Source organism: Myotis myotis, unplaced genomic scaffold (assembly GCF_014108235.1).
Source record: "Myotis myotis isolate mMyoMyo1 unplaced genomic scaffold, mMyoMyo1.p scaffold_m19_p_5, whole genome shotgun sequence".
Classification (NCBI taxonomy): Eukaryota; Metazoa; Chordata; class Mammalia; order Chiroptera; family Vespertilionidae; genus Myotis; species Myotis myotis.
The window spans coordinates 25904633-26047986 of NW_023416357.1; the positions used below are offsets into that span (position 1 = coordinate 25904633).

Below are 143354 nucleotides of genomic sequence, written 5' to 3' on the forward strand. Positions count from 1 at the left end.
GGGCATGCAGGAGGCAGCTGATCAATGATTCTCTCTCATCGTTGAAGTTTCTATCTCTCCCTCCCTCTCCCTTCCTCCCTGAAATCAATACAAATATTAAAAAAAAAAAAAAAGACTGGTCATAAAGAGTTCCCAGTACACAAGGGTGCCTCTGTATTCCTGGAGCACTCCATTGATGACAACTTGACTGAACCAGAGCCTAGGTATCCAGAATTCTGAATCTCAGCCACTTTCGACCTCTTTTGGCAAAGACAGCCTCTTTTCCCCTACTTACCTCACAGGTCTCCACCTCCAGGGTTATCCAAGTCTTAGTTCCAAGGATGAATCTTGACTGAATACAAAGAGGATTACAGAAGCACCAGATCCAGATCGTTTTCTGCGAATGAATATCAAATCACCTTTGACATCCATCTGATTCTGGACTCATGCCCCATACAAGTGCATGGGCGTCGGGTGCCTTAGAATCTGAGGCCTTGGCTCTAGCTTGTTGTTTGCTGGCTAAGATCCCACTTGCCTCTCCTTCTGCCCCACTTAGCTTGCCAGGCCCCTCCCACCTCTTGCCTGAGGCCCTTTTTGATACCTCTTTAGGTATTTGATCTAATACCATGCTTCGCAACATATTTTAACATTCTCTTACTTTTATTTTGTAATAGGTGTAGATAAACAGAAAAGTTACAAAATAGTACAGAGTTCCCATATGCCCTTCCTGCAATGATCAAACCAGGAAATTAACCATGATAGAGCACACATCACTAAACCATGGATCTTGTTGAAATGTCATTGTTTTTTTTCCATGAATGTGCTTTTATTATCCCAGGATCCCATCTCTTATTTAGTTGTGTTGTCTCTTTAGCCTTCTTCAGTCTATCACAGTTCCTCAGTCTTTCCTTATCTTTCATGACCCTGACATATTTGAAGAATACCAGTTAGGTATTTCAGAAAGTCTCTAAATTTGTGTCATGTGAAGTATTTTTAAAGGTAATATTGCACCATATTACGTCTAACTTAAAATTCCTATTTCCATATCACTTACAGAATAATAACTTAAATTTCCCATCTGGACAAGGGGACTCTTGATCATTTGATCTTGCTGTCATTTCATTCTCTTTATGGCTCCTAGAATCACCCAGTTCTGCAGCCATCCCGAACTTTTCTAATAAATATGCTCCAGCATTTTCATCCTCACTACACCTAAAATCCGTTTTCCTTCCCCCTTATCCAGGTGAACTCCTAGTATTATTCAAGACACTATTATTCAGGCAAGTGATGTTAGACGCTACAAAATGTCGGAGACCACCTATCGTCTTCACTAGCAGAGAAGAGTAGAGACCCCCAAAAGCTAGTGACCTTTGAAGCCCTAGCAAAGGTCGAAGCTGTACACCACCCAGTTAATCCAGATAATGGTAGCTGAAGCAACCTCCCCACCTTTACTCATGTAAATCCTTATTGATAAGAGAGTCTGTGTGTCACTGGAACCTCCCTGCCTAAGGGCTATCCCATACCAGTAAAAGCTTGGCGAGGCCTGAGCTCCAGTGGAAGTCCCTCTCCTTGAGTTGGACTTGTCCGCCTGGTCCCCCAATATTTCCAAATTATCTCGTGTCTTTTCTCTCTCATTTGTGTGTGGCTCCTCTTTCAGACCCGAACCCTGAACCATGCAGGATGTGGAAGGAAACACACTCGACACAAAACCCCCACAACTTAGTGGCTGGACATAATAACAGTTCATTTCTCATTCACGCAAGGTCTCATGTGAACGTTCCTAGTTGGGTGGTTCCCCTGGGAAGCTCTCCTCCAAGTGGTGAAAACATCTCGTGGCACTTCCATCCTCAACAAATAACCTCTAAGATCACCATGGGACGGAAGAAAAAGAAGTTTGTATATATGTCACATGCTAATACGTGTTCACGTCATTTCTGCCCATATTACATTGGTCAAGACTAATCATATGGTCACAGCCATATGCAAGAGGTTAGGGAAATGTAGTTTCCTGGATCCCAGGTAGAAAATGAAGCAGTTCAATAAAGTTATGGCATTTCTATGTCACTGGCCACCCACCAGTGAACAAATTGCTTTATATTTCTTCCCACATAATACAACTTGCTCACCCTCTTCCCAAGAGAGAGAACTCAGACACCTATCCAGCTGTAGTGTTATGCCCAGATTTCAGGATCCCCAAAAGACGACCAGGGAGCCAGCTGAGTCCGATGCAAAAGCAAAGAGTCTTCATTCGAGCTAGCTCGAGCTCCCCATCCACCACACTCACCGACACAGCGGCAGGAGGCAGAGAGAGTGAGCTCTGTGTGGAGAGGGCTTTTATAGGGGGATTGGAGTAAGGGGAGAAGAGAGGACTGTGGGTCCTGCCGATTGGCCAGGCGCAAGTTGGTGTCTTGTTACACAGGATGTGGTCGTATCTATGGTGCCCACTTTCTTTGATTATTATTGGTTAGTTTAAAGAAATCCTAGGTGTGGCTAGCAGAGGCTAGGGCTTCCAGGAAGAAGCTCCTTGATGAGCACATGGCTAATGGCTGCTGCCCAAAAATGGAGGATCCGGGGTAAGATGGAGGGTGTAGCCCTCGCCCTTTCAATAGCAGGCAACTCGGAGCCCAGGATCTCTGCATGGTTCAGGCCTCCTCATGAAAACAGCAGCAGTTCTTTTTGGTCTGATCTTCTGTGACCTGAGGGATAAGATCTGCCACCCCACTTTCCTGATCTCCAAAATACAGTGGTGGACCAGGACAGAAGAACTGCATGAAACTCTTCCATTTGGAGAATTATTCTATTAATTTTGGGGAGAAAGTCACATATGCGGACCTTTATACATGGGGACCCACTGTGTTATACTTTTATATGATTGGCAACATAGTATTTTTGTTTACACCAGTATCACCACAAACACATGAATAGTGCATTGTCCTATGACATTAGGATGGCTATGGTGTTGGGTGGTAGAAAATTTTCAACTCCATTATAATCTTACTAGAGGCCCGGTGCACAAAAATTTGTGCACTCGGGGGTCGGGGGGGGGGGGGGAGAGGGGGTCCCTCAGCCTAGCCTGTGCCCTCTCACAGTCTGGGACCCCTCGGGAGATAATGACCTGCTGGCTTAGGCTTGATCCCAGGGGGTAGAGGGCAGGCCCAATCCCTAGGTGCAGCCCCTGGTCAGGCTAGGAGTGGGGCTGATTGGGGAGTTGGGGCACCACCCCCTGTCATGCACAGAGCAGGGCGGATTGGGAGGTTGCGATGCCACACTCAGTCACGCTCAGGGTAGGGCCTATTGGGGGGTTGGGGCGCTGCCCCCTGTCACACTCAAGGCATGGTCGATGGGGAGGTTGCGGCGCCACCCCCTGTCATGCACAGAGCAGGGCCAATCAGGGAGTTGGGGCACTGCCCCCTGTCACTCACAGAGCAGGGCCCATCAGGGGGGTTGGGGCTCCATACCCTGTCACGCACAGAGCATTGCCGATCAGGGGGTTGGGGAGCTCCCCCCTGTCACACACAGAGCAGGGCCCATCAGGGGGTGGGGAGCTCCCCCCTGTCACACACAGAGTAGGGCCCATAGGGGAGTTGGGGCACCGCCCCCTGTCACACACAGAGCAGGGCGGATCAGGGGGTTGGGGCACCACACCCTCTCACACTCAGGGCAGGGCCGATGGGGAGGTTATGGCTCTACCCCCTCACACACAGAGCATGGCCCGTCGGGGGTGGGGGGGGTTGGGGCGCTGCACCCTGTCACACACAGAGCAGGGCCGGTCAGGGGGTTGGTGCGCTGCCACTGTCACGCTCAGGGCAGGGCCGATGGGGAGGTTATGGCTCTACCCCATCACACACACAGCAGGGCCCGTTGGGGGAGGGGGATTGGGGCGCCGCACCCTGTCACACACAGAGCCGCAGGGTGATCAGGGAGTTGGGGAGCTCCCCCCTATCAGGCACAGAGCAGGGCTGATCAGGGGGTTGGGGTGCCTTCACCTGTCACAAACAGAGCAGGGTGGATAGGGAGGTTGTGGCCCCGCCCCCTGTCACACACAGAGCCACAGGGCCATCAGGGGGTTTGGGTGCTGCCCCCTGTCATGCGGATCCTGGTGCTGGGAGGCATATTACCCTTTTACTATATAGGATAGAGGCCTGGTGCACAGGTGGGTGCTGGCTGGTTTGCCCTGAAGGGTGTCCTGGATCAGGGTGGGGGTACCCTCTGGGGTGCCTGGCCAGTCTGGGTGAGGGGCTGAGGGCCGTTTTCAGGCTGGTGGGTGACTGAAGCGCCCAATCGCTCCTTTTTTTCTTTTTTTCTTTTTTTATTCTGGGCCAGCTTTAGCTCTGAGGCTTGGCTCCAGCTCTTAGGCCTCTGCTGCTGAAAGCAAGTATTTGGTTTGTTTGGGTTCTATAATTGAAACACTGTTTCAACTCCAGCTCTGAGATCCCAGCTGGCTGAAAGCAGGTTTCTGGGGTTTTGTTTAGCTTCTATATTTGTAACAATGTTTCAAACTGCAAGCTCAGAGGTTGGCAGCGGCAGGCGGGGAATGTTGGAGTCCTCCATCACTGAAGCAAGCAAGCCTCATGTTAGTTTCAAGCTGCCTGGCTGCCGGCTGCCATCTTGGCTGGCAGTTAATTTGAATATCGCCCTGATTAGCCAATGGGAAGGGTAGCAGAGTGACACCAATTTGCATGTTTCTCTTTTATTAGGTAGGATGGGACTACCATGGTACACGGGGTCCTTCATTGACCAAAACATTATTTTGTGGTGCATGGCTATATTATCTTTGATTTGCAAATGAGAAAACTGAGGCACAGAATTAAAAGGTGACTTGCTCAAGGTCATGTGAGTAGGAAACAGTGGAGTCAGGATTCAGCCCAGGGCTTTTAACTGCTCTGCGTGTCCCACTGCTGTTCACCTAAGTTGGAGCCATGAGGGGTAAAGAGTGTCTTCTAATGAATGTTAACTTATGCTACTGAAGCTCGGAATCGCTGGGCAGGTGGGGACTTGATAGAAGATCAAGATAGTGATTTGGTGATAAGAAAGGAGTTGCATCAGGACTGGGAGAGAGGCAGTTGAGCCCCAAGGAGAAACAGAGTAAGGAGGTGTGACCAAGAAGCTGGGATGGCACCCTAGTTGCTCCATCAGAATGATAAGTCAGTGCCAGCCCTGTGACCAAACGGCAGATCACCAGAGTGCCTGGCTGCAGCAGCAGCAACTCGCAGAAAAAAGCTCCAGCAGGATGGTTGGGGCAGAATTACAAGGTGCCTTTCCTTGTGATGAATTGCGCTAAAGCCTCTGAGGGGTGTGACCTCAGAGGGCCAGCTCACCTGGTCCTCAAAACAGCCCCGAAATGTCTCTAGAAAACAGCAGGATGTGAGTTTATCTCTCATAAATTCTCCTTTTATTGAAGTCATATCTGATGTCTTCTCCCCACCCCCCCACCCCGCAATTGTTCTAAAATATAATTGGATTTCTAAACTATGGATTTAAATTTTATTTTAAGATTGTGAAAACTTGATTCAAATGAGTATTTTAGAGCTGAAAATCCTTTCTCTGATTCCCAACAGTATCTGCAAATCTCAGAACTCGGGTTACGAGCCTGCTTTAGAGGTGGGCTTGATCCACAGTAGTCCTGTCCCCTCCTGCCTGGCCAGGTGAGGGAGGCTGCCACTGGAGATGGCTTTCCCACACAAGCTGATGCTTAAGCATAGTAGTCCCTCCTTTGGAAAACCGCTGTTTGAACTACTCTGTTATTCTTAGTCTCTTATTCTGTAGGACAAGTCTGTTATTTTTAGACTGTAAAATACCTTTGTTTTTTGCTTGAATAGAAAAGATAAACTTAACTGTCTGACCTTGCAAGCTAGCCATCTAAAGGGGCTGATACACTGATACTGATATTTATTCACATATTCTGTCGAGTGTTTGTTCATCCAAGGTTACAGGTGTCTATATAGAAAGGATATGTACTCAAAGTTACAAGTTGTCTGACAGGTGTTTATTAGATATGATATGTATTCAAGGTTACAAGCTGTCTTACACAAAGAACTAGAAGGATATAAAAAGGAAATACTCCCTCCTGTGTTTGTTCAGAATTTGACAGAGGTAATCTGCTCTGAACCTGCATGCAATAAAGATGACTCCTAACTAAATGGATCATTAGGGGTCTTGTCCAGCTCGCTGATTTGTGATACAACAATCCAATGGGTGTCCAGACTCTCTGGCATTTCTCTTTTTGAGCCATAATGTACAGGGGTCCTACCAACAGGACAGGGGGTCTGGACATGGAATCAGTGGGGCAGAGCGATCCAAACTGCAGTGCCTTGAAACCCAGAGCAGAAATCTCCCCTGGAGGCAGCAGAGATGTGAAACAGGAATTTCAGGGGAATATAGGCAGGCTTAGGGAATTTTTAGAATTGGGGTCCATGGAAAAACACAGGGCTACAGGTGGGAGAAGGTACATTTCCATAAGACAAGGAAGCCAGATGCAGTTACATTTCCATAAGACAAGGAAGCAGCAACAGGTACATCTCCATAACACAAGGAAGCCAGGTGCAGGGAGCAGCCACAGGTGCATTTACATAAGACAAGGGAGCTGGGAGTAGCCAAAAAATCTATATTTACAAAATAAACAAGAAGGAAGAAAGCCAGAAAGAAAAAACAATGAGGGAGGAGGGCATCACATGTCCCATGTGGTGTTTGACCTTTGAGTTCAGGAGTTGCTATCGTGGCCAATCAGAGGGGATATCCAGACACAGGGACTTGCAGCCTTTACAAACTGAGGAAGAAGGGACGGGGTGGTTCCCTTTCCTTCTCCCCATGTGGGAGTCCATTCTGTGGGGCTCCTTCCCTCTCCCCATGTGGGAGTCTGTACTTGTTCTTTAATAAATTTCCACCTTTGCTATACTACTCTCTGTCCGTGGATTCATTCTTTGACTCTGGTGGACAAAGAATCCGGGCTCCAGTCCAAAAATTCCTTTTGAGATGGAAGTGGCTGGAGGAGTTTGAGCAAGGATGTATCATGATGAAGCCTGTGCCTGCTGCCAAAGGACAAGGGGACAGGGAAGTGGAGGTGGCTTCTGCATCTCCAGAGGCCGGCAGTGGGAGACAGCCTGGAGCACGCTGGTTCGTGTCTGGACAAGGGTGGCAGCGCTTGACCACCACAGTGGCCTTGGGTGGAAGTTCAGACAACACGGAGGGTCATAATCCCCTATGAGACCTTGTGTTTATTTTTGTCACGTTTTCCTCCCGACCATTGTTTTAGCTACTTATCTGTTTCTTGCCCGTCACTGTGCCTAGGCAGGGAGTATTTCATCTGCCCTCTGCCCCAGCACTTCTGACTGTGCTTGGCACACACATACTCAGTGCTCAGTAAATCGTGTTGAATGGACACCTTGCCCTGAAGATGCATCCACTGAAGAGGACACAGGTACAGTAAGTTTCTGCCTTGCTGGATTTCACCTTGGTCCAGGCAGCGGTGGGTGTGATCTTCCCACAGACAGTGGCAAACTGAGCAGAGAGCAGACAACAGGTGACTGATGCCATGCCCAGAGGCCTCCCTGAGGGAGGAGCCTGGCACGCAGATAGTTTTGGTGAGAAGCAGGTAAAAAGTAAGGAGCGAAGTCCCTGCCAGGGAGAAGTTAAAATGCTAATAGGTTAAACAGGGAGGAGCCAGGGATTCTGCGTCTATAATGGAAAGGGACTGGTGGGCTGAGGGAAAACCATTTGGGGTTAAAACAAGCCAGGCAGCTGGCAATGGTAAGAAGGTGGCCACTTCTGGAACATGACCTGACCTTACCCCTTCACACTAAGCCGGTCCTTCCCTCTATCCTGTGCCTTGTGCAACATTAAAGTGTAACCACAGGTTGAGGTCAGAAAGAAGGCCCAGCAGGCAACAGAGGCCAAGATGGAAGCCGGGGACAGTGAGAGGAGGAAGCCTGCCCCTTTGAACCCGGGGACAGTGAGAGGAGGACAGTGAGGACCGGCAAAGGGGCAGGGTGAGGCTCAGATGAACCAGGAGAGCACAATAGGAAGGGCTTTTGGCCACAGCAAAGTACATTTGTCAGGGGAGGCCAGGTGTGGGGGAGCAGCAAGCTCCTAGGAGGCTGCAGACATGTGGGGGGGAGGAGTGGGGGTGGGGGATGGCCAAGAGGAAACAGAGCAGTGGGCAGGGTGGCCAGGGGCTGCCTTTGCTAGGTGATGAGCTGTGGGCTAGGCGCCTGGATGCACCTGGTGCCCGAGGACCCCGCACCACAGGAGCAAGTGAGGGGCCACTGGCCCTGAGCAGATAGAGGTTGGACCCAGGGTCCCTGAGGAGAGGCTGCAGACCCCAGCAGCAGTAGGGCCATTTCCCTGTGGAGCAGCCTTCTGCCCCGCACTTGGGGGTCAGTGCTAGGGTCCCACATAGAATCTTAGTAGAGAGCTGGTCACAGTGCAGGCGGATGAAACATGTTCAGGTGGGGAAAACAGACAGCGGGCCTTCCCCAGGGTCTTAGCAGAAGCTACAGGAACTACTGAATCAGCTTAAACCGCATGTTCTAAAGCCATGACTTATTTGGCAATCTTGGACTTAACTCCATCATAGCCCAAGGTCATCCCCACATCTCCTCCCTGGTGAAGCTATCAGGGCTGTGGCAGCACTTGGAGAATGAGGTCAAATATCAGAGTGGAGAGGCAGACATGGGGGGAGGCGGTGGCTGGTGGTGGCAAACTGACCCAGACAAGGGCTTTAACTTCTGGCAACCCCCAGAGCCCAGGGAAGCACTGCCCAGTGGGTTGTAACGCGAGCCATGAAGGCCACAGCAAATTCTTGGCACCCAGCTCCTGGGCACTGATCTATCTGGGTGAAAGGAACCTTGGGGTTGAAGTCTATTGTTATGACAGGGGCTAGTATGCTGTTCAGGCAATAACTCAGGGAAGTGCCAGAGAATGGCCACAAGATTTCTGTCTATAGGAGGACTTGCCTGCAGAAAGTGGGAAGCACAGTTGACTGAACATTGGATGTAGTCTCCTAGCTGTTCTTATTTTTTATAGAAATCAATGTTCTATGCAAATAATGAGCACATAACTGTTTACTACCTGAACAATGCAACATATTAACAATAAGCCTCCTGATTTTGTTGAGTATGTGTCTGACAGCCTCATACACCGACTGCCTTTATCATAATGCTTTGCAAATGCTGTTCTGGTGTGTCAGAGAGACTTTGTGAGGAATTCTAAGGCATAGAGTAAAAATAAAAATACTAATGTCTCTTTCCCAATGATTTGGAAAAGATACATCTTTATACAGCCCTTTTTTTTTTCACTAGCTTTTTTTAAATGACAAAATTGGGTTAAATTTTTTTAATAAAGATTGCATTATTAGTCAATGGTTGGTTTTTCTGGTCAAACCAGTTGTGCCTGGAGAAACTCCACTATGAGCAAACCTGTAGTTTTTAAACTTTGAAATAAATGTAACAATATTTAATGGAGGAAAGTAAATAAGTTATGACTTACTAGTGTTAATGGGATAATGCTCATATTTGGGGTACTATCAATTTGAGAAGGAATTTTTATAGATTTCAACACTGAACATCAGAGAGCTATGTGAAAAGTTGACTGAGGTAGAAGCCTGGGAACTCTTGCATTATAAATCAAATCATTTCTTGACTTGTCCTAGAAAAGTAGGGCAACTGTGCAGTAATAATTCTTGTGTGTGCATTCCATTTTTTGCAGTGCCAAGCCTTTAAAAAATGAAATGATTTTTCTTTATTCAAATTCAAAAGTTATGTCCTTTTTAAATACAGCACTTGAAGTCTAAATTGTGTTTTGACCTCTAACTTGAACTGGAATTTCTTATGGCAGCATGGTCTATATTTAGTGCTGTGACAAACTGTTTCCAAATCTCCTAATACCACATTTGTAATACAGTATACCATGTGATAAACACTTCTGAGCTTTGACAATGAAAGAAAGCTTTCACCAATTTTAAGTGCAGAAAAGATGAATGATAGGAATATAATTTCTAAAATTTGTAATGGTACACTTGTCAAATTCACACTGTGAATAATCTTCAAAGAACAAGCCCAAAATTAAGAAATTCCATCATTGTTTATAGTTAAAATTTCCCAAGTTTCAACAGAAATTTAGCTAAATTTTCAAACTCAGAGTTAAGAGATTGAGAAAATGTTACGATGTTCAGACCTACAGTGTTTGCTATTTATGATCAAATGGTGATAAAATTGCAAGAGCATGAATTACCTGGCCTTTAATTAGCATTAAATATTTGGCAATTAAAAAAAAGGAAGAGAGAGGATAAAAGAAGGAAAGGAATAAAGGTGGGAAAGAAGAGAAAGAAAAAAAAAAGGGAAACAAGGGAAGGAAATTGCTAGTTTTCCAAAGTCGGTCTTTGTTTTCCATTCTCATCAGCGATGTATGTGTGGGAGTTTCAGTTGCTTCATGTCCCAACCAACACTTAGGCTTTTTAAGTTGGAACTGTTCCACCACCTGTGGGGTGATACGCTTATGATTTTAATGTGTTTTCCTAATGACTAAAGATGGCAAACATCTTTTCATGTGCTTATTTGTCACAGGTACATCTTCAGTGGAGCATCTGTTCATATCTTTTGCCCATTAAAAAATACAGCCTTCAAAACACTCCTATTTTTCATATCTGCCTCCTTCCCCTACCCCTGGGAACTCTTCTCTAGTTAATTCTCATTTTATCTGATCTAGACTCCCTGTCTCCAGGCCCTTACCCTGCCACCTCCCTGCCTCTCCCACAGTGCTACCAGAAACATCTTCCAGTGTCTAGATGTGCTGATGTGTCATTCTCTTGCTCAGACAAGTGCAGTGGGCCCTGACAGGCTCTCCATCCTCCCCGAGGGTGCCTCCTTCATGTGCTTCTCACCTGTTTTATTCCAGAGCCTCCCATTCCCCCTTTTGTTTAATTTGTTTGTTTTTCACCAACAGGGGACTAAATGCAGACCCAGGAAGCCTCCCTGTTCTTTCACTCCTGTGGCCTCTACAGGTATGAATGGCCTCTACCCAGGTTATTTCCCAAGCAGACCTGTTGGGATCTCTGTCCTGAGTAAAAGAACCTAGCCCATGGCCCCTCTCTGTATTGTTTTAAAATTTTAAATAAAACTACAAAGTATAACATAACTACCCAGCTTTCTCCCTTGGGGTAAGGCAACTCTGGATTTAGTACCCATTCTCTGTTCAACTGCCCCATTCAGTGTGAAGAAAGTCATCAGATCTCAGTGGGGCTCATGAACTCCTTGTGCAGCCCCCCACCCCCCAGCAATGTTGGCAGAGAAGTGTGGAAGACCCTGCCCTGGGAATAGAGGCCTTTGGTGCTTGCCGAGAGCTCTCCATGGTCCTGCAAGTGCCGCTGTGCACAGCGCAGATTCCAAAGACTGGCCTTCCTCATTGTCCATTTTCTCCTGTTCTATTTATAACATCCTAGCTTTCCTTTCCTCAGAATCTACACTTCATGGTCCATCTCTGTTTTAAACTTTTTAAAATACATAAAACTACAAAGTATAACATAATCACCCAACTTAAATATTACTTGAAAAAAAGATTTGATATATTTGCAGACATCTATCATCTATCTATCTATCTATCTATCTATCTATCTATCTATCTATCTATCTATCTATCTATCTATCATCTATCTATCTATCATCTATACTAGAGGCCTGGTGCACTAAGTTTGTGTATGGGAGGCAGGGAGGGGTCCCTCAGCCCAACCTGCACCCTATCAAATCCGGGAGCCCTCAGGGGATGTCCTACTGATGGCTTAGGCTTGCTCTCCGTGGTTCTCTGCTGTCTGTGGGGCCAACTTGACCGCTCCTGGGTTGCTGCTGGCGATGGCCAAGCAGGCCCTGTGTCGCCACTGCAACACGGCAGGCATCCCGCCCTGCACCCGGCTGCTCAGCGCCTGAGCATGTGCGCGCTGTCTACAGGTCCGCCATCTTTGCCAGGTTAATTTACATACTTGCTCCTGATTCATTGTGGGTGCCGTGGAGGGATGGGCAATTTATATATTTGTCTATTATTAGTGTAGGTAAAAAGCCAGTGACCGTAACGCCTTAATTACCAGAGACCAGAATACTGTGACCCCTGGCCCAGGCTGACCCTGCCCCTCAGTGGGGACCCCCACCCTGATTGGAGACGTGGCCAGCCTGCAAACTGCCTGCGGCCCCTTGCCCATGCTGGCCCCACCCCCAGCCGGGACCCCCCACCCGGGTCTGGGGCCCCCATCAGGGTAGGCCAGCCAACCCCCATCTGTGCACCAGGCCTCTATCCTATATAATAAAAGGGTAATATGCAAATTGACCCTAAAGGCATAACGACCAGAACAACCACTGGACCATTCACTATGAGGCGCACTGACTACCTCTTGGTTTCTTTCCCCAGCCGGCAGGCTCCGATCACTTGATGGTGAACAGGAAACTGGGGGTGGATGGATGCGGGCGGCGCCAGGCCAAGGCCCTGCACCACTGGTTGCCCCACACACAGAGGGTGACCCGCAGCGGGGGCGGGGCCAGCAAGTGGGCAGGAACACTCTCAGTCCCTTCCCCCGGCCATCAGGCACCGATCACCCGATGACGGAAGGGGAACTGGGGGTGGGTGGCAGTGGGGGGTGGGACCAGCTGTGGGCAGCTGGGGACGATAGCCTTGATCACAGGCCAGGCCTAGGGACCATACCTGCACACGAATGTCATGTGCTGGGCCTCTAGTTAATAAAAGGAAAATACCATAATAAAGGTAGAGTAGAAAAGAACCTTAAATTTTCCTTAAATTAAGGAAAATACCATAATAAAAGGTAGAGTAGAATAACAATAAAAAACCTTTGAGAACATCTAATGAATAACCTACACGATTAGAATGTCAACATGGACATGTTCTAGTTTAACTCCTCTACGTCTGTTGGCAAACCCTCTTTCTCATTTCTGATCTGTATGAAACACATTTGAAAATCTCAAAAAAGAGAATTTTTTTTAAAAAGTAAAGAAATAATCCCAATGGCTAAAGTAGAAATAACCATGTAGAAAAAGAAAAGAATGCTTAAAATAGTAATCTCAAAAAAAAAAAAGGCATTCCTGTTAAAATGATATGAGAATCCTGACAATCATCTCTGTTATCAAAATTGTTCTTAAATTTCTTGCTAATTTAATCAAACGAAAACAAAAGGAATAGATTCAAATGATGCCCTGGACAGTGTGGATCAGTTGGTTGGGCATTATCCCATGCACCAAAAGGTTGTGGGTTTGATTCCACTGACACAGCACATGCTCAGTTTATCAGCAATCCCTGGTAGGGGGCATGAAGGAGGCAGCCAATCGATGTTTCATTGTCACATCAATGTTTCTCTCTTTCTCTAAAAATCAATAAAAGGTATTTTAAAAATATTTATAAAAAGATATTTGCAAATGTTATGACTGCAAAGCTGGAGAACCTAAGAATAACAATAACAACAAAAAAGTTGAGAGCTTATCAAGTAATTTCAGAAGCATGGCTAGATACGACAAATTAACAAACTAGTTGTAAAAAACATTTAGGAACACATTGTCATTCACAATAAGCAAAATATCAATTATCTAAAAATAACCTTAACAGAAATGCATAAAATTTATAGGAAGAATGTTACATGGCCCTATTGATATAAATAAGAATACTGATGTTATGAAATACTAATGTAGGTAGGAAGTTTTCAGGGCTAAAAATTAACAAAAATGATGAGACTTTTGACAGAACTTTTATTAATCTCCTTAATTAGTATAGTTAACAGAAAGACTGAAGATGATTTCCTAAGCTGTAAGGAAATGAAGGGCAGAGCAACAAGATAGAACAGGATTTCTTTCCATGTTAGTCATCCATCCAGTGTGTGCCGGGAAAGCAGAAATTCTGCATCAGATCTTGAGTTAAGCCAAAATTCTGCACACGTGGACCATTCCAATCAAATAGCAGCACGTAGAAGTAATCCTCACAAGGAGCTTCTCTGGCTCTGAACACATCTTCTGCCCAGCTGCGCCTTCCAAAACACAGGGGCCCGAATCCATCGAGATTGGCTCAGCTAGTGGAGTTTTCCTGAGATCCCAAATATTTATTGCTTATAGTTTCAAGTAATTATTTGGTCTGAAAAGGAGCCAAAGTTCATTTAATGTCTGTGTAATTCTAAACCCCTAAGGGACTGCAAAAGCCCATGGAGAACAGAGTTTCTACATGAAAACTAATGAGGGAGGGAGGCCCTACATGGTAGGTGAGCGAGGGGAAAGGTGGGGGAGCTGATGGGGTACCAGGGTCTGGAGAGATGGGGGGCAGCAGTGAGTAAACTGACAGGACACAACTCCAGGTGTGTCCTGGAGGACTCCGGAACCTAGCACTGTTAGCAGATCAGAAGTGAACAGTCTCTTTTCCACTTCTCTTTTGGTTTTCACCTCTGCAAATGTGGCAGCAACTGAGGCAACACTGCCCCAAGAGACAAGGGAGGGGACCTTTACCAGTTCATTAGATTTTCACAGACAGTGAACAGCTTTCTAGTTGGAGATTCCTTTTAAATATCTGGCCCAGTAGTACATTAAAAAATATATATATATTTTATTGATTTCAGAGAGTAAGAGAGAGGGAGAGGGAGATAGAGAAACACCAATGATGAGAGAGAATCATTGACAGGCTGCCTCTTGCACGCCCCACACTGGGGATTGAGCTCCTAACCTGGCATATACCCTGACTGGGAATCCAAACATAACCTCCTGGTTCACAGGTCTATGCTCAACCACTGAGCCATGCTGGCTGGTAGGTAGTACATCTTTTTTTTTTTTTTTTTTTTTTAACTTCCATTTATATTAGTGAACCTTCAAATGCATCTTAAACAAGAAATTCTGCTTCAAGATATCATTTTGCAATGTTGAGAGGTACTTTAAAAAAAGTGTCTTCAAAATTTCTAGTTCTAGCCCTGGCCAGTGTGGCTCAGTTGGTTGAATGTGGCTCCATGCATCAAAAGATCACTGGTTTGATTCCATTGGGGCACATGCCCTGGTTGTGGGCTTGATACCAGGTCAGGGTACGTGTAGGAGGCAGCTGATCAGTTTCTCTTCCATCAATGTTTTTCTATCTCCCTCTCAAAAAAAAAATAATAAAAGAATTTCTAGATCTATCTGGAACTTAGAAAAAACATCTCAGACCAGGGAATAATGATGGTTTACGGCGAGTGACCCGAGACGGGAATGTGCAGGAGGTGGCGACTGCCCTGCTGCACCTGCCTACTCCCACCCTCACACCTCCACAAAGTCCTTGCTCCTTATAAATATCTTGGCATCCTGCCCTGCCAGCGCAGTCACCTGGTGGGCCAGGCTGGAACAGTGGCAGAGGCCTTTTGTCCAGGCCTCAGCTGGGCCTCAGACATCTCCTTTCTCCATTCCCAAATTCTCTGCCTGCACAGCACCCAGCAGGTAGAGGCCGTGCATTTCCCTGAGTCCCTGACTATACTGTGGGTACCCAGTGGGATGAGAGGGACCCAGAAGACAGACCATGCCTCTATGGGAGAAGGGACAACATTGCCTTTGATCTTGTCAGAACTGTTCTATGGGATTGTACAAGGGCTAATGGAAGGTTTTGGTCCATAAAGGTCTTCAAAGATGGTGTGTACATTCTGGTCTTGTGCACATTCAGCTGGACGTAACCAAAAGTCCAAAATCAGAGAAATGGTCAGCAGTCATTACCCAGAGGTCCGGAGTCCTACCCTGGTATGCAGTTGAATACTTCAACCTGCATTTCAGTTTGACTGGTAAGTTATTAGGTAGCTTACAAATTTACTAGGAAAACAATTCCTAGGGTAAATCTTGGAAAAGATGAAGTAGCAGGAAAATGACAAAGAAATAATTCATTTATATAATCCCTAGAGAAACATTATAAAAAAAGCATCAAGTTGAAGATAATTCCACTGATAATGGACTTAAATCAAAAATGGAATTAGAGTTTTCCTGGATTTTGGATAATCTTCAAATTTCTCAAGGTACCACCTACAATAAAAAAAAAAAGGACATTAAAAAAGGAAATAATTTTGTCTCTTAAACATGTAATACATGCTAGCAAAAGGAACAATTTTTTTATTCTCAAGGCATACAGTTTTTAATAGTAATAAAAACTTTGGCATTTCAGATACATAGGTTGATTTTGTCTATATCATAGATACTTAGATATATGTGATTAGAAAGTATGAGTCACAAGAAGTGACTCATATAACCCACCCTTATATTGGCAAGAAAAACTACTGATTTGTGATAAAGATGCAGATTAGCATATGGAGGAGACATCTTTCCAGACCTAGGAAGTGTGTAGACTGGGGAAGAGAGGAACCCAGTAGGTGTATCTTAATTATTTTCTGGTGACTCTGTTAGTGTTTTCCAATCCCCAGAAGAGAGCTACTGCTTCATACCCAGAGTCTGTGGAATGGGCACCCAAGCTGGTAACTCTCAAACAGACCTGGGAAAATGCAACATGGGCTCATTCATCATTGAGCCCTGCACTCAGAACAAACAGGTCTTTTCCGTTCTGATATAAATTATGTCAACAAAGGCACACTCATTCATTTTGGGGTAATAGCTAGTTGGGAAGGGTGGAAATTAAGTAGACAGAGTAAAAATTTAAAATAATTTGACATGATGAAGAAATAGAAAAATGGAGTTTCCGTGAGCTCAAAAGAATGCTAAACAGATTAAAACTCATGATGGAAAACAATCAGTTATTTGTTAATGTGACAGCAATATATGACAACAGCAAACAAAGTGAGTGAGTGAAGTCCTATGGAATTTAGATTTTGGTGAGGTTTAGCACTGTAACCCACAAATAGAGAATTATGGAGACTACCATGTTTACTTTCAGATGCTGTTCTGTACACCCAAAAGGACATGTAATGAGAAAAGTCCTGAGGAGCTGAGCAGTGGACCTGTGTATCAATAGCCTTTCCCAGCTCAGTGATGTGCTGCAGACAAGAGTGCCTGTGGCAGATGTGGCCACAGACAACAGCAGTGCAAAGTGTGTAAAAGTGCATTATACATATATTTACTCATTAATCACTGACATTTTTTAGAGGCCTATGCAACTGTCTGAATGTGTATCCCCCAAAATTTGTACGTTAAAAAACCTAAGGTGATGGTATTAGGAGATGAAGCTTTTGGGAACTGAGACTGGAGCCACATGATAGGATTAGTGTCCTGATAAAAGGGCTCCCCCCCAAAAGCTCCTTGTTCCTTCTGCCATGTGAGGACACAGTCAGAAGGTACTGTCTGTAACCCAGAAGAGGGCCTTTGCTAGAACCTGACTGCACTGGCACCCTGATCTCAGACTTTCAGCCTCTAGAATTATGAGAAAGAAATGTTTGTTATTTATAAGGCACCCTGTTTATGGTGTTTTGTTATAGCAGCCTGAACAGACTAAGACAGCCTGTTTGGGACTTAAAACATGAACCATGGACTAGTTTCTAAGAGCTTCCCCATGAATCAGCAGCGTTGGGCACTGTGTTAGGAAAGGCAGGAGGTGAGCTCCTCTCCTAGAAACGTCCATTGAAGAGGGACACACTAGCCTAAAAAGAACAAGAATGGAAACAAAGGACAGCCTAAAATTAGAAAAAGCAGGCCAATATGCCCACACGCCTGCAGAATGTTAGAGGGCTGTGACAGCCCTGCTGTGAAGTGCTATGCAGCAGGCTAAATACTACCCACTGTCACAAAGAACCTTTATCAGAGCAGAATTTTCTCACCCAAAAAGAAATATATTAAATGAACTTCATAGAAACCATTCCATAGGAATAAAATATAACTTGTTAAATGATTAGAGAAAAACATTTCTCAATTATTTCATCACTAGGATCACAAACCCACCTCAAAAAATTATATTTAAAGATTTATGATTAAAGATATCCTATAGCCCTAGCTGGTTTGGCTCAGTGTATAGAGCATCAGCCTGTGGATGCAAGGGTCCCGGGCTTGATTCTGGTCAAGGGCACATGCCCAGGTTGTGGGCTCAGTGCCCAGTAAGGGGCATGCAGGATGCAGCCAATCAATGATTCCCTCTCATCATTAATGTTTCTATCTCTCTCTTCTTCTCCCTTCCTCTCTGAAATCAATAAAAAACTATTTTAAAAAAGTATCCTATATAATAAAGAGGTAATATGCAAATTGACCCTCACACCCCCACGAGATGGCTGCCTATGACCAGGCCGGCAGGGGGATTAGTGGGGGACGACCAAACGACTGAACAAGCAGGCTGCGTGGGGCGACCAGGCTGGCAGTGGAGGAGTGACCAGGCCGGCAGGGAGGTTAGTAAGGGATGACTAAATGACTGAACAAGCAGGCTGGGTTGGATGACCAGGCTGGTGGTGGGGGGGTGCAGTTGGGGGCAACCAGGCCGGCGGGGGGGGGGGGCAGTTAGGGATGACCAGGCTGGCAGAGGGGGGCAGTGGGGACAACCAGGCCGGCGGGGGGGGGGGCAGTTAGGGATGACCAGGCTGGCAGAGGGGGGCAGTGGGGACAACCAGGCCGGCAGGGGGGCAGTATGGGGTGACCAGGCCAGCAGTGGGGGGCAGTTAGGAGCAACCAGGCCAACAGGGAGGGGGCAGTTGGGTGCGACCTGGCCAGCAGCGGGGGGCATTTAGGGGCAACCAGGCTGGCAGGGGGGGCAGTTAGGGGCAATCAGGCCAGTAGACAGGTGAGCGATTAGGAGTCAGCAGTCCAGGATTGTGAGAGGGATGTCCGACTGCCGGACATCCCCCAAGGGGTCCCGGATTGGAGAGGGTGCAGGCTGGACTGAGGGGACTCCCCACCCCTGTGCATGAATTTCATGCACCAGCTCTCTAGTATGCATAAATATTTTTAAAAGTGGAATAAGCAGCATGATTTCTATTATATTTTTCACTCATATTTCTATCTCTAGATCAAAAAGCTCTCACTCATGTAAACAGACCAGGGTTGGATGCCAATTTTTTTGTATTGATTTTGTGGCTACGGGGCCTGAACTAATGCACCCTTGCCTTCTGGTTGAAAGTGAAATGACCTCCGGCTGAGGACTACCCACTTCATCTAATTCAGGTTATGCTAAATCTGAGGTAATTCTTCAAAGCTGTTACTGTTTTTCTGGCTCACAGTTTCATGATCCTACATTTCTCTTATGGAAGTCTTTCTCTAGCAGAGACAGGTCAGTGACAGCTGAATAAACACTTTGCAAGTGCTCACAAGTCATGCTCTTTGTATTCGAGTCTGATGAATGGGGCTGTGAGACCAAGGCAGCATTTCATCAACATACTGTGTGTCCTTATTTTGTAATTATTACACTATCAATCAGTGTCTTAAAGACACACTGAATTTACACTGAATTCACTTTTTAAGTGACATTAAACTTAACAAATGGTAAGCCTGTTATTGCAACAGAGCCCCTCCTTAAAGGCTATCCTCCCTGTCTGGGGTCCAAGGTGCAGCTTTGAGACATGACAAGTCTACATCTGTACTCTATCACCTCACAGCTGCAGAAGTGTGGGCGGCCTGTGCTCTGGTCCAGTGCGTAAGCATGATTGCCCAAGGCAGAAGGAAGGAAGCCATGTGAAAACATGCCTCCTTAAAATTCCATGAAATGTTGCTCTCAAACCAGAATATCTCTTAGCACTTGGCACAGCTGACCAGTCCGACCTAGCCCTTAATGATCAAGATAATCATTTATGAATTAAATACTTCCATTACAGACAGAAATTTGTTGTAACAAAATGATGCTTTGATGCAGGAATAGCCCTGTGGACTGTTTTCTTTTGGAATCAGTTTATCTGATGGGCTAATTAGTTGGGTTCACTGGATTACTAGGAAAAAAAACAGCTTTCATTTTGTACTCAGTTTGTAAATCCAACATTTGTAAACATACACTAAACTGAATTGATTCATTGTTCAGCAATTAAATTTGGTTTGCACCAACATTAATTTAAACATCAAACAAATGGCAAAGAGCCCTTTCAATTCATGAATCTTTGTGCAAAGGATACCTCAGAAAATGAAATTATGTATTTTTCTATTTCTGTATGTTACATATTCCAATGCTAAGAGGGATTCTCCTATTTCATTTTCATTTGAGGAGTGAGCCTGACAACTGGCCTGGCATGCTCTTGTTCAATCCTCCCCTGATCCAGTTTCTTAAAATACCAGCATAATCTTATTTGTTTTTATTATTAGAAACCAGCCAATATTCGCTTCTTAAATCCTAACATGACAAATATCTGGGAGTAGCATCTTCCCCCAGAGGTGATGGTAGTTAGAAAGGTAGAGGAGGTGGAGAGGGACGGGGGAGAGCACAGATTCCCTGTACACAGGACCTCAAGTTTGGCTGAGATTAGCTGGCTGTTGTCATCATTACTGATGCATGAATTCTAGCTGTTTTATTCATTTTCTAGGACTTTGTAATGTATATTTAGTCTAAAGTACTGACATATTATTTCAGTCAAGCCTGTTTAGAGTATGAATCCTTCTGGTTCTAAAGGAAGCATTTGAACATGATGTGGGGAAGGGTGGGGAGGAGTGCATGGAGTCCATAGTCCATCAGGAACCTAAGTGTGAATGGGCTCTGTGGGGGAGGATGCTGGGCCCTGCCTCCAGCTGCAGGCCTTCTGTGCTCTCATTACTGCACAGTCAGCATTCCTCCTTTTAATCAGCGTGTTCCAGGTCAGATCCCAAATGCCCTGCTTGACATTTAACTTGACCATCAAGTCCAGAGTCCAGCAGTGTAAATTCAGAGCCTTAGAACAGGTGGACAAAATGATAATGCTGATGTGTATCCACTGGTTTCTTATAGCTGGATTAGTCTTCAGAGATTTGCATGGTTTTGTGCTTTTTAGACACAGCATGGTATAAACTGGGATTTGGCAGTTCAAATTAATATTAACATTTCAAAAGTCTAACCTAAAAGCTGGTATAGTAAGGTCAGAGAACAAATTAAAAACGTTAAAAATGTTTTAAACTTACTGATGATGCTGTTGTGCTCTCGTGAATAAAACACAAAATGTAAACAGAGCGAAAGCCCCGCCTTGAACAGACCAGGTGGCCAGGCCATAGCCACACCATTCAACCACTTCTCCAAAGTAGTTGGCTGCACTTACGTATTCAAATAAGCCTCCTAGAAGAAAGCACAGACCCAGTGGTGCATTGACTACAAAGTGATGCCTCAGGAAATATTGACTTAAGAGATAACAGTAAATAACTACTTTGGAGAACATAAATTCAACTATGGGAAAATATATCTTTTACTGAATTTTAATCAATGAACCACTTCCAACATTACTAGTTTTACTATTTCATATCATAAATTCTGGTAGTAACTATCTACCTGTATCAATATCCGTCGTTTTAGCTGAGAAAAAAATGCTACAGTTTTCATATACTTTAATATATATCACTTCATTAATTAATGGATCAAACTGACAAAAGCTGAGCAAGAAGAGAGAATACAGAACAATTAATGAACCAGCTTAATAAAATGGATCTGTATAGAACTCTAGACTAAAAATTGAAGAAAATATTAATTTTCAAGGACAGATTCATTCATTCATTCATTCATTCACTCACTCACTCACTCAGTCACTGGTTTACTCACTCATCAAAACTTTACCGATTCATCAAGTCTACATTATGGCCAGACCCTGGTCTAGACACTTAAAGTGAACTGTGGATAAGATCCCCACCCCCCACATCTGGAACGTTAAACTTCAGTGTACTAAACAAGGAAAGCACAGTCTGGCAGAGGGTGTGGAGTTCTGTGGGGAGCAGAGCAGGGCAAGAGGGCTCAGAAGTTGAGTTGGGGGAAGAGGGAGGTCATGGTAACAGACAGTGGCTGGGAACAGGCCTCCCTGGGTAGGTGAATTTTGATCCCAGACTTCTTGGGAGGGTTGGGCTGCAGTTATTAGGGTGGAAGCCCTCTGGGGAGGAGAAGCAAAGGCTCTGGGGCCAGAGCTGCACACTCTGCAGGGCCCCAGTTGAAGTAATTTGAAATGTAGGATTTTTTTGTCATTTGTTCCTTACGTTGCTATTCTCCTTGTATAGTTTCCAGGTATGTAAGTGTGCTTTCCAGGTCCAATGAAGTTTTAGTCTTACCTACTTGATTCCTGTTTTAGAAGCTCTATTGATTTCTAATTTATATTTGCTAGTCCTTTTTATAGTGCGTGTGTGTATGTATGTGTGTGTGTGTGCGTGTGTGTATATATATATATATATATATATATATATATATATATATTTAATCATTAACTTAAATCCTTTTTTATTTTTTTAAACATTTAAGTATTCACTGTATAATCTGTTTCTATTAACTCTAAGATCTGAGGTGTCTCACGTTTAATCGTGTTGTCACTCTGGGAGCTAGATTTCTTCATTGGCTCTGTAACCTTGGAGTACGGTCTGTGGTCTGTGGGGCTCTCTGAGGCCTGAGCTGACAGCAGGTCCCTTCTGTGTGCCCTGGCCCATGTATGAGGGCATCACCCACCAGGATGACATGGATCCTGATTCATGGCTTGAGGTTTTTCAGACCCTCCAGGTGGCGGTAATGTGGGCTCCAAAGCAGCATGAGGGGAGCAATGGCCACAGATTCTGATGGGTGTACTTTGGACACTAGGACTCAGGTTTTGCCCTCTGATGATGACTTCCTTCCCTGACACCACATTCATACATTTAAAATGACTTTTTAAAAATTTCATCCAGTGAAAGCAAAGCATGGAGAAAAGAAGTACAAAGCCAATTTGAGGAGAATATGGACTAAGATAATTTGATATACAGTGGGGCCTTGACTTATGAGTGTCCCGACTAACGAGTTTTTTGAGATATGAGCCGTCTCTCAGCCGATTTTTTGCTTTGAGTTGCGAGCTAAAATTTGGGTTACGAGCCAGCTTCAGATAACCCACCACTAGTTGGCGCAGTGAACGTCACAGTGAACGCCACAACATCAGCCTAGCATCACGTGTCTCACTTGTTCACTTTTTGATTTGACATACGAGTAATGTGAGTTACGAGCTCCATCACGGAACAAATTAAACTCGTAATTCAAGGCCCCACTGTATTTAAATTGTACCAGGAAGTAGCGGAAAATAATATGAAAAAGGGTAGATAGGTTTTTATTGGTGTTGAGCATCTAGTGGTTTGGTTGACTTTTTCTTATTAATTTAATTAACCCTTTATATGTTATGAGCAATAATAATAGCTCTCAGTTAAACCAAGAAAGTAGATTTTATTTTTTTTTAATTTTTTTTTTTTTAACAATCGATGTGTCTTTTATTCACAAATAGAAGCCACGGAAAGTGAAATCTACACATTTGTACAAAGGGGTGGGTGCCCCCCGAAAAGCGCACCGTGGTCAGAAAACAGCCCGCCACAGCAGGGACGCCCCCCCCCCCCCAAGAAAGTAGATTTTATTATCTCCGTTTCATAGGTGAAGAAACTTGAGCTCTCCCCACCTCCCACCGCAAATTTCACCCAACATTTTTAATTGTTTTCAAAGGGAGGGTCAGTCAAGGTTATCTATTATGTAATATTTTTTAAAATGAAGTTTTAGACACCCTTCGTAAACCATAAATTCTTTCTCATATTCTCTCTTTCCAAACAGAGATAACTAGTGTTTCTTTTTTGGTTAATAACCATTCAGTTGGCCAGAATTTATCATTTTAATAAAACAATATTCATAGTGACTTCTATGAATAATAGTGATTAACATTAAAAACTACAGCTAATACATATTACACATTAGTTACTAGATCTGACAAAATTAGAATAGCAAGGCATCATAGAATAGCAATGCAATTTTAGAATGAATTCTCCACTTTCACTACATACCCCTTGGAATTTTGTATCCAGTCTCCCCTGGCTGCCTGAGATTCCTCAGGATGTGATCGGAGTGAATGTTTATCAGCATGCCTACCAGCCACAAGACAAAACCTGAAGGAAAAAACACACGAGAGTATTACAGTTCATAAACTACAAAATTTATAAACCAAGGCCTGAAAGGACAGTATCACTATACTTCTTTATTATCATCCTATCTAATAAAAGACAAAAGTGGTAATTAACCGTAACTCCGCTACGTTTCCCATGGGCTAATCAGCGAGATATGCAAATTAACTGCCAACAAAGATGGCGGCCGGTAGCTACGCAGCTGAAGTGAGCAGGAGGCTTGCTTGCTCCAGTGATGGAGGAAGTCAAGGTTCCCCGCCTGCTGCGACCTGCTCTAAGCTCCGAAAGCAACATCTCCAAAAGCAATAAAAGTTTCAATTATAGAAACTAAACAAACCCCAGATACCTGCTCTCAGCCAGTGACGGCAACAGAGTTTCAATTATAGAAGGTAAATAAATCCCAGAATAAAAAAAAAAGAAAAAAAGGAGAGGCTTGGAGCTTCAGTCGCAGGCCAGCCTGAAAACTGAAGGGCCCTCAGCCCTTCATCCAGACTGGCCAGGCACCCCAGTGGGGACCCCCACCCTGAAGGGGGTGTGACAAGCTGCAAACAGCCATCAGCCCCTCACCCAGGCTGGCCAGGCACCCAAGTGGGACCCCCACCCTGATCCGGGACACCCTTCAGGGCAAACCAGCAGGCCCCCACCCATACACCAGGTCTCTACCCTATATAGTAAAAGGGTAATATGCAAACTGACCCTAAGAGCAGAAAGACTGGGAATGACTGGTCACTATGACACACACTGACCACCAGGGGGCAGACGCTCAATGCAGGAGCTGCCCTCTGGTGGTCAGTGCGCTCCCACATGGGGGAGCTCTACTCAGCCACAAGCCAGGCTGATGGCTGCCAGAACAGTGGTGGTGGTGGGAGCCTCTCCTGCCTCCTCAGCAGCGCTAAGGATGTCTGACTGCAGCTTAGGTCTGCTCCCCGCTGGCAAGTGGACATCCCCCAAGGGCTGCCGGGCTGCCAGAGGGATGTCTGCTTGTCTGATTGCCATCTTAGGCCCAATCCCCCCGGGGAGCAGGCCTAAGCCAGCAGGTGGTCATCCCCCGAGGGGTCCCAGACTGCAAGAGGGCACAGGCTGGGCTGAGGGGCCCCCCTCCCCACCCCGAGTGCACAAATTTTTGTGCACCGGGCCTCTAGTTATTAGTATAACATATCAGCCATAATTGATAGTAAAAATCATAATATTGTCCTTTATTTAGAAAGATAATTACTGTTCTCAGGTATGCTCAATAGGGCTGTTTTTCTAATAAGATTAATTATCTGATCTAGTCAAAATACTTTGACATGATGGCCACAATCCATGTTTTTAGAATGACTGGTAGGATTAGAAGTATTACTGATGGTTATAACAGCTGTGTGAGGCATGGCTTCCCCCTCCATTTGGCAGAGGAGAAGACTGATATCTCAGGGTGTGCCTCATCATGATGCACACGGGTCCCCAGAGGGGTGCTGGTTTCTAGGAGCTAATCTCTGGTCCTTCTCTCTTCCTTCTTTATAACCTCATTTGAACATTTTCATGCATATACATGGCTTCCAACACTGCTGATTTCCTGCTCACTTTATCAGTCAGTATTCCTAGGTCTGCTCACCTGCCTCAGCTCCCAACAAAATCTTCCACTGCCACTGCATGCATGTGGACACTCCATAGCTTCCAGAATGCTTTCCCTCCCATTCTTAAAAGTCTTCAGAGAGCTACCCTCACTTACAGGAGACTTATTAGCATCACATCAATTAATGTCAACATAGTGTTTTATGAAAGAAATAACTTGATTTGATTCAAAAAAAAGAGTTAACTTGATTGTTCTGAGATACTTCAAAAATGTGAAAGGCAGATGTGGCTTTTATGGTGTCATTTCATTCAGTATGAAAAAAATATGTATGCTTGAAGTAACATTATGAATTACTCATCAGTCATCCTGATGGTATTAGTTTTTTGCAATTAGAACAGGGACTTTAAAGCACTCTGGTCTGTGGTAAGGGTCTCAAAATGTCCTGATTTCGCCACTGTAGGCTGCTTTCTTCCAAGCATGTTAAACTTGTGGCCCACCAACTACAAGTTTGACATGCTTGTAACAGTTCCTACCAGATTTTGTAATATAAGTCAACGGAATCCGTGAATTTATAGCTCATTTTTTTTTTTTCATTTCAGTATGTCACTGCTAGGTGATGTGGTCCCCAATTTGAGGTCCCAGAAAGTATCATGTTCTCAAAATTCCATGCTTACTTTATTCTTCTTCTAATAGACAAGCTCCCTTTGTTGTCTAGGTTAGGGTTCATCTAAGCTAAATATTTAATTCCATTTCTGGGGATCTTAAAAATTTTTGTATAAATTCTTTTAGATCAACAACTTTTACTGTTCTGGAAAATCTTCCGTTAGAATATTATCATTATTATTTGCTTATCTTTTCATGGTAAGTATCGTAAATGTAATCAATTAATTATTCATGCAATTTCTTGTTAGTCTGTTATAAAACCGAGCTCTATGAAATAAATATGATGCAAAAAGAGTAACTTAGTTTGTTTTCCTATTGTTTTTTTTTCTTTTCATTTTCGATTCCTTCTCTTCAATTGTAAAGAAGCCAAGAGATCTGTGTACAATTTATTGGTGTCTTAAGTTTTACAATGGCTTCCAAGGCATCTGCAGGTGATGTGGTCTGTCTGCAGAGCTCCTTTAAATGACATCCACAGACCAAAATGATTCTTTGTTTTGTTATTATTCATCGAAATTATTCAAATAATTCATCTAAGGAATGATTCCTGTGAGAATCACAAATAAGCATTAAAATCCTTATCTTTTAGATTAAAAACAAAAACCCTTTCCTCTTGCCCCTCCCTTGCTCCTTTTGGGAAACCAGTGTGGTGAGCAGGTTTAATCCCCTGCTCTGCTACTTACTCAATTTAGACGGTGGGCCATCTGCTTATCCCACTGGTTATCCCTTTCTTCTGTGAAAGGACCCAATTTCTACTCTTCTATAGTGTACACACAATATTGTAATTTAGTGTTTTCTGGAGGCATGGATTTGTGGAGTTAGAAAAGGATCCTGAAACACTTTTTCATCCATTCTTCCTTTGAAAGATAAAGAGGCAACTCCCTCCTATTAAGAATTCAGGTATGACTAGGGCACTGCCCTGGGAATAAAATTTTAATTCACAGAAAAAACTATGACTGAAAAATGTAAAAGTACTTTGTCAACAATAAAGTACATCAAATGTTAGTTTTCTCTATCATTACAAATTTATATAGGGAAAAAGCCAAATGACAGGAAAGGTAACTTTATGGAGCTTTAGGATAAAGGACTGTGGGGCAGCTTGAAAATTTGAGGTTTAATTTCATATCTCTTAGGAGGGGCTATAGGGGCAAGTTACATCTGAATGTGTTAGAAGTAACTGTAGGAGGTGCTCGGCTGTCTTAGATAAGATGGACAATTAGTGCCTAAGTTTCCTCAGTGTTCTGGCTGCTCAAGATGCTGAACCTTATTGCTATATTTAGTTTTGCCTTAAGAACAGATATTTGTGCCCTGGCCGGTACGGCTCAGGAGGCTGGAATGTTGTCTGGTTTGTGCACCAAACAGTGTCGGGTTCAATACTGGGTCAGGGCACATACCCAGGTTGTGGGTTTGATTCATGGGAGGCAGCCAATCTCTCACATCAATGTTTCTTTCTCTCTTTCCTTTCCTTGATCAAAAAAGCACAGGTATTTGCACTTTCAGTGTCTGAGTGGGCACAGGTGCTGCACACCTGCATCATCTCCTGGCTTCTGGGACACTAGGATAGCCTGATTCTGCCCCTCACCCCCGCCGGGCAGCTAGGTCATGAACCATTTCAGACTTTTTGCTCTCTCAAGAAGTGTGGGCTTTCTCACTGCAAACAACTGGAACATGAACATTGAAGTGATGACTGACATGGTGGAGTGCATCACTAAGGTCACTCACCTGTTAGGAATCGGGGGTCAGTGACCCAGTCAACAGCATACACTGCATATTCGCTTAAGTATCTGCTTTGTAAGTAGCCATTATAGGTACAGAATATGAATGCAATTACACATGAGTACAATGGTGTAGGCTTCCCTCCTCGGATCAGAAATGGGAAAATCAAGGACCTGAGAAAACAAGAAACAGAAACAAGTTAAAAAGAACAATATAGTATTTCTACAATTCTATTTTAAGTGTCTTGGGGTTTCAATCTCACTTCCTTGTACAAAAATTATTCTCATAACACATACTGATTTACTCTATCTGTTAAAGGCACAACTTATAGATAAAAAATTAACCGTCTTTCAATAATGTACACCATAGTGCACAAACTCAGGATTCTCATTATAAAGAAAGTGAAACCAATACAGAGTTACAGAAAACAAGGGTTTCAAGAGGCTCTCAAAACCTCCACTATCTGAAAACCCATAGCTCTTTCTAGTCTGAGCACTTTATCACCCATCACCATCACCATCACAAATGGCTCGCTCTCATTTACTAAGCACCATCAGCTATAAGGCCTCCCAGCTACCTGCATAGCAGAGACTTTATACACATTCCACAGAAGATGAGATCAAGACTTGGAGTGATTAAATAATCTGTTCCAGATCACAGGGCTAGTGACTGGCCAAGCGTGTCAATCTGGGTAATTCAAAGATCGTGTTTTTCTGTTATACCATGCTGGCTTAGGTGCATTCTAAGTTTAAAGAGAGAGAGAGAATAAGGACAAGAAATTACAAACTTATGAAGAAAAGAGGATGCATGTTTCAAAATTATAGATGAATGAAGTGTTAAAGTAGCGACTCTGAGGAAACATTCTGCAAAGGGGGTAGTGTTTCCCTCCAGGACGTGAGAATCATGTACAGGGCGGCTAACGTTTGATAGTTCTCCCAATTCAGTTTCCAGTGCAGGGCTGAATTCTGAATGCAGCAAACACTGGCTGGCACCTTGTAAAGGTGAAACCCAAACCTCTGTTTTTCCCTCACACCCCTTTCCTACTCTGTCACTCATGTCCTGTGCTGCGTAGTAACCTGAGTCTAGATTTGGTGTCAGCACTACCACCTGTTTTTGTACAGCCTGTGAGCTAAGAATGACTTTTACATTTTTAAGTAGTAGGGAGAAAAATCAAAAGAATATTTTATGACACATGAAATTCAAGTTTCAGTGTCCGTAAATAAAGTGGTATTGGAACAGGCCTGGTCACCTGTTTACATACTTTCTGTGGCTGCTCTGCAGTTACACTCGCAGACTTGAGTGGCTGTGACAGAGCCTGTTTCAACCCTCTGCATGGCTGCTTGGTGCACTGTAAATTACCATGACACAGTGTTTCGAGTGCTACGGGTATCCTTGTTTGACACATTTATTTTAGTATCAGTGATATCCTTGCCAAGACAAGTGAAGTGTTCATGCTTTGAAGGCACAGTCGAATGCGGCGGATATTACTAGAGGTAGCGAAGCAATCTTTGTTATGCAATGATATGCCAGTTTTGCCAAAAGCATAGAGGTTGGCACTACCAGACTACCCGCTCATCAGAGTATCCCCAACTCACAGGAAAGATCAGAAAAATGAAGAAAATTTAAAACAGAATCTCATCACAGAATTTCTTTACAAAAGAAATGAAAATGAGGCCAGCCGAAGCCGGTTTGGCTCAGTGGATAGAGCGTCGGCCTGCGGACTGAGGGGTCCCAGGTTCGATTCCGGTCAAGGGCATGTACCTGGGTTGCGGGCGCATCCCCGGTGGGAGATGTGCGGGAGGCGGCTGATCGATGTTTCTCTCTCATTGATGTTTCTAGCTCTCTATCCCTCTCCCTTCCTCTCTGTAAAAAATCAATAAAATATATTTAAAAAAAAAAAAAAAAAAAAAAGAAAATGAGGCCACAACCACAGGAAGTTCAAGTTAGGCAAGCAAGCAAAGCCATGCCCCCATGGGGAATTAATCAGCTGCAGCTGCAGCAGCAGCAGCCAAAGGAACGTGCCAGACAATACAAACTTGCAGGACTAGCCTTTCCTTGAGAGCAGCTGCTTGAGGAGTCGGGACGCCAGGAGCAATGCCAATAGTCGAATAAAAAACAAGGCACAAGATCGAGTGAGCGGTCTTCCTTGGCTCTTGTTGGGTCCATCGATGTCACTGATACTGCTCAGTTGTTTCTTTTTTTCTTTTTTTTAAAATTTTTTAAATTAAATCTTCAGTTGTTTATTTAAGGAATCAATGCCAAGGTTGACCTGACTGAGGAACAAGGCTCTTAAAATAGTCTGCGTGGAACAATTGGAAATAAGAGTATTTCCAAAGAAGTTGAGAAAACATGAATTCTATACAACCCAAAGTAGAATATACTGTTACAGCTGATGATAGTAAAAATGTGTGGAACAGAAAAATGGACCCATTACAAATTTATAAAACTTGTGAAGATGTGTTTAATGCTACTCCCTGTATCATTAGGTACTTTCCAGAACAATCTATGTCATGTGATTGAACCAATAGGGTCAACAGAGAATTTTACATTCTCTTCAGGGTTTATACAGAAAAATTGCCCTCACTATTATTGAGTTTTGAAGGGCTTTGGAAATTAGCTTTTGCTGCAGATCTGATAATGTTTCTTAGTGAATTCAACGCTAAACTATAAGACAAACAATCACTTAAGTGCAAAACTTACACTGTGTTAAAGGCATTTCAATGCTACTTGACATTGTTTGAATGGCAAGTCATGTCAAACTGCTTTATATACTTTTTATGCTGTTAAAGTTAAAAGAAGAGTGATGTCTCCATTCTTACAGAAACTTGCAGTCGATATAATTTCTAGAATCAAACTAGCTTTTAGAACCTTGATTTCTATATTTCAAAAATCATTTAATTGTGTAATTGAGGAGTTGTCACCTAATATTCAATTGGAAAATACTAATCTACAAAGTAATGACACACTAAAAGGCAAATACCGAGAAAATCTAATAGAATTTGATAAATGGCTCTCAAGGAATGAACATGCTCAATTAAAATCATAAACTCATGGACTGATATAAATATTTGGCAATGTCTCTGTGGAAAGACATTCTCTAAGATAAAATTTCACTGCAGATCAGCACTAAGAGGTGAACACTTACAACAGACTTTGGGAAGAGGAAATACCAACGCTGAAGCCCAAGGATGTGAAATGTCATCACCCACCAAAGGAATAATTCCATCCTTCTCATTACAGCTGCATGACAAAAACTGCACTGAGATATTGTTATATTTTAAATTGTGTCAATAAAATTTCTGTGAAAATTTGTTTTCTCCTCTGTTATAAATGCCTACACAATATCCCCTATTTTGTCTGTTGGCCCACAAAGTTTCAATATACACTATTTGGCCCCTTTCTAAAAAAAAAGTTGTCAATCCTTAGTCTAGATCAGTGGTCCTCAAACTTTTTAAACAGGGGGCCAGTTCACTGTCCCTCAGACCGTTGGAGGGCCGGACTATAGTTTAAAAAAAAAACAACTATGAACAAATTCCTATGCACACTGCATATACCTTATTTTGAAGTAAAAAAACCAAAACGGGAACAAATACAATATTTGTATTTGCATGTGGCCCGTGGGCCGTAGTTTGAGAACCCCTGGTCTAGATTAACACATTGCGGACCAATAGTTTTATTGCTAGCTTTACCCAGTGGCCAGATAAGTTTCTATTGAATGAGTACAAAAAACGTTTTACATAAATATTAAAGGCATGCTTTAAAATTAAATAACCATTGCATTTTGAAGTTATTTATTACATGTTTTTACAAGCTAATATCCTTTTAAAATATGATCTTTGTAAAACACTGTATAATATGAAGCGAGAATTCTCATGATCTGTCCACAATGTGTTAAAACAGCTATAGTCTGGAAACATCACTTAGACTTCCTTAGAAAAATGTTCTTGCTCAAGACCCCGCACTTGGGTTTCATGCAGATGCTGCAGTCTGGGACATCTGTGCTTGAGGTGGAGACCATGCATCTATGTCCTCAGTTATGCAGAGTCACACTGACTTCTGCCTCAGCATGTGCCCTGGGGAACTTGGAAGACATTCATGAAGGACCCTGGTAGAAGAATTACTTCTCTTTGGTCTCATGTGAATGTCAGAAAAGTGGCCATGGCCCAAAATGGCCTTAAAAAGTAACACACACACACACACACACACGCACACACAAGAATGACACAGGTCTATTCTATTGCTCTCTAATTTCTGCCCTTGAAGAGGACAGCAGTGACCCTGATGCCACAGCCAGCGTCAGGAGAAGAGGCAGGCTCGGGCAATGATGCCTATGCCTTCAGAACTCCAGGAGGGAGAGAAGGTCCTCCTCTCCATCCTGTCCTTCCCCCAGCCTGAGCATCCTCACGTGGACAAGTACTCCTGGCTCTGAAGACACAAGAGCCCGGTCTTTAGTAGCCAGACTTCTAGATGCAGGACACCTTCCAGAAGGGAACACTCTGCTTCCTCTCAGCAGTTTTCAGACTTTCTCCTTTTATGTTATTCCTTTAGCTTTACTTTTCTTTGGAAACCCATGCAGTTGTTGTCAGAAAGTTTTCCTCTGACTTAGACCAATTAGGAGCCAGAATGGGTGGAGAGAGTGGCTTCCAGGCATGGCTTTTATCTGACCTTTCATCTAGTTAGACAGCAGCAGTTCAAGGATCCAAGTGGCCCCTGGGCAGTTTCTCACAGTGAAGAGTCTACTTAGGGACCGGAGTCAGGCTGAGATAGTAAAAAAGGCAGCACACCTGCTACCAGAGGTTCTCAACCTGTGGGTCGCGACCCCTTTGGCGGTCGAACGACCCTTTCACAGGGGTCGCCTAAGACCATCCTGCATATCAGATATTTACATTACGATTCATAACAGTAGCAACATTACAGTTATGAAGTAGCAACGAAAATAATTTTATGGTTGGGTCACAACATGAGGAACTGTATTTAAAGGGCCAGAAGGTGGAGAACCATTGTCAGACTGACATAACTTAGCACCTGTCAAGACCCAGGGTCCAAGGTCCATAGTGCCTGTTACAGCAGGTCTGGGTATTCAAAAGCCTTTTCTCATCTAAGAACTGCAGGGAATGAGCTTTCCTCCTCTTTGAGAAAAGGAATTAAGTCAGACTGAAGTTGAAAATCCTTTACAATGGAAATTATCTTTCAGAGTAACTATGAAGTACTTGGACTTAAAGGTAGTTTATTTAGGTAATGTGTTATATAAATCCATTTTCTGTTGATAATGAGCTGAAGGCTCACAACAGCCAGGTTCCATGGAGCTACAAAGCATTTCAATTTTCTCACTCATCAGGTTGGCTGTGGACAGAAATCAGCATTTGTTCTCCATCATGTTACAATTTTTCCATTTTACTTTCTGTTCCATGAAAGCAAATTGTTTTATTACCAAATTGTTTTAATTACTTGTGGAAATTTGCACATTTTTGTGTCTGCAAGGCAACAAGGAATGTGGGACACATCTGATGATGGGGATCTGCTGAGCACAGACCTAGGGTGTCTGTCAGGAAGAAGAGACCCTGTGGGTATATGAAAGTCTGCAATCTGGGGGCCATTCAATACTCTCCCCCTGTGGATCCCAACCTGTCATAGCAAAATAGTGACACCACATGCTTGAGTGGGACTTCCTTGTTGTCATGGATTAAAATGTTCCCACAGATGACCTTTGCCACCTATTAGGAAAGAGATCAGGTCCCTGGCACATTCCTTCCCACAGCTGTTCCCTCTTCCCATTCCAGACAAGACTTTCCTTCCCTCCCTGGCTCTTCAGCCAAAAAGATCTCCCAGATTCTCTACAATCTGTCTTCCATTCCTTAACCCCTTGAGTGCTGGGTAGCGGGATTGTGCTCCTCCTGTCTTTCGCCAAAAGTGCCAGAGAGCGCTATCAAAGCTTTGAAATGGCGTCCAGTTCTAAGTCTGCTTTTATTAGTGATGATGATATTGCTAAATATGTCAAAGTAGTAAAGGTTTCCTTAAGTTTTTGAATATGTAACTTCATTTACTTGCGATTCATAATTTTTTTCCTAAACCTCTGCAAAATCAGCAAAAATGCCTTGGCAATTTTAGCATAGTTCCTAGGATATTGGTTGGCACTCAAAGGGTTAAGGGCCTATCTTGTCTCTATATCCCCAATAATGTGTACAGTGACGGATACACAGCTCAATCCTCAGTAAATATTTGCCAGATGAAGAAAAATGCCCAAGTTTCCCCTCTCCTGTAAGCAAATACCCTTTCCCATTTACCTTAGGGAACCCCTCCATCTGGCTTCAGTTCTCCCCACCCCCTTGAGAGGCTAAAACTCACCTAGAACAGGGCCTAGCCTCCCTGCTCAGAGCTCACACTGGGCCCCCACAGACAGCTGCCCTCTGTAAGTTGCTACCACTTGGGCTTGGTCAGTCTCTCTCTGGAGCACATCCCGATTAATGCTTCTCTTGCCATTGGCCAGACTCTGGCTTCATTCATACAATCTCCTCTCTTATTTAGGCCAGTATCACTTGCATTGCTCTGTGCAAATGAGGAACTCCATTAAGTGTTTCCGAGCTCGGCTGCATGGCTTGTAACAAGTGCTAAATGCAGCTGGTGCTTCTGTTCTCTTCCAAGTGCTCACTGACTTAGGTCAGATGACTGTTTAATAAATTAGTTGCTTGGGTAGAATGGAAAATGTTTATCTTTTCTATTTGGAAAAATTCAATGTCCCGAAACCACACAGGCTATGTGTAAAGTGACATTGTACAACTTAGATTAGGGAGGCGGCTGAATTAGGGAAGGGGATTTCAAAACTATACCTGACCTGGCAAATCCTCAGGGCAGAGTTTCTACAGCTACTAGTCTAGGCACCAGGGGTTGCAGTCCCAGCAATCTCTAGTCCAATGGCCTTACATAAAATTCTAGAAACGATGTCGGCCTTTTGGGAGGCTGCATTCATTACTTTCCTAGAGTGAGCATAGAATGTATTAAACATCATAACTTAAGTTCAAAAGCTTAGCCAGGCTTTCAAACAAAGCTCTGTAAAGTGCGCTCTTCTTTTCCAATGCCATGTCTTCAAAAATTTTTTATTGGCACTCAAAGCTGGCAGCAGCATACATGAAAGACACACAGAAATATAGGCATGGATCTGCCCACTTGCATGACAATCTAAAATGGTATTATTTATTATGTATTCAGCATTCAGATTTGCCAACACTATGAAAGCATTTTATGGAGCTGCCTTTGTTTAATGCCAATCCCACAGGCTGGCATCATCACTGTGTCTGTTTCATAGATGGGGAAACTCACTGGAAAGCAATTTAGTAATTCATCTCGGGTCCCAAGTGAAGGGAATTAGATAACATCTGGCAAACTGACTCCAGAGACTTCTTTTAGCCACTAGAGAAACGGACATATGGACAAACACAGGTCTGGTATATGTATGGCAAAGTGTATATAGACACGAGAGTTCTACTGATATTCAAATTGCATCCACAAATTTGGTAATGTTCAACCACATTATAAAAAAATCCAGCAGTCTGACAGAAACTTTGTTTAATGAAATACTCTTGGAGTGTTGGGGTACAGCACTCAGACAGGCTTTGTTGAATATGAACTCTGCCTGCATAAAAGCAGATGACAACACACTGCACCAGGCAGGACTCCTGTGTCCTTATAACCATACAGAAGAGAAGTTCCTAGGTAGACACACACAGAGATACAAGCATGCTTACTTCCTCTTACCTCTACGCAGTGGGTGTTGTAAGGTAGGACTCCAAATCAGAGAGGTTCAATAACCTGCCCACATTCACAGAATAAGGGAGCCCAGCTTTCTTGATGTAGAAAACACTATTTTTAACTGTGCAGCCTTCTGAAGTCTGAATCAAAATTTTTAAATTTTGATTTCCAGCTTTTGTTCCGCCTTTTGGTTTCGCTGTGTAAAAGCCAAAGCCTAAGAGCTGGAGAGCCCAGCTTATCAGAAGAACCTGAAGATCTCTCAGACACAGCCATTAAAATTCTTCACAAAAACCAAGATTTGGAAGTCCTCTATCTGTGTCTAAAGTCATTTCTTGGAAAGCTACTCCCCCTATCCTTGGTCCTGTGCATAATGTGGAGGTGAAAGTCTCAGAAGGGACCAATTTCTGCCCGAGTACTATACAGGGGATTTACAAAGTCCTTCAGGAAAGCAGCTTTCCAGGCAATCACCTACCCAGGAGAAAACAGCCCCACTGACAAGGATACCAAATGGAAAAGGCAGAAAAGGAGCCAGAAACGTTGCTGGGGGGGGGGGGGGGCGGGGGGAGAGGAGGGGGTCACCTTTGGCCAGACGCTCTGGTCTTCAATAAAGCCCAGGATTATTGTATAGCTAACACTTTTCTAGGTTGAAATTTTACAAACAAGTGTTAATGTAAGACACATTCAAACCTGTCAAGAATTTTTGTGAGTTTATTTGAGCCCAACGGATTGTGATAATGTTCCAGAGAAATGGCAGTTTTTCACCTTGCTTTTATACACGACCACCAAAGGAGGAGATGTAAGTGGGTTACGTGAAATCCACTGGTCATAGATTAGGGAGGCGCGTGAAAGGGGATTGGACAAGTGAAATGACAGACACATGCTTCTTTCACACAGGTGGGTCACAGGACAGTGAAGCCAAGAATTAACTGGATAACAACAATGAGGAACTTTGTGGTCTCTGTCCCTCCCGGTGCATTAGCTGTGCCCAGCAGGGTCTCGATAAAGGGAAGTGACCTGGACGCTCCAAAGGCATGTCATGATAGATGCAAAAAGACAGTACGCTAGTTAAGGTTAAAGTTGGTCTTTGTTGGGGAAGATACCAGCCTAGGGCTGCTTTTAAAGTTTTAATTTCAGGCCATCCTTTGTGGTTACTGTAGGTCTCTGAGTTTGCAGGACCTCCACCTAGGCCTTCCCTGAGCTGGTCAGGTTAGCATGTGGCCCCTTTTCATCCACACAAGTCTCTTTTAATGCCCCCCCCCCCTTAAAGTCCTTTCTAATGTTTCACCCACTTTTCCAGACTAATATTTCTAAGCTAACTCCCTGTGCCAGGCACAGAAGTGGGGCCAAGAGGTGTAGGGAGAGGACACCGGGCACTGGGGAGTGGGGGTCCCTGAGGGAGGGGTCTACAGGGGGAGGGAGGGTGCCTGGGGGCTGGTGGGAGCCCAGTGTGTTGGCGCCAAGGACGATTGGGGAGGAGGGACAGGTAAGAATGGAGGGGACTGTCTCAGAGGGAGCCTGGGGCACACACAAGGAAAGAGCAGCAAACTCGGGTGGGGGTGTGTGTGTGTGTGTGTGTGTGCGCGCAGAAACAGGCGGAGGGAGCCGGCTGGGGGGGCCCGGGACAGGGGGAGGAAGGCGGGCCAGGGGCTCAGGAAAAAAGGAGAGCCGGGCCCAAGTAGAGGGAACCGGGTCGGGGGCGCAGGGAAGGGCGCGGGACCGCGGGCCGTTACCGTTGTATGTAGTGGACGAGGAACATGGCCAGGAGGACGCGGTTGGGCCAGTGGCGGAGGCGCTCGGCAGCCGTGCAGAAGCACACGAAGAGCGGCACGACCAACGAGGGCAGCTCCTGCACCAACCAGGCGGTAGGCGCCGCCAGCCGCCAGGCCGAGCGCTGGGACGCGTAGCGCCCATAGGGCGAGCCCACCAGCGTGAGCAGCACGAAGGCCACGAAGCCAAAGGCGCACTCAAAGTAGGCGAGCGCGTCGAGCAGGAACCGCTCCGCCAGCTCCATCACGGAGGACGGCAGGCTCGCTCCATTGCTGGGCGACCGTGGCGGGCCACATATAGGCGGTGGCAGGGCGGTGAGTGGTTGGGAGGCGCGGTTACCTGAGGCTGGGGTGGGCCGCCGCGCCCGGGACGCCAGCCGCTCTTCCCGGGCAGGTTTGAGGCGGCGGGGTGCGACCCTGGGGCCAGTCCCACCAGTCCCCCGCGCGCGCGGTGCGCCGGGGGCGGGGCGGGAGGCGGGCCTGCAGGCTTTCCCGCCCCGCCCACGCGACGGAACCCCGCCTCCGGGGCGCCACGCTCTCGCCGCTCTGCGCATGCGCGATCTTGGGCTGTCCGCGGAGCTGCCTGAGGCAACGCGGAGAACCTTAGCCCCCGACTCAGAGACTCTCTGGGGCTGCTCTCTTTTGCCACTGTCACACTCAGGCTGACAACGGATCCCTTCGCTCGTTGTTTTCTGAGCGTAGGGGTCGCAGTGCTTATCACTTGCGTCTTGAAGCTTCCTGCAGGCCCGGGAGAGGCGGAGCGCACCTGCGGGGGCCTTGAGCTGCAACCCGGAAGTACGCGCTGCCGACAGTGGCGGGTCGGTGGGTGCGGGCAGCGTGCGCGACCGCGTGGGCCATGGGGCGGCGGGCGCGGTGCAGGCGGCTCCAGCAGCAGCAGCAGCAACGGCGGCCCGAGGGAACGGAGGACGGCGCCGAGGGCGCCGGAAAGCGCCATGACGCGGTAGGAGCCGGGGCCAGGCGGGCCGCGCCCACGTGGGCCTCCCAGACCCCGAGACCTGTGGGGCGGCTCCCCGAAGCCTGAGTAATTCCCCCTTTTTTTCCTCTCAGGGCTGGGAAGGCGGGTACCCCGAGATCGTCAAGGAGAACAAGCTCTTCGAGCACTACTACCAGGAGCTCAAGATCGTACCAGAGGGCGAGTGGGACCAGTTCATGGAAGCGCTCAGGGAGCCCCTCCCGGCCACCTTAAGAATTACTGGTTACAAGAGGTAAAAGGGGCCGTGCATTTATTTCTTCAAGGGTTGGGATGCCTAAGGTTGAATTTTAAAAACGGGTGTTTTCCTGAGAAGAGTTAAAGGGCTGGATAACCGCTGCAAGTCAGCGGTGTGGATCCTAGAGTCTTGAAGCGTGGAGGAGGGAGCGCAGGGTCCAGTGGGGTCGGTCAAGGAGGCCAGGAGGCCTGTGAGGTGGGAGGCTGGAATAGGAAATGAAAAAGCAAACAGAGAAAGGGTGGACCCCTGGGGGTTCGTGAGCCAAGGACACTTACCCTTTGGAACTCATGAAAATTTCTGACATTATCGAGTTTGGATAAAGCTTCTGTCTCTCTCATCCATCCATCCACCTATCCACCTATCTATCTATCTATCTATCTATCTATCTATCCATCTATCTATCTATCTGTCTATCTATCCATCCTAGAGGACCAGTGCACGAAATTTGTGAATTTCTGAATAAGGGGCATTAGTACCCACACATATATCAACCGTGTATATATCCATGCATAAATCTACACATATAACCATGTATACATATGTGATGCTCAACTTGGAAATAAACCTTAACAGAGAATTTTAAAAAACAAGCTGATAGGTTTCCATGGGTACTAGTTATCATATGTTATTTTGGTGACAACTACTTTAATGTGGAACAAGACTTTGTGAATCAACAAATATAACACATTTTTAAATGTATGTAGAAATCCTCTTGATTCCTCAGCATGATGTTAGATAAATGAATTTGTCAGAAAATTATCAATATATACTGTGTACCAATATTATTTATTTGCCTTCTTCTAAAGTCATATGGATATTGTATTATGAAAGCCAGATAAACCAAACCTCTGTCTTTAAGTTACCTCATTCTCTAGGGCTTTCTCTGTAAATAGCAAATTTTAAATGAATAGTCTCAGTCCCAACCCTTAAATAGAAAAACACAAACAAAAATCTAAAGAAGTGGTTTGTTTAAGCCCTTGTGCATTATGAAGAGAGTTTGTTCTTTTGCAAGCTACATTCGGAGCCACACAGAAGTAGGAAACTGGGATAGTGTTGGATTCTGGTTTTATGTATAGCTAAAATCATTGTATCGCCTCAACTAGTATCTCAACTGTAGGTGTTTTGTCAATAATGATACCAAAACAGACTGCGTTGCGGTTTTGTAAATAAACTATTGTCCTGAGGAAAAAAAAAAAAATTCGTGCACTGGGGCAGAGAGCAATTCCTCAGCCCAGCATGCGCCCTCTCGCAGTCCAGGAGCCCTCGAGGGATGTCTGACTGCCAGCTTAGGCCCGCTCCTGGGGGACATCCTTAGTGCTGCTGTGGAGGCCGGAGAGGCTTTTGATACCGCAGCTCTGCTTGCCAGCTGTGAGCCTGGCTCAGGGCTTCTGGCTGAGCCAAGCCCCCTGTAGGAGTGCACTGACCACTAGGGGGCAGCTCCTGTGTTGAGCGTCTGCCCCTGGTGGTCAGTGCATAGCCACCAGTCATTCCGCTGTTCAGTTGCTTTGCATATTAGCCTTTTATTATATAGGATACATAGGGTGTTGTCCCCCCTAAAGGTGTATATGCACATGTTGAAAATGAAATTATTTTAATAAACACTGCCTTTATAATTACTCAAAGTGTATACATTTTTTGTAGTTAATATCCTTCCAAGATGAGTTGCAAGCAAAAATGGAACTGTAGGAATATTTAGGAGGGAAGGAATGCAGTAGTAGTGTATTTAGTTTGTCATCCTTTAGTGATTAAACAGTGAGTGTTGTTTAACTTTGAAGGAATAAAGAGGCAGCGATAAAAGAATGTCTTCTCTCCATGCAAAGGTGGTTTTAGCCTTTCAGGTTGGTTTGAAACTTGCTTTTTTTTTTTTTTTATTTTAATAGCCATGCAAAAGAGATTCTACATTGCTTAAAGAACAAGTATTTCAAGGAATTGGAGGACCTGGAGGTGGATGGTCAGAAAGTTGAAGTTCCACAACCCCTGAGTTGGTAGGTACAACAAGGCTCCATGCTGTTGCATGTGTGTTTGGGATTTTAATCTTTGTCACTTGAATATATGTCTTGGTTATGCATTTGCTCTTAGCACAAAAGAACTTGAACATACATCTGAGATATCCTCATGTTTTTCACCCAATGCTTTTTATCGTTATTACTTTACACCCGTGTGCATGTTTTCATGTATGATTTGCAGCTGTCTGTATTTGAGTCATTGAGTTCAGTTAATTTTTTTCCAGTCAATCCAACCCCTTTGCTTTTGTGACATTACCACTTCTACCATTTCCATTTAAGCTCCTTGTTTTCTCATGTCAAACTGTTGCTGAGTGTTTACTTTCAGAAAAATGACAGCCTTAACCTGGCAAAGGTGCACAAGACTGCTCCAGCTGACTGTCTTACTGTCTCTGGTGCCCCGGCATGCTCCTGATCTTTGTGCTAACCTTTTTTTTTCTTTGCCCTGTTCTGTAGGTTACTTATTTCTCATGGCCCATGTCAAGCCTGAGCTGTCTGAAGACATCTCTTGTGTCGACAGCATAGTCTGTCTTGTAAAATGCCTGGCATCAAGTCCTGGGGAGTCATTAAATTGTTATAGTTCCACATTTCATATTATCAACTTTGAGGTGTTGAAGATTCTTACAAAATAAGTGTGTGTGTGTATTTAGATATTTAAATAATTGCTGTAAAACCGTGAATTTAACCAGCATTTTCTGATAACTTTTGGAGGTTTTGACTATTCAAGTGTATGATATTATCTTTCTTTTTTACATATCCTTTAGTGATTGTAAACCAGGGTCAGGTTTTCATTAATCATGGGCTGTAGATTTGCTTGCTTTTCTTTCTTTCATTGGCCATTTGGATTTTTAGTGTCCATATCACAGATGTGTGCAGGGTACACATTTTGAATGAATGACAAATGCCAATGCTAAAATCAGTATTCAGCTGAAGTTCTCTGTGGTTGAAGAATAGAAGTGAATCACTGTCTAATAATGGCCAGTCATTCTCTTCATGTTATTGTTTTCATTTTCTGAACACAACTGAAGCATGTGAACAACATATTATATGATTTGGGTTTCCAATACTTAGGTTTTGTTTGTTTTTCCTCCTCATTATCAGTGATAACTGCATGGCAGTTTTATTGTATTAACATTTACTCAATCAAATTCACTTATCAGGTGTGGACTACCCATACATCTCTCAGCAAGCAAGTAAAGCAGACACCAAGATGCCTGATGGTTTTCTGTATTGCTCAAAATGCAGAAATATATAATACTAGAGGCCCAGTGCACGAAAATTTGTGCACTGTGGTGGGGATGGGGCGGGTCCCTCAGCCACAGGGAACAGGCCTAAGCCGCAGTCTGGCCTCCCTCTGCGGGAGGCGACCAGGGTGATCAGGGAAAGGCGCCGCCCCCATCACCCTGCTGCTGCTGCCTGAGCCCATGGCTGCCTGAGCCCTGGGCCTCGCAGCCGCTATGGCTTTGTCCAGATGGACATCCAGAAGACATCCACTCTAATTAGCATATTACCCTTTAATTAGTATAGATTCTTCTTAACCTTTTGGTACATAATGAAATAAAATTTAGGAAAGTTTGTGGGAACTCTGTTTTCTGGATATTTTTTTTCCCTTTACTATTCATAGACTCAGAAATATAGTAAATAAAATTGTAATCAAATGCTTGTCAAACATTCTGACACTTGCTCTACCACATTTTGATTGTGTGATCTGTACTTCTTTAAATTTAAGAAATTTGTTATCTTATGTGTTTTTTATTTTTCTGATGACCTTTATGCCATTGTTAACTTACCATACATAGTGAAGAACAGAGGATTCTGCACTTTTTTTTTTTATCAGATCCTAAACATTTATCATCATGGTTTTACTGTGATGGCAGTGTGTGTCTCCTGTGACCCCCTAGGCTCTTCTGTTTCTGCCTGGGCTATGGTACTTTTAGAACCATGCTCCTGTGTCCCAGGGGACATCATGCAGTGTTGGCTGACTGTACTGGAGTGGATCATGGATGAGCAAGCAGAACAAAATTGGGTGTCTCGTTGCCATATGACCTGGATAAGCAAGAAGTCATTAAGAGAGCACTTTAATATATACGGTCCATAAACATTTTACTTCCTTTTTGGTCAGGTATCCTGAAGAACTTGCCTGGCACACAAATTTGAGTCGAAAAATTTTGAGAAAGTCTCCACAATTGGAAAAGTTTCACCAATTTCTGGTTAGCGAAACCGAATCTGTGAGTAGAGCTCTTTAGACTTGTTGGCTTCCTTAAAGTTAAATGCATATTAGTGTCATTTTTAGCCCTATTTGTCAGTGGGAGTGATCAAGTAGGTAAAGTATGCAGGAAAGACACCTGCAACTGTATTTTTTCACCTGTAATCTGATTATGAAGCTGTTAACTTGTTTGGTTAAACTAACCATGAACTTTGATAGGGAATATTATCACAGTTGTCAGCTTGATTGTGTCTTGCTACTCCTGGGTTTGGGTGGCTGCAAAATTGGGGTGTGCACAGGACTCTGCTTTATAGCATGCCATTTAGGAGACAACCACTTATTCCACTCTCCTCCTTAGATATATATGCCAGGTGCTTATAACAAGAAAGTAGTATGTTTTTATGGCTGTTACTTATTTTACTAAAAGTGAGACGTTTAAACTCACTTTTTATCACTTCTGTTTTTTCTTGTCCTGTCTATACTCCATCTTTGCCATAACAAGCATACACACATACAGAAAAATACCTAAGCCTTAGCTGGTTTGGCTCAGTGGAAAGAGTGTCGGCCTGTGGACCGAAGGGTCCTGGGTTTGATTCTGGTCAAGGGCACGTACCTTGGTTGCAGGCTCCTTCCCGGCCTGGGTCCTGGTCAGGGTTCATGCAGGAGGCAACCAATTGATGTGTTTCTGTCACATCGATATTTCTCTTTGTCTTTCCCTCTCTTTCCCACTCTCTCTAAAATCAATGAAAAAATATCCTCAGGTGAGAGTTTAAAAAAATAATAATACCTAAATAGGACAACTTCGGTTCTCCTAAAATGTCCCCATCTTCACCCTCTTGGTTTCTTTGCCATCCCAGATTCCTGATTACAGTGAATATTTACCATTATGGTTATTGAACTTTTCACCTTTAACATCAAATTTTTCCCAAGAAAATAGCTATTTTCTGACACAGTACGTATTAAATGCCCATAAAGTTTGGATATTGTAAGCTTTTCCGTTCCCTTTTTTCCTTTTGGTATTCTTAACATGTTAAGCGCCCAGTCAGTCACCGGTGATTGACACTATACTTTCCGTCCGGAAGACAAAACAGGGCAGGCGTTTAACGTGTTAATACTCTAGTATTTTCAATCAGGAGTTCCCCCTTCCTATTTTCTAATCTAGTCAAGGAAACCTTTCTTTTGTCAACAGATAATGTTATTTCTTTTTCCCTCTTCTGTATCCTCTTAACAGTTAATATGATCCCCAGGTTTTTTCCCCTGAAGTCACAATAAATTTAGAAACCCTCCACCTCACCCGGTTCTAACTTCTAGTTGACCCACAGCTGTTTCCTATCATTGTGGCTTTTTGCCCATTTACGTAACCTGGTAAACTGGGCTCCTGTTTGCCTGGCTTTCCACCCCACTTCCCTATAGTTAGGAATATACTGGACTGAGTACTGCCTCATTCCTGATTCTGTACTTGAGGGGCCAGTACTAGGAAGGGTTCTCTGACTCTGCTTTGATTGAGATGCAAGGTTAGATAAAGATTAACATGGTTAGAGAGGAAGTTACAACAGAGCAGAGGGTTTGTGGGGAGTGGAGTGGTACCCAGTTGAGTAGGTTGTAAAAAGCCAGATTTGGGAAGCTTTGAGAGGTGGAGGAGATGGGAGTTTCGTGTCAGATATACGTATCATAGGGAAATGGTCCAGTTTTTATCAGAAGTCAGCAGGATGAGGTACTCTTAGTTATTTAAAGCTGGCTGTGAGACCTCTTCAGGATGTGTTTATGAATCCGGCCTAATTGCCAGGATGTCTATAGTCAAGGGCCCGCAGTTCCCACCCCCACTTTAATGCTTGGAGTCAGTGTGCCTTAGTCAAATTAAGATTCAGTCTTCACAGACTCATTGCTGGTCCAAAATCCATATGGTGAAAATTAGCAGCTCTGAATGAATGTTCAAGTCTGTATTTAGATTCAAACAGGCTGATGGGTAAGTATAAGATGAGTAGTGATCGCTATACAAAAGGCCCTTGTTGTAATGGAGCAGAAGCTTCCTGGTAGCTGATGTTTTATAGCTTTCTCCCCTGTTTTTATATTGATGTCAGAGAGAGTAAGGGAGAAGGGAAGATAGAAACATCAATGATGAAAGAGACTAATTGATCCTGCATGCCCCCTACTGGGGATTAGCCCTCAACCCGGCTATGTGCTCTGAGCAGGAATCAAACCATAATGTGGTCCATGGTTGGACACTGAGCCACACCAGCCGGGCTACTTCCCCTTTTTAAGCATTCGTTCTTAAGGTTGTTAAAATAGAGTTGTGATTGAGGCAAGTGCTGGACTTCATCAAGAAAGTTTTGTCTGATTCTGAACTGTTGTACATCATAACAGATGCTGGCCCACTAGCGAAGATCTTTAGAACAGACGATTTAGTGAGGAATTTTAAATCATTTATCTTGGGTATGAAAAGAGAGGAACAATGGTTGATGCTTTCACCTTTCTGAGAGACAGTTCTCAGGAGTAGAAAGCAGACATGGGCTGTTCCTGAAAAGGGACTGACATATAGAAGTTACAGTTTTAGCTGAGAGGGAAAAACTTGCAACAGTGACTTTGTCCTGTGCCTCCTTCGACTGCTCCTCTTGCTGAAGGTATTTCATTGGCATTGTCTGCCTTTGAGACATGTTCATCCAACTTCCAGATCTTCTCAAGGTAGGAAGTGAGGACTACATAAACTTAAAATTCCCTTTGTTTTAATGAAATTTCAAAATGCAGTGTTTTTTTAAAGGTAAGTTTTGGTAAATGGTCATCCTTACTTGACCTTTAGGTAGCAACCATGTATCCACTAGTATGAAAATCTGTCCTACCTCTTCAATGTTTGTGTGATAGCACTAACTCTTGTTCTATGTATGATTGATTCTATGGTCTTTTTCTGTTGCATTTAAAATTTTGAATTTCCAATATTGAAATTTTCTGCCCTTTTTAATGTCATTGCTGACTTTTTAAACATTTTATTTTCTAAGGGAAACATCAGTCGTCAAGAAGCTGTTAGTATGATTCCGCCACTGCTGCTTAATGCTCACCCTCACCATAAGGTATTGTGTATTATATAGAAAATCGTGGGGGGCAGGCTGCTGTCTGTGTTTGTACCGCTCTGTTGTTGAGACCTTTTTTTCTTAATATAATGAGGTTTTTTTTCCACTTTAGATAAATAGAAAGTGATAAATTTTTCTTCAGGTATTTCACATTTTTGTCTTATTTGATTTTTATAAATTATTTAACTATTTTCTTCCTTAAAAAATTTTTTTTAATATATATTTTTTTATTGATTTCAGAGAATGGAAGGGAGAGGGAGAAAGAAATAGAAATATCAATGAGAGAAAAACATTGATCCATTGATTGGCTGCTTCCTCCACACTCCCTACTGGGGATCGAGCTGTGACCTCCAGGTGCACAGGACAACGCTCAATCCACTGAGCCCCACCGGCCAGGCAAATTTTTTTTCTTAATTTGTTTATTTACTATACAGATTATCTTTAGTGGTCTTGATTGACTAAATCAGATTAAAAGTCATATTGAACATGTGTTGAGACGTTGTTACATGCACTCTTTGCCTGAATTCATTTTATTATCCACACATCCCTGTGGGGTAGATGCTACCACTATCCCCATTTTTCCAGATGAGGAAAAGGAGATAAGGAAAAGTTGAAGTGACTGGCCCAAGGTCACAGGACTAGTCGTTGGTTGCACTGAGATTTGAGGCCAAGTAGCTCTCTTCTTAGCAATATGTTATAGTGCTTCTTGCCTTTAGTATCTTGACTCATTTATCCCTAATTGTATTGCTTTTATTGACTTGTTTTGTAGTGCTGTCTGTTACCTCACTGTGACTTGAGGGCATTCTATATTACGAGATCCCTATCAGTTAAATATATCACATTGTAGATTCATTCTATAAAGAAATATATTTCGGTATTGGAATAGAAATAAAAATACTAGAGTGACTCAAATTGTTTTAAATTAAATGTAGAATGTTTGATTTCTTAAAAGTCTCAAATATTTCCTTGCTTTTTAATAGATCTTAGATATGTGTGCAGCACCTGGATCAAAGACTACACAGTTAATTGAAATGCTGCATGCTGACATGAATGTCCCTTTTCCAGGTATGCATTGGACTGGGGGTTTGGAGATAGCTATGCTACTTTGGTGGGATGTAGACAGGGAAAAATTAGAACATTGCCTGAAGCCTCCCTGAAAGTAGGACTGGACTATGTTAAGAGCTGCTGTCTGACTCCCCAGGTTCAAATCCTACCACCATTTACGAGGTGAGTTCGGTGATATTACTAGGCATCACTTACGAAATGAGCCATCAGTCCTGAACTTGGGGTGTGTGACACAAGATTACAAAGTGCTCAGAAAATGGCAGCTATTTCTATAGTATCAGTGTTGCTCCTTTATAGAGATTTTATAAAGATGCGGAAATACTGTGTATAGTGCTAGTTAGTCTCCTAATATTTTTATGTACCTTTATCTCCTACTTCCTTTAAGAGGGAGCAGTATTGATTATAAAATGTTACTAGACATATTTGCCTTTTTGCTGGAGATGAGAGAGGAGCCAGAGGGAGAGAAGGTGGCACCCAGGAAACATTCTACCCGGTACTTAGCCGTGGTACAGCTCAGACTTCCAGGGAACAGCTTTTAAATGTTCAGGAGTGTGAGACCCCACCCCAAGAATCTGATCCAGAGTCTGCAGTGGTGCTCCAGCACACACGCAGTATTTAAACACTTGTCAGGTGATTCTGTTGGTTTGTACACCTTTCTCTCATCCTCCTAATTGTTACTAATAGAAAAGACATTTTTGGCACAATAACTGGTACAAAGTGAATAATTAGTTGAACAAATGAATTTTGAAGTTTTGAAATTTTAAGGGATTATGAAATCCATGCTGAGCCGCTGGGTTTCTGTTTTTGGACCACTTCTGTAGTCCTAGCCAATCTTTTACACTTGGGACTCAAGTTTGGTGGATCCTCACCTCTCACATGCCAGCCTACAAGTTATGTATTTCAGGAAATTACTTGTGCTGCATATCACCCAACACTAAATTTTATATTCCCAGAGGGATTTGTCATTGCAAATGATGTGGACAACAAGCGCTGCTATCTGCTTGTTCATCAGGCCAAAAGGTTGAGCAGTCCCTGCATCATGGTGGTCAACCACGATGCGTCCAGCATACCAAGACTCATGATAGACGTGAACGGAAAGAAAGAGGTTCTCTTCTACGATCGCATCCTATGTGACGTCCCATGCAGGTATTTATATAGTCAAGAGTCCAGAAAGCCCAGGATCCGTTAAGGAAATAAATCACTTAAAGACTAAAGTGAAACTGCACATGAACACACAGTTGTCTGTATGATTCTTATGGTAGCTGGTATGAAGAAAGGCATCGTGACCTAAATTAGAAGACAGACACAGAGTTTTAGTAATAACGGAGACTGAGCATGTGGGACACAGTTAAAAAAAAAGGGTGGTTTTGATAGTCTAAAAGAGAGAAAATACCTGAGAGGAAAGGGCATCATAAACTCATGCATTTCAGGATGTAGTCACTTGGCGTGATTTGTTGATCTGAGTGTACATGCTTGTACTTCAGTGAGGATGTAAAACAGTCAATAAATAAAAACACATTGGGTTTTTATTTGTGACTTTTATATTGTTTAGCACAATGAAATTGGGAGTTCAAACTTTTGATGAACTGATTTTACCTGTTACCTGTTCACATACCTTTCTTCACATTTTACATGTAAATTTTAGGTTTTTAGAGTTTACCTTTACTAAAGTTTTATGCCATAACTGAATGAGTTTTTCCAAAAAGAAATGAGTGAAACTAAAGATGGCTGTTAAGTTCTCTGAGGCAGTGACATAGGCAATGATCACAAGGGTTTAATAACTTTTGAACACATGATTTGGTGAGGCTAGAGTTCAAAAACTGCCACAAAACTTTGTTAGCACTAAGTAGTGTTTAACTGTGATACATCAGCATTAACTTCATCTTGTTTAAACAAGTGGCAGATTTACTGCCAGTAACAGAACTGAGTTTGAAAATTATAGCTGGTAGCACCGAATATGGCTGAGTTTTTAAATACCTGGAAAAATTTCCCTTTAAAGTAAAATTTAAAATTGGTCATGAAATGAATTTTTTTCTAGGTTGCAATTTTCTAATTTTCCTCTGGATCAGATGTTTTCCTAACCGTGTTCATTTGATCGGGAGCCTAACTCATTTCTTAATAACAATATTGTGAGAGTAAAATGACCTTATGAGCATTACGTTGTGAGCTGAAAAAAATTCTTAAATTATAGATTTTTAACCCATTGCAGTACAAGTGAGGGATGTCACATGAAAGCCATCATATCTCAAGACATTTCCATCCTGCAGACTCTGCACCTCAAGGACATGTGCCTAGACCATCAAGGAAAATTAAACTTTACAGAGAAAGCAACAGATGCAGGAATTACCTCAGAAAAACTGGGTAGATAAAATTAGACATGATCAGAGAGATTAATGAATCAAGTCTATTTACAAAATTTATGTGGAAATAGTTTCCATTTAATAAAGGTGGAGAATCAAAAATGTTTAAATGATATATAGAAAAATCTTTGTCAAGAAATTAACTTGGTTTAATTGAATCTCCTATGGAAAGTTCTTTATGAGTCTGAGTTTATCATTGTTTGTGTAATTCTGATTAAAGTGCCACTCTTGATTAACCAAATTTCTAAGTAGCAGGATCAAAATAGGCTCATGTATTACTGGCTCTGTCTGTCTTAGGACTGAAAATAGTTTTGCTAGGACTGTATTTCTCCTAAATGGAAGTAAATTACTATCTCTTTAAGTGTTCAAAGAGGTTTCATTTTCAAATCTTTTATTTCCTTATTGAATTGAAAACTGAAGTATAATGAGCCGAAACCGGTTTGGCTCAGTGGATAGAGCGTCGGCCTGCGGACTGAAAGGTCCCAGGTTCGATTCCGGTCAAGGGCATGTACCTGGGTTGCAGGCATATCCCCAGTAGGAGATGTGCAGGAGGCAGCTGATCGATGTTTCTCTCTCATCGATGTTTCTAACTCTCTATCTCTCTCCCTTCCTCTCTGTAAAAAATCAATAAAATATATAAAAAAAAAAAGAAAACTGAAGTATAATGAAAGATTTTAATGTACTAGAGTAACCCCAAAACAGAAATGGAAAGTTGATTGTAGTTTGCAAGGATTTAGGTTGTTTTCTAGTTGGTATTTATAGTAATAATAATGCCTGTTTTATAATTTAGCTTGAGTGTGACATATTTGTTAAACTCTAATCATCTACCTATAGTGAGTTTTAAGTTCTTAAATATCTTTCCAGTGGAGATGGTACAATGAGAAAAAACATTGATGTCTGGAAAAAGTGGACCACCTTAAATAGCTTGCAGCTGCATGGGTAAGTAAACTTTATAGCTGGCAGTATTGTTTGACAAATCAGTTGGTCAAAATTTATTGTTGACTCACCTAATTGGGCATCCAGATCTTTGACCCCAGGTAAGCATCAGAGTGTTAATGATGTAACTCACTCCATGGGAATTTGCTTGTATATCAGAAATAGTTGCTTTTAAAATCTTTAAGAGTAGTAAACTAAGGATTGTACACATTTATTAAAAACACATTTTATAAGAAGTTTTTATAACATTTCGAATTTTTTTAAGTGAAATGACTATTTACTTACTGTCTTATCAGTTGTTTTCCTGTTTTCTATTCTTTTTGTGTTTAATTATTTTGTTTAACATTTTTATTTCAGATATTTATTGTCCCTAAAATTTTTTTTGAGAATTCTTAAAAGGGAAAAGAATCTCATACCTTAAAAATAACTTCTGTCATGTCTAGTGTATTACAGTTTTCTGTGCCTATGGATTTTTTAAGTTCCTATTTAGAACAGTTTTGATTTTTTTCTTCATTTAATATTAAAATGATACATTCTTAACTTAAGTGTACAACAGTGGATGGTCTAAATATGTTAAGGAATGTTCATCATTAACTTCAACACCAGATTTTGTTTCTCTGTTAAATAAATACCACTGTTTTATGAAACAGGCATTAAAATTAGAATGTACTGAAGGCTACAAGTTGTTCATAGAAAGAAAAATCAAATATTTGTACAGCTATGGAGGCTTTTTAATAGTGAAATTCATCTAATATGTTTTTGAATTTAGTCATTAATCACTTTATGCTTTGCTTGTCAGCATGCTGGGGAAAGTCCACAAACCGGTGTTTATATAAATAGATGCTTTTTTATATTTACACTAGAGGCCCGGCGCACCAAATTTGTGCACGGGTAGGGTCCCTAGGCCTGGCCTGCGATGAGGGCCAATATTCCCCAGCTGCAGGCTGCTGCCCAGCGCCTCCCTTGCCCGGCTGCCAGCTGGGGCCTTCCTTCATTCCACGCCGCCCCATGGTGGTCAGAGCACATCATAGCAAGCGATCAGTCTCCCGGTCAAACTCCGTGGGAACAATAAATTCACTTAGAATTTAAGGGTTTTTTTCTTAAATTGAAGTTATTTATTTTACTTATAGTACTTTGTATTTTATTGTAAGTCTGTCATAAAAACTTATAGTAAATACGTGACATAAAGGGTGCCCATAAAGAATGTGCTGTCGGCTGTGTTTGGTCTTGGTGACTTAGTATATCTGACCCTTAGCTTACAGCTGCGGATTGCTACACGGGGTGCTGAACAGCTAGTGGAAGGTGGCAGGATGGTGTATTCTACATGTTCACTGAACCCCATTGAAGATGAAGCAGTCATAGCATCTTTACTAGAAAAAAGTGAAGGTAAGCACGCTGTATTAATAGAAGTATAGACTTTTCAAAACTATTGCTATAGTGCAGCGATTTTCAGTCCGTGTGCCGCAGAAGTTTCGTAATTACTTTATGTGTGAAAAAGGTTGAAAATTGCTGCTATACTATAGACTTCTGTAGTCCTTTTCCTGGGGCATTTTAACTGTATTTAAGTATACAGTTCAGTAGTGTTAAGTGCATTCATATTATGGTGTAGCCAGTTTCCAGAGTTCTTCCTCTTATAAAAATGAAATTCTGAATTCATTAAACAACTCCCCATTATCCTCTCCCCATTGTTGTAGTCTCTCTGTCTCTGAGTTGGAACAGACTAGGTATCTCATGAGTGGAATCATACAGTATTTGTCTTTTTGTGACTTGCCTACTTAGCATACTACCCTCAAGGTTTATCTGTGTTGTAGCATGTGTCAGTTTCCTTCCTTTTTTCCAGCTGAATGATATTCCGTTGTATGTATACCATCCATGGACGCTTGGGTTGCATCCTCATTATAATGCTGCTATGACCATGGTGGACAATAAATTTGAGGCTCTGCTTTTGGTTTTTTGGGGTGTAATACCCAGAAGTGGAATTACTGGGTCGTGATAATTCTGTTTCAGGACCCACCCCCATACTGTATTCCATAGTGACTGCACCACTTTACAAGTCCACCAGCAGTACACAGGGTTCTTGTCTATATCCTCGCTGGCACTTGTTGTTTTCTGTGTTTTTGATAGTATCTGTTCTAATGGGTGTGAGGTCTTATAGCACTGTTTTATGAAATGTTCTGAAACAGCAATTTCCATAACATTTTGATGTAAAATATTATTTCTCCTTTTATGTTTTCAATAAAATGATAACCTTTCCTGTCATATTCTTCTTAAAGCAAATGAGAAATTTCAAATAGAAGGAAATTGCAAATTTCATTCCAGAATAGAATGCTATCAAATTTACTACATGCATTTTTGTGAAGTAAGTTAAGACAAGAGTGCATTTTCTGTGGTGGTATCTATAACAGTCTGGGCTTCCAGTTAAGTTTTCAGTGGCTGGTTGATCTATGTGTAGTGAGCCCTCTTGTCCTTTGGCCTGCATTTACTGTGTTTTGTTTTTGCTCTACTTATGTTGGTCTACAGAAAGATGTGATATCTGAGTAATGTTTTTTACATGGTCATGATCTCCACAGTTTTGTTGGTGCTTTATCTCAGAAGGCATATGAAGAGAAAGACTGTGGGTCATGTAATTTTATAGTAAACTAGATGCCCAGTGCACGGAATCATGCACCGCTGGGGTCCCTCAGCCTGGCCTGTGGGGATTGGGCCAAAATCAGCTCTCTGACATCTCCTGAGGGGTCCGGATTGTGAGAGAGCGGTTCTCATGTGACACACCCCAGAATTGGGCTCCCTCCTCTCTGGTTCCGGATGTGTCACTGAGAACCGCAGCTGTCAAGTCACCGCAGCTTGGCAGCTCCTGCATTGAGCGTCTGCCCACTGGTGATCAGTGCATGTCATTGCTACTGGTTGAATGGTCTGCCAGTCGCTTAGGCTTTTATATATATATAGAATAGTTGAACTGGGCATCCTACTCAGTGATTAGGCACATGGGTTTCCAGTCTAGATCTTGCTCTCACAGCCACCATTATACATGTGGTTGTTTCAGGCTTGTAGACTCTTCTCAGTCCTCAGTGACAGGCGTCCTGTGGAGACATGGCTTCATGGGAGCATATAGACCTTTGCTGAGCTTTGTACTTGGCAATTGCTGTGACTGGACAGGGTGTGATCCCCACCTGGAAGTACTCAGAGACTTAGCTGGAGGAAGGGCAGTCCATAGAACATTCAGTCTACAAACACTGAGCCAGCATTGGCAGCTTCTGACCCAAATGCTGGCAGGAGGGCATACTGAGCAGTGGACAGTGTTTGAAGAAACCAGTTTCTGGAAACCTCCACTATTAGTATTCACTTTTTAAAGTAAGATTGTTCAGATGTACTAGTGGAAGTCAATACAATGTTTTGGTCAAAGGTGTCTCACTGCTAGATGCCCCTTGGGGATTCTCTTGATTTGTTGTATGTAATTATTATCTGAGTTTTCATAGCTTATGTGAGGCTTTGTTGGTGTTTCCTCTTCTGTGAGGCCGTCAAATCAAGGTCTGTGGCCTGTGAGTGGTAGTTCATGTGAAAGGTTTCCTGCCCCATCTCAAAGCTTCTGGTAATACTGCTACTGTAGACATGGTGTTTTTAAAATTAGACTGTTGTCCTGATGGGCAGTTTTAGAAAACTTAATTTGGACCTAAAACTGAATGTTTAAAAATTGCCACAGTTCACTTTAAAATGTTACTTTTTTGGTTCTGAGATGTTTGTTAGCCATAAAGGCATGAAGAAGAGACCCAAATCATCTGACTGCCATGGTCTAAAAACCAGGAGTGGACCCTTAGCTGGATGCTAGCCTGGTGATGCCTTTAAGGTGATTTTGGCCATGGAATCAGTCAGCCTTGGATGCATCCTGCAGCTCTTTCCTAGTTCAAGAGCTTTATTGAGCTCCAATTGACATACCATAACATTCACTGGTTTCAGCTGTACAATTCTATGATCTTTAGTAAATTTACTAAATTGTTGCATAGCCCTCACCACAGTCCGATTTTACTAGTAGTTCATTCCCGTCACCCCAAGCAGAGCCGTCCTGCCCATTTGCAGTCACACCCTGTTCCCATTAGGAACCACGAATGTATGTTCTGTCAGTTTTGCCCCACCCAGACATTTTCTAAATAGAGAATCATGCAGTATGTGATCTGCATCTCATTCACTGGGCGTCATGTGGAAAAAATTTATTTTATTTTATTTTATTTTTTGATACATAGGTGCTTTGGAGCTTGCTGATGTGTCTTCTGAATTGCCAGGACTGAAGTGGATGCCTGGACTCACACAATGGAAGGTAATGTTTCTGTGAGGACTCTGGCTCAACAGAGCAGGTACAACCTATCCATAGTCCTGAAAGTTCTAAGCATCCACCTTTGGGTAATTTGAATAATAGCTTTGGTTATGCTTTTTAGAATCAATTTCAAAATTATACGTAAATAAATAGTATGATTATGCAAATATTTTTCTCTGGCAATGGAAGAGTTTTCCTGCCTCAGTCTCCTAATTAGACATCAGCTTTGTTTATTTTCATCTCTATAAGTACAGCTTTGCTTTCTTTTATTGGCTGAGATTTAAGCTTTGTTTGTAATGTGCAAGAATTCATCTTTCAGTTTTAAACAAAACAATATGAGCCTTGTGTTTTTTCTTTTTTAAATTCCACATGGAAAATGCTTTATAAAATAATTGTCCTGTTTTATGGAATAAAAAATTATTTCCTTTTTTTTTAAAATCTTCACCCAAGGATAGGATACTTTTTCCATTGATTTTTAGAGAAAGTGGAAGGGAGGGAGAAATAAGGAGAGAGAGAAACATTAATATGAGAGAGACATTGATTGGTTGCCTGATGCATGCACACCTGGGGGCAAGGATCAAACCTGCATCCCAGGAACTTGCCCTTAACCGGGAATTGAACCCGAGATCCTTCAGTGCGCAGGTTGACATTCTAACTACTGAGAAAAACAGGCCCGGGCTATTTATCTCATTTTTATCTTTGCAAATAGCCTTCCTAGCTTTAGAGAGAGATGAAAATCACCATTTATCATTTTTGAGAGCATGTACACTGGCCCCTCTTTATTAGGGAGTGCTAGTGATTTAGAATCTTCCCCTCTCGTTTTGCAGGTAATGACGAAAGATGGGCAGTGGTTTGCAGAGTGGGATGAGGTTCCTCACAGCAGACATACCCAGATTCGGCCGACCATGTTCCCACCAAAGGACCCAGAGAAGTTGCAGGCGATGCATCTAGAGCGGTGGTGAGTTTGTGGGGCTCTCAGAGTTTGGGGACACTGGGGAGGTTGGGCCCTCCGGCATTCCTGTGAGGCCTGGGCTGCGCCTATGGCTGGCCTCAGGTATGTAAACTTTTCAACACGTGAGAACTCCATACCTGTTAGCTGCTGGCATTGAGCCTTTGTGAATAATGAAGGTAGTTAGAACCTAATGGTAATACATTAGATACTGCATTAATTTTCTGCATATTACACATTGGCCATTCCTTGAGTGAGGGCTGTGTGAATATTAAGACATGACTTCACTATCACAGGTCATCTTTGTAGTACTTGTCTTAATATTTAATACTAAAAGAATGTATTTTGGATCAGTTAAAAAGTGAGAATTGTGTTTTGGTTTTTTTTTTTTAGTCTTAGAATATTACCACATCATCAAAATACTGGAGGGTTCTTTGTGGCAGTATTAGTGAAAAAGTCTTCAATGCCATGGAATAAACGTCCACCAAAGGTAAATGTCTTCCAAAATACCACAGCATACCATGTGATCTCTTTGTGCATTCAAGTCAGGAGCTGACAGGGGTCCGTTGGAATGCGTTTTGTGGGGTGGAGGGTGGCTGGGCCTGATGGTGTGTGGAGGGATTCATTTAAATGTTGAGTTTTCCAAACAAAAAGCAAATTCTTGTAAGGGATATGTAAGTGGAAAAGGCAGACTTTGGGAAATGCATTTCTTCTGCACCTTAAATCTAAATATTTTTAAGATTCTTTTACTGATTTTTTTTTAAGGGGGAGAGAGAGAGAGAGAGAGAGAGAGAGAGAGAGAGAGAGAGAGAGAGAGAGGCTGTCTCCTGTATGTCCCCCCACTGGGGATTGAGCCTGCAACCCAGGCATGTGCCCTGACTAGGAATTGAATCAGCAAACCTTTCAGTGCACAGGATGCTCCCCAACCAACTGAGCCACACTAGCCAGGGCTTAAATCTAATTCTTTAATAAAAATTGAAAACATGTAAAGACTGCTCTGTGGCTCAAAATCAGAGTATCCCCCCCACTCTACCCCCAAACTGTCTCTGAACTCTAATTCCCTACTGTAGGTTGGTTCCGTTTAGCCCATTTCAGTTCGATGGAACTCTGCTAATCTCAAGCCTGTCTTCACCTTGGCTGTGAATAATTACAGTTTGTCCAGGCCTAGCTAAAAAGGAATGGATTGGCCCTGACCTGTAGCAACAGATCTAAATTGCCTCCTGGGTCATTGTAAGGGCGACTGTGAAGCAGAGTGGCTTAGAAAGGACTGCTTTTCGAGATTTGACATAAAGTTGTGATTTAACGTGTACTCTCCTCCTTGTCAGCTTGGCATTATTTTGTTAGTTTGTATGTCAGCCTTCATAGAACTTAGCCTGGAGTCACAGTCTGAAGGTCTGCATTTCTTTCAGATCCATGCTTAAAAATTAGGATAAATAATGCTTCGATTGTGGAGAAATAGCAAGTAAATAGTTTTCTGGGGTATGGCTAATCCAGATTAATATAGGAGTAGACAGCCTCAAACTGGCCCAGGATTGGAGCTGGCACTTTGGGGCAGTCACCATGGCATTGGTGTTAGGCTAGAGAGCGTTTCCCTTAGAGAGTGAAGGTCTCTGTGCGGTGGTCTTGGCTCTAATCGGTCCCTAACTCCCTGGTCGCGAGAAGACCTGGCCGATCAGAGCACTGCTAACAGAAATGGAGCCCCAGCCACATGTGTAGTTTCGGTTTTCTTGCAGCCTCTTTTCCCAAGAAAAGTGAAATTAAAAATTCTTTTGTTTACCCTGGTATATTTAAGATGTTATTTTCATATAATCAAAATAAGTTATTAATGAGGTATTTTATATGCTTTTATACTAAGTTTCTAAAAAAAGTATAGATATTACACTCTAAGATGCACCTTTACACTAGTCACCTCTGCAGGGGTCAGGCAGCACATGGCTGGTGACTACTGTACCACACACAGGTTGAAGGTCTGTTCACATAAACATACTTTAGATTCACTTGGATTTGTTCACATTTTGTTTTATAATCACCTATATAAATGGGTTTTGAAGTTTTAGTTAGTCTGCCTCCTCTGCTGTGGCATCACACTTTTTAGAACAACTTAGGGTCATTTAAATATTCTCCACTTTTCTCTCATATTAGTTTCTTACTTATTTTGTTGTGTAAATAAATTTTGGTTGTCTGTGCTACTGGGGCCCTTCTGAGATTCTTCATATTCAGGATGCTGGGATCTAGTGGAAGTGAAGACGTGTAGACATTAATCCAGAGTTTGAGTCAGGGAAAGCCGCACTGGCACAGTGCTGCTGGTATTCTGGGGAGGGCGAGATTAGATCGCTGGGATGGAGCAGAGAAAGCTTCCTGGAGAAAAGGGCATTAGTGATGGGCTCTGAAAAAGAGGCAGCATTTCAGGAAGCGGAGATGGGGATAGAAAGGATGTGGGCCACTGCTGGCCTTGCCAAGCCGTTTCAGGTGGTGGTTTTGTTTTTTGCCTCTTTCTACATTTAAATAAACTATTCTCTGGGAGGCAGTATTGTATAATGTTAATAGCTTTAGAATCTCACCAGCTAGTCCACTTTACAGCTTTGTGAATTGGGGAACTTTTCTGTGCTTAGGTGTCTAATTTGTAAGCTCACTTCATAGGGACTAGGAATTACTACTTTTACCAATCTTGGGACTTACTAGAAAGGACATGTAGTTTTAAATAATTTTTCATTTAAGACTTTATATAAAAAGTATATGAACATTTAACGTAAGTAAAACATTATGCTCCTTCTCAAAACCACATTTATAGCTTTGCCCCCGTTCAGACAGTTATTATTCAACAGGTATTTCCTTGGTCCCTGGAGGTACATTCTTCTGATTTTCACCGAAGTTTCTCCAGGTGCCCTGGAACAGTATCACTGTCCTTTCCTACGTGTGATTATTCCTATACTTGTCTTTTCCGCCCTGCCTACATTTAGGGATTGCATTGACTCCTTTGCATCTCTCAGTGTGCCTTATACAGAGTGGATGCCAGCAGCATTTTAAATGAAGACAGGCTGGCATTATCTGCCAGCTGTTTATGCTTTTTGTGGGGTTATGGTAAAGTGATTTTAACCTCAAAGAAACAATGTCCATGAGTTCTGTTTATAATAGCAAGATGTTATATTTTCTATAAAATGTTATAGGAAAATAGTTAAGATTGATTTTGTGAGCTCCATTTTATTAATTTTTTGTAGCAGTGCGAAGTGGATTTGAGTGTAAATAGACTTACTATTCCCTCTGACAGCTGCAGGGGGAGTCTGCGAAGCCAAGAGACCCTGTGCAGTCCAGCCCTGCAGGTCCCACGGGAGAGAAGGCTGTGGGCCCCTCGGAGCTGGAAAGGAAACTGGACACTGGAATTGGTGATGCAGAAATAGTACAAAGGACTGAGGATTTAGAGAATAATGGAAATAAGAAAGATGGCGTGTGTGGGTAAGAAACATGGTTCTGTCTTGAGCCTAACATTCTAGTGTCTTCCCAGCCATGTAGATTGACTGGGATCCCAGAGCCTTTCCTGTGGTGGTTTTTCAGCAGGCAGTGTGAGAACATTTTGGCTGGCAAAGTACTCAGTTCAGTGTTAAGGACCTTTTGGTGTGGGTGCTGCTGTCTGTTGTCTGGGGGGGGAGATTTAAGACCTGAGGAGGCATGTGTATAAAGCCCCGTGATGCACAGAGCTGGGGGTGAGGGTTGAGGGCAGGGAAAAGTGTGCTGTTTCAGATTTCAGATGACTGATTTCATCCCACTTCCTTTAGTCCCCCTCCATCAAAGAAAATGAAGTTATTTGGATTTAAAGAAGATCCATTTGTGTTTATTCCTGAAGACGACCCATTATTTCCACCAATCCAGTAAGGATTAATTCAACCTTTTTTAATTCTTTAAAGAAATTTACTGTGGGGTTACAAATGCATAACTGGTAATATTTAACCATAGTTTTATTTTTTTTTATTTTTATTTTTTTAAAATATATTTTATTGATTTTTCACAGAGAGGAAGGGAGAGAGACAGAGAGTTAGAAACATCGATGAGAGAGAAACATCGATCAGCTGCCCCCTGCACATCTCCCACTGGGGATGTGCCTGCAACCCAGGCACACGCCCCTGACCGGAATCGAACCTGGGACCCTTCAGTCCGCAAGCCGACGCTCTATCCACTGAGCCAAACTGGCTTCGGCCATAGTTTTATTTTTATCTAGCTCTGTATAATAGCTGTATTTTTACTTTCTAATTGCATGTTACAGCTGGATGAAACTTTAGGGTGTGTTTACTGAACCCTTCAATTTAAAGTGAGCAGTAATCAGAGAAAATAGACTGCCCAAAGGTAAAGACAGTGGAGAGATGGAAGAACTCTGGACTCAGATCCTGAATGTAAATTACTCAGTTGAGTTATGAAATCAGTGGCCAAGGCTGCCTTACTCAGTTCCAATTTAGGAGATGAGGAATAGTGGGGCTGGGTAGGGCCTTAATTGGGAATCTCCAGGCAGAACAGAGAGAAAAGATGCTTAGGATAACAGTCTCAGGTTCTCTCTTCCTTGTTCATTAAGTTTTTGTATATATTTACCAGAGTGGTCACTTACGTTGTCTTGTTGGGGAGAATAGAGGGTTCTTAAAGACCGTCTATTAAATTTTTAATTACATTCATAAGCACCTCTGCTTTATTTGTAGGAAATTTTATGCTCTGGATCCTTCATTCCCAAGGATGAATTTGTTAACTCGAACTACAGAAGGGAAGAAAAGACAACTCTACATGGTTTCCAAGGAGCTGAGAAACGTGCTGCTGAACAATAGTGAGAGGATGAAGGTACAGGTCACAGATGGGGACTGATGCATAATTGAGGACTCCTGCTCAGGTTTCCTTGGGAGGAGCAGATCCTGGCACTGGCTCTCCCATGTCCAGTATGGGCCTAGGTCCCCAGAGCCCTTAGCAGGCCCAGGCTGCGTGGCCTGCATCCCTTCTGCCCCACTGTCCGTCTCACTGTTTGTGTCATGGGAGGTAGGTGTCATGGGTTTGGAGGGTCTGTCTGCTGCTGCTGTGGTATGGTGTCATTTCCGTTTTCTATAGAGTGTTTCTACTTTTAGTTCCCTGTTTTCATTTGCTTTACTGTTTTCCTAAGTTGTTTTTTCCTTTGCCTATGTATTTAAGGTGTTGTGTGGAGGTCCAGGACGTCAAAGTAGTTTATAACCTTGACTAGGACTTGGTGTCCACAGGGGTTCCCAGGGGGACAGGATCCTTGCTCCTGACAGCCCATAGAATGTGCTGACATAGTCTTGCATTTTCAAAGTTTCCTGGTCTTCAGAGGTTCTTCATTTCTCTTTTCCTTCTTTCATAAGGTACTTACAGTTCTGCCTCCTCAAGGTAGAAGGGATTATTTTAATTGATTATCCTGACTTTTATTTATGTGTGTTTCATCATATTTTTTAACTTATAGGTTATTAATACTGGGATAAAAGTCTGGTGTCGAAATAGCAGTGGAGAAGAGTTTGATTGTGCTTTCCGGTTAGCACAGGAGGTAATTTGGGGAAGAGATATGGACAGCACTAGCCACGAGTAAATGGGAAGCAGTTGGGCGCAAATAGGAGCTTCTGAGCCAGCCCGACAGGTCTGGATGGCTCAGAGCTGGGCTGGCACTACCAGCCATTTGAGTCTCTTGCGCTTTCTGAGGCTGGGTTTCCTGCTCTGGGAGGGTGTTTGCTTACAGATTATTACAGGTTCCGGGCAGGTGAGGCCTGGACATAGTCCTTGGAAAGGCCCTGAGGACAGTGGGTGCTCACTTTATGAGGTAGAGGGTGATTGATTGTTTCCATTCACAAAGTGACCTCTCTTTTCCCCACAGGGAATCTATACATTATATCCATTTATCAATTCAAGAATTATCACTGTATCATTGGAAGATGTTAAAATTCTATTAACCCAGGAAAATCCATTTCTTAGAAAACTTAGCAGTGAGACATACATCCAAGCCAAGGACCTGGGTAAGCAGTTTGACTTGCATGGAGGTCTCACTAGTCCTTATAAAGACAGTACAGCTGTGGGTGTTTCCTCTTGTTGGGTCTTTCTCAGTCTTAATATTCAATGCATTGTGGCTGTCTTTTACTGACTGTCAGTTTCCAGAGGGCTTTGTGGAAACATAATGGCCTCTCAGTGTATTGAGAGTCAAGGGCATCCCTAGGGTTGCCCTACTTCCCCAGACCCTGGGAGACCCTGCATCTCCCAGTTTCCATTGATGGTGTGCAGTTATTAGGGCCTGGCCAGCCCACCAGCCAGAGCTCCATGTCACCTGCCCACCAGGAAAGGTACCTTTGCATAAAAATGCAAAGAATGCATTTTTATCAATCCCATTAAAGCAGAATATGCAGTCGTTTTTTTAAAAAATATATTTTTACTGATTTCAGAGAGGAAGGAAGAAGGAGAGAGAGTTAGAAACATAAATGATGAGAGAAAATCATTGATCAGCTGCCTCTTGCATGCCCCCCACTGGGGATCGAGCCCTCAACGGGGGCATGTGCCCTTGACCGGAATTGAACCTGGGACCCTTCAGTCCGCAGGCCAACACTCTATCCAATGAGCCAAACCGGCTAGGGCAGAATATGCAGTCTTGCTATGGCATTGCTATCTAGCCGAAATAGGTTCTCACCAAAACAGATTTTCGTAACACTGTTGATTTTATATTTCATAAACCTCCACTTAGATCACTTGAGTGATGTTTTTACTTAAGAATAAAAATAATTCTATTCTTATTAATTTGTAGTTGAATTTATTGGGGTGATATTGGTGAATAAAATTATATAGGTTTCAGGTATACAATTCTATACATCTGTGTATTGTGTGTTCATCCCCAAGTCAAGTCTCCTTCCATCACTATTTATTGGCCCCTTTACCCTCTTCTACCTCCCCCCACACCCCTTCCTGTGGTAATCACCATACTGTTGTTTGTCTATGAGCTGGTTTTTTGGGGGAGGGGAAGGGGTTCTTAATCCCTTCACCTTCCCTCTTGTTAACTTTTATGTGTTCAATATTTCTGGCTCAATTTGATGAAAACTGAACAAATCGGTTATTGAGGTCATATAATCATTTGTTTTACATTTAAAACTGGAGGCCTAAAGAACGTAGCACATGTGTTGAGTCTGCATCCTCTTGTCTCCTCAGACATAACCTCAATTTAGAGTAGAGATTATTTTAAAGGATAAAGGAGCCATTTGTACTTTTTAAATCCTGTAGATGATTGCAGTATAATTTTTGATATTTTCTATGTGTTTCATGCTGTTTCTGGAAGTTGGAGCTGTTATCTAACCTTGAACTTTGAGAATTAATCAGTAGTTAGTCCCACCTCCCTGCATCTGAGACTTGCTGAGTAGCTTCACCTAAATCCCGGATGGTTTGGCTTGGTCCTCTCTCACATTGTCCTGAACCACGTTGTCCTGACGGCCCTACTTGGTGCTTAGTTGGCTGATGCCTTCATGTTTTTAGAAGAAAAGTCCCTTTTTCATTAAGATCCTGGGGACCCCAGAGTGTAGATTATTTCTTGTTCTCTTTTCACATAAACAGAGGTGTCCACTGACTAGGAAGCTTGGCCAATGCTTGTCTGTTTCTCTTCCAGCCAAGGGGAGCGTCGTCTTGAAGTACGAGCCGGATCCTACGTAAGTTAGGATATTCTTGCCATCAGGCTTTGGTGTTATTGTTGGGGGACTGTGGGTGTGCTTAGAAGCCTTTTATGAATGTTCCTGAAGACAATATAGGAAAAATTTAGTACTGAAATACTGCATTCTTGTATATCATCATGAAAATATTTTTTATAGAATGTTCAGCTCAGGCCAAACATATTTTTATTTAGATAATAAAATGCATAGTGTGTGTTCTGTGTGCTTTAGAAACCTAATCCTACTAATTCCTGTCTTAAACAGAATGAGTGGAAAGATTGAACAGGTAAGAGAGATTGCGTTCTGCCTTCTCTTCTGTTGGTTCAGTGCCTGGATTACCTGTTAAGCATCAGTGCTGTTCTAGGGTGGGGCATAGGGGTCCCCTGTGGCTTACAGGGGACCAGCCCTGCTTTCATGTAACCACCGGTGCCTGACAAATGCTTGGAGGAGTAGATGGTCAGCCTTTTCCAGGAACGGGACAGAGAGCTCGGGTGGCTTCCCAGAGCACCCCAGCTAGTGAAGGAAAACTGGCCAATTTGAGGGTGTTGATATCCAGGGTATGAAGGAGGAAGCTGATCTTTGAGAAAATCCATAGGATCACAGACTGAAATGCCTTCCCAGTGGTTTAGTGGTACAATTTTTGGAGAGACTGCATATTAAACCTCTTTAGAGGCAATGATGAAAGACTTAATACTTACACGAAGCCACTTTGTTTGTAGGAAACCAGATACCCTGCAATGTCCCATTGTGTTGTGTGGATGGCGGGGAAAGGCCTCAATGCGAACTTTTGTGCCCAAGAATGAAAGGCTGCATTATCTCAGGATGATGGGGCTGGAGGTGTTGGCAGAAAAGAGGAAAGAGGGGACTGCTCTGATGGACGAGAGTGCAGCCACCTCTGGGCCTCTTGAAGATGACAAGGTGAGTGCCGACCAGAGAGCAGAACAGGCTGCCAGTCCAGACGCCACCAGCACAGGCAGTGACTCGGCTGGGGGCGCCACTGTGCCCCGGTGAGGAGACTGCGGGGCTTCCACCTTGGTGTCTACAACCAAATCCAGAACTTCTGACCTGCAAAGTACATATTTTTAAAGACTGGAAACTGATGGAATGATGGAAGCATCTATGAATGATCTCAGTACTGCTTTCATATGGAATTTACTAAAAAGTATTTTTTTAGTTTGTTAGAAGTTGCTCATTTTACTTTGGCAAAGCTGGGTCCAGTGTACCTGTTGCAGGTAGTAAGAGTTTCACAGTAAAGTCTAACTTCCATCAAGAAATATAACTGCTCTTACAGAAATTTTCAGGTTCCCTTTGTTATGCCTATATTGCTCCTAAGTCCAGTATTTCTTTTAATTATTTATAGAAAGAATCTATATCTCCTGATGAGTTGTTGGAAAACTGCATTATGAGCTTTATAATAATTATGTTAAGTTGCATCATAGCAGTGCAACATTAACATGCAGTGAGGTAAATATCTGAGGTCTCAGATGACTTCTGTGCCTTTGTAATAAAGGATAAAATAAATCTTGGAGTAAAAGCTGTATCGTGAATTGTGATACTCATGAGGGTTTTATGTGCTTTTATTGATGGACTGCTTTGCACTTTGAGTTTTTAAATGGTGTTTGGGATCCTTGGAACATTAAAATAAAGAGTTAATGATAAATGTGTATATGTGTTTGGCTTGTTTTAATCTTCATGAGGCAGAAGGAACAAACTTGAAGGACTTCCCTGTGGTTTGTCTTTTATCCTCTAGAGGGCAGTATTAGTGCTGCAGCTACAGTGAGACAGATCTGGGTAGATCAGGGTTCACTTGTAGCAATTTGAGAAATTTGCCCAGAACCTGAATGTCAGGCTTCTTCGGGCACTGTGGTTAGAGAGCCTGTAGGCAATGTTATTCAGGCTGCATGACTATTTCAGTTTATCACTTACTACATTCCTGCTGTGTGTCAGGCAAGGTTCTGGGAGCTGGGACATGGCTGATGATGACAGATAGTTTCAAACTTTCAAAAAAGAATAGTAGTATGGTGAACCTTTATGTCCCTTTCACCTAGCTGTCACATTTATTAACACAATCTTGCTTTATTAACCTCTCATTTCCCCATCCATCCTACTTACTTGTACTATTTTAGAGTAAATTGCAGTAGATAATGACCTTTTTAAAAAAATAACCTCACTGCCCGGCCAGCACGGCTCAGTGGTTGAGCATCAACCTATGAACCAGGAAGTCAGGGTTTGATTCCCGGTCAGGGCACATGCCTGGGTTGCGGGCTCAATCCCCAGTGTGGGGTGTGCAGGAGGCAGCCTATCAATGATTCTTATCATTAATGTTTCTATCTCCCTCTCCCTTCCTCTCTGAAATCAATAAAAATATATGAAAAAAAATAACTTCACTAACTTTACACCTAAAATAGTAACAATTCCTTAATATTAAATAGCTTATATGAAATGTCTATATACTGAAAATTATAGACAAATAATTGAGATATTGAAGACAAATATATGGGAAGATATTCCATGCTCATAGATTGGAAGAATTAATATTGTTAAAATGCTACCCAATGTGATCTATAGATTTAATGCAATATCTATAAACATTCCAATGGTAGTTTTCACAGAAATAGATAAAACAATTTTAAAATTTGAAACCCCAGACTCGTAATAGCCAAAGTAACCTTGAAAAATAAAGCTAGAGGCATCCTATTTCCTGATTTCAAATTATATTTTTGGAAAGCTGTAGTAAAGCAGTATGCTATTGGCATCAAAACAGATCAATAGCACAGAATAGGGAGCCCAGGAATGCATCCACGCCCATATGGCCAATTTTCAACAAAGAAGCCAAGAATATACAATGGGTAAAGAGCCTTTTCAATTGTGCTAGGAAAACTGGACAGCCACATGCAGAAGAATGAAACAATCTCTCTCTTACAGCATACATAAAATCTCAAAATGGCCAAGACTTTGGTGTAAGACAAGCATGTGGCCCACACGAATATTTTTGCAGCCCAGCCAATATACCAGTATGTAAGAAACATTTTAATAAAAATTTTGTAACTTAATTTTTACAATATCCTGTTATACATAATTACTAATAACGAACTACAACGTTCGCTAATGACTGATTACTATAATTGTGTTGTGCATTCATTTCCTTTACGCGCCTACATGCAGGCACCCATTTTTCTACACTAATACTAGCAGCAAATATTTTAACAGCCAATTGCCATGTCATTAGTCTTGGATTAACTTGTTTGGTGTGCGCAACAGGAAATATTTCGCTTTCAGAGAACAAGAAAAGTATGTTGATTTGCGTTACACTTATTGTGCAGTTATTCAGTATCTGGTAAGTTAATGTTCAGGAAAAAATATTAATTTTTATTAAAATGTTCTATTATTTTATATTAACAATTACTTATTTCAGCCCTTTGTATTCAGCATGTCTCTATTGAAATAAATCTACGTTTCTATGAAAATTGAAGCTTTTGTTTTTTTGTGGCTCATATAAACTTAAACCTTGTTTATTTGGCCCGTGTTAGCCTTTGAGTTTGACACGCTTGGTGTAAGACCTGGTTGATAATCAAAACTAGAGTTCAGACATTTGGTGTATGTGCTTGGCTAAGGAGCCACTGGGCGAAACTACCATCTATGGGATTTTGACTGAACGCCTCTAAGTCAGCAGCACCACGGTGTCTCCGTTGGCCTCGGATAGCCAGTGCGGAGAACCCCTCGTCCTGGGAAATGGGGTGCGGCTGGAAAGGGGGTCGCCCGCTCGCCTTGCACGCAATGCACATTTGTGGGGAACCTGGTGCTAAAACCATTCGTAGACCTGCTTCTAGGTCGGGGTTTCCTACATAGTAGAGCAGCTCCCCTGCTGCGATCTATTGAAAGTCAGCCCTTGACACAAGGGTTTGTAAAAAATAAACTGGAAGGAAACAGTGGGTAAGGTTCTTGATATTAGTCTTGGCAATGATTTTTTTCTTTTTGGATTTAACATCCTCTCCCCCACAAAAACAGCAAAATCAAAAATAAGTGGAACTACATCAAGTTAAGCTGCTTTTAGCAAAGGAAACCAACAAAATGTCAAGGCAGCCTATGAAAAGGGAAAGAATATTTGTAAATATTTTTCATGTCTGAAAAGCCAAAATATACAAGGAACTCATACAATATGGGGAATAAAAAAAAACAAAAAACAGCAACCAAATTAAAAAATGGGAAAGGACCTAAAAAGACATTTTTCCAAAGAAGACATACACGGTTAGCCAATAGATAACATTAAAAGATACTCAATGTCTAATCAGGGAAATGCAAATCAAAACCACAGTGAGATATCACCTCACACCTGTCAGAATAGCTATATATAAAAGAGCCAGGGGCAGTCACATCTGAAACTACTGGACGACCGAACAGGCTGCGTGGGCGACCAGGCTGGCAGGGGGGTTAGTGAGGGACAACCAAACGACTGAGCAGCAGGCTGTGTGGGGCGACTAGGCCGACATAGGAGGGTAGTGAGGGGTGACCAGGCCGGCAGGGGGCACAGTTGGCAGCAGCCAGGCCAGCAGGGGGGGCAGTTGGGGCGACCAGGTTGGCAGGGGAGCATTTGGGGGTGACAAGGCTGCCAGGGGGGCCAGTGAGGGGTGACCAGGCTGGCAGAGGGCGGCAGTTGGGGGCAACCAGGCTGGCAGGGGGGGAGGGGAGTTGGGGGCAACCAGGCCAGCAAGGGGGGACAGTAAGGGGCAACCATGCTGGTGGGGGTGCAGTAAGGGGCAACCATGATGGTGGGGGGTGGGCAGTTAGGGGTGACCAGGCCGGTAGAGGGGGCAGTTGGGGGTGATCAGGCAGGCAGGCAGGTGAGCAGTTAGGAGCCAGTGGTCCTGGATTGTGAGGGATGTCTGACTGCCGGTTTAGGCCCGATCCCCAGGACATCCCTCAAGGGGTCCCAGTTTGGACAGGGTGCAGGCTGGGCTGAGGGGACCCCTCTCATGCATGAATTTTGTGCACCTGGCCTCTAGTCATTAATCAGACAAGTATTGGTGAGGATGTGGAGAAAAGGGAACCCTCCTGCACTGCTGGTGCGATTGTAAATCAGTGCAGCATGGAGGGACCTTGAGGGTGTTATACTAAGTGAAATAAGCCAGACAGAGACATCCTTGGGTCCCAATTTGACACATAAGCAAATCAAGGCCTAGATAATAACAGACCTCTAACAGGGCAATATCTGGCATTGCACATGATATTTAATTAAGTGATTTATTTATATTGACTCATCAGTCAGGATCTGATCAGGAGAAACCACACAGTAATTTGAACAGGGATAATTTAATAGAATTACTAATTCAAGTAGGGCTGGGATAACAAGGGATTGGCTAACAAAAAGTAGACAATGCTGAAGAACGTAGGCAGGCCAGAGGGAAAACAGTTATGACCCCCAGGGCTCCAATAGCGCACCCCATACCCTGGGATGTGTTGGGGTGAGTGTGAACACAACTCAGTGAATGGCAGAGATGTTACTGTGGTTGTGCATGGACTGAACTTGCTGGAAATCCAGTCTGTAGGGTGCTGGGGGATCTTTCATGGAGAGGTATCTCAGCAGAGGCACCCTGCTACGAGAGCAGTAAGGAGGTACCAGGTGTGACTGGCCACAGCACCAGGAAGCTGCATATAGTGGAGTAGCCCAAGGAATGAGGGCACCAGAACAAAGAAAAACCACATCTTCCTACAATGACTCTAGTGCCCTCTACCAATGAAGCATAACATGGTGCCAGTTGGCAAAAGATAGTCCAGGGGCCCAGATCCATTTTGGCAGAGAGGGTAACGAGGGATGAATCTTTTTTTTTTTTTTTTTAATATATTTTATTCTTGGTTGTTGTGATTTTTTACAGAGAGGAAGGGAGAGGGATAGAGAGTCAGAAACATCAATGAGAGAGAAACATCAATCAGCCGCTTCCTGCATACCCCCTACTGGGGATGTGCCCTTAACCAAGGTACATGCCCTTGACTGGAATGAATCTGGGACCCTTCAGTCCGCAGGCCGATGCTCTATCCACTGAGTAAAACCAGTCGGGGCTCGAGGGATGAATCTTGACTCCCAGAATATTTGGTGCAGCCAGATCTTGGTGTCAGGAGACTGTAAATGGATAACTGATGTGACTCATTTAATCCAAAATCCTAATGGGGGTCGGGGTCATTACTACCTCTACTTAAAGATAACAAAAGAGCCCTAGCTGGTTTGTCTTAGTACTTAGAGCATTGACCGAAGATTGAAGGGTCTCAGGTTTGAGAGCATGTACCTTGGTTGCAGGCTCAATAGATCCTGACCTGGTTGGGGTGCTTGCAGGAGGCAACAAATTGGTGTTTCTCAAATTGATGTTTCTCTCTCTGTCTCTCCCCCCTCCCTTCCACTCTCTCTAAAAATCAATGGAAAAAAGTATCCTCCGGTGGGAATTAACAACAACAGCAAAAAAGATAAGAAAATCAAAGCAGCATTGAGCAACTAACCAGACCTCAGAGAGTAAGTGACAAAGCCAGGATTCCAATTTTAAAAGGTCTTGACCAGCAGGAGCTGAGCCGAGAGTTCAGTGTTAAGGGGTCTCTGTCCCAAGACACCTCCCTCCAATGGACAGTTGCATTGCAACAGCTGCTTTTTAGTGATTTCATTTTCATGATTGTAGCAGCTTTTCAAAATTTCTGGAAATGAGTGAACCTCCAGAGGAACAAATGTGATATTTGTGTGTATGTTTTCTTGCTTCTTTTAAAATTAAGGCTATTGAAAGCTTTTAAGCTTTTTTGTCAAGTGTACATTTAGGAACTTTTCTCAATGCAAGGATAATGAGGAGGGCCTGCCTGGGTTGAGATATGGATTGAATCCATGCATCTAATGTCACAGCCTCTCAATCCCTCATTAAACTACAGTAACGATGTTTTAACAACAAACAGAGGGGAGGGGAGTATAGAAGAAACAGGACTTTGAAAGCTGTAAGGCAAATGGACAGATGGTAATAATAGAACCAGGAGAGCAAAATTCTAAGCCAGTGGTGAGAACAGTCGAGAAGCACACTCCATTGTGCTCCACAGAATTCCTAAAAGGCGCAGACCTGGTGAGTCAGGATTGATTGAGGTGGCTTGAGAAGCAGCTGAATCCTAGGTCTCCCTCATCTGAGCTCCCAGACTGGGGACGCTGAGCCCAGTGGAGGGCCTGGGTGCCACACAGGGGTTAACTTGTCTCAGGTGGGTCAGGACTGTCCACACCCTGACCTTCTCTTGGCTCCCAGAATGTTTGGGGCAGCCAGATCTCGGTGTCCGGAGGAGTTGACTGGAAGACGCTTCTCTGGGGTAACTGTCCAGCTCCAGAGAAAAGCTCTAAATAAAGCTAGTGGTTTGCTCAGGGCTGGCCCCCGCTGGGTTTCTCTCCCCCCTCCCAAAGATAGCCCTGGAAGGAGGGCACTCCCTGTGCAGCCTGGTGGGGGCCTAGTTTAGAAAGCATATTTTCTTAGATTATGATTATGAATTTTACATGTGGAAGATGACATTAAAAACGTTTTCAAAAACATTAATTGCAGAAAATTAAGCTCATGGGAATCTTGGCAGGTGGAGGTATGTAGAAGACCCTCTTTCCAGCCTGGGCCACCCCATCCCCACCCCCACCCCCACCCATACAAGAAGTGGACCCACAGCTCTAGGAGGTGAGTGTGGGCGTGATGCTGAGTTTCGTGGGAAGGGTTTTACAAGGTCTGGAGAACACCGGGAGCTGGAGGACAGGAAGGCCAGCTGGGGTCTTGCAAGCAGACCGGGTGAGTCTCAGATGGCCCTGAGCCCGCTGACCACCTCTCTTGCTTTGTCCCCTGGAAGGACCGATTGGGGTGTGTGCACCCAGGGCAAACACCGGTGTGGCTTTGAACCCAAGTCTCTGGGGACAAACAGTGTACCAACTCCTGGAGCTGCAGAGGCACCTGCACCTTGTAGGTGAATGTGCGTGGACCCTGGCTGAGGCCTCTCTGCTGGGATCCTGGCCCTGTTCCCACGGATCTCGGATCCCGCAGCTGCGGGCTTGGCTTTCTTTGGCTGGCCACTCAGCGGAGCTGCAACGGGGTGGTCTGGATTGGAGGAGGAACCTGTGTGCCAGGTGCCTTGGGCTGCTGCTTGAAAAGTGAAGGAAATGCCAGGTGAGCCAGGAGCTGGTTGGTTCCCTATGCCTGGGGCTGGGGGAGACAGGGGGTGGGGGTGGGAATGGTGCATGCTGCTTCTTCAGAGATGACTAGAGTGAGCCCCAGGTGCTGGGAAGGTGAGATACACAGGGGTGGTGGGGACTATGCACCCCTAGTTTAGAAGGTTACACAGGTTCATGTTCTTGTTTGGGACTAACTCCAGCCACAGGCCACAAGGCACCCTGGTGTATGGTAAATAACAGAGATCAGATCCTCTGAACAAACCCTCCCCTTCCCCACATACTGTCCTTACTCCCTCTCCCCTTCCAGCCCGCCTTCCCATTTTCCATTTTCATCTTTGCCTGGTGGGAGCAGAGTCAGGGAGAATCACTAACGATGCCTCTCTCCAAGGCCTGACCTTCCCCCACCTGATTCACAATAGCAGCTCCCCATTTGGTGGTGGCTTTGCCCTCCCTTAACTGGAGCTGGGGCCCTGTGCTCACTCTCTGACTCCTGGGCCCCAGCACTTACAGTGTGCACAGCAGGTCTTGTGGGTCTCTTTGAGATCACAGACCAGCAGGTTAGAGAGCGTGGCTCTTTGATTTAAAGGCATTAAGAAGTGAATTGTCCCGATGGGATGGGAATGAATCGATCCATTTTATAGATGAGGAAAGAAAAGCATGTCAGCAAAGCAGCCACCTTCCAACCCTAGTCGGGGGGCTTCTCTAAGACCAATGTTAGGTGACAGGTGGGTTGGATTCCACTGAACTGCCAACCAGCAATCAGAATCCAAAAAGAGCGTCAGAGACCACTGTCCCTCCATTCTCATCCCACTCCCTGCATCCCTCACTGGTGACTGGTCAGGGGCCCAGGTGTCTGCCACTGGGTTCTCCCCCAGGGGTGGCACACTGTGGCCCCTCCTCTCTAAGCTCTTAATCCTGTTTCGTTATCTGTGCCATTCTCCCAGGGGAACCTACAGCCAGGATGAGCTTTCTCAAAAACCTGTTTTTTAAAAATTCCCCTGAAAGAGAATTGGCAGGAAAAGCATTTCTCTTCTTTACTCCCTGGGATTGTATTTGTATCTCAAAATTCTTGCCAACTCTCACAACCTAAGGCATTGTATTATTTTAAAATCAATTGAGTTTCAACTAGAAGCTGTACGTGAATATGATAAAGTGGAAGCCACACTTCAGCTCTGCTTCTGGGTCCCCCAGAAATAGCAGGCCTGGGGGTGATGTGGGGCTGGGCAAAATCCCAAGGACAGAGGGTGGCTTCCCGTGCCCTGTGCTCCGTAGCCACATGGCCAGCTGGCTATGTGAAATCAGGTGATCACAGTCACTTAAAGGGTCTCTCCTCTGTTCTTTCACTGCTAAAACAAGAGGCTCCATATATGACCTTTGCTGTCCCTTCCAGCTCAGAAGATCGGTAGTTCCATGGGTGGATACTAAGCAACGCAACTATAGTGGAGTTACATTGAATATAGTGTGTGTGTGTGTGTGGATGGGGATTTAAAGTCAGCTAATTTTTACAGTCTTGGAGTGGGGAAGGCTTTTAAAAATATGACCCCAAATCCAGAAACACGAAAGAAAAGTTTCATAAATGCAGCTACATAAAAATCTCCTGTATGGAAAAACAACAACACCCTATAAAATAGTCAAGACAATAGACAAATGGAAAGGCTCGTCAAATCAAAGGGTTCAGTTCTCTGATAAATACAGTGCCTTCAAATAAAAAAGGGAAAGATCAACAAGCAGAGAAATAGGAAAAATATGCAAACACTAGCAGCCAATAAATGTGAAGTATGCTCAATTTCATAAGAGAATGCAAATGTAAGCAGTGAGATAAAATTCATCCTTTTCTCTGTAGCACAGTATTGGCAAGGCTCCCTCGCACATTGCTGAGGGGGTCCATAGTGATTACTCTCTCTGGATGACAGCTTGACAATCCCCATCACATTTAAAGTGCTCATATTCTTCACTTGGGAATTATATTTTCAGGAACTTATACAACACATATTTTGGTGAGTGTGCAAGTTTAAATACCTCAGCATGGCAAGAGCAAAGGATTGGAAACCACTGGCTAACAGGAAATTGATGAACTAGATCGTGGTCGGCAAACTGCGGCTCGTGAGCCACATGTGGCTCTTTGGCCCCTTGAGTGTGGCTCTTCCTAAGCCTTAGGAGTACCCTAATTAAGTTAATAACAACGTACTGACTTATATAGTTTAAGTTTAAAAAATTTGGCTCTCAAAAGGAATTTCAATTGTTGTACTGTTGATATTTGGCTCTGTTGACTAATGAGTTTGCCGACCACTGAACTAGATGATCATGTGTCCATGATGGAATAGTACTATGCAATGGCTAGAAGAATAAGGCAGCTCAGTATTTACTGGTATGTATCATAAGTATACATTGTGCAAAAAAGCAAGGTTAAGAATGGCCCAGATAGCCTGCCAGCATTTCCATTTTGACAGGGATACCTCTGGAGGGAGAGATACCCAGAACTTGTCACCGTTCTTGTCTCTAGGGAGGAGACTGGGCATCTAGGAGGACAGGAATTGGAGCGGAATTTGTTGTATACCTTTAAATTTTGTTCTGTTACATGTATTACTCGTTAAGAATAAATAGATACTTTAAAATAATAATGCTGCTAAAGACTGAATGCCTATATCTTCCCAGAACTCATATGTTGAAACCGTAATCCCCAATGTGATGGTATCTGGAGATAAGGACGCTGGGGGATGATTAGGTTAGGAGGGTGGAGCCCCCATGATGAGTTAGTGTTGTTATAGAAAAGACTAGAGAGAGCTTGCTTCGTCTGTGCTCTCCGTCATGTGAAAACACAGCAGTCCCACGAGGAAGGGTCTCCTTGGAAGTGGTGAGATGGTTTGAGAAGTGCTGCAGATATCTGGAATGCTTTAAACTGCGTCCACTCCGTGCCCCACCTCCCCATCACAGCATCCGAGTGCCCGGGCCAGCCTGGAGGGCCTTGGCATCTAGGCCTTTCTGCCCCCCAGCCTCTCCATTGCCATGTGCCTTTGGAACCGTTGCCCTGGGGTCACCCACAGCAGAGAACCCTCACACGGACCTTGGCAGCAGCTGAAGCTCTGTCGCCAGGTGACCAGGAGAGACGGGCACACAGGCCATAGGCCTTTGCTGTAGTGCTTTCCTAGATGCGCTTTGAAAGGCAGCTTTGAACTCAGCTGAAAACATTTTTTTGATGTTATTATCAAAACAACCATTTTCTTTTGTCTCTTGATTTATACATTTAATTTAAATGTTTTATTATAAAATATTTCAAACATACAAAAGTGGGGAGAACTGTACAATGAACCCTCCTCACATAACCATCACCCAACTCCAATAAGTAACACTGCCCTTCTCCTCCCCCCTTCCTCCCCGCCCCACTCCAGATTGTTTTAAAGCAAACCCAAGTCATTCTATCACTTCATTCATAAATTTCTAGGAGAAAAGATGCACTTTCTCTTAACACACCACATTCTGATTTTCTCACCTAAAAAGTGCAAGACCCAGAGTTGAATACTGTTGTGCTCCAGTTTTTTTTTTTTTAAAGGTCTGGATCTCAGCAGCTTTAAAGACACATCATGTCACTACTGCGTGTTCCCAGGGGACTGTCAGCTCCAGGAGGCCCTGTCAATCTTGTGCACAACTGGCTGTGTCTCTACTGCCTGCACTTGGGAGGCTCCGTAAGCCCTCGTGGAGTGACTGGGAATAACTGTGCTGAAACAAGCCATTTCCTCCCCATTTGCAGGGAACCAATTTCTTTCCAGGCTGCATTCCCATCCCCTGCAGGGCTCCACTTCTTGCTCTAATAAGCTCAATATCCCTGCAAAGAAACCAGCTAGAATCCTAATTTTCATCTTATTAGAAGTTGTCCCCCAAATGATTATCCAGCCCAATGGTTCTCCACTCTGGCCACCCATTTGAATCACCTGAGCAGCTTTGCGAACACCCTGGGGCCCTAGCCTAGAGAACCTGCCTGGTCTGGGAGGGTGGGCGGGGCCCAAGCACTGGGGGTTCTTCAGGGTCCCCAGTGGTTCTCACCAGCAGCCTGGGTGCAGACTGCTGTCCACTCATCCTCCAAGCACCGACAGTGCCCAGGCACAGACAGGAGGATCGGCAGAAAGACTAACTGCTCCGGATCTCAAAATCATTTGTTTGACCCAGTTTGTTCCTTTCCAGTCTAGGCAACAGCTGAAGCCAGACTATTAAGCCAGCGAGCACAGCTAATTGAAAACCACCAGGGGCCCCCTTTCCCAGGGTGATGGAGTAGCTGCACTGGCCCAGCCCAGTCACCTGTGTCTTGCAAATGATTCCCGAGGTCTTCAAAGCGGGCAGGCCCCTTCCGAAGGTTAATGCCTCATTTTCATTCCTTTTCTCTTTCACAGTGAAACCTCTTTCTCAGGAGACTCTACAAGCCAAACGGAGCCCTCCATGGGCATCCCCTGGCTATTGAAGGTTATGTTCAATTTAGTGGGACTTGCTAACATACACAGGAAGGTATGGTAGGCAGAACTCTTACTTGACCCCCTCAAATTCCCATTCCCTAGTGAGGATGCCCTTTATAACCCGCTCCCAGGACGGCCGGCAGAACCTGTGACTATGATGGGATACCAAGCCCATGAGGAAGTTGCACCCTTCCTGGTGTATGTCAATGAGTCCAGCCTCTGTGCCTCCTCAGGCCGTAAAAGCCAGGCTTGTGGTAGCAGATCAGTGATGGCAAAGGGGGAGGGTTGGCCACTGCCCTTCCCAGTGCCACGCTCAGGAAGGGCTCTGGGTCCTGGTCCTTCCACATCCAGCTCCTCCATCTGACGTCCAGGAGCCCATCCTTCCTGCGGCCACTTCTCCACTGAACTTGAGCCTCCCTCCCCGCCAGCGGTGGTCCCTGCTGCTGTGCCCTCCCAGAGTGTCCCTGCTCCCCTCTTCCCACTGGGAAATGTGAGTTTTAACTGCACATTTTCAACGATTAATAACAACGTTTTATGGTGACTATTTGCTGAGCGTTTTGGATGCAATAGGAAGAAATTTCATTCTCAAATATTTGAGGTCTTTCTATTATGTCCCTGTTTACAAAGGACAAACTAAGGCTGGGGGAGGTTTCACAACTTGCCTAAAGGTATGCACTGGATTCACAAGATCATGTGGTCATGACTAATGTCTGAGGCCCTCCATGGAACACTATGGACTTCTGGGGAGATGGAGGCAGGAGCAGGTCCTCAGAGAGACAGAGATAGGAGTCCAGAGAAGGGCTGCTCCCCAATTTCCAGGTGTATGTCGACTTCAATGCCAGTTTGACCTAATTTGGTTCTTGATATCTGTTCAAGTCCAAAGAAAAACCCTGGCTCCCCGACATGGAGCTAACATGAGCAAATTTGTTTTTTTGTAAACAAATAGTAGCTTAAATAAAATAAGCTACCATTTAACGGTTGTTTTGTTTTTTCATAAGAAATCTCTATGCATTTCAAACAGGCTAGGGGGAAAAACCTATAAAAGCAAATTAAAACAATTCCTATTTTGAACACACAGCAATGAATGTGGTTATTTGTTGCTTACACATGCAACTTTGTTCTGTATCTAAACATTTTATGAAATGTTATGATCAGCACCTACTGTTTTTGTCATCTGCATCAGCTCTAGGTCGCTAACATCGTTGTTGAACTATTTTTTTGGTGGCTGCATAGATTTCATTGAATAAATGAGCCATAGTTCATTGGATTGCATATTGTTGAGTGTCTGTGTTGTTTTTGCTGTGATCAGCACTATTGCTACCATGCAGGAATAAGTCAGCAGTTGGCAAACACTTACTGGTTGATAAATTGACAGACTGTTCCATTAATAAGATGAAGATCTGAGAGACTGCTTCATGGAGAAGAAAATTCAGATCCTTGTGTGCCAGGTTTTCTAATCCTGGCTGAAGATTAGACGCACTCAGGGGGCTTTTAATAAATACAATGGCTGGGCCCAACCCCGGAGATTCAAATTTAATTGGCCTGGGTGTTCCTGTCATAAGCACTTTTTAAAAAAAGCTCTTCAGGTGATTCTAATTTTCAGCCAGGGTTGAAGAACACTGAAATAGGAGTCTATAAAATGGGTGCTTGTTTATATTTTAATAACTTATGACATGCCCCTCTTGTTTCTTTTTTAATGCCTTCCCATCTTGCTTACTGAGATGGCCAGGCTAACTTGAGTAGGTGAGTCAGTGGAGACATAAAGTAACTTATTTGAGAGACTTATTCTTTGCTCATTTTGAGAGATAGGGATGACCTTGAAACTCAAACTAAACCAGGATAGTACAAGAGAACCAAATTGCACCCTGCAGGTGTGGCTCAGTGGTTGAGCATTGGCCCATGAACCAGGAGGCCACCAGTTCAATTCCTGGTCAGGGCACATGCCTGGGTTGCAGGCTCAATCCCCAGTAGGGGCATGGAGGAGGCAGCCAATCAATGGTTCTCTCTCATTGATGTTTCTATCTATCTACCTATCTATCACCCTCCCTTCCTCTTTCTCTAACATCAATTAAAAAACATATTGCAAGTATTAAGAGAACCAAATTGCAGGCCCATATTACTTATGAAGACAAAACAGTAGCAAACAATGCCAGAGGGTGGAAAAATGATGATAACCCACACCTAAGAGTGTAAGGAATGTAAGGAAGATTTAATATTAGAAAATCTGAAAATTGTCATTGTTTTGAACGAGAAAAACATCTTAGTAGATGTAGAAAAAGCAGCTGATAAAGGTAATCATTTCTGATTAAAAATAAAACTTTCTTATTAAAGCATGAGTAACAACAGTAAATGTTCTTAACCTGGTAAAGGCTACCTGAAAATAACAAAAATTATCCTAGTGATGAAACATTGGAAGCATCACTTTAATATCAGCATCAATACAAGGATGTCCCATATCTCTGCTTTTTTTGACATTAAATATAGAGAAAAGATATGCTAGAAAATGAGGTAAATTTGTCTTTATTTACAGATGATATGATTACAGAGGTAATATAAAAGTCTATAATCATTAAGAAAAAAATGTGTTTAGCAAGGTAGCTGGATATAAAATTGATATACAAAAGTTAATATCTAGAAATGTACAATAACCTAACCCTAACTCCAAATTCAAGATACTAGTTGTCTCTGGAGGAAGAGGCAAAGTGATAATGGAAAGAGTGCATGTGAAGGTATCAGTTACCTGCAGTGTTCTCACCCTTGGGCTGGCTGGTGAACTCAGGAGTATTCATTGTAGAATACAGACAGGGAGATGCATGCACCTAATACAGAGGGCCCTGTATGCACCTAAATGCAATATTAGGATGATATGCAGGCCCAATTTGTGCATCTGAGGCACAATTTTTAAAAAATATATTTTATTGATTTTTTACAGAGAGGAAGGGAGAGAGATAGTCAGAAACATCGATGAGAGAGAAACATCGACCAGCCGCCTCCTGCACATCCCCCACTGGGGATGTGCCCGCAACCCAGGTACACGCCCTTGACTGGAATCGAACCTGGGACCCTTCAGTCCGCAGGCTGACGCTCTATCCACTGAGCCAAACCGGTTTCGACTCAATTTTGTTTTTTAAAGTAGAGAAAAATGGAAAAGAAACCTTACGTTAGGAGAACTACCATATTCGAGAGGCACAGGAACAAATGCACTGTTTACAAGTCTTGTGGGTTGGCCTCAGTTTCCCAGTCTCCCTTCCAAGATTGACAGACACTCTTGATTCAAAGGGTGCATTGTGAAAGACTGAAAGGTCCTTGAACTACGATGCTGTAAGTTTGCCGGAAGCCAATTCCAGCATGTCAACAGGAATTCCCCAATCTGACAATGCTTCTGTATACAAACCCTGGCCTTTGATGTGTATATCTCTGCCTTGCCTTCTTAGGACAAATCCTATATAATAAAGGGCTAATATGCAAATTGACCAAACAATGGAATGACCGGTTGCTATGACACCCACTGGCCACCAGGGGCAGACGCTCAACACTGGAGCTTCCCCCCTGGTAGTCATTGCACTCCCACAGGGGGAGTGCCGCTCAGTCAGAAGCTGGGCTCAAGGCTAGCAAGTGCAGTGGTGGTGGCAGGAGCCTCTCCCGCCTCCACAGCAGCGCTAAGGATGTCCAACTGCCAGCTTAGGCCCATCAATCGGACATCCCCTGAGGGCTCCCAGACTGTGAGAAGGTGCAGGCTGAGCTGAGGGACCCCCTGAGTGCACGAATTCCGTGCAACGGGCCTCTAGTTGTGTTAATAAAAAGCAAGGGGTCCTGAGACAAGGAGAACTTAGTTCCTTTAGCTAAGTCTTCTGTGACTCCCCATAACGCCTTTCAAAATTTTGTTTCATCTCTGGATTCTTATTTAATTTGTGCACAGCACCTTCTTCAGATTGCTGAACCCTTCTAGATGCTGGAACAAGCCCACCGGCATAAGTTCTTTCAGACGATCTGGATTTCTCCACCCCAAGCAAATACATCTTTTTGTTTGTGCTGCTAGACTCTAGGTCTGCATGGGCCATCACACAGCTGTCACCAACCTCCTTAACACTGTTTTGGTTTTGTCTTTCTAGTCCCAAGAGCTTGTTGTAGATGAGGTCCAGAGTGTGTGCTGTGTAAACACTCTTTGAAGAAGTCCCCGCTGACATGCAGTAATGGAACATAGAGCTGGTCCAGGTGGCCTTCCTCTGCCCACAGTACAGGGTGTTAGAGGACAGTCACCCTTGTTCCCAGCAGGTGAGTTAAATTGTGGCCGTGAGAGTGTCCAGCGGTGAGGCCCCTGAGGCCTCCAGGGCTGACAGCAAGGGTGACTTTTCCCGCAGATCCTGGGAGCCTTTACCTTGGCTCAGCCTGGAGGGCAGTCAGCTGTGGCCCTGATGCTCCCTTCTGCATCTGGATCCTGGCTAGCTTCTCTCCGGCATCAACAGCCATGTTCGGAGGTCAGAGATCCCGACTGACGTGAAAAACCAGGAGACCATTGAGCAACCAGGTGTCAGGGTGTTCATTTAGAGCAATGAGCCAAACAGAAGGTACCAACCAATTTCTGATTCAGTCAGTGTGACGGGGCAGGCAGGAGGTTCCAGCTGCAATGCTCCACTGGCTCCTCAGGAGGCAGCAGGTGGGGCAGGTGGATCAGTGCAGACCAGGAAAATCATCCCCCTGCCCCGGGGCCCCACACCCAGGTCCCTGCCTCCTTATGGCTCTGGGGGCAGGGATGGGGGAAGAAAGGGAGAGGGCTAGTGGAAAAGTGTGGATGCCGGGTGGAGAATTGACATTTCCTTGTCCTCTACCAAGGAAACGATTGCTGTCTGCTCACCACCGATGTCCGGGTCTCTCCCCTCACCATTTCAACTTTTTTGGAATTCTCACTCTTGCATGCATCTCCCTCCTCTTTCCCCTGCCAGTTTCGGGTCGATAATCAGCTTTTCTGAGTGGCTTTCTGGCCCCTACCCTCACCCCTGGTCTGCTTAATGATGTTTGGCTTCTCTTTTGGCAAAACAGTCACTGTCCATATAAAGTTTTTTAAATCAATAAAGTCAGTGGCCTTTCAAAAAAACAAACAAAAACAAAACAAACTTTTTTTTTTTCTTCCCACCATCAAAACATTTATTAAAACCAAAGCAGAAGGGAACAGAGCTGTTAGGAAGGCAAATCAAAGTGCACATTGGAGGATGGAGCAGAGCAAGAAGTGGAGTGGAGGCAGGCACTTCAAATGCCACAGGAGGGGCCGTGAGCTGGGCTAGGGAAGTAGGCCCTTTACCCACCCCTCCTGCCCACCCTGTCGGTGAAGGCCCCTCACTCACCTCTCAGCCCTGCAGTAACCCGCTGGGGAGGGACCACCCCCTTGACCCACCCATGGCTGTCAGTCAGTCAGTTTTCCTCCCTCCCTCCCTCTCCCAATAAATAAAACCACTGAGGCCTCCACTCCTTCAGAGTGGGGCAAAGAACAGCTCAGGGACCCCTGCCCTCCCTCAGCCAGGCTCCCACCGAGGGGGAGAGAAGGGAGCCTGGCTCCAAGGCCTATGCGACAGCACTCACCCCTACCTCAGGCAAAACCCCGGCTCCCCCAGCACCCTTGCCCCCAGGAGATGCCCCTGCTGCTCTCCAGGCCCCGTCCCCTGCTGTCCTCTGGGGGGTTGGCTCCACAGGACTCTCTCCTTGGATATTATTCATCGATTTACCACCTCCCCACCCCTTAGCCTCCCCAGCTCCTTCCCACCACTGCAGGGTGACTGCACTTTACTCTTAGAAGAAGGCAAAGTTAAAACCTTCTTTCACTCCGTTCCTTTGCAATCTGAGAACATAGCCTGCACCCACTGCCCACTCTTCGCCACCCCGTTCACTGCTCAGCCCAGGAGCCTGGGCATCCCTGCCCCTCCACTGCCTTAGGGTAACTGAGTCACCCATTTCCTTCAAAAGGACCTCTCCATGTTTGGGGCAGATGCTGCTACTTGCCTGTCCAGAGTTCACCCATTTTCCTTACCAATGGAAACCCAATTTTACCTGAGGTATTACTATAAATGAATGTTCCCAGTGCTCCTTGCAGCTAAGGTGGGTGATGCTGGTCACGCCCCCGCGCAGCCCATGGAGAGGGAGCAAGGCCCACTGGGTTCCTCCCCCAGACACCATTGTTTGTTTTTTGGAGGGCGGGGCCAAGCTCTCAGCTGGCAGGGGCTTTAGCCCAAGGGCTTCCTTGCAGACCTCCCTGTCCGTCTATCACATGAGGCACCAATTCCAGAGGGAGGGTGACGGGGTCCTTGCAGGGGTTCAGTGGCCGTTCAGGTTTCACCTCTTCAATTTGTTGCCTGTGGACTGAGTCAAGGCATGACACCCAGGGCCACCGGGCTTCCGCAAGGCTTTGCTGGAGGAAATCCCTGCAGCGTCATTGCTCTTCAGAGCATTATGGGCTGGCTGTGCTGCAGGAAGGCCATTCTCTGTCGCCTCTGCCAAGAATGCCACAGGCTCTTTTAGAAACACAGCTCATCTTGGCCAGAGCCCTGGCGTCTAGACAGCCAGCTTGCCAAGACCCAGGGCCTGTGTCAAGTGAAACTTGGGAGGTGGCAGACAGGTTTGGACCACAGAGCTCTCAGTGCTGACTCACCCCAAACCCTCCAGGCCCCGATAGTCATCCTGAGGGCTGCCTCCTCGCCCAGAGAAAGGCACCCTCCATCCATGTCTGTGGGACACCGGCCCATACTGGCTGGCTCCCCAAGGAAGAGATGAAAGTGGGAAAGGGTCATTCTGCAGTTTTGGGAGACTCAGACAGCAAGTGAGGCAAGAGTAGGTGCTGGGAGCTGGGACCTATCCACTCCCCAGTTCCCCTGCTGCACCATGCTGTGCTCCGCTAGGGCCTCACCTGGCCCCCGTACCCTTCCAGGGACAGACTCCGTCCCTTCAGCTGGCCCCAGTGGGAGGCTGCAGGCAGCTTCTTTATGGCCTGTAGGGACATGGGGAGGGCACCCCGTCCCCCTTCCTGGGGTTAACCTGTTCCTAAAGGTACTCACAATGTCCATGCAAGGCAAGACACACAGCTACCTGGATGGGGCTGTTTGCAGTTTGGGAATTTGAGGCCTCATCATTATCACCCAAGGGGCAACCATTGGGGGAGAATTGAGTCACAGCCGAGTCACAGCTGGGTCAGCACAGGCCTCAGCCACAGGGGTTTGTCCCTGTGGTCGGGGCTGCTTCCAGTGCTGGGTGTCAAGAACTCAGGGCCAACCCACAAGGTCCAGGGTAGTGTTTTTGTTTCCTTCAGATAAACACCCCAAAGTGGGATTGCTGGGTCCCATGGTAGTTCTAGTTTTAGTTTTTTTGAGGGACCTCCATACTGCTTTGCATACCAGTAGTGGCTGCACCATTTTACATTCCCACCAGCAGTGCACAACCATTCTCGCATCTTGCTTCTCTTTTGTTTTTATTTGTCAGATTGGAAACACATGGGGAGCAGGCCTGCAAGCAAGGCCTCGAGTCTCTGTGTGTGCATGCCCTGGACTAGTTGCCCCCCTTCCTAAGTACGTGGGAAGAAAACTAGGGAGATGGATGAGGGCGTCTGCTCCTCTGTTTCTGCTGAGAATCTGTCCGAAGTGGGGGCAGGGGCAGGACATCATGAAGATGTCCATGACTGCAGGGCCTTCCACTCCGCCAAAGGAGGAGGATGCGGAAATAGTAAGAGAACGCCGACAGAAAGCTGTTTTCCCAGGAAGAAATGTTCTTTCTTCACTTGACTAACTAAGCTTTGTTCATAGCTGCAATAGAAAAAGGAAATTTGCAATTTGGAAAATGGGGGGGGGGGGGGCGGGGGGCGGGGATTTCATGCCTGCTCGTGTCCAGTTTGTAAGGTTTTTCTCTGCTTTTCTGTGCTGCTGTTTCACTGGAGAGGGGCCATCGTAATCTTGGCCGTTTTATTAGCACTCAGCAATTTTCAAAGACTTGACAGATATAAATGCTTTACAAGAACTTTTTTTTAAAAATTACATTTTAACAGAAACAAGTTTCTAAAAATCTGTGTCTGTGACCTTCAGTGCACGGCAGAGAAGGGGGGGGGGGCGGGGGGGGGTGCTGGGAACGCTTGTTTTGAGACCGACAGCCAACAGGAACACGCTGGTACTTGGGCTCCATTCCTCCCGGGCTCATAAATCTACCTGCCATTTTGCCCAAATCTGGAAAACATCTCTGACTAATGGAGAGGCCTGGAGATGTGTACACTGAATACCAGAGGTGGGGCCGAATTTCTTTTCTCACTGCAGCTTTTAAAATGCTGAAATTCTGCGCTGAAAGCCTTCCTACCGCAATCACCTTTCAGGGGGTTCGTTATGAAGTGTATCCTGGCTGTGTTTGTGCTTTGGGGGTGGGGGGTGGGGGGAGGGGGGAGGCTGGGTTGTTCCTCACTCTCCCCTCTCACCCTGTGCCCCACTATGTACTTTGGAGCCCAGGAGGCTGACAAGCCCCAGGAATGGAGGAGGTTTTGACACAGACCAGGGAAAACTCCAACGACCAAGATGCTGCACTTCCATCCCGGTGGGATTTCTCTTCCATCTTTGTCATTTCCTGTGGCCAGTTGTTCACAAGACTCTGCCAAAGCTTCCATTGAAATGGCGTCTTAAGATGGTTTTATCGAGATACAATTCACATACCACACAATTCACCACTGAAAGTGTAAAACTCAATTGTTTTAATACATTCAGATATGTGCAACCTCAGCAAGCTTTAGAACATTGTATCACATCAAAAAAGAAGCCCATACCCTTTAGCTATCACCTGCCTTTCGGCCTGTCCTCAGCAACACCAATCTGCTTTTGTCTCGACAGATTCCCCTATTCCGAGTGTCCTGCTCACCATCACACCCACAGCACCCCAGCATCTGTACATGGCAGACTGCAATCCGCTCTGGGACAAATGAATGAATCTGTGAAGGAAGCCAACCAGAGCGCTGTGGTTTGAATGATTTGAATTCTTGGACAGAAGAGGAAGTGGAGCCGAAAAGGGAGGGGCTCCTGGCCACAGTTCACATTCAAGGTCACCTAGAGTGCCAAGCACTGCTGTAAGCACTTCACACAGATTAGATTATTTAATACAGAAAGTAGCCTTAGGCAGAACTCCTCTCCGCCTCATTTGACAAAGAAACAAGGCACAGAGAGGTGTAGGTGCTTTAGCAGGTCACACAGCAGTGTCAGTGGAGCTGGATGCAAAGCCCGGTGGTCGGTCGGTCTTGCCATGCTCCCTCCTCCCCAGTTCACCTCTGCCACCCGCTTTCTTGTTCACGCACTCAATCAAAGCATAGAAAGTGGAAGGACTCATGAAGCCACCCAGGTCTTTGTTTTGGTCCCAGCCAGCGCTGTGCAGCTGTGCATTGAGAGCGCTGGGTCAGCATCCACAGAGCACTTTCATTTCGTTGTTGGTTAAAAATAGACTTTCTGCAGTTGGGTGAAAGGGAAGCAGAGGCTGGCAGACACCTCTTTTGTCTGGCACTCTTGCCTGGCCGTCCTGGGAGAGCAATAGTCCTACCCACTTTCCTGTCCTCGGGCTGCACAGGAGATGTGAGACAGCTGCTTCTCTAAATGCCCAGACCACCCAGGGCTGTGCCTGCCGGATGCTCTGTGCCCCTGAGATCCATGGGTTTCAGATTGTTCGTTGCTGGCTGTGTATGGTGGCTCTTTGCAGAGGCCCAAGGAACAAGGGGACTGAAGTTTCAGCTGCCTGGGCACCTGCCTCCTGGGTACAGCACATTCTGCACATTCAGAGGTTGTGGAGGAAGAGTAGGTTGTGGCTCATGGTGGCATATATAGTTCCCTTGTCCCTGTGCCAACCGAGCCAGGAGGAGCACTGGACAGGGAGTCAGGATCAGCGACCCCATCCCAGCTGCCCATCAACATGTCCTTGTCTTGTCTGAGCCCCACTTTCTCCATCTGTGCAATGGACAGTGTTGGCACTGCACCTTAGAGCCACCTGGGTAGCCTTTAGATGTTCCCCTTGCCCTCCCCCGCCTGCCAGGACATTACTTCATGGGCCTGGGCAAGGCCTAGGCATCAGCATTTCAGAAACACCCCCACCCCCACCCCTGTGCAGCCAGGGCAGGGAACCACAGGCTGAATGAGCCCCAGGGGTCCTCTAATTCGACAATTGGACACTTTTCTAAATTTTTAATATGGAAAAATAAACAGTTCCCCAAACAGTTGATCTTGTCTGACAAGGGAGAAATATCAGTAAACTTATTTATTCAACAAACATTTGCTTACTGCTTGGGGGAAGGTGAAGTTGACAGCTCGTGTTCACCCAGAGGTGGTTGAGTAGAAGCATGTGAATCAGCAGTGTTTGGTCAGAGCTGGGGCACAAGGAATGTCAGATGAGATGGAAAACCACAGTGGCAGCCGGATGGGGTTCTCGAAAGGGAGGTGGAGCTGGAGGGACTCAGGCACTGCGGGCCTTACCTGGCGAGGACAGTGCGGCTCAGTGTGGCTTAACAAGAAGTGCCATGGCATTTCTTGCTTAGTTATCGTTTGTCCTTCATTCACTCATCCATACTGTCTTTACATCTGCTGATTTGACTGTGATAATAAGTCCCCAAAGACACAGGCCCTGAGTTAGATTCCATCAGACACCCACGATAGTCAACCAGACATCAACCCAATCTGACTGAATTTCTCACTTCTAAATGGTCTCAATATGCTCACCACATTCTTTTGGTGACTCATCATTCATTTGAGAATTTGATAAATATTAATTGAACATTTTTGCACTTTGCTTGATGCCATGGTGATAAAAAATAGGTCAAGCATGTATTCTATCTTCTCCAAGGAGTCAGACAGATGAATAACTTTAATGGAAGATCAGTGTTTGCAAATTATATGATCATTTTTCAAGGAAAACCAATAGACTCAACAAACTCAACAAGTGATTTACAATAACAAGAAGGCTTAGCGATGTTGATGGATACCTGATTAAGTAACAAAAATCACAGTGTTTCTTGATTCCAGAAATAACCAACTAGAAAATACAATTACAAGTAAGATATTACTCACAATGATAACAAAAATATAAAGTGTGTAGGAATAATCTAAAACTATATGAAATTTCTGTGGTGAAAACTTAAAACTCTAGTGATGAACCTAGAAATTGATGTGAATAAATAGGAAGCAATCCATGTTCCAGAACTGATGACAAGATCATAAAGAAGACACTTCTTCCTAAATTAAGCCACACATCTAAAGCAAGCCCAAACACATTTGTAGCTGACTTTTTTTTTTGAGGGACTTGATAAACTTACTATAAAATCTGTTTGGAATCTCTAAAGGGTTTGAAAGAGAAGTGGAAGAGGGGGACTTGTCCTGCTAGATATCAAGACATTCTGTAAAGATGTAGTAATAAAAACAATATGGTATTTTGAATGAAAAAAGGACCCAATGAAATAGAAGACAGAGAGATACCCTGTACACATGGGAATATTATATACAATTAAGGTTGCATCTCCTTAAAGAAATAGAAGATAGTGTAAATGGATATCTTGTTATACAAAAGGACGTGTTAAATAAAATCCCCAAATACTATATGACAAAATAAACTATTAAGGAATTTAGTTATACCATGGTAAAGATTTTTGTTCAGTCCTGATGGGATTTGGGAGAAAATATCTGTAATGCCTAAAAACAATAACTGAAAAATAAGTTATTCAAGGAAACACTGAAATGAACAAGAAAAAGACAAGAACCCCAATAGAAAAATGAGCAAAGGGTATAAAGAGACAATTTACAGAAGAAACTTCAAAGAGTGTAGAGTTGTTTAAACTCACTAGTAATTACAGAATTGCAACCTGGAAAACACGATCACTTTGAACCCATTAAAACAATCACTTTTATACCCATTAGACTTGGAAATATTTGAAAGCTGGGCAAACGTTTGTTCCTAAGGATGGAACACTCTTTCATTTCTTGGGAAACATAGACTAGTGAAATTCTTTAGTGCAATCCATCAGAATTGAACAAAGTTAAGCATATGAATACCTCTGGTCCAGTAGTCCTGCTCCTACACGTGGATCCTAAAGAAACTCTCCCTCAATCACCTGTAGTTGGAGGTGAGTCTTTTGGGGGTCCCAGCTCTGTGGGAGGCATCTCATCTAGGGCTTGTGTCCTGCCCCCAGATATTCAGACACACAGATACCTCTGGGGACAGAACTCAGCAGTGTCCTCGGTCAGGACCTCCTAACTTTCCTGGATTTGGGCTCTAACCTTATTTGTTTCTTCTGAGAATTTTCCTGTGAGCTCAGCTGTGCATTTAAACATGCATATACATATAAAATACCCGAGTTTTTTAGGCGTGTTAAAATGGGAGGGTGTTCAGAATTTCACATCTCCTGGATTTTTCCAAGAAGAGAAGCAGAGTCTGGAATTAAAATCAATCCACCTCGTGCGGTCCCATTAACACAGCCCTGGCAACTCTAGCACCTGAATCAATGGGGACGGATGGAGAGGATGCGTTGGTAGCAGCCAGTGTGTCACCCTCTTGGGTACCAGATCTCTTCCTCCTTTTCAGCTACCTTCTCTGCAATGTGAACCCAGGATTTTAGATGTGTGTTGGTTAGACTTTGCTCTGCTTGTTGTGGCCCGGAACTGCAGCTTCCTGAATTTGTCTTTGGGCCTTAATTCTGTGATGTGTGAAATGAGCTCTCGCACCAAACACTGGCCTTCTGCAAACCTCACAAGCATTCCATACATGGTTCACCTGGCCACTGGGTGAGAGAGTTGCAGAGGTTATTTTCAGGGTGGGAGTTCCATCCACCCACCAGGGTCTCCACCTGGCATTGAGATGGAGATGCCCCTTGGAAGGAATAGGGGACATTCTGGGAGACTGGAGGACTCTTTGGGTCGACATGATACCAGTAATTAACAATCTCATGGGACGATTGTCGAGTGGCTTAATCCATTGGATGATCTACTCTCCCTAGTCTTCCCACAGGACATAGTGAGAGGAGGGGAACCACATGCACCCTGCCTGCTTCCACACCACCTGTGGGCCTAGCACAAAATGGGCAGAGGAGGGTATATCCCCTGACATGTTGACTGACCACACAGCCTTTAGTACCTCTTTACAACAAACTCCTGGACACACCCAGCCCCTCCCTGCACCCACCTGGTCCTGCTGAGCCCGAGTCTCCTCACATTTTCCTGTGCAGACACCTGCCACCTCCCATCACCGGCCTCCTCTGATCCTCCAACTATTCCCGGTCTCTGTGGCCTCTGCTGTAATTGCTCCTCTGCCTGGAATGTTCCTGCCCCAATGTCCAGCTCAAAGGCAGGGAGGTCCCCCTGACCACCGTCCGAGTCCCCAGCCCACCCCAAATTGCTCTAGCTCATGGTATTTATGCTCATCTGCATGGTCATGTGTGTTTCTACTTCACTGGGGCTCCTCCTCCAGCAGAGGCCAACTTCCAGGCCTGCACAGGATTTATTTTGTTCCCAGAGCTCAGTCTGGGGCTTGGGCACCTCAGACAGAGGTCATACCCTCTGCCGGGCCCCTTTACCCATCCTGCTCCCTCCTGCCTCCCTTCTCCCAGGTTTGGGCCAGGGGCTAATAGTTCAGGTGCTCCTAGACCAGGGGTGGGCAAACTTTTTGACTCGAGGGCCACAATGGGTTCTTAAACTGGACCGGAGGGCCGGAACAAAAGCATGGATGGAGTGTTTGTGTGAACTAATACCTGTTAACACTGCTGCTGGTGAAGGAGCAGAGGGGAGAGCAAGAGAACCCTCCGCTCTTTTGGCTCCGCGGGCTGGATAGACCAGCCGAACAGGCTGGATCTGGCCCGCGGGCCGTAGTTTGCCCACGGCTGTCCTAGACCCAGGTCCCCGCACCATTTGTAGGGTTTCCCATAACTGGCCCACTTCTGCCCAAGTCTCTTTGTTACCCTCTGTGGCCTCAGCCTCCCTGTGAGTGCCCAGTTTCCTGTGCATTCAGACTAGATGAGATGACCACAGACAAGCCTGGCCTAGGTGATTCTGTCGTAATTAACCTAGTTATTAAAAACAGGAAAGGAGCAAAGGAAGGCCAAATGTTATAGGCATGTAATTTGGGCAGCTTATCCAGGAAGCTAAAACTTTACATTCCCCAAGGGTTCAATGGAGGGAAGATAGACCCATGCCCAGTAAAATTGGAGTGACATTGGAAAGGTTCTTTTGTCAGTCACACCTGGGAATAAGTCATTGGCCAGAATATTTACTTCCCTAAACAAAGGAGGTAGGGCTCTTGGTTCCTCTTGCCTCTCTTGGGACTCTTGTTGCAGGAGGCGGGCTCTCTTGGCTCCTTTGTTTTCGCCCACACACAATGGACTAATGGACTGGAAATGATGCTGAACTGGACCCAGCCGCACCATGGAACAGAAGCTCTGGACACTGCTTTGCTTTCAGTTCTACTGAAACCCCAGTTATGCTTCTTCCAGGACTGAATTAAGGGAAATGGGACTTTGGAAACCCAGGGATGTAATTCCACATAAATAAAAATCACTCATCCTCCCGTGAGAGTCCCAGCAAATTCTTCTTATTGTAAGAACTCTACTCCCAGCACTCAGTGGGGGATGGGATACCCCAATTTCCCCAATAACACAGGGTTGTACTGCATGGGTGGCTGAGTTTGTGACTGTCCAGGCCCTTCCTTAAAGGCCTCGCTGCCCAGGTTTCGGGGGATAGGGCATCCATTAGGATGCCTTTGGGGGCCAGAGTCTGCCTTCCACATTATGTCAGGCCTCTGTGTCTACTACCCTGAGTGGGTCTCCACCTGTGGGCAGGTCGTGCCAGCATGTCGTACAGGTGTGTCCTGCTGCCCTGCACCACCCCACTATGAGCCTAATCTCAGTTTGTATGCTGTCTTTTCAAATTTGTCCTCATCACTGAGAATTCCACTCCTGAGTCACCTGAAGAATGGCAGCCCCTGGGTAAATGAAGCACTGTGACCTGTGGTTTCTGGGCCAGCTGAGCCTTCTGTTATGCCTTCAGGAGACCTCCCCAGTTAACCCCACACCCCGGCAAAGTGCACACATGGCGCTGCTATACTCCTGCAGAGGCCACTGGGGAATGTAAAGTTTTAGTTCCCTGGAACTTTCTGGAACCTTCCTTTATTCCTTAATCCCCTCCCACTACTCTATATCAGCCTCAACATAAATCTGGGGTCTCCTATCCCACCTCCCTTATTCGCCTGACATAGCAGTAGCACCTTAAGTATTATAATCCGCCCCCCTCCCCCTGCCCCCATCCCATCCCCATGGCCGACACAGACACTCTCTTGGAGGCTCATAACAATGCATTTTCACTTTCTGTTTTCTCATGGCTCCCTCAACATTTCTCTAAAGCAAAAAATAACGGGAAATAGATATATCTTTCTCCTACTGAAGTGGAAAAAAATTTAAAAAGAGAACTCACAGAAATAGAATGGTAGAAAGCTAAGTGGGCAATTTAGGCCCATTCTGTGCAAATTCTGTGGTTTCGGGGCCCACGCAGCCTTGCTCCTAGCTGGGCCTCTTTGTTCTGATGGCCCGCTGGGCCACAGTGAAATGCAGCTCTCCGCCCCGCACCCAGAGCAGGACAGGAACCCTTTACTTCCGTCCAATGTTCAGAATTGTAGGGAAGGAAAGAAGCTTTTGAAAGAAAAATATATAGTTCTCCATATGAGAGGGAAAGTAAATTACAGGGTGAGTGCTAGACGGCTATTTTTGCCCAGGTGCCGCTGGGTGGCTGGCTTGTGTCTCTTTGCCGTGGAGAAGGGCCGTCTTATGTGTTAGGCTGGGAATCAGAAGGCATGTGTCCTGCTGTGGGCCGCTCTCAGCAGCAGACCCCCACTCGGCCACCCCCGAGCCCTGAGCCCAGAGGGAACCACCAGAACCAGGTCCAAGTGCAGAGGCACATCTGCCCCTCCTCATTCCGGTGTGAGAACCTGATCCCACTGCAGCTGATCACTTCACACCCCTCTGAGGCTCCTGTAGTCCTGGCCTGGATCAGCTTTGGGAAAAAAAGTAATTAAACTCTCCCAGAACCACCCACACGTTGGCACATGCTGTTCGGAAGTTGCCAGTGTCAGAAAAGGAGATGAAGCCGAGCCTCTCTCTTTCCTGGTCCCTAGTTCCTGTCTCCTTTTAAGTGAAATATTCTCTTTCTAGTTAACCCTTCACCAGGCCGTATAGCACCTACTATGCACAAGTCAGGCAGAGCAGAGCTGTGCACGGGTCTGAATCCTGGCGGGCAGGTTGGGATGGGCAGTGGCTATGAGAATGACAAGCACAGGGATTAATGTGGGGGGCAAATCCCATAAAGATTTGTTTTGGGAGCAGATTGAGCCTTCTGCTGGTGGACAGAGAGAAGCAAGTACCGGTGGTGGTCGGAGAACCTAAGGAAGGCAGCAGCTTTTCTCTCTAGGCTTCAGGCAGTGCTGCCTTTGGAGGTCCCAAGTGTTTTCAGGCCCAACCGTTGGGCCTACTGTGGGCTGGAGGGGGAGCTAGGGGGTTTTGTTTCTTAGAGGGCAGAGATGTGTCCTCATACAGGGCTGGTGGGTTCCCTTCCTGGAGAAGATATACCTTTTTATACAAAAATTGGTGTTCCTTTCTCTTCCTGCTGATGTTCTAATGGTCCCAGAAGATGTCTGCTCACAGCCAGGTGGGTGGCAGGCGATGAGTCAGGACTGTGAGGAGGCATCTGCAGGACCAAATGGTGGGACTGGTTCCCTGGGCTGGTGCAGCACACAACCACCCCCAACAGGTGTTCATTACTTAGAGCAACCGGACAGAGGGAAATCTAGTTAAAGGAAACGGTGCACTAAGTAGTTGGTGATTCATTCCCCAAAGGAGCCATCATGGGGACTCCTACTGAAATGAGCTGACCTGGAGAGGCCTTTTTGGGCCAAGCAGAATAGGGTAGCCATGCCTCCTCTTCTGTCCCCAAAGCCTCCACAGGGGAAGAAGTGGGCCCAGTGTCCTTCCTATTGCAGGGCTTTGGGAGAACTGACCCAAGTGAGTGGGGAGAGGCAATGCTAGGCCCGAACCCCACCCCTCACCCCAGGGCTGGGATGCTGAGATGGACCTGGGCTTCCACTGTGGAGGTACAGTGCTCTTGGGGGAGCAGCATGGACAGAGCTCTGCGGAGAGAATGACCTACAGGTCACAGAGGAGGGAAAAAGGCTTTGCTGTAGAGTCCGTGGCAGGAAGAGCTGAGATTTGGGTGTGCATAGAAATTTCCACATTGACAATGACACCCAGAGTGGGTGCCGGGAGCTGGTCCATGCTTGCTGTTTCAAGGGACCTGGCATATATGGCATACTGTTCTTAATATGTTTGCTCACCTTCTTGGCACTATGTGTTTTAACCAAGGTCTCTGAGAAAGGTTGTTTCCCCAGGTAGGGATTTCCCCCTGAAGTTAGGGAGGGAATAAAACCTCTTAACTAAGTGCCAGGTGGGTAATTAATCACTTTAACTACGAACAATCATGCTTAAGCTACATAATCTTTACTCCCTGGAATGGAGATAAGAAACGCCCTAACCTTTGTAATAGAGATTGATAGGATTGAATCAACTGGTATAAATACAGATGTAATAAGACAGTAAGACACAGAACTTAGAATACGGAACCAAGAGAGACAGAACCTAGGCACAGAACCTACACAGAACGTTCTCTAGAGACAGAAGAACTTCGCTGGAGAGAACATGGCAAAAGATCCTGGACAGAAACTGGCCTCAGAACCTAGAGACAGAACCTAGCGAGAGAACATGGCAAAAGATCCTGGACTGAACCTGACTACAGAAATGGGCAAGAGAACCTGACTAGAACCTGGTGACTGAACCTGGCTGGAGAACCTGGACAGAACCTGGCTGGAGAACCTAGCGAGGGAACATGGCTACAGAACCTGGCTGGAGATCCTAGCAAGAGAACATGGACACAGAACCTGGCTGGAGATCCGAAGCAGAACCTCTCTGGAGATCCAGACCAGAACTTGGCTGGAGATCCTGGCTAGAGATCCTGGCTAGGCTGCTGATTAACTGAACGCTGTCTCTGTGTCATTCCTTCTTCGCCAACTCCATCCACACCTTTGGGGACCCCTGGACCCGCTGGGGTTGGACCCCAGCATTAAGGCAACAGTAAAAGAACCAATAGGACTGCACCTGGATCCTAACACTGAGAATTCCAGGTGTGGCCTCTGTGCTGGTAGGATAACTGAGGAAAATGCACGGTGGTGAGCTCTGCTTTGTCTATCACATCAGGGTTTGCCCTACCGAGTTTTATTCCCATGCCAGAATAAATGCTATATGCTAATGGAAACAAGTTACTCTTACTTAGGCACAGGGAAGTGGTAGCAATATTGAGGTAGATGGGCACACAGTCTGTTTACAAAAATGGAGTTAAAGTCTATCTGTTCAGCCTTCCGTAGGGATCATGGATAACCTTGCATGAGAGAGGCAACAGGGTCAGGATTCAGTGACTGTTGAAAATACTTTTTTTGTTTGTTTTTTTAAACTTATGCCAGAGTTTTGTTTTGTTTTTACTCATGAAAAGTTTTTTAAAATAATTTTGAAGGTTAAATCCAATCAAATAATTCTAAACAAGTTTCCCATGGAGGACCATTCCTATTTTTTCTTTTCCTACACTTGAAAAGTTTTTAATTTCTCAAAGACCTTTTAAAACTATCTTCTCATATCATCCCCATAGGCAACGCTGCGAGGTAGAGCTTGTAGATGGGAAATGGGCATTTAAAGCGTAATTGATTTTTCTAATGTGATTTCACTTCAACACGGTCGATTACTTTCCTGTCACAAAAACATTACATTAAGTCAATCCTAAAACAACTTTGAAACCTCTGGCTCCAAGGAATATTTGTAGCAAACACTCTTCAGACTTTGTCCCTTTTAAATACTAACGATCATTTTGCATTGACAGTAAATTCACACACATACACCTGATTTACAGAATCTTAGTCTCACTGTTTCAAGGATTTTCTTCTCACTTTAGTTTCTACATTTTACGGTGTTGCTTTTCCATAAACTATAATTTCTGAAACAACACAGTGTTCCATGCAATGTTGCCGCCTCAATCTCCTCTCTTCTGTGATCTGGGGCCACCGGGAGAGTCTCTGTTCTCACCTGCCGGGGTCTTGTATCCTGTCAGGTGTCCCCAGAGCCCTGGACATCATGGCATCCAGGGTCTCACCACATTCAAATGGTGGGACCAGAGGCTGCTTTGGGTAAATGATAGCTTGGAGATTGCTAACATTTACTCTAGAAGGTTAGTGTGGGAAACAAGCTCCAAGGTTCTGACTTCTAATCTCCCTGCCAATTACTTATTTAATAAATAAACTGGAAAGGCCCTCGGGGGCCAGTGGAAATGACCTTGTCATTTAATTTGGTTCAGATTGCCCCAGACTGAGTCCTAAACTCAGAGCCTGTTCAAGCACACTTCCTTCCTGACACATAGAAGCTTTTAAAACAAGCCTATTCCAATCACTTCCAAAGGTGAAAGGTTCTTTATGACAAGGGAACTCTAACCTCGAGATCCCTTTTTTTTTTTTTTTTTTGCAAGGGTGTTTTAAGGTACAGGAAATTAAATTCAGGGTCCAGCGTCCCCATCTAATCTATTATAAAGTTGAGACCAGAAATGGGGACCTTGTTACTTCTAGTCATGTTGCCTTAGAGTGTAAAATATATCTACACACACATATACATGTGATACGGCTGAGAACAAGGCACTATCCTGGAACATAAAGAGAAAAGATATATATAGTACTGGGCTGAATTGTGGTGCCCAAAAAGTTATGTCTACTCCCTAATTCCAGGAACCTATAAAGGTGACCTTATTTTTTTTGACATGTCTTTGCAGATGTAATTAAGTCAGGGATCTCAAGATGAGGTCATCTGGGATTTAAGCTGGGCCCTCAATCCAATGACAAGTATCCTTGTAAGAGAAAGGCAGAGGCAGATTTGAGAAACAGAGGCATAGGAAGAAGGTGATGTTCAGAGAGATTGCAGTGATGAGTCTGCAAGCCCACTTGCCGGGGTCCAACCCCAGCAGGTCCAGGAGTCCCCAAAGGTGTGGATGGAGTCGGCGAAGAAGGAATGACAGGGAGACAGCGTTCAGTTGATCAGCAGCCTAGCCAGGATCTCTAGCCAGGATCTCCAGCCAAGTTCTGGTCTGGATCTCCAGAGAGGTTCTGCTTCGGATCTCCAGCCAGGTTCTGTAGCCATGTTCTCTTGCTAGGATCTCCAGCCAGGTTCTGTAGCCATGTTCCCTCGCTAGGTTCTCCAGCCAGGTTCTGTCCAGGTTCTCCAGCCAGGTTCAGTCACCAGGTTCTAGTCAGGTTCTCTTGCCCATTTCTGTAGTCAGGTTCAGTCCAGGATCTTTTGCCATGTTCTCTCGCTAGGTTCTGTCTCTAGGTTCTGAGGCCAGTTTCTGTCCAGGATCTTTTGCCATGTTCTCTCCAGCGAAGTTCTTCTGTCTCTAGAGAACGTTCTGTGTAGGTTCTGTGCCTAGGTTCTGTCTCTCTTGGTTCCGTATTCTAAGTTCTGTGTCTTACTGTCTTATTACATCTGTATTTATACCAGTTGATTCAATCCTATCAATCTCTATTACAAAGGTTAGGGCGTTTCTTATCTCCATTCCAGGGAGTAAAGATTATGTAGCTTAAGCATGATTGTTCGTAGTTAAAGTGATTAATTACCCACCTGGCACTTAGTTAAGAGGTTTTATTCCCTCCCTAACTTCAGGGGGAAATCCCTACCTGGGGAAACAACCTTTCTCAGAGACCTTGGTTAAAACACATAGTGCCAAGAAGGTGAGCAAACATATTAAGAACAGTATGCCATATATGCCAGGTCCCTTGAAACAGCAAGCATGGACCGGCTCCCGGCACCTTAAGAAAATTATGTCCTTGCACCCAGACTACCCAAGCTAGCACAGTCAATGCTCCCACCCAGCCAGGGTTGGAGATGCTCTGGGGTGTGAGTGGCTGGGCACTTGTCCATCTCTATCACCCAAGAGAAATTCAGAGCCTATTTTTTAAAAAAAGATTTTTAAATTTATTTTGTTAGAGACAGAGAGGAAGGGAGAGAGTGAGAGAAAGAGAAACATCGATGTGACAGGGAAACATTGATGTGAGAGTGAAACATGCCAATGTCCTATTGATGGTGGATCTTCCATGTCTTCAACCAAAGAAAAGGATGTAGATTCACGGGGGATGAAATGAACAACCCCAAGTAGAGCCTAATAGCCACCTCAAGCTGTCAACTTGACCGTGCCAGTTCAATCGCATTGTTATTTCCAAAATCATGTGTTGAGAATCAGTTCCATGCCAGGCATGGGGCTTCATGATTCCCACACATTGCCTGTCTTGTCACAGCAACCCTCAACAGTAGATATTAGCATCACAAGTTAGTTTGGAAAGTGGAAACAAAGTGTCTTGGAGCCTAAGTTCCTTATCCACAGGTGATAAGAAGCAGAGGGAATTCAAGGCTGTTTGATTTCAAAACCTATGTCGATTGAATACAAAAATCATCACAATCTCAGATTTTAAATGAAAAAAAAAATGGGGTCTTGATTGGAAAACAATTTCAATTATTGACACAAGTGTGGAGAAATCCCTCTGATAAACAATTTAAAATAAAAACTGAAAGACAACTTCTATATTAATGTAAAAAGTTAGTTGAGGTATCCTTTAGGTTGATTGAGTTTAGGAATGTGAAAATTGTCACTTTGCAGAATTACTGCTCTCTAACAGTTTCCAGAAAAGTAAATCTGTAAATCAGTATTAGTTTAGGCTATCGTGTTGTGTTAAGCACACAGTTTCAATTAAGTTGAGAAACTTTAATGGGGATCTTTGGCAACCACATTAATAAATCTTTACAATGCAAATGGAAGCTGAAGGAAAAATCTTCTAAATCACATTGCTGCTTAATTAGATTTGGTTCAGTTACATTTCATTGACTTTTATAGAGAATACCCATGACATGCTCTAAAACACAGATAAATCAAAGCACAAAAGATCAGAGGGTACCACTTGATAAAAAGCCACCCACAATGGACCACAGAGGATAATGCATATGGAAATCACAAGGAATTCCAACAAATACTGAACATAGGACATGCAAGGACACAACAAACATTCCATAGAAAGACATCTATTGGTTTTAAAGTCTTTCTTTTGAGAATCCTTGATTTTTTTCCATTAGGACAGTACCTCTAGACTGTTTGATTTGTGCATTCACCCTCTTCCAATAGCCAACATTTCTTTCCTAGTTATTTTATGGCATATGCAATTTCCCCCCTGTTCTTTTGAGGACCACAGAATAGGACACCTTTGGAAAGAGTATACATGAAAGCCACAGTGTGAATTGTGGTGATAGTCTACATACCAGTAGCCCATCGTATGTAGATCAGCAGCCTGCCATAGTCATATGGCAACTGTGATCACGAAATAAAGTCACATCAGTTGAGGAGGCAAGCAGGAGTGAAACCAAGCACATCGGGTTGCAGCAGTTCTATTTTAGCTCACTTAGTGTCATCAAAAGTGGTCACCTGGCATCTATAGATGCAAAGTGATGGTGTGTCTACAAAGGAAGACAGCCACTTAATTTGCTCCAGTAGAGGAACAGGGAAGTGCCAGAGTTTATCCGCAGTGGGAAGCAGAACAGGTATTTATTCCCTCACCACATATTCCCTTACTGACCCAAAGGGGTGACTCCGAGGTTGACGCCCCCAGTCCATTCTATTTGTCTAGCCTTGTTATGACCTTGAAATAAAATCTTGCTTCCCCTTTGGATCTACACTATGTTCAAATACTCTGCTTTGATTGTCTCTTTGGCTAGCATAGTTTGCTCCTGTGTTTCTTCTGGAACAAAGCTAACATTGCTTATTGCCTTCCTGGATGTCAGCTGTGTTTATTTGGCCTTTCCAGTTCATTGACCACATCCTGCAGGTCAGATGGGCCCTGGGATTGAGTGATATTCAATACTATGTAGACTGGAGCCTGCCCAAATCAGAAAGATAAGGTAGAACCCAGCATAAAGCGAAGTAACAGAGCTGTATATTATTTTAATGACTTTGGAGGGAAAAACAAATACTGATTGTGATCACATGGGCTGAGGTCCAAGTTCCTACTATAGCTTCCCTGAATCAGTCAAGAGTGGAAAGTTGGCCCTTTGCACCAACTTGTTTTTGACACATAGTGGATCACTTTGGGTGTTTCCCAGCCAGCTTGGAAAACCTGTAGCTCCATCCAGCAATGGGCTAAGGATGTGGACCATGAGAACTGACGAATGGTTCATGGATGGCATCACCGAGGATCAGACAGCACCAGTAAGACAGAGACCTTGGCTTAGTTCCTCCAGTTGACTTAGGAAAAACCACTTCATAACTCTGAGCTTGTCTCCTCCACTGGAGAGTGTATGAAGTTAGACTAAGTGGCCTCCCAAATTTGATGGTTCTACCCTCCTCTGACCTAGCACACTAGTTCTGCTTCTCCAGAAAGCAAATTCTATTTAAATTTTGCATGTTGTTAGAAAGGTTCAGATAAAACACTGGAATAGAATGTTTAGGTGTTTTGGGCTGTGAGGTTGGACTGCATCCTGCAGATCTATAGGTAGACCATGCCCTCTATGCAAGTGACTTTACCCTCTCCCTCTCCCCCCTGCCGTTTCTACACCAGTCCTTCCCTCTTGCCAAGCTGTAGCTGAAGCCTAACTTACTCTGTGAAAACTTCCCTGGTTATCAATTAGAAATCCTCTGCTTGCACAGTGTCTGCCCTGCAGTTAGCATTTAATCTCCACTCACTTGTTGCTGGTTCCTGTGTGTTTTTCTTGTCTTATGAGTGTGTACATGGAAGGAGATGCACCTTACACTTCTGTATTCCCTATATCTGAAGTTTGGTTCATTTACTTAAAGTAGGGGTTTGGAGACAGAAAGCCAGTATATGATGACAAGGTAACTGTAATGAATTGTTGTAATTGTTCAATCTGAGCCTTTATTCAAGTGTGTTTGTTGTAATTGTTCAATCTGAGCCTTTATTCAAGTGTGTTCTAATGAAAGCCTGTTGTAATGTAAATTTCCCAATACCAGTGAAAATGACATGTAAAGTGCTTATGACAATTTTGGGTTTCTCAAGCTCCTTCCCTCATTGTGTAGCCAGTTCTCACACCAACTTTGCATGAGTTTACAGTAGAGGGAACTGAGGCTCAAACATATAAATGACCATTTGATTTCCTATCCCCTCAAGTGTGGCATCCCCTGAAACAATATGCACATGTTCTTCCACAAGCTTTGGTGACCCAGCTTTGGACATATAGAAATATCTCCAAATAATGCATATGGTTCCTTAAAGGAAGTCACCTTTAATTTTACATTAAAAAGGAAACTATCTGGAAAGAAATGAACTCAGGTGCTTCCCTGACAACCTGTCTCTGTCCTAGCTCTTTAAGGTCTACAGTGTGGTTCGATTACAATGAATAGCCAAGGGTCCCAAACCACCCCCTAAATGTCGGGTTTCCAGGATGGAGAATTCCTCTGTGGAGGATCAGATGAATGAACGCTTAAAGTTCATTGTCATCAAATTTCGTGACTATTGTTACTTGGAGGGAACTTGAGCAGGAGGTCAGGCATTCTCAATACACTGCTGTTTTGGCTGAACAGAGCTGTGTGTGTTTAGGGGGCACAGAAAAATGTGGTAAAAAAATAAACATAGCAATAAAAGGAAGATTTGGTGAGTGGCCAATTGTATTGAGAAGACTCCACTCCTGTCCTGTGAAGTGAGGTTAGATTTCTGACAACCTTGGACAATGAGCAGGCAGTTCCCTGAGCAGCCAAGACTGGCTGAAAAAATGATTTGTAATCAGCAAAGATTTCTCTTCCCTCTGAAATTATATTTCAGAGTGGTCAAATATAATTGGCAACAGTCAAATTTGGCCAAATCATCCCTTTATGTGCCAGTTTCTAGTTATCTCCCTGGTTGCTTCTGGGGACCATTTTAATCCTTTTGCAAAGACTACGGGTTCCTATGACCCATCTCCTGTCTCTCACTGCAGATGGCTGTCGTGCTATGTGTGGTATTTGAAATATTAAAATAGTTCCGATAGATTAAATATTTGAACTAGAAGCATGGCCCACAATGACTGGATTCTTGAGGCAGTGTCTCAGGTATGCATGATTTTATTTCAAATGTGTCCAGTAAGATTTTCCACTTGGGGTGAATAATTTTCCTCTTCCTGCGTATGATTATAAACAGTATTTCTTCATCTCATGGAGTTCCTTAGAAAGTTCTAAGTAACTTAACAGAAGACAGAAATGAAACTGTGGGCAGATTAAATAACAGGAAGTTTATATCACAGCGGGGTGCTCACGCATCCCAGCCTCAGGGGGACACACAAGTGACTACAGGGTGAAGAATTAAACCCGGTCATGCAAGTCGTCGTACGATCACTTGGTATCCTTTGGCAGTTCTGGCATTCCCTGTCACTAGCACACATGATAAAATGAGTCCGATGACTTTTGTGAGTGGAAAACTGTCTTTCGTTTTTGGTGGTGGGTTGTCCAGCAGAGAGAAGACAGGAACAGAAGCCGGCTATCGGAGGAGCATCTCAGGATATCGGAAGAGACTGTCCACGTGTCCCCACACTTTGCTCTGAGACCCAGGGAGTGCACACCTGGCGTCTGCAGGGTTGTGTGCCCCACTGAGGCCACAGCAGCCCTGCCTCTCACCTAAGGGCGCTGGCTTCTCTGTGGCCACCACCCCACCAGCACAGAGAGCACATCTGAACCAAGAGGGCAGTTTGAAATCACTAGAACCTGCAATATTAAATTTTTGTTTTCATGAGCCAAAGGTCATAGCACAAATGAGGTCTACATGTTGTCACAGGGGGCCATGGAAAGACACATCTTTAAGTGATGCTGCCCTGCCAGGGAGAGAAACAGAGATAGAGGGCACAGCGAACATGTACCGGCGGTGCAGGGCGTCCTAGGGAATATGAGCGGTGCCACGGACACGGAAATGGGTCAAGCTGCGGGCGTCAAGTTTCCTGCCTGCTCTTTGGAGCTGCTGTTATGGAAAGAAGCTAAGGGCAATGGGACCAGGTGGAGGGGCAGGTGGGCTGGGAAATGTCACCAGCTCAACATTTGTTCTAAAGTGACTTAGAGATGATCATTCATTTATGATCGAAACTTAATCCCGAACAGCTTTTGCTCCCTCTTTCTCCCTGTAAACACATCTGTTCATAAATAACTTAAATGTCTCCTTGGCATTCAGGATTCAGTTCCACTGGAGTAAAAAAGGATGGAGGATGCTCAGCGTGGAGGAGGAGATGGCGGGTGTCTGAGTGTGGAGAGGCCTCGTTGCAAACATCAGCCATCGGAGACTGGTGGGGTGACCCAGCCGTACTTTTCATGTGTCTTCACCAAACTCTTAAAGGTGGCTTCCGCTTCCTTGCGACTGAAGGACTTCTTTGATTTGCCGGCCTTTCTACAGATGCGCCCCTGTGTGAGAGAGAAGAGAAGCCAGGTTAGAACCCCGGCAGGAATCCTGTTTCCCACCATCTTTGTTAAGACTGGCAAAGTTGTGGCCCTTCCTAATGCCTGAATTAGTGTGATGCAAGGAGAGATACGGAGCATTACAGCTTTGGTACAAGGCGGATGGAGGGGTCCAGCGGCTGGCAAGCTTCTGGGGCAGGGGAGAGGCGGGCGGCTGCTGTTTTCACAAACCCAGGCACTGGCTTCTTCCGCACATGCTCCTCCCAAGACACCGGAAAGCATCCTCCACCAGTTCCCCAGCCGAAGGGCCAGCTTTATCCAAGAGCACCCCTGCAGGACCCAGCACGCCCTCTCCAAGGCAGATACAGCCCTAACTTCCTTCTCTCCCACCAAAGATGCCTTTAATTATACCTTTCAGTTCCTCTTCAATAATAGTAGAGATTTCTATGTTTACATATACATGAGCATATCTGTATATTCACACAAACATTTTAAAAATCTGACTTTTAAAATTCAAGCTCGGGAGCACTCAGTGGATTTCTTTTTTTTTTTTTCTTTTAGAATTTTTTTTTTTTTTTATTGCTTAAAGTATTACAAAGGGTATTACATATGTGTCCTTCCCCCCCCCCCGCCCTTGACAGTCCCCTAGCCTCCCCTACCCCCCAGTGTCTTATATCCATTGGTTATGCTTATATGCATGCATACAAGTCCTTTGGTTGATCTCTTACCCCCCTCCCTCCTGCCCCCCCAACCCTTCCCGTCCTTCCCGCTGCAGTTTGACAATCTGTTTGAGGCAGCTCTGCCTCTGTATCTATTATTGTTCAAAAGTTTATAATGGTCTCTATTATCCATGAATGAGTGAGATCATGTGGTATTTTTCCTTCATTGACTGGCTTATTTCACTTAGCATAATGCTCTCCAGTTCCATCCATGACGTTGCAAATGGTAAGAGTTCCTTCCTTTTTACAGCAGCATAGTATTCCATCGTGTAGATGTACCACAGTTTTCTAATCCATTCATCTACTGATGGGCACTTAGGCCGTTTCCAGATCTTCGCTATGGTGAATTGTGCTGCTATGAACATAGGGGTGCATATATCCTTTCTGATTGGTGTTTCTGGTTTCTTGGGATATATTCCTAGAAGTGGGATCACAGGTCAAATGGGAGTTCCATTTTCAGTTTTTTGAGGAAACTCCATACTGTCTTCCATAGTGGCTGCACCAGTCTGCATTCCCACCAGCAGTGCATGAGTGTTCCTTTTTCTCCACATCCTTATGTCATGTCCCTGGGAAGCCGCTGGTGGAGGAGGTCTGTCCTCAAGTCCCGTGAGGGGATAAAGGTAAAGGGCCAGTGATTCCTCACACAAACTTGGGATATGGGTGGGGGCCCAGGGAGCCTCTTGGGCACATTTCCTTGCACTTGACTTCCTTTAGTCCCTCCTTGAAGACCTGCTGGCCTTTCTCAGTGTCTCATGCGTGTATTTGTTGCTGGGGTGGAAACGTTCTAGAAAGACTTGGCTGAGTTCTCTCCACCAGCAAGTGCATGCATATATTCCCCATGCATACTACTACAAACTTCTTCCAATTTGCTGCTTGGTTCACACCAAGTGAGCTGCTAAAAGGGTGAAGGAAGACTGGACACTGCCACGTACTAACTTCTAGAAACTTCCTCATGTCTCACCAGGACATGACTCCTAGTTTTAATTTTATGATTTCCTCTGTTGCTTATGTGGTATACTTATACTTGATAAAAGGGGACCAGCAAAAGCTAATACATTTGTAATCATTATCATGGGCTGAGATCAAAGTCCAAAGTTACTTCATTAAACATATGCAAATGCAACTTGTAGGCATATCAGCATCAATTTCTTCATGAGTAAGAGCAAATATTATGCTTTTTTTCATGAAAATGAACATTCTAATTACCTCTATTATTTTTTTCTATAATACTGAAAATTTATAGTGTGATTTGAGAATCCTGAACTAAAAGCAGTCAAATACAGGTTCATGATAATCTTGAAATGTTCTGTTGGCTTTTGGATGAGCATATACACTGCCTATTGTTTGTGAAAGTCCCAATTGTTACAAAAAACAACAGACAAACCCCAGTGAACAGACTACTCTTTGTGGCCTGGGAAGAATTATGAACATAAAGTGTCAGTGCCCAGTCTATTCAGCAACCAGGAGACAGCGCCCGCTGTCAGCTAGTCGGAGGTCTCCATGCCTTCACTGCACTCAGCTGTTACAAAGAACTCTGCTCTCCTCTCCTGTTTCCTACACCCCATGTCACAGTTAACAGATACGTTTTCACAGATTGCCTGCCCTCCACTGATTGGCTATTTAAGTATCATCCAGTGAAACACTGAGCTTGAAAACGACCATTTGCATTTCCTGGCTCTGCCAGGGTGGCTGAGCTTTTTGCTGAAATGCCCATGAGGTGCCCACTGAGCCAGGAAGGGGAGGATCGCTCCATCCATCCAGGGCCTCTGATGTCCCCTGGCCATGCTGCTGTTGAACTGGTTCCCATTCTTACTTCCAGGGTCCAGTCTCCTGGAATCTGGACTTTGAGGAAACCTTCAGCCTCACTGCTCTGACTCTGTATTTTCCTGTCAAGTGGGGACAATAATCACTTCACAGTATCACTCTGAATGTCAGAGAAGACACTGAATTTGGAAATACTTTGAGAATTTTTAAGTATGTACCATTAATTAAGAACTATGTTCCTTATTCTTATAACATACATATTTCTCCCTTGTCTGTTTCCATTTAATTACTAATCAAAGAGTCTATTCTGGGCATTTTTGTTAAAATAACTCTTATTTCTTTTAAAAAACCTACTTGTATTTAATGCTGAAAGACCTGGATGTTAGAATTACTCAGACCACTGTGATTCCATTGTCATTAGGAGGTTAGAAAAGTAAAGACTCTTCTGAGCCCCAGACTGTAAATGTAAAATTATGAACAACGTAGGACTTTCCCCCCAAAATCTGAAGAATCTCAGCATAATATGGATGCAGAACAGTGCTAACGAGAATACAGGTCTCTGGGGTTGCGTTTGTCAAACAAAGCCATAAGTTGGTACTTTGGTTTGACCTTTTTGTGGGCTGATCACAATGGTCAGCATGAAAACATTTCTACACAGCTAATACGTTTCCCCAAACTCAGGTCCTCAGTTCAGCCAAAAGACCTTTCAGGGTTTTTATTACCCCAATGTGCACATTGAATTTCAGTCTGCCTCTGTCCCTTCTGCATTTCTCTCATCCATCCATCCATCCATCCATCCATCCACCCATCCACCCATCCACCCACCCATTCATCCACCCACCCACCCATCCATTATGTTGGGTGCTTAAAAGACAAAGCAATCCTACCCTCGAGGGCCTAGATCCATCATGGAGAGTGAATTGCATATGTTACAGCTGCTGAGACAGAAGGGGTAGATCAGGGTTGCTCAGCCTCAGTACTATTGATGTCATAGGCTGGAGAATTCTTTCTTGTGGGTGAGGGAGTGGGCTGTCTTGTGCATTGTAAGATGCTTAGCAGTGCCTCTGGCCTCCACCCACTAGATGCTAGCAGTACAACTTGAGTTATGACAACCAAATTGTCTCCAGACATTGTCAAGTGTCCCCTTGAAATCACCCCTGAATAAGAACCACTGATGTACAGATAAAGATGGGCCAGGCCTAGCCAGTTTGGCTCAGTGGATAGAGCATATGCCTGTGGACTCAAGGGTCCTGGGTTCGATTCTGGTTGGGGGCACATGCCCAGATTGTGGGCTTGATCCCCAAGGGGGGTGTTGTGCAGGAGTCAGCTGATCGGTGATTCTCTCTCATCATTGATGTTTCTATCTCTCTCCCTCTCCCTTCCCCTCTGAAATCAATAAAAATATATTTAAAAAACAAAACAGATGGTCCAGAGCAAGGAGGAGTCAGATCATTCTCTGTTTGTTTAGCAAATAATTGCTACAAGTCTTCCCCATTTGGCACTGTGTTGGTTACTGGGACTGCAGTACTGTCCAAGGTGGGAATGAGTCTGGTTCTCATACAGCTGAGGGGAGGGGTGTGTGTGTGGAGAGAAAGTCTACTGTGGGGAGAAAGAAAGGAAAAGGTGGGGAGAGGGGTAGTGTCAGCTGTCTGTGCATCCAGAATGATTTCTATGTCTAATGACCCTTGAGCTGAGCCTTGAAATATGTGTGGGTAGGTGTGTACCAGGCCCTAGAGGTGTGGGTAAGGGGTCCCAAAGCAGAGGTTGAAACAGCCAGCTATATTTAGAGAATGATGGGCAGACACTTGGTAAAGCTAGGGCACAGAGTACGTGTGTGTCTGTGTGTGTGTGCATGTGAGTGTGAGTGTGGGTGTTGTGGTGGGGGTGCAGAATTCAACAGACCTGGCTTCAAATCTCTGCTCCAACACTTCCTGGCTGTGTGACTTTGGGCGAGTTACTGTAAAATAAGCATATAATAGTATTATATGACACTGGATTTTTTTAAAAAAATATATTTTATTGATTTTTTACAGAGAGGAAGGGAGAGGGACAGAGAGTTAGAAACATCGATGAGAGAGAAACATCGATCAGCTGCCTCCCGCACACTCCCCACTGGGGATGTGCCCACAACCAAGGTACATGCTCTTGAGCGGAACCGAACCTGGGACCCTTCAGTCCACAGGCCGACGCTCTATCCGCTGAGCCAAACCGGTTATGGCGACACTGGATTTTTATAAAGACTTAATAAGTTAAAGCATATGATATGCTGGCACAGTGCCAGGCACAGGGAAAACACAATAAATACTGCATTTTATTTTTTAAACTATCAGAGGGTCTTCTCCTTTGGTAAAGTTAGTTGCATTATTTCCTCTTGATAAAAATACAAAAAAATGTCTTTTTTTGTTTAGATATTATGACTTGGTTTATTTGGTCACAAAAATGTCTTTAGGCAAGTCCAATATTTGGAATTTATGTGGCTAATTTCTCAACCTTTTCAATAATGCCCATTTTAACAAATGCATTCATTCTATATTTCTCCCTTGATTAGATTTTTCTTCTTACTTTTTTTTCTTTGCAAACATACCTTCGTGGCACTTTTGTGTGATATTTACCTATGAATTACAGCCGTCTTCTCCTTTAAAAATAACTTTCCAGACAATTCATGTAAACTTTTGAAGTTCCTTCACTCATTTCCTGGGCTGAATTGCAGGATAGCTATTTGTTTTCAAGGTCTTAGAAAGTGTAATTGATAGTTTAATGGCACTTATAAACCCTAACCCCTGCCTCGTGGGTTGCAAATGCGTGTTGGGCTCCTTTCAGGCAAGGCAGCCTTCCTGGAGGAGGTTGTTCAGGAGCTGGATTCAAAGGCCAAGTGGAATAATCCAGCCAGAAAGCAGGAAGCCAGGAGGAGCTCCGAGCATTTGTGTCCAGATGCTCCTGGGAGGAGAGAGGGAAGAGGCAGGAATAGGAGACACAGTAGTTCCTGGGGCTGTAGGAATAGTGTCATAGTGTGTGGCTTCAAACAACAGAAATTTATATTCTCACAGCTCTGGAGGCCAGGAGTCCAAAACCAAGGTGTGAGCAGCGCTGCTTGAGGAGGCCCCAGAGGAGAATCTGTCCCACGCTGCCCCCTAGCTTCTGATGGTTTGTGGTATTTGTCAGAGTCCCTCTCCCTGCTCTCTGTCTTCATGTTCCCATGGCCTTCTCCCTGTGTGTCTCTCTGTCTTGGTGTCAAATTCCCCCCCCCCCTTTTTTTTTTTACCCGGACACACCAGGCATCCCATTAGGGCCCATCCTAATCCAGGATGGCTTCATCTTAGCTTTACATCCAAATAAGGGTGCATTCTCAGGTGAGCGGGGAGGAAGGGCTAGGACTTCAATATATATTTTAGGGGGACATATTCTCCCTTCTACAAGAGGTAAGGTTGCTAGAAAGGTCTTCAACCCCCGTTGGCAGCATCTGGAACTCTCCTGGGGGTGACAGAGCATCAAATCAGGTTGTCTTTTGGGAGGGGTCACTTGGGAGGTGCGTGGCCATCAAGTTGGGGTGTTGGCAAGTTAGCTTATTGTCATAGTCCAGAGAAGGTGGGTGAAACCTGGCCTGTGGCCGAGGCAATGTGGGTGGAGAGAGAGGGGCTGGGTCCAGTAGGCGATGTCAGCAGGGCTTGGGAGGAATGCCATTGGGGGGAAGGGGGACTGAGGCTTATGGGATTCTGACCCAGGAGAAAACAGGCTTCCGGGTTAAGGTACTGAGTCCCTTTGGGTGGGCTGGGCTTGGACTGAGTATCATAAATCCAGGCACACAAGGCAGGAGGCCGTTGGATGCAGTGCTTGGAGCTCTCACATCATGGGAGATGGACATGACTGAGGGTCCATAAAGGGAGGGGCAAGGGGCTGTGCCTACATTCTGCCCACTAGCTACGGGCTTGGAGCAAGTCACCCTCTCTGCACCTCGGTCTCCATATCTGAACCATGTGCCCACTGTGGTATTCGTGAGCCTTTGGACAAGGAGAAATCACTGGCCTGGTGGGCAGGGTGGCAAGCGGGCAAGGTGGTGGTGTGATCAGTGACACAGGACAGCTTGCAGGCGACACTGCCTTAGGAGATGCTCCAGAAAGGGGACTGGGGAGCAGTGTGTGTGTGTGTGTGTGTGCGGGGTGGGGGGTGGGGGGGGTCATGCAAGAGGAGAAGCAGAAAGCCATGGGCACACAGGCTGGGCAGGCAAGGGGAGTCAGGGAAGGTGCAGATGGGGACCTGAATGCAGGGTGCCAGGTCAGTGCCCAAAAAGCATTGGTGCCGACCCTTAGCAGGAAATGTGATGCTTGCTTGATTTGTAATAAAATCAGAACTTTATAAACTCTTCTTGACCTTATCTTTTTAAGCAACCTCCACACATTAAAGAAAAATTTGGTCCTTTAGAAAAGTGCAGCTTAATAATAAAGATGTTCCAAGATAGCAACCTCTATTTCTCACAGGTTTATTAAGTGCCTGCCACTCAGAAGACCTTGTGTGTATTGCTAGAGATACCAGGTGACACCAGGTGAGCGAGATGTGCAGGGCTTAGCCAGGGCCTGGTGGGTGGTGGTAGTAGGTGAATGAATGAGTACAACTGGCCAGATCCCAGCTCCCTGCCCTAGAAGGGCCATAGCCCAGCTCTCTGGCGGCAATGACTCTCATCAGAAAAACGCCAAGATGCAAAGCCACTTCACTCAAGAAAGAATGTTGCTTTAGTGGAACATTCTAGAGTTTTCCATTGAGAAAAACTATGTAACCACAAACTCTCTATTAAAGTCTCTAAAACATTTCCCCAAGTATTAGGTAATAAACATCTTCAGATATTTGCTCTTAAATTTGTGAAAACTCTCAGGATGACAAAGCCAGCATCAGTTTTAGAAAAACTTGGTTAATATTCAATATTATCATAAAAAACCCTCAAGCCACTGGCAGCACCAAAGACACAGTTCATCGATATTTTTGATGCTTGTGAAACATAAGGACCTCTTCCCTCTATATTTTAAAGAATGTTCTAGCATTTATTAATTCTGTTTTGAGATATATCGTATTTTCTTGGAAGAAGCAAGCAGAGAAAAAGGAACTTTTTGCTAAAAATTTAAATATCAGATTATCATTTCAAAAATATTTCTTTGGAGATTCCACTCATACTTATACTTCTGCTGAGGCAGCCAGGTCCCAGTGGGTTTCATTAGCGGCACTGGAGCTCAGGAAGTGACAGCCAGACCTACTTATTAAAGGCATTCGTGGCTCTGTCTAGTGCTTGCTGGGTGCCAGGATGGGGCTTGAACACACTCGTTAAAACCTCCCTGAAACCCCACCAAGTGGGCTGTGCTCTCAACCTTGATTTATGGATGAAGAGACAGACACAGAGAGCTCAAGGACGTGCCCCAAGTCACACAGGATGCCAATGCAGGACGGAAGTACACACTCCGCACCCAAGGCCCAGCTGACTCTCAGAAACATGGAGAAGGGTATGAGAAGAGAAGAAAAATGGGATTCTGACCATTCACAAATACTGCCCACCCTGGCTTCCCTTCCTTCCCCCACCCCACCCCCCACCCTGGACGGAGGATGAGTCAGGGTCACTAAATGCCCTCTTAGCCCTCTACACCCTCTTTTCAACATGGAGCTCCTGGCCTCCATCCACATTCACCACAGAGCTAGTTTAAGCCCTGAGCTGATCCGTGCATTGCATCTGCTTCCACCCCGAGAGCCTGGTCTTTCTGTCCCAGGCGTGTGGACCCTCCTGGACTCTGGTTCCTGAGTGATTGGAGCAGGGAGGCCTCCCTCATTAGATGCTCGTCCACTCACAGTCCCTGTTCCTGGGGACCACTGGCAATCCGTGGTTCCATTTTTACTAGATGCAGAATGCAAAGGAAGCTGCTTGTGACAGGCCAAGCCAAGGACACCGTGTTCCATTTCCACGGCTAAAACACATCTGTAGTGCAAAACAGCCACTCCTCCCGTGTTTTCTACTAATGAGCTAATTCCAGTTGCCTCCTCATGGGTTCGGACAAGTCCACCCTCTGCCTCTGCTAACAGGGACTTCATGAGTTTGACAAAATTATCCCAAACTGGGTTGATCTGGAAAAACTGCATCAAGAAGTAACACAAGATTTTCAAAGAGAACCGGCGTAACATCGGCATCATGTTTTCACTCTCAGGATGGTTTCTGGTTTCAGGAGCCATGTCTGTCTGGGCGATTTATGGCGACATTTCACAGCTTCACTATCTTCCCCAAGCAGTGTGACTTGCAATGACAGATAAAGTAGCCACCGCAACAGTTAACAAGGCAACTTTAAAATGGGAAAGGAAATTCTACAACATCAAATAAATAAAACTGATGAGATTTTGGAATTACTGGATGTCTTAAGATTTATTTTCTGGAAAAATCCAAATGTAAAAATGTTATGATTTGGGCAAATATATATTATATTTGGAGGGCGCCCCTTGCCCCTCCCTTTGTGGACTCTCAGTCATGTCCATCTCCCATGATATGAGTAAAATATATATATATTACTATTGAGAAGAGTCTGTTTTGCTATAAAAACACAGCAATAACAAAGACTCTACATGGATTATTTACTTCATCTCTTCCCTACTTTTTTTATTCTTAACAAAAGAGCAATGCTCACACGGATGTGAAATTTCACCTCTGGCCACTGGTGATGTCCCATCCTGCCTTTCACGGAGGACAGGTCTGAGGAGGGGGTCAAGGTCTGCCTTCGGCTTAGTCCTCCTTGAAGTGCTGAGCAAAGATGGGACTCATTGTTATGAGGGTGTGGATGCAGCCTCCTAGAACAGCCCTGAACACTCAGTTTGTCTCCAAAGAACCATACAGTCTAAGTCACCAGTCCACTCCATCTTTGGTTCACATATGTCCAGGCGGGGACTCTGGAATTCTCACCATCAGCCTCCACCTCAAACCCAAATGTCAGTCCCCTTCCTGCCAGTCACTTGCTCCAGGCCAGCCACTGTTGTTTCTGAGTGGAGATTGTCAGGATAAAACTCATCACCTTCCCCCACCCACCCCCACCCAAAGAGTTTTCCTTTCACCTCCCTATTTTGAACAAAGCTCACCCAACTTTCTATCCAACCATTTCCTCAAAGTCTGAAACATCACCAAGAGCCCCTCAGTCAGAGACCTGCTGGCAGGAGCCAGTTCCTCGGATTTCAAAGGCGGAGGTGGCGGTCATCAGGAATGCCAGTCACACCTGTCCTGGGGGGCAGAAAGTGGGGTAGCTTCCCACAAATTCCCCACCTATGCCCATTACACTTGCAGCAAACCTTAGCAGGCTATCTCCACTGTGAGGGCTAGGTGTGAGTGTGAGGCATCAGGAACCCCTGGCATGGCTGAGACCATGAGCTTGGCCTAAATGGCAGATCCACCTACATCAGTCTGACTGGGGGGTCCACAGACTGGAGCCAACCTCTGTTTGTGAGGCTCGGTGGGTGCACAGAGGTCGAGTGGAGACGCAAGGAGATGGGCAGATGTTCAATTAGTCTGAGGCAGAAAGCTGTGGGGGGCTAATAGGTGAGTGAGAAGTGTGGGGGTCTGTCCTGTTGGCCCTGTCCTCCCAGGGGATGGGGCACCCTCATGTGACCATGGGCCTTCAACACTGATGTAAGCTGGTGGTCCCAGAGCTCATGGGTTAGGCCACTCGGGTGAGGATGGGTAGAGGCAGGGATTTCTGAGTCCCTGGAGTTGGGGTCACTGGTTTTCACTTCTCTCTACTCCAAGAGGGGGTCACTCCTGCCCTGTGAAAGCAAACCATTATTGGTGGCAACCAGTGTCCAGCAGAGACAATGGTGGTTTGGCCTTAGAAATCCAAAGTATGTTTTCCTGCTGAGGAATCTAATTAGCAAGTGGGCGATGCACATTGTATATGATTGAAGGTCACTCCAAGGATGAAAAGAACCGAAAAGGATCACCTGCTACAGGTTATGTGTTCATGGAGCATTTCTGCTTCCTGTGTCACTTTCATTAAAATTGTCCTAAGTTTTGGAGCTGATTTGGCACACTTGAGGAATGCTGTGACACTTTCGTGACCCCTTTCTGCCGCCCTTGAGTTTCTGCTTCGTTGCACCATCCCATAATGAGTCAATGCCTGTCACCCTCCCATAAGCTCCTCAGGGCAGCAGGGCCAGCCTAGCAGGAGAGTCTTCAAAAGGGATGCTCCCCCTGCGGAAAACTGGCCCTCTATGTGCTGAAAACGTTGAATAACAAACACCTTGTAATAAACTGACAGTGCCTGCTACCGAAAACACACTTTTGGTTGTTTTGTGCACCAGCTGCTAATGAGGCGCTAATGAGGTGCCAGGGTGCTGGATGCTGGGGGAGGCACCACTCTGCACAGAAATAGGAGGCAACTTCACCTCCCTCACCTCCGGCCATTAGACTGCACCTGCTGGGAAGACAAGGAGCTTGATCATGACAGCACCCCTCTCCCCTGAAGATTTCCGGACACTCACCCACACCTGAGCAGGTGCCACCCCACATTTTGGGCCATTCCAGGGGTGTGATGGCGTGTCCTAACTCAACCAATCCTAGTGCACTTTACATTAAAAACTAAGTGTATCATAAAACAATGTTCTGGAGGGTCTTGTGGTGAAAATCAGCACCCATAACATGCTCGGGAAAGTCAGCTCATTTCCGCACCATGGGCGTGTATCACAGCATGTCAGCATTCTGGGTCCATGGCTGGAGTTACTGCTCTCGTATCACACCCATCTCCACTGACTCCCCTCTTGCTCCCACCCCTCCACCACCCCCACTTCCTGCCTTCCAATCCCCTCTGCCCTGTACCTACACTGGTTTCTTGTTAAATAAAGAGCTTTGAGTACGGAGAGTCCATCTGGCCATGTGCCATGAATAACTGGATAAAAGTGAAGGATTCAAACCATTGCAGGACTACATAGCATCATCCCCTGCTCCAAATTTGCTGTTCGCTGGTGTCACACAGGTGATGGTTCTGGTGCAGGTGGAAACCAGTACATGCTTTTCCTATTTACAAGATGATGCAGGATATGGAATAGCGTACTCGGTGTTGAGAAAGCAACGAGGTGGGGATGTGTCTGGAAAAGGTGGTGTTCTGTTACCATGAAATCATCTTATGATAGTAATCAAGGAAAAAAGTTGGTTCTAAATTCAAGTTTCTAGTCTCTGACTGAAAAGCTTAGAAAACCGAGGGACTGATTTTGACTGACCTAATAAAAATTAAAAAGTGATTTTCTATAGGCAACTGGGATGGCTATTATTACTTTTAGGTCATTACTTTGGGGATGCTCTGATTTCAACTCTATTATTTGTATAAGGGTGCTCCTACAGTCCTTTTTCTTTTTGATTGAGTAAGAAGTATAATAAGTAGAGAAACGAATTCAGTCAGTGATTTTTATGAACATCACTGGGAATCTTCAAAAGATACATACTTTACAATACAATACAGGTCAAGTGTGTCCCAGTCAATGTTCAGAAAACTTTACGTATATAAGTGTGCTCTATCCTAACCAGGGAGGGACTGCCATAACCTCGCTCCTGCTGAAGAACCTGAGGCACAGAGTTAAAGTGCCCAAGTTCATGCAGCAGGTGGGTGGTGGAGCTGGAATCGGACTCACAAAGTTGGTTCCAGAACCCCTGCTCATAACTGTTCTGCTATACCAGAAAGAGTAACAACAAATAAGATGCTGAGTGTCATCTGCTCAGCTTTTGTCTAGACACACAGAAACAACATAATTGTGTTGGAGGAGATGCAGAGAGGGCTCAAACAGCACTGCTGCCCTCTGTTAGTGCTGGTGGCAAAACCAAGTCCTTGCTCTACAGAGTTTAAGGTTCCAAGAAGACAGGAGACAGGAGGGAGGGTTTAAGATGGACTGTAGAATGCACAGAGAATAGATGAAAGGGAGCGTAAATTCTGAAGAGGAGTCCACGGAGCTGGTGTGAGGGGGATGGCTGTGCTCATACATTATGTTAGGTTCCTCCAGGAACGATCACACAGGACTGTTCTCAGGGCTAGGTGGGAGACTGGTGGAGATATTTGGGGATATTTGACTGAGTTCCTCTACTTTTGAGTAATATAAGAATGCATGCAAAATGCAAATGGGTGAACAAAACTGTTTTCAATAAACCTTGTGATGAATCTGATATGTCACCACACTCTTGTTAAGTGCTTGTTTCAAACATTCGATCAATAAAATTACCAAATAAGAATTGTTTTCTGATGTAATATAAACTAATGAGTAAAATTAGCATACAAATGGAATTAAAGGCTTTCAGAAAGCATCCTACATCTGAGTTTGGGAAGGGCATTAAATTGATAAAAATAACTTTGGATAAAAAAAATGCATCAACGTGGGTGTACCAGCATAAAAACCAATTGGATTAAAACATATTCACAATAATTTTGACTTCAGTCAGTCCACAAGTGAGGGCTTCCAGGATCAGCAAACCTCAAGTTGTTGTTTTAAATAATCATCAACGAAGCAGCCCTTCACCCTTTTGGTTCACCTGGAATGTCTACCCTGCCTACCCCAGGCCACTTCCTCTGCACCCTGGTTTTGCTCAAAGTCTTCTGTCTCTGCAGGCCCCAGGCAAATGCACAGTGTCCCTTTTCTCAGCCACCTGCTCCAAGGGCTGAGATGACTCTGAGAGGAAAAGGCAGACACAGAGCTCTGGGCGAAGCAGAGGAGAGGAAATACTGAACCAGAGAGAAGCAACTGGACAAGTGACTAGTCCTGCGTGGACAGGGATATTTGAGACAGTAATGGCTGGAAAGAAAGGAGAAAAGAGTATTCTCGGCCAAATTCAGGGGTGTGGCATTGGAGTAGGGTGCAGAGTATAGAGAACATGAGAAAGAAAAGTGGGAGGAAATGTCATCAGGTACACAGGAATAAAGAGGCAAAACAGAAGATGGAGGGAGCCCAACTCAAAAGTTTTGCTGAAAGCAACGGGAAAAGCCCAGAGCAAACAAAACCAGAGAAATCCTTTAGTGGAAAGAAAAAGGAGAGAATGAGAAAAGAAAGGCAATAATTATTACTGGGAAAAAGTAGAAAATAAATTCTGGGAAGGCTAAGAAAAACAAAGCTAAGAAACAACAATTCTGGAAAACCTAAAATTCACAAGGAGGAAGGCTGCAGGAGGGAAAGGGGGCTCAGGAGATGAAGAAAAGTTCAGTTCCTAAGAGACCTGGGGGCAGCAAGAGTCAAGAGACCAGGCCTCAGGACAATGATGGAAAGATGTGAATTCTAAAATCAAAGTCACAAGAGGAAAAGTAAATATTAAGATGTGTTTGGAAAAGAAGGTTACTGTTTTTGGCTTAATAGTATTTCCCAGTTTTTACATAATGATATCCTCATCTCCAGCACCTCCGAATGTGACTGTATTTGAAGATAAGTGTCTTTACCAATATCATTAAGGAAAAATGAAGTCATTGGGGTGGGTCCTAACCTGAATTGACTGGTGTCCTTATAAGAAAAGATCAGGACACAGACACGCATAGGGAAGACCCTATGAGGACAGATGACTGTCTACAAGCCAAGGAGAAATGCCTCAGAAGGAACCAACCCTGCTAACATCTTAAATTTTGGAATTCCAGCCTCCAGACCTGTGAGAAAATGAATTTCTGTTGCTTAAAGTACCCAGTCTGTATAACCTTGTGATCCCAGCAGCCTTCCAATAGTAGTAAAGGCAAATTCAGGCTCCAATAAGAAAAGCCACAGATGAGTGGATGGAAGGAAGGAGAGGAGAGAGAGAGAGAGAGAGACAGAGAGAGAGAGACAGAGAGAGAGAGACAGAGAGAGAGAGAAGAGAAGAGAAGAGAAGAGAAGAGAAGGGAAGGGAAGGGAAGGGAAGGGAAGGGAAGGGAAGGGAAGGGAAGGGAAGGGAAGGGAAGGGAAGAAATGAAATGTGGGGAGGAAGAGAGGGAGACTGAGAGGAGAACACAGTAGCATAGAAACCTCCAATTAGGAAAAGACCACAAAGAGACCAAAAAGAAGATGTTTATAGACAAATTCTTTAAATAACACCCTTCATGCTGAAATGACAAAATAAGTGCCAGACCTAACATGTTGATTGGTGAGCTGGGGACAGGGAGCAGGGACCTGAACTCACTATCTCTTGGACTCTGAACACAAGCTTCCACCAAGTGTCCGACCTCATTTATTTTATGGCAAATAGTACAATGACATTTCCAGGGCACATGATTAAAAACAAAAATTCATAACAGGAATTCTTATATTTACTAAAATATGATCAATAAATTCAGTATTTAGATAAATTCAAATCACATGGGATGCACATGGTGCTGAAGGTGAAATTATTTTGGCATTCAGTGACAACTAGACAATGCCTGCCTTTTTGACCCAGTGTCATTTTATTGCTAAAAATGTCCACTTTCTTGACACTGTAATTACAGTGCATTCAACACCCATAATTTTTCTTTGATGATTCATGACCTTGCGGTACCTGAAAGTCATCAACTCAATTTTACTTTATAATAGCTGTGGAGTGCTTGCTTGATGCAAGGTCTGGGCTAGTCCCTGCAAGCCCCCAATGCCTGCCTACCTAGAGTCCCAACAAATTGCTCCTCCTGTGGGTATGTGACAGGGAATAAAAACTCTATACTACTCTGATTTGACTAACCATGAAATGGAATTAGAATAAAATGTACTAACAAAATGATAAAAGGCACTCACATACTAATGGTTTCCTTATTAGCGTATTGCAGGCATCAGAAGTTCCAGTTTCAGCTTGTACAAGAAATGTCCTTGACCATGACATCAGGTGATGAGGATCACCCAACTGCAGGAATTTGGCTAACACTGACCAATTCCAGTATGCTGACATTAAAGACCATATTGGGACCAGCAAGGACACTGTCTGCATATCCATAGCTCCTCCCTCTGATCTCTCTGTTCTGCTTTCACTTTCCCTCTCTATAAAAACCCCTGCCTGCACTGAGATGATAGATGGACTTTGTGACAAGAGTCTCCTATCTTCTTGGGTTCCCTGCACTTGAATAAATCTCTTTCCTTTTAACCAGCACCTGTCTCATGCATTGGCTTTCTTGGTGGCAGGCAGTTGAACCTTGGTTTCAGTTACAGAGAGTTATTCGCCCTGTGAGGAACATCCAGACCAACTGGGTGGACAGACACGGCACATGTCAGAGCAAGCTGAAAGCAGAGTGCTCTGGGATTGCACAGGGAGCTTGGGCAGACGGAGGAGTAGATGCTACAAGGAGGATGTGACCTGGAGATGGGTCTGGTGGGTGGGATTCCAACTGGGGACTTGGTCTTGGGGTACTAAAGGGGCAGCTAAAATCTTCCCACAGCAGCTCACTAAAGTCTCACCAGGACACCAGGCAGATGGACTCTTGTTTCAGTTTGCAGAAGAATAAACGGGGAAGAGAGAGAATGGGAAGACCTGCTGCTAAGACCCTGAGAGCTGATCTCCCTAGTCATAGTCAAAGCACTCACTACCTTCTGCCTCCCTACTTTCCAGGGTTCAGAGGCAGGTGAGGAGGGAGTTGATAAAAGGAGCAGAGCGGGTAACAGGGAGTAGAAAGAAGAATGGGGCATAGGTGAGGATTGAAGAGCAGAGGGGAGGACAGGAAGAAGAGGAGAGAATGGGGGAGCAGAGAGGATGATGAAGAGCAAAATAATCAGGGTTAGAAGGGATGACAGGGAGAAGAGGGGAGGATGAGGAGCAGAAGTGAAGAAGGGAGAAAAGAGAAGAGGATGGGGAGTAGAGATGTAGATGCATAGCAGAGAGGAGGATAGAGGGCAGAAGGGAGGATGGGGGCAGAGGGGAGGATGGAGGGCAGAGGGGAAGATGGGGAGCAGAGGGGAGGATGGGGAGCAGAGGGGAGGATGGGGAGAAGGAAGGCTACTTCAGGGCCTGAATAGCAGAGGGAGGCAGCTGGTAGTGAGCAGGAAGGTGATAAACACATACATAGAAAAGACAAAGGTGTATTAGGTAAATGCTCTGCACAGGGGAAAAAAGAAAGATTTGAAAATGGAGAAAAGATTCAAGGTTCCACATTCACTGAAGTTAAATATGGGTTAAAGTGCAAGCATGAGTGTAGATTCATGCTGTAGTCTTGGAACTGGTGTTAAGTTCCTGCAGTGATTCTCAAGCAGGAAGTGAGCTGGGGGGGGGGGGGGGGGGGCGTGGTCCTCCAGGTGTGGCCTCCATCCTCACCCTGACACTGAGCTGCTGTGTCCTGGGTCATGAGGGGCATGAGAGGCATCCCACTGTACCCCACAAAGTGCTTGTTATAGGGACAGTGCAGCATCTCCCATGGGCTCCACTGTCCACTTCCAGGACACTGGAAGCAGGTTGTGAGATAGCAACTTGGAGAGTTATATTTTGCCAATTTCCTGGTTTCCTGTTACAAAATTAATGTATTCACTCTATGCAGACACAATCAGATTATTGTCTGCCAATTCACTGTATCTAAGAAAACTAGAAACGCAGTTACTTTTAAAAAGTGCCTGATTCTGGTGACCTCCCCCATAAGTCACACATGAGGTTGATATTATTAACCCATCCAAGATGAGACGGCATTAGGGCACAGGACCAGTGGCCCTACAGAACTCTGAATCCCACTGACTGCACCTGCTTAAAATGCCCAGAGCAGAAAACAACAGCTGCACCCAAGTCAAAAGGAATCTCTATTTCCCAAACATTGTCAAGGCATTTAAAATCTGACTGGGGGATGCCTGAGGATGTGTGTGTGTACTTAGGGCAATGAGCCCACAGGTAACATCAGGATAAAGGGGACCTTTCCAGACCTGCCTGTACCAGCTCTGAGACTCGCTATTTGCTCTCTGACCTCATAACTGTTCCAGTCCAGCTCTAACTCAGAAGGGCAGCAGAAGTGGCCAAGGACCCTCACACATGCAACACTAAAATCAGCTATGTCTGATAGAGACCTTCAGTACCTTACAAGCAAGCCAACCAACAGAATGTGGGTGCTGAAAAGTTCCACGGGAACTTACTGGGAGCTGGTTCCCCGTGCTTTTCCATTGATGAGATGACTCACCACCCTGACTTTGGGATTTTTGTCTCCTGCAGGATTTTAGATCTTTTGTAGCTTCCTTGTTCCTATTGCAGAACTTAAAACCACAATATATTGGGAAGAGAATTTACTCTGAATGGCAAGGGAATGCCAAACATTATCGTGGCTCAATAAAACACATGAATATCTGAGTTTACTGGCAAATGTGTGCAGTATATCTACTTTTCCCAACTGCTTAATTATGTGATTGTACAAAAATGAAAAAAAAAAAGTTTAGAATATTCTGGAACAAAAATTCCACTTTAAAACCACAACACAAATGTTAAGCCTGATTGGGTTTTGAGGGATTTCAGATCAATATTCAGCTCCTGGTTCCTTGTGGCCTGATTGCAGTCCCAGGTCCATGGAGTGTGGGAGGAGATATCAGCCACACACAACTTTTGCAGTCGATGGCAGTGTGAAAAAATGGAGGGTGTCCCATCCAAGGTCCTGCACTGAGGAAATGCTATGCTTCTTCTCCATCTTTTCAAGGGGCTCTTTCTTCTCCCTTTCAGTCACTATCAAACCCATGTTCTCTCTCCAGACTTCCTCTAGAATCACTGTATTATAAATTTAACATATGGTATATGTTCAAGGTTTCCAAGAATAAAAGTTTTAAAGGCTTTACTCACCCAACCTCAGAGTGAAACCTTCTAGAATATTCTGAAGTATTTTAAAAATGCTACCTACTGGTCAATAGTGTGACTTACTGACTTAGAAGACTACTTGAAAGTAGTGAAATGAATGAGACTGGCAGGAGATGAAAAAATTGAAGATTGTGGACAAGGTACCAATAGTCACTGTAATTATGTAGAGAAAAATAACAGAAGATAGAAAATGTTAAGTAGAAAATAATGGATGATTTAGAGATTCATAGTTTCAAAAGGTAAGATTACCTATGAAAAATCCTTTTGTCACTCACTCAAATTATGCTTGACTTATAAGGCTAATTAATATCACTGCATTATTCTCCTTAAGACCAAACGAATGACAAAATAGCATTCTTTCACTGTAGGTTTAGAAGCAAAAAATGTCAGAAGCATTTCCTTGGGGCCAAGATCTTGAATCTGACAGTCAACAGTAAACATGTGTAGGCATTAGACCACAGACTCTAGAAATGTAGGTATAGTCTTCAATTAAATGTTTTAATTGCTTTGGTTGTCAAATAGCTTATAGTCAAAGACTAAGAAAGTATGTTGGTCATGTCCTGAGGGCCTGCCTATAACCCAAGTTCCAAAAGTGTTTAAAAATACACTTTGCTTGAGATAATAGAAAAATGAAGCCACTTAAGCACAAAGCAACAACAGCTTAAACAATAACAGTGGTCACAAGCTGTTTAGTCTCTGCCTTCGGCTTTAAAGATAACATCACTGACATACAATCATGAGATGTTTTGCAGAATCCTGGTTCCTCAGCCCAGTTAGATCACCGACCACAGTGATGAAGGCTCCAGACAAGATGATGTCAGGAACTGAATTAACCGGACTAAGGAAAACCACTGAAGCTTACACAAGAACTAACCAGTCAGCATCACCTGAGACCCTAATCCCTAACCCTCAATCTTTGCCTTTGAAAACCTTTGATTAAAAACCAGCACGGGTTCAGGTTTTAAGGAATAGCTTCCTGTTCTCCTGGCTTGGTGCCTTGCCAATAAACTGCTTTAATGTCTCCACTGCAAAACTCGGTGTCCAGTGTTTGGCTCTGCTGCACGTCAGGTGGTTGGACTCTCTTCAGTTTGGTAGACTGAACATTTCCCTCAACATTTTGGAGGCAACTTAATTTAATGGTACAGTGTAGAAGTTTCCATCGAATCTATGGAGACCATCCACAGGAATTTGGATAAGGCGTATTCTGTCCTGAATGCAAGCTGAGCAAGGGCCATCTCTTACTTCCTGAATCCTGTAACATGCTCACTCTGCCCAGCCCTTCGTGGTGGACCATCTGCTCTCTACTTAATCGTCCCTCAGACTTGGGTATTTGACAACTGCTTGCTGATGCTACAACATGAGACAATATAGAGGGAAGAAGATGCCCCTGGGATATGATCTCAGCCCCTCATTCCTTCTAGAGACGTCGTGGTCTGGTTCAATAATATTACTGGCAGGAACTCGAGAAGCAGACACTTGCCTAGTCCCCCGTGTGCGAGCCTCCTTGTTCTGCATGCCCGCACGCCTCCCTGTCTTGGGCCTTCAGAAAGACATGAATGTGGAAGTGCTTTGTGAATGCAAGCTTTGCTCTGGGATGGGGGTCTGACTTGTTCTCACCAGCCTGTCTCAGTCCCAGGCCCCTTGCTGGCACCTGCTGGTAGAATCCTCTCTCCTTTCTCCAAGCCAGACCCAAGCCTCTTAAGTCTGCTTGCTGGCTGTGTCCTTCATACACTTCCTCCCACATTCAGGTTTTCAGTCCTGGGCCTCGGGTGTCTTTCCTGGTTGGGTGCTGACCAAGACCACGTTCTGAACTCCCTGAGGGTTTTCTGGCCATGGTCATGGTGGGACCATCTATCATCTTTTTTAACAGGTCTGAAAGGGTTAAATGATAGTCACCTGCCCTTGTGTTGTCTACTGGCCCCTCAAAGGCAATACAGTCAGGTGCTGACTAACAGAGCCTGCTGGGTTCATCCTTTCCAACTGAGCCCACTCACTTATCAAAAGGGAGAGCCGGCAGCCTTGGAAACTCCAAATGGTGTGTGGTTGGGGCCAAGTTGTGGCTTGAGGGTCTTCAATATTTCTCTTTGGATTGGGCAACTGAAATGATCTCAACCATAAGATTCCATGACAGCTAATTAATTAGCTTGAAGGAAAGAGACACAAATAACTGTGAAAAACAACCTGAGCAATGCTGGATAGATCTGTTTCTATTTGGTGACTATGATGCTGAAAACATCACAAACCTAAAGCAGTAGTTATGGCAACACCACCCAGGCCCATACAGGGATTTAGATATTGTTATGGACTCTCTTCCACATAGATGATAACATCCCTCCTTAGAATGATCTGCACAGCAGGCGGAGAAACAATGGGGACAGGATGTTTCATGCTCCAATGATCTCAGAGGCTGGATTTCAGATTTCTATATTGCTAAACTATGAGAAAATCACTGTGAATACAACAAAAACAGCATAAAAATCCCGGAGGATCAATGAGCGGTATGCCATTTTCTCTGGTTGTGAGAATGCTGTTCTACCCATTTGAGTCCTAAGACTTAGAAAAAATGCTGGAGACATCTAGTCACTTGCCTTCCCTAGATGTGGGGCCAATGTCCAGGGCCCTAATTAGCTATTAAGAGAAAGGAGGCAAGCACTGCAGTACGGAAATAGCCTATCTAACTGATAATCAAGACGGCTACTAAGTGACTAACAGGCAGGAGCATCCATAGTGTGCTGGGGTCCAACCCCAGCAGGTCCAGGGGTCCCCAAAGGTGTGGACGGAGTCGGCGAAGAAGGAATGACACGGAGACAGCATTCAGTTGATCAACAGCCTAGCCAGGATCTCTAGCCAGGATCTCCAGCCAAGTTCTGGTCTGGATCTCCAGCGAAGTTCTGGTTAGGATCTCCAGCCAGGTTCTGTGTCCATGTTCTCTTGCTAGGTTCTCCAGGTTCTGTAGCCATGTTCCCTCACTAGGTTCTCCAGCCAGGTTCTGTCCAGGTTCTCCAGCCAGGTTCAGTCACCAGGTTCTCTTGCCATGTTCTATCCAGGTTCTGTAGCCAGGTTCTGTCTCTAGGTTCTTCAGCCAGGTTCTCTCGCTAGGTTCTGTCTCTAGGTTCTGTTGTCAGTTTCTGTCCAGGATCTTTTGCCATGTTCTCTCCAGCGAAGTTCTTCTGTCTCTAGGTTCTGTGTAGGTTCTGTCTTCTAAGTTCTGTCTTGTTACATCTGTATTTATGCCAGTTGATTCCAATCCTATCAATCTCTATTCCAAAGGTTAGGGCGTTTCTTATCTCCATTCCAGGGAGTAAAGATTATGTAGCTTAAGCATGATTGTTCATAGTTAAAGTGATTAATTACCCGCCTGGCACTTAGTTAAGAGGTTTTATTCCCTCCCTAACTTCAGGGGAAAATCTCTACCTGGGGAAACAACCTTTCTCAGAGAGGTGACCTTGGTTAAAACACATAGTGCCAAGAAGGTGAGCAAACATATTAAGAACAGTGTGCCATATATGCCAGGTCCCTTGAAACAGCAAGCATGGACCGGCTCCCAGCAATAGTGTGGAGGCTGAAGACAAAGAGACTGTTCACGTTTCAGGTGTGACGGAGCGGGACGGAGTAAGATTTCATCATGCCACTCAGAATTGCGTGCAATTTAAAACTTACAAATTGTGTGTTCCTGGAATTTTCCATGTAATATTTTCAGACTGAGGTTAACTACAACCGCGAATAAGGGTGAACTACTATAACTACATTTCCTTGGCAATCCTGTGGATTTTATCTTGTGCATTTAAAAACATTATTCTGAGGAGAAGCCTATAGGTGTCCAGATGCTGAGAGGCTGCACAGTCCTCCCCGTGGCCTTGTGGGGGCCAGACGTGGCAGGAGGGGTTCTGGGCTCTCCTGTTCCTCTCTGACTGATCTTCGAGAATAACCGACCAGAGGCCTCTTTCTCTCTTATCTATAAAAAGGCAGATGCTAGGATCCTCTTTTAAGTAAAATTACTAAAAATAAATCATCCTAATCCAATCCAGCAGTGTTCAAAGTCACTTTTTATTAGATTAGCTTTATTTATGAATTAGAATTTTTTCCTTTAAGCTTTATGTAATTTTACTGGTTGACCCTACAGTTAGAGAAACTGTCTTTTATGAGCTAACATTTTCCATAATCTACATTATAAAACTGATCAAAGGCAAAACCAGCAGGTCTGTGAGGGCTGGGATGGCAGCGACCACCCTGAGCAGCTCATCTGCATTGGATTTAGGCCATTTTCAGACTGGACACAGGTGCTTCCCCAGAGGGCCCTACACGCAGCTATGGAGGCTCTGCCTTCCAAGGCCAGGCTGGAGGGCGGCTCTGACCCCAGGGGCGAGTTCTCCCATACACATGGACTGCAGAAGAAGCTTCCATGAGAAACAGTTCCCTTGTCACAAAGTGAGATTAAAGAAATTATGATTAGCCCGGCTGGCATGGCTCAGTGGTTGAGGGTAGAACCTATGAACCAAGAGGTCATGGTTCGATTCCCGGTCAGGGCACAGGGTTGCAGGCTCGATCCCTAGTATGGGGCGTGCAGGAGGCAGCAAATCAATAATTCTCTCTCATCACTGATGTTTCTATCTTTCTCTCCTTCTCCCTTCTCTCTGAAGTCAATAAAAAATATTTTTTTAAAAATAAGAAATTATGATTACATTAGTATTTTGTTGACTTTTTAAAAGTTACATTTAAAAGCTTACAACATTAAGCTAGCCATGTTTAATTTAAGCTTGTAACAAATTCAGTTGAAATTTCTTCCATGATATTTCTACTTTTCCCTGGTTGGAAACAGAGTGAAGTAGGATGTGTCATTAACCGAGAAAGACTTCGGCACCGATAAATCCTTGCAGCAGCTCATATTTATTCTGTACAATGACATCCCATTCCTGACTGGTGTCTCCTGGGAAGCAAAGTGGGTGCCCAGCTTGACACACAAAAATTGCCCTAATTCATATGTGTTGGTAAGGCAAAAATAATTGTTCTAAAAATTATGTCCAACTTAATGTAATAGTAATAACTGCTATTATGACCAACTAGAGGCCTGGTGCACGAATTCATGCACCAATGGGGTCCCTCAGCCTGGCCTGAGGGATCAGGCCAAAACCGGCTCTCCAACATCACCCGAGGGGTCCTGGACTGTGAGAGGGTGCAGGCCAGGCTGAGGGACCCCACCGATGCATGATTGGGGCCGGGAAGGGACAGGGGAGGTTGGCCAGCCAGGGAGGGACCACAGGAGGGCTCCAGGGCATGTCCGGCCATCTTGCTCAGTCCTGATCGGCTGGACCCCAGCAGCAAGCTAACCTACCAGTCAGAGCGTCTGCCTCCTGGTGGTTAATACACGTCATAGCGAGTGGTTGAGCAGCCTTAGCATACCATTAGCATATTATGCTTTGATTGGCTGAACGAACTGGACAGTTAGCATATTAGGCTTTTATTATATAGGATGTATAATCAATTCTGATATTTGGATATGTCTGAATTTCAAGATAAAAAAATGGCAAGCACCCTCTTAACAATATTTGCCTGAGATTTTTGTTCTCCAATTCCCAAGTGAGTTGAATACATTTCAACTTTAAATGTAATCTAATCCATTGTAACATAGTTTTTTCTTATCTCTATCATCAAAGAACCCTTATACAATATTGAGAATGCTTGCCAAATATTGTGACAGAGAATTAGTATTCATTTTACAGAAATTATTTTTAAAGAAGTAATTTCTTTAATTTGAGTGATTTTACCAATGTAGCCATTATGTTCAAAAAGCATTTTTCTTGAGTTATTTTCAGAATCTTTAAAATGCCTTTCCCTTTTGTGTATCGAAGAAATAAAGCAGTAATAATTATCTTTCTCCTACAGTTTGAAGGAATTAAAACATTCTTCCATTTCATATAATAGGTATAATAATTTATGGTGAGTTTGGACCATCCTAGTTGTCCAACTTTGCTGATAATTCAGTACCGTGTGTTAGAGTTGATGGATACATTACCTCTTTCTTTGTGGGTGTTGCGGCACCCACAAATATTTCTTGCCACTCTCTTCTGGCCTGCATGGTTTCTGTTGAGAAATCAGCTGACAGTCGTATGGGTACTCCCTTGTAGGTAACTGACTGTCTTTCTCTTGCTGCTTTTAAGATTCTCTCTTTGTCTTTTGCTCTTGGCATTTTAATTATGATGTGTCTTGGTGTGGTTCTCTTTGGATTCCTTTTGTTTGGGGTTCTCTGCCCTTCCTGGACTTGTAAGTCCATTTCTTTCACCAGGTAGGGGAAGTTTTCTGTCATTATTTCTTCACCCTAAGGTGCATCGGGACCCCTGGGAACAACCAGCTGCACGTGCCGCTTGGTGGGACTTGTCATTCCCACAGCTCATAGCACCAGGTGGCTCTGGCACTGGACTGCCTCGTGGCGACTCAGCTCTGCTCTCTTTACTAGCCATGTGCTTCGGGCATGCCTCAGTTTCCTCCTCTGTAAGATGGGAATAACAACAACGCCCATCTCATAGGCTGTTGCCAGGATTTAACCAAGTGACCCATAAAGCATTTTGCATGGCATCTGATACACGTTCACAACCTGATGTTGCATTGTGAGAGAGGTCAAAGCTAAGGGATGGGGCGTCTGCTCAGACTAGCAATCTTTTTTTTTAATATATATTTTTATTGATTAAGATATTACATATGTGTCCTTGTCCCCATGTTACCCTCTACCCCCCCCCCCCCCCGCTCATGCCCTCACCCCCCCACCCCCCGTTGTCCGTGTCCATTGGTTAGGCCTATATGCCTGCATGTAAGTCCTTTGGTTGATCTTTCCCCCTTATCCCCACCCTCCCCTAGCCTCCCTCCAAAGCCCGACAGTCCAATCAATGCCTCTCCGTCTCTGGATCAGTCCTTGTTCATCAGTTTATGTTGTTCATTATATTCCACAAATGAGTGAGATCATGTGGTATTTATCCGCTCTCCAGTTCCATCCATGCTGTGGCAAATGGTAAGAGTTCCTTTTTCTTCTTCCTCTTCTTAAAGAATACCTTTCAGCATTTCATATAATGCTGGTTTGGTGGTGATGAACTCCTTTAGCTTTTTCTTATCCGTGAAGCTCTTTTTCTGACCTTCTATTCTGAATGATAGCTTTGCTGGATAAAGTAATCTTGGTTGCAGGTTCTTCCTATTCATCACTTTGAATATTTCTTGCCAGTCTCTTCTGGCCTGCATGGTTTCTGTTGAGAAATCAGCTGACAGTCGTATGGGTACTCCCTTGTAGGTAACTGACTGTCTTTCTCTTGCTGCTTTTAAGATTCTCTCTTTGTCTTTTGCTCTTGGCATTTTAATTATGATGTGTCTTGGTGTGGTTCTCTTTGGATTCCTTTTGTTTGGGGTTCTCTGCCCTTCCTGGACTTGTAAGTCCATTTCTTTCACCAGGTAGGGGAAGTTTTCTGTCATTATTTCTTCAAATAGGTTTTCAATATCTTGCCCTCTCTCTTCTTCTGGTACCCCTATAATTCTGATGTTGGTACGCTTGAAGTTGTCCCAGAGGCTCCTTACACTATCTTCATATTTTTGGAATCTCTTTTCTTTTTTCTTTTTCAGTTGGGCATTTTTTGTTTCTTTGTTTTTCAAATCTTTGACTTGATTCTTGGGATCCTCTTGTCTGCTGTTGGATCTCCGTAGATTATTCTTTATTTCAGTCAGTGTATGCTTAATTTCTAGTTGGTCCTTTTTCATGTCCTCCATGGTCTCGCTATACTTATTGAGGGACTCATTAAATTTATCAGCGGTTTCCATAAAATTCTTGAAAAACCTTATAAACGTGGCCTTGAACTCTATATCCAGTCGTTTGCTTTCCTCCATTTCTGCCATTTGTGACCTATTTCTTTGTCTCCGCATTTTGGCTGCTTCCCTGTGTTGATAGAGTGGCTTTGTGTGCTAGGTGTCCTGTAGGGCCCAGTGGCTCAGCCTCCCCAGTTACCTGAGGTGGACACTCTTGGTGCACCCCCTCGTGGGCTTTGTGCACAGTCTTGTTGTAGCTTGGTTGTTGTAGGATCACTGGGAGGAATTGACCTCCAGGGCAATTGGCAGTGAGAATCAGCTGTGTCTGCAGTGGGAGAACTTCTGTGCTGGAGACACCCTTCTGGGGCAAGACTTGCTTCAGTGGGGCTTTGGTGCTCACTGAGCCTGCACCCTAAGTGTGTCCCTTATGGATCTGAGGAGTTGTGGTCTGGATGGTCCCCCTCTGACCACTGGGTACAGTGGCTCTTGGATCTAAGGAGGTGCTAATTTAGCCTCTGCCTGAGGTTACACAGCAGGAACTACGAAGAGAACTGCAGATTCCCCTTCCTTTTTTTGGAGTTTGGAAGTGCCCTGATGATGCTCAGCTGTGTAGCAATGCAAGCCGCTGTGGGGCCTTGGGCCTTCTCTTGGAAGCTCTGGGTCTATCTGGCCCGGCTGCGGTTAGGTAATTACAGGTTGCAAATGGCCGGGGCATTCATATGCAAAAGCCTCTGCCGCAGCCTGGGCAGGGCGGGGTCTCAAGGAATCAAAGGGCGGAGAAAGCAGCTATGACGGAGCCTCAGCCCCGCCCTAAGGAGTCGCGAGTCCCAGTGTCCCGGCAATGGCTGCAAGCACCTCTGAGGGAAAGCCGCTCTCAAGCTCACCCGCTGCCAGGCAGTCCAGTTTCTCCCCGTATGAGTCCTGGGTCCCCAGAGACTTCCCGGAACCGGATTTCAGAGCCATCGGGAGCTTGTGTCTCCCTCCGGATTAAAAAAGACAGCCGCGTCCTCAGGTCCAGACCCTTTCCGCGCGCGCGAGCCCCCCGTACCTCTGCACTCCACCTCTGCAGCTCCTCCTGCTCTCAGTGTGCTTTTCTTTCCTTCTACTTGTAGAATTTACACTCAGCCAGCCCTCCTGTAGTTCTGGATGATGTCCACCTTGTGTTTTTGATGCATTTATCGATTGTTGTGGGAAGCACCAATTTCCCGGTGTTTATCTATGCCGCCATCTTAGTTTTCCCAGACTAGCAATCTTGAGACAGACATTTATTCGGCACACAGGGCATGTCAGGCATTATTTGAGGGGAAGGGGAAGGGGGAGTACCATTTAAATATGTAAATATAATCTAGCAGGATAAGCCTAGAAATGAAAGTCTTCCAGAAAATGCAGAGGTGGTTCAGTGGAGGGCGCCATTGCTCTATTGCAGGAGTGGTGAGGGGCTGATTGCAGAGGGATTTGAGCATCTCAGCAAGGTTTTGAAAGATGACCAAGGGCTCCCCTGGTGTATGGGGAGAAAGCGCTTTCCAGGTGGGGGCACATCTGTCAGCTAAGCGGGGGTGGAGAGAACCAGCTAGTGCGGGTATTCTATGGCTGGAAGGGGCTGGTGGGAGAAGGACCTCCGTGGGGGCCATGGCAGTAGAGGAGTGCCTCTATGGGTGGGCATCGTCAGAGGCTTGGGCTCTATGCTGTAAGAGACATAGTCACGGGTATGAGAATGCCAGGTCTGCATTTTAGAGGAACCAGGAAGGTGGCAGCAGGGAGGGTGGGAAGGGGCAGAGTGACTGGATAGGGGCAGTGCAGGAATCCAAGCAGGAGGTCACAAGTATCCACAGAGTCAGGAGTAAAGGATGGGCAGGAAAAGCTGGGCTTGACAAACATGAAAGGAAACATCCTAGTTAATCCTCTCCCTAACTACACCTAGGCTTGCTGGGGGGTTGGGGGCGGGGACAACCTCTTTTGGTTCTCATGCCCTGTCCTCCTCTTTCAGTTCTTTGCCACATGATTGGTCCCAGATCTGCTTTGTCCCCTAACTTTCTCAATCTTTGGTCCTCCTGCTCATCTCAGCTTGCTTTCTCCTGGCATCTCCAAATTATCCAGCCTGGGAGATGGCCAAAGGAGGACGAAATAACACACAGAATGGGGAAGGGTCGCCCCGGAAATGCCACTGATGTGGATACAGTGCCCAAGTCATGGTAGACCCTCAGCAAATGGGTGCTGAATGAATGAATGAATGAATGAATGAATGAAATGTGTGACAATGAGGAAAATACAAACAAACCTTATCTTAGTTTGCTGACTCCCTGGTAGGAAAGTATAGACATTATTAGAAACATTTCTGCTGTTATGAGAGCTTTGTGTATTTTGAGACATGCCTGCTCCTTCCATTTATTAGGATGAAACAATGTTGAGAAAACAGGCTAGCCTCAATGGTAGAGTCAAGTCCCACCCACTTGTCAGTAGAGGTTTCCCTCTGGGAGAGTCATACAGAAGTTTGAAGATGCTATGGTTCCCTCCTCTCCCAAAGCCCCTGTGTACACACACCCACATATATTCAACGAATGGGCACTTACCCAAATACCAAGCAAACTGTAACTGTGAAGCTGCCTGCTGTGTCAAAGGCATATGAATGGGTTTGCGTTATCCCCACTGGGTAGTCAGTTCTGTGTCAGGCACTTTACGTGTCTCTATTCACTCCCTTGTGCCTAGCAAGTGCCTGATACATGGCAGGCACCCCATACTTTGCCATGTGAATTAGCTGACTATCTATAGTTCTGGATGATTTGTACTCCAGTCTTCCCAGCTGTGTCTAATGAAGAGCCAGTGACCTGTCTTGAACACATGTCCTTTTGCAGAGTTCGCACCTGTTTTGGTCTATGCATACTGTCCAGGGAGGAAGGACTTGGTTTTATGATGGCAGGGCTTCAAGGGCACTCCATCAGGGTTGACAGGTAGAGAGGGGAAGGTTAGGGGGGTTGATTATACCCACCACCACCTAGGCTCCCTGCTGCAGCTGCTGTGTGAGGACACATCCCAGATGGTGGAACCAGAAAGGATGAAGAATTACTGGTCCAGCATGGCTTTTTCCATCCTGGCCTCCCCGTAGAATCACAGAGGAGCTTTTCCAACAAGCCTCTACCAGGCTTGATCCTAGAGGGGTGGGCAAACTTTTTGACTCAAGGGCCACAATGGGTTCTTAAACTAGACCGGAGGGCCGGAACAAAAGCATGGATGGAGTGTTTGTGTGAACTAATATAAATTCAAAGTAAACATCATTACATAAAAGGGTACAGTCTTTTTTTTTTTTTTTTTTAGTTTTATTCATTTCAAACGGGCCGTAGTTTGCCCACGGCTGTAGACCCAGGAGTCTGAATCTCTGAGGGTAGGGTCCTGGCATTGGAATGATTTAAACATTCCCCAGGACACCTGATTTACCACCAGGCGAGAACCACTGACAGAGAGGAAAGGAGTTACACCTGTCACCCATCCTCCTTCTCCCTTCTCATTACCTTATCAACACAGTGAAAAAGTAGAATTCAGTTTTGAAATATGGCTCAAAGAGACCACTGTTAGTGGCTGCTTTAACAAATAAGTAAAATTAGCCATCCCCAAATGATACCTGAGGCTGCTTTTCTGAATTCACACACACCTGTTCCCGGGGGTGAGAAGGGACACACTGGGTTGTGGCTCTCAGACTTTAAATGGAACTTTAACTCTGTCCATAGTGGCATTTTCCATGAAACAAACACACACAATCCCCAAACTGTGCTGTTCCTTAAAAAGAAAAAAAAAACAAACCTCCCACACCCCTAATATAAATCAGAAGAGCAAACAGACATGCATTACATCCTCTTCTGGCAAGTTTAGATTCTCAGAAGTCAGCAACTCAGGGCAAAGCAAGTCACTACTATTAGTAACTGTCCCACCAGCCTGGGGAGGAGCAGCACCAGAGAGCAGAGCTGCCAGCCGCCAAGTTGGCGTGGGACTATTTTAGGATGCAGAGTCCTGTCTGTGTCCTCCTGCCTGTCCTACTTGATAGCAGAACAAGCTATTTTTTCCTCTGAACAGTCAAGCACCTGGATACCTCAAGCTGCAGAGTCATCATGGTGGGTAAATCTTTCCACTACCTACACGTGGCACAGAACAAACCACACAGTGACTCATAGAACCCCCTCAAGTCCACTCTGAGTGAACGCACACATGTCGCTCACCTGGGCTTATCACCGTTTGCGCTCTAGGTTCTCCAACCTCTCTCTAAAGGGGAATCCATCTGTCTGTTCCAAGTTCCACTCCAGGTTGGCCCTCCTGACCCTCCTCAGTGTGGCCCTGTGTCCACACAACTGCCTCCATTGTCGTTACTCTGCAAACCAGCACAGCCTCTAAAGCAGAGGTGGAGAACATCCAGGCCACGAAACCATTTGGTCTGGCCCTGCCAAGGCATTAGGGATGAGTTAATTAAATGTTTGACCAAATTCAGCAGGCTAATTTTTAAGTTGATAATTTTGTATGGCCCGAGAATGATGTTATAAATATCCAAATGGCTCTTGGCAGAAAAAAGGTTCCCACTCCTGCTCTAGAGAAACAAGGGATTAAGCTGGTTAAGGAGTTCCTGTTTGGGCTCCTTAGGGGCTGCATTGGGTCCTAACAAAATTCATGTTTGGAGTCCTATCTAGAACGTGACTGTATTTGGAGGCAATTAAGTTAAACATATTGATGAGAGTAGGCCCTAACCAATATGATCAGGGTCCTTATGAGAAGAGATTATGACACATACATGAATAGAAGGAAGAAGATGTGAAGAGAATAGAACAGCGGTTCTCAACCTGTGGGTTGCGACCCTTTGGGGGTAGAACGACCCTTTCACAGGGGTCGCCTAAGACCATTGGAAAACACATATATAATTACATATTGTTTACAGTAGCAAAATTACAGTTATGAAGTAGCAACGAAAATAATTTTATGGTTGGGGGTCATCACAACATGAGGAACTGTATTAAAGGGTCGCGGCATTAGGAAGGTTGAGAACCACTGGAATAGAAGGAAGAAGATGTGAAGCGATATAAGGAGAAGACGGTCTACATGCTAATGAGAAGCCTGAAGATTCTCTCTCACCCTGGGAAGGAACCAGCCCTGCCGGCACCTTTGAGCTCAGACTTTTGCCCTCCCCTCCAGAAATGTGATACAATAAGTTTCAGTTGGTGAAGGCCCTCAGTCTGTGGAATTTTGTTCCAGCAGCCCTAGGAAACTAATACAGGGTTTTTACACATACATCAATTATAACAGTTTAGAAGCCCATACATTTTAAGAACCCAAAGCGCTGTTCATCTTCATCATATTTTCTGATAAGACCTGGAGATGTTGCAGTCATAAGTAAAGTGCTGTTTCTAGGCCTTGTATTTTGGAAGAAGTGTTGAAGATGGCTATGTGTGTGTGCGCGCGTGCGTGCACACATGATTCCCAGTGACAACCATGGTACAGATCCCTTTAAGGCCTACATCAGTGATATATGTTATGACCAAGGTGATCTGCAGAGCCCTTTACCTCCTCATCACATTTTGACAAGTGGCCACATCTGCCAGTTTACTTTACTCAAAAGCCTCAGAAACTGGTGGTGTCAGGCAAACATAATTGTCCTGGCACCACTTACCAATTTTTAATTCAAACCCTGAGATCTGAGGATGCTTCAGTCTTGCTGTTCTCAGTCTTCTGCTGACAGCTGGCTGCACATCTGTCTTCTGCGGACAAAAAGGCTCATCAAACAGGTCACAATTCAGAGGTTACCTGGAGAGTGCCAGTGCTTAGGTGGGTGGGCTTGACTCTGTCATTCCTGAAGCTTTTGCTGGTGTGGGTTGATTTTCACGGCCTTGCCACTCATGGTTGGTATTAGAACATGAAGTTGTATTAATGTTACCTGACTGCGTGGAGCAGCAGTTTCCTCACCTGCACACTGACCATTGAAACAGTAGAACCAAGTGAGGTGAAATAGCCTAATTGCTTACTTAGCTGGTCCAGAACCAGGCCAAGAGCATGCAGTAGTTGTTAGTGGCTGCTGCTATTATTCTGATCAATATTATCTTCATGGCAAGTCCAGTCCTGTGGTTGGCTCTGAGGGGATAGAGGAGGACTGAGGAACCATCTTTCAAGTGCCATCTGGTCCCCTGTCCCTGGCCACATCTAGCTAATTAAAAAGGGGCCACTCAGGATGTGAGCAGATGTGAAAAGGAATCCTAAGTTAGTGCTCCCTCAAGTGGCTTTTGTGAAACCTTATGCTCACACAACTGCAAGAAGAGGGTCTCTGTCCAGTCCTCCAATTATCCCAGACTTCACACTTGGAGGACAAGCCGGTGAGCTCCTGGGCACTTCGGACAGGGCCCTTCAATGTCAGGTTCCCAGAGTCTGTCCACTGTCGTTTCTACCTTTGGTTGCATCTGACTTTAGTTTCAAGACCAACTTCTTACAGCTTTGAACGTTAAAAATCATTTATAGGAGCGGTGGACTGTCTCCTTTGGGTTCAATAAATGATAAAGGGTAAAAATAATGGTCTAAAGTTTGAACACTGTCAGCAGTTCATTTTAAAAGTACAGGGCTTTTCATCCAGTTATAGAAAAGCAAGAGTTACCTAAAATGTCTCTATTAGTCAAAAGAGACTTCATGCTGGACAGCAGACAAATACGCCTGCAAGTATGTCGCTTTCTCCACACAGAATACAGCACACAAGAAATTCATGCTGATTTCATTGAAAGCAGCTGCAACCCATACAGCAGCACACCCAAAGATTTTGATAACATGAGCCAAAGAGTCAGGTAAAGGCTTTGTGAAATGACTGAATTGATCAGATTGTGTGATAAACCCCAACTTTTATTTTGTCCACAAAAAGGTTAAGCTTATCTTTTCATATTACCAATGAAACCCTTAATATTATTTTACGATTTCTCTAAAGGTATGAGACAAAATCGACTTGGTGTATCCTCCATTCAGAAAGGTAAGGTGAGCAATTGTGAAAGAGAAAAAGGAGCTTTTTCTGACTTTGTCACTTAAGAAACCGAACCCTGAAAAGAAATGCCAACAGATGGAGGAATGTACTAGAATGAGTGATTCGTTCTTTTAAAGTAATTACTGGTTTGGTAGCAGTGCTGGTTCTCTTGGAATGCCTAATCAGGCATTTTCCCCAAAGCCTATTACCTTGTACTATGGAAATAATTTGGTAGCTACGGTGCTGCAATGAGCAACTTGTAGGCAGGGAATTCATAAAGGTAGGAAAGGCACAGTAATGGTCAGGTTCCTGAAACACTTCTGTGCACAGAATCCTGAAACATTAATGACTTCATTTCTCCCATTCTTACATTGCATTTCGAATAGTTTATGTATATTCTTCATTCCTCCCTTTTGGATATTGAAATCAGCATGGAAAAAGCAAAGAAACTGATTGGGATTTTAATAACTTTGCTGAGTTCTCACCTTCATTTCAGATATTGAATGCACTAGAATAGGTAATATAACACAATATGCTAGGTGAAGGACCCCGAGTTAAATTAGGTAAGATTTTTAAAATCAATACATAAAATATTATTGATAACTACACTGAAGTCTGTGACTTGCAAGCTGTATGCAAGACTTTTAATTTTGATTACAATAAAAAGGGTGTGCCTATTTTAAAAGAAGTACATGGGCACCAACAGAACTATTATTCATAGCATTAACGTAAACTTGGAAAGCACTTAACTAAGAAGCTGTTCTTTTTAAAAAGACTTCCTTAGTTTTCATTTGAGATCTTTACCTTCCTGCATCTTTTAAAATGCAGGCTGTAGTGCAGGTGACCTCTACGATCTCTTCCAAATCTAACATGTGGTTCTGTGATTCTATAAAACAAAATGATATTCCTTTTCCCCTGACCCCCAAAGTCATCTTCACTGTGAAGAATGAAAAAAAGGTAAGGGACTGCTCCAGAGAGTTCTGATTGCCAAAAAATAACAAAGGCATTTCTACGAAATCTGCTCCCACATAATTTGTATAAATGCTATTTGAAAAATAAACTGAGACCCCTGAGCCACCCCTGGGGCTTGTCTCAATTCATAGGCACCTTACATCAGAGCCAGCATTGATTCAGAATGAACCTCTGACGTTAAAGAGTTAAACCCCGCTCACTTTGAGATGTCTTTCCAGACCTGCCACATCCATCCTATTCCTAACTCAAGAATTAAGTAGAACCTAAGCCCCAGAAAAGATGCACTAGCAGGGTAGTTACTTGGTAACAACAGACCTCAGTCAAGAATTAAGTGCCCTTCTCCACTGGAGTTAGGATGCTATTTGCTTGGTATCCCAGGGGCTCTGGCTCTAGTGAAATTGGCAGAACAAGCATTATTTGATTAGTGTGAAAGATCCTGCAGTGAAAGAGACAGAGGAAGGTGACGAGGGACTGATCGTTTCTGATACACTGGCTGTAAAAAGACCAAATAGAGGTCATTCAAGTCTTCTAAACACAAAGGTTATTCTTCATAAATCTAGAAGAAGCCCATATGATTTTATTCAGTAACATTTAATATTGATTCGGGAAAACATCAACCAACTTGAATATGATGAAGAGCACCTAATGTGGGAAGATAAAACCCTCGTGCACCTGTCTGCAGCCAAGTGGGAACATACTTCAGGAGAGTCATTCATTCTCCGCTCTCAAGTCCTCTGGGGTTTCTTTTCGGTAAAGCTGCCATCTGGTGCAATAGGTGAGAAGACAGCCATCAAACTTGTCCCTTATTTCAGTATTGAGTGAAAAATCTTTAGCCCTGATGCAAGATTTAACTACTGAGGAAACCAAAGGAAGAAACAGGTCTGAGAAACCAAGACCTTGAACCTCTACCTCAGAGGTGAAGGTCCTGGAAAGGACAGGCACCAGGCATTTCCTTGACAAAGTCTGGCCTTGTTACTTATGGAGACACTCACACCACACCTCTGCCTCTCCCGTGAAATTTCTCAAGAGCAAAATTTTCACCTTTACACTAGCTGCTGCTCAGGAAAAGCAAGCAGAGCCAGGGGGCAGATTCAGCAGAGGGTGTCTGGGCCTCGGGCAGAGCGCCCCACCTGCAGGGCACCCACCTGAGAAGGTGGGGAGGAAACCGTGTGTGTGCACGCGCGTGTGTGCGTATGTGTGTGTGTGTGGTGCGGTGGTAAACTAGGTTGGACATCTGGATCCTGCGTTACACATAAAGTTCCACCTTTAAGGACATTATGGGGAGGGAGACGTGGTGAAGCGAGAGGGAGGAGAGAGGAGAGTGGGGGAGACTGTGGCTGGCAAGGAGGAAAGGCAGAGAGGGAGGCTGTGATGGGGAGGGGATGGAGGGCTGGAAAGAGAGGAATAGATGGAGGAGTGGGGAAGAGGATAAAGGACAGAGAAGAGAGGGTAGACCTGAGGGACACCAGGGGAGGGAGTAAGAAGGAGAGGAGAAAAAGGAGAAGGCAAGAAGTGAGAAAGCAGGAGAGTGCATTCTGGAGAGACAAGAAGTGAGGAGAGCGGCGGCGGAGACAGGGTGGGGGGGGATCAGGAGCGACCGGGTGGAAAAGTAGGGAAGAATAATAACGCATTGGGGGAAGAAGTGGAGGCTCCAGGAAGTCCCCGGAGTCTCCCGGTTGGAGGCCCGCTCGCAATAGCAGTCCGGTCCCGCAGCGAGATGGCAGAAGGGGCCAGCTCCCTGGGTAGGATCACGGGCCGCGCGCCCCAGCCCTTCCCCGCTTACCTGGCCCTTGACCAGGCTGGCAGCAAACTGGCGCATGACGGCCTCCACCGTGTAAGCGCTGGACCAGCCGCGCGGCGTGAGCAGCTCCATGCAGATGGCGCCGCCGTCCAGCACGTAGCCGTTCTCCAGGCGCGGGCTGAGCACCCGCATGAACGGCGGCGAGAAGGGGAAGTTGTCAGGGAAGGTGAGGTTGAGCAGGATGAACTCGGTGTTGGTCTCCTTCATGTCCTGCCACAGCACCGAGTCCTTGTCCACCTGGTGGAGCTTCACGTTCCAGTCGAACAGGCTCTCGTCCACCAGCTCCACGGAGATGAAGCGGTCGCTGAGGCGCGCGATGTCCTGCAGCTCCTTCATGAGTCGCCGGCTGCGCACCTGCGTGCAGTGCTGCTGGCGCGCCACGGGCATCAGGCTGCCGCTCGCCGCCGCCGCCGCCCCCGTGGGGCCCGGCCCCGCCCTGGCGCCTGTCGCCGGCTCCCGGGGCCCCCCGCCGCCCGGCGCCCCCGCCGCCCCTGCCGCCGGCTGCGGCGGCTTGTCGCGCGGTGCCAGCTCCGGCGCGCGCTTGCCCTTGCCCTTGCCCGGCCCGGGGCTGCCGTCGCCCGAGCCCCCGGGGGGGTGCTGCTGCTTGTGGCCGCTGCTCTTGGCGCCGCCCTTGCCGCGCAGCGACGCGCTCTGCTGGCCGCCGCCGCCGCGGTGGTTGTGGTGGTGCTTGGGGTCCTCGGTGTCCCGGTTGTGCAGGCGGATGAGCCCGATTTTGCGGAGCAGCGTGGCCATTTTAGGCTCGGCGCCGGCTTGAGGCTTTACTGGGCTCCTGCTGCCGGAGCCCGAGGGCCGGGGCGCGGGGCGCGGCGCGGGCCACTCCGGGCACCAGCTGCCGTGGCGCAGCGGAGCAGGCAGCAGGTGCGCTCTCCGGCCGCTGGATCGCCGCTGTCATATGACGGGGCCCGCTCTGGCTCGGACTCCGGCCGCCCGGGGCGCGGAGGGGAGGAGAAGGCGCGGCGTAGCTGGCTGTCCCCGGGCTGGTCCCTGGGCACAGACCCCCGGAGCCCGGGTCCGTGGTCCTTTGTGCGTGGCCGCAGCCGGGCTGGCCTGAGGTCGGAGCTCTGCGCCGGGGCGCGCAGAGACGCTCGCAGCGCCCCGGAGGCAACGAGGTGGCAGCGGGCACGCGTCTTGCGCGCCCGCCGGACCGTGCCGCGCTGGCGGCTACCGCGGGGCCCCGGCCGCTGCCGCTCGCGTTGCCGCCGCCGCTGCGGCTGCTGACATTGCAGAGGCGGCTGCTCCGTCTGAGCCGAGCGCGGCGCGGAGGGGGCGGCCCTGCCGGCCGGGAGGGGGGGGCGCGGGGCGGAGCCGCGGGCTTGCCTGCGCCGAGCCTCCCCGCCCCGCCACTCTCCTGCCGCCCGTCTCCCGCGGCGACGCGCACTCAGCCGCTGGGGGGAGACAGCGGCGCGCCGGGCCGGCGGGCTGTGGGCTGCGGGGTCTGGGCGCGGGAGGCCAGCCTGCGGGCAGAAGCCTGGGCGCGGGTGGGGGCTAGCAGGAGAAGGGGCATGTGAGCGCGCGAATGGGATTGTCTCAGACTTCGGTCCTCCCGCCCTTGCTGGGCTCGATGCGCCCCCGGCCCGAGCCTCTGATCTCACTTAACCTCGTTAGAACAATCCAAAGGGGAAGCGGCGTGGGGCAGCCTGATTACGAATTCCCTTGGACCAGATGGAGCCCAATGTCCCGCACAGCCGTCCTGAGCCTGCAGGGACCGGGACTAGGCTATCAGTGGCGGGATGCTTCCATAAAGACTGATCAAAGAATCGTGACAGGGGAGAAAGGGGTGGGAATCCGGATCCCTCCCGTCCGGTCCGGTCCCAAACCTCTTAAAGTCCCTAGAGCAGTGGTTCTCAACCTTCCTAATGCCGCGACCCTTTAATACAGTTCCTCATGTTGTGGTGACCCCAACCATAAAATTATTTTTGTTGCTACTTCATAACTGTGATTTTGCTGCTGTTATGAATCGTAATGTAAATATCTGATATGCAGGATGTATTTTCATTGTTACAAATTGAACATAATTAAAGCATAGTGATTAATCACAAAACAATATATAATTATATATGTGTTTCCCGATGGTCTTAGGCGACCCCTGTGAAAGCGTTGTTCGACCCCCAAAGGGGTCGCGACCCACAGGTTGAGAACCACTGCTAGAGTTAACCTTAAAGGGTTAATGTAATGCGAATTAACCCTCTGTCTCAGCAGGCTCCTGCCTTCTGAAAATGGGTCCCCAGGGGAGGGGACAGCCAAACACTGTTTTTTGACTCCTTTCCGAAAGGATGCGGGGAAACGCGTCCAACATTAGCGCCTGTGGGTGCTCAGCGCGGGGGACAGGACCCCCTGCGAACTCCAGAGTCCTGGGTATCCATGGCTGACCATCTGCGGGAGAGGAAGGGAGCCTCCTTCAGCCTGGACGCTTTCCTTCCTTCCCTCCTTTTCTGTCTTTAACCCTTGAAACTTATTTTTATCTGTGAAAATTTCGGATAAAATGCATGGTCAGAGCCTCAGGAGCTGGAACAACCTGGGAACTGGTGAACTGTCAATGTTTGCAGGAAGCGGGCTGCCATGCATGGTCTAGCATGGTCAAGCCCCGCGATGGTGAGAGGCAGGCGGAGATCACCTATGAAATATAGGAAAACGTTACCCCATAAAGCTAAATGGCTCAGGACTCTAACTTCACTACTGTTTCTGGTTAGAGTTCAATTTGGGGAGCCTCGAAGTTCATCAGCCGCGTGTGTTCATTCTGATGCCACCATGATTTTTTAAAACCGCTTTTATCATTTTCACTTTTCCAAATTATTAAAAAATTCCACTATGAAAAATAACTCTTCAGGCCACTGTGGACGGATACTAGTAAGGGTCTGGGGTTTGGTTTTCTGAGGTTGTCTACCAGATGTCAGCAGAATCCTCCCAAGCTGTGCCAAGTGAGCAGGAGGTGCCTGCACCCTGGCTTGCTGTTCCCTGGAAAGGTGACTATACACAAAGATGCATTTCTGCAGAGGCTGTTTTCTTGTGCGTGGAACTGGGCAGTGCAGTGGCCCAGGCAAGACCAGGGATTGGTGATGGACTATCAGCTGCTGCCGCCTGAAGGTCTATTTGAGTGGGTCTCTATGCTTTTTTGGGGGGCTCTGCTTTATCCAGTTCTGATTTTAAAGATAGGTTGAGAAGAAAGATGAAAATTTTCATCTGTGAAAATTTCACATAAAATGCATGTTCAGAGCCTCAGAAGCTGTAACAACCTCGGAACTGGTGAAGCTTCAATGTTTGCAGGAAGCCCGCTGCCATGCATGGTCTAGACCAGTGGTCGGCAAACTCATTAGTCAACAGAGCCAAATATCAACAGTACAACGATCGAAATTCCTTTTGAGAGCCAAATTTTTTAAACTTAAACTATATAGGTAGGTACATTGTTATTAATTTAATTAGGGTACTCCTAAGGCTTAGGAAGAGCCACACTCAAGGGGCCAAAGAGCCGCATGTGGCTTGCGAGCTGCAGCTTGCTGACCACGGTCTAGACTGGTCAAGCCCTGTGATAGTGAGACGCAGAGGTCACCTATGAAATATAGTCTGTCTCTTAAGCACTGTGAGTTCCTTTAACGTGGAGGGAGAAAGGCTATGAAAAGGTCCCATTTTATTGGTGAAGAAACTGAGTTTTGAAGAGGCTCAGCCGCTGACCCAGCTCAGCCATGTGCTTCCACCTACAGCCTGGTCCTTGTGCCTCCAGGCCCTGTGCTGAGGTTGGCCAGCTGCCTCAAACAGCGCACTGCATTGCCAGGTCTATGCCCTGAAAGCCTCCGCAGGTGTAGTGCTCATTGTCACAGAACCAGCTGACCTTGGGTGAGGCCCAGGGATGTGATCTGGTGTGGTTTGGGAAAGGTTTAACTGAAATCCGAAGGAGCTGTCTGTAAGGCCTTTATTTTCAAGTGAAATTATTACTAGGGTGCTAATAAAGTGTATTGCCTGGATGCAATAAATTTGAGAGTGAAAGGATCACAATTAATACTGATGCTAGGACAAGAGGCCAAAACAGGACTGACCGACATGAGATGGTGGTCATCTTATTATCTACCTATCACAGCATCTCTCTTCAGCTCTGGAAGGGCTAAAGCCATATGTCAGTTAAAAACTGGGAACGACCTAAAGTTACAACTAGAGGGGAAGTGTTAAGTAAATTATACCCACTCCACTTGAGGATGTATTATACAGCAGTAACTTTATAGTAATAAAATTATATAGCAAGTGAAAATATTTATGATTTACATAATAATGTAAGGCAGTGTGCAAAATTATGTTCACACTGTAGCTGCAACTACATAAAACTATGTGTAGGAAAAAAGACTAGAAGGAAAAAGAATTAAATGGTATAAACAATGATATTAGTACAGGTAGGTATTCTCATCTTACCCCCTCCACAGTCCTCTAGTTCAGCAATTTTCAACCAGTGTGTTGTGGCAGGCACAATGGGGTGCCACAAAAAATTTTAAAACATGCAATGCCTGACTATTTAGTCAGGGGCACTGACCTCTTTTCCCTTAGATTGTCAAATAATAACGTGACAATAGCCAATACAGTAGCTGCCTGGTGTGAATGAGTAAAAATTATACCTATTTTTTTGTCAGATCGGAAAAAAAAATTTTTTTTGGTATGCCGCAGAATTTTAGTAAATGGTTTATGTGTCCCATAAGATGAAAAAGATTAAAAATTGATGCCCTAGTCCGGTGGTCGGCAAACCGTGGCTCGCGAGCCACATGCGGCTCTTTGGCCCCTTGAGTTGGCTCTTCCACAAAATACCACGTGGGCGCGCACGTACAGTGCGATTGAAACTTCGTGGTCCACTCGCAGAAGTCAATATTTTATGGAAGAGCCGATATTTTGTGGAAGAGCCACACTCAAGTGGCCAAAGAGCCTCATGTGGCTCGCAAGCCGCGGTTTGCCGAGCTGCAGTTTGCCGACCACTGCCTACCAGGGTGGGCAAACTTTTTGACTCGAGGGCCACAGTGGGTTCTTAAACTGGACCGGAGGGCCGGAACAAAAGCATGGATGGAGTGTTTGTGTGAACTAATATAAATTCAAAGTAAACATCATTACATAAAAGGGTACGGTCTTTTTTTTTTTTTTTTTTTTTTAGTTTTATTCATTTCAAACGGGCCGGATCCGGCCCGCGGGCCGTAGTTTGCCCACGGCTGGTCCATTCATCCGAACCTTTACTTCAGTGATAAGAAGACCTGTGTGTGTGTGTGTGTGTGTGTGTGTGTGTGTGTGTGTGTTTAATAAATCTTTATTGTTCAGATTATTACAGTTGTTCCTCTTTTTCCCCCCATAGCTCCCCTCCACCGGGTTCCCACACCACCCTAACCCTGACAAT

The 143354-nt window shown here is 45.0% G+C and overlaps 3 protein-coding genes across 7 annotated transcripts; 1 reads left to right on the forward strand and 2 right to left on the reverse strand.

Moving 5' to 3' along the window:
- Positions 1–14762: 14762 nt before the first annotated feature.
- Positions 14763–37936, reverse strand: SRD5A1 (steroid 5 alpha-reductase 1). The gene is made up of 5 exons (XM_036308078.1): positions 37332–37936; positions 27862–28028; positions 23808–23909; positions 20955–21105; positions 14763–15977 (listed from the first exon to the last, which is right to left on the reverse strand). The coding sequence occupies exons 1-5, from the start codon at positions 37919–37921 to the stop codon at positions 15911–15913; spliced, it is 1077 nt and encodes a 358-aa protein (XP_036163971.1). The 5' UTR covers positions 37922–37936; the 3' UTR covers positions 14763–15910.
- Positions 37937–38063: 127 nt separating this feature from the next.
- Positions 38064–64808, forward strand: NSUN2 (NOP2/Sun RNA methyltransferase 2). Of its 3 annotated transcripts, XM_036308075.1 has the most exons (19): positions 38064–38328; positions 38436–38593; positions 40477–40581; positions 42722–42827; positions 45799–45870; positions 46851–46935; positions 47889–48081; positions 50160–50234; positions 51487–51617; positions 54470–54543; positions 55368–55498; positions 55883–55979; positions 58758–58942; positions 59263–59355; positions 60172–60307; positions 60936–61016; positions 61341–61479; positions 63105–63144; positions 63864–64808. In XM_036308075.1, exons 1-19 carry the CDS (start codon positions 38224–38226, stop codon positions 64153–64155), a joined length of 2298 nt encoding a protein of 765 aa, XP_036163968.1. In that variant the 5' UTR covers positions 38064–38223; the 3' UTR covers positions 64156–64808. The 3 variants fall into 3 exon arrangements, with proteins under 3 accessions (XP_036163968.1, XP_036163970.1, XP_036163969.1); XM_036308077.1 differs by lacking the exon at positions 60936–61016; XM_036308076.1 differs by lacking the exon at positions 50160–50234.
- A 34599-nt stretch (positions 64809–99407) lies between these two features.
- On the reverse strand, positions 99408–138751 carry UBE2QL1 (ubiquitin conjugating enzyme E2 Q family like 1). Of its 3 annotated transcripts, XR_004967667.1 has the most exons (3): positions 137957–138751; positions 106637–106691; positions 102124–102257 (listed from the first exon to the last, which is right to left on the reverse strand). XR_004967667.1 is itself a non-coding variant. In XM_036310277.1 (2 exons), exons 1-2 carry the CDS (start codon positions 138725–138727, stop codon positions 102126–102128), a joined length of 903 nt encoding a protein of 300 aa, XP_036166170.1. In that variant the 5' UTR covers positions 138728–138751; the 3' UTR covers positions 99408–102125. The 3 variants fall into 3 exon arrangements, 2 of the variants coding, with proteins under 2 accessions (XP_036166170.1, XP_036166171.1); XM_036310277.1 differs by lacking the exon at positions 106637–106691 and having other exon boundaries at positions 99408–102257; XM_036310278.1 differs by lacking the exons at positions 102124–102257; positions 106637–106691 and adding an exon at positions 133181–136936.
- Positions 138752–143354: the final 4603 nt, after the last annotated feature.

What these genes read in the sequence shown, in the direction of transcription:
- NSUN2 (XM_036308075.1), top strand. Translation starts at nt 38,224, where the DNA reads ATGGGGCGGCGGGCGCGGTGCAGGCGGCTCCAGCAGCAGCAGCAGCAA. An exon ending in GCGATGCATCTAGAGCGGTG is followed by an intron (nt 55,499 to 55,882) that starts GTGAGTTTGTGG and finishes TTTTTTTTTTAG; the next exon opens with TCTTAGAATATTACCACATC. An exon ending in GGAATAAACGTCCACCAAAG is followed by an intron (nt 55,980 to 58,757) that starts GTAAATGTCTTC and finishes TCCCTCTGACAG; the next exon opens with CTGCAGGGGGAGTCTGCGAA.
- SRD5A1 (XM_036308078.1), bottom strand. Translation starts at nt 37,921, where the DNA reads ATGCGCAGAGCGGCGAGAGCGTGGCGCCCCGGAGGCGGGGTTCCGTCG. An exon ending in TGACCCCCGATTCCTAACAG is followed by an intron (nt 23,910 to 27,861) that starts GTGAGTGACCTT and finishes TTTTTCCTTCAG; the next exon opens with GTTTTGTCTTGTGGCTGGTA. An exon ending in AGAGCACAACAGCATCATCA is followed by an intron (nt 15,978 to 20,954) that starts GTAAGTTTAAAA and finishes TTTTTATTGTAG; the next exon opens with GTGGTACCTTGAGAAATTTG.
- UBE2QL1 (XM_036310277.1), bottom strand. Translation starts at nt 138,727, where the DNA reads ATGGCCACGCTGCTCCGCAAAATCGGGCTCATCCGCCTGCACAACCGG. An exon ending in CCAGCCTGGTCAAGGGCCAG is followed by an intron (nt 102,258 to 137,956) that starts GTAAGCGGGGAA and finishes TCTCTCACACAG; the next exon opens with GGGCGCATCTGTAGAAAGGC.